Source organism: Nothobranchius furzeri, chromosome 7 (genome assembly GCF_043380555.1).
Source record: "Nothobranchius furzeri strain GRZ-AD chromosome 7, NfurGRZ-RIMD1, whole genome shotgun sequence".
NCBI lineage: Eukaryota > Metazoa > Chordata > Actinopteri > Cyprinodontiformes > Nothobranchiidae > Nothobranchius > Nothobranchius furzeri.
Genome location: NC_091747.1, coordinates 35,925,397 through 36,069,575, shown reverse-complemented (window position 1 = coordinate 36,069,575; position 144,179 = coordinate 35,925,397). Strand labels below are relative to the sequence as shown.

At 43.4% G+C, this 144,179-nt stretch overlaps 4 protein-coding genes across 10 annotated transcripts in view; 1 reads left to right on the top strand and 3 right to left on the bottom strand.

The window, feature by feature from the left end:
* Positions 1-42,792, top strand: part of arhgef4 (Rho guanine nucleotide exchange factor (GEF) 4) — a 61,320-nt gene extending 18,528 nt beyond the window's left edge. The window contains exons 2-11 of one of the 4 annotated variants that reach the window (XM_015954821.3): positions 6,192-6,340; positions 23,976-24,155; positions 24,490-24,672; positions 27,408-27,587; positions 27,681-27,913; positions 30,040-30,169; positions 30,266-30,397; positions 34,278-34,515; positions 37,284-37,361; positions 42,484-42,792. In XM_015954821.3, coding sequence (XP_015810307.3) covers positions 6,192-6,340; positions 23,976-24,155; positions 24,490-24,672; positions 27,408-27,587; positions 27,681-27,913; positions 30,040-30,169; positions 30,266-30,397; positions 34,278-34,515; positions 37,284-37,361; positions 42,484-42,638 — 1,658 coding nt within the window. In that variant the 3' untranslated portion in view covers positions 42,639-42,792. Of the gene's footprint in view, positions 1-6,191; positions 6,341-11,261; positions 11,420-23,975; positions 24,156-24,489; positions 24,673-27,407; positions 27,588-27,680; positions 27,914-30,039; positions 30,170-30,265; positions 30,398-34,277; positions 34,516-37,283; positions 37,362-42,483 lie in introns of those variants that run through there. The other 3 variants (XM_015954822.3, XM_054751370.2, XM_054751369.2) reach the window with 3 other exon arrangements.
* A 3,910-nt stretch (positions 42,793-46,702) lies between these two features.
* On the bottom strand, positions 46,703-53,038 carry LOC107382715 (CBY1-interacting BAR domain-containing protein 2). Its single transcript, XM_054751371.2, has 9 exons — positions 52,676-53,038; positions 51,192-51,429; positions 51,041-51,109; positions 49,889-49,990; positions 48,122-48,127; positions 47,934-48,038; positions 47,734-47,847; positions 47,044-47,238; positions 46,703-46,973 (listed from the first exon to the last, which is right to left on the bottom strand). The coding sequence occupies exons 1-9, from the start codon at positions 52,693-52,695 to the stop codon at positions 46,803-46,805; spliced, it is 1,020 nt and encodes a 339-aa protein (XP_054607346.1). The 5' UTR covers positions 52,696-53,038; the 3' UTR covers positions 46,703-46,802.
* A 2,490-nt stretch (positions 53,039-55,528) lies between these two features.
* Positions 55,529-137,012, bottom strand: palmdb (palmdelphin b). 4 transcript variants are annotated; one of them, XM_054751374.2, is made up of 9 exons: positions 136,874-136,963; positions 135,121-135,340; positions 113,356-113,406; positions 109,834-109,914; positions 108,305-108,435; positions 99,453-99,567; positions 64,053-66,330; positions 63,852-63,940; positions 55,529-57,944 (listed from the first exon to the last, which is right to left on the bottom strand). In XM_054751374.2, exons 3-9 carry the CDS (start codon positions 113,398-113,400, stop codon positions 57,864-57,866), a joined length of 2,820 nt encoding a protein of 939 aa, XP_054607349.2. In that variant the 5' UTR covers positions 113,401-113,406; positions 135,121-135,340; positions 136,874-136,963; the 3' UTR covers positions 55,529-57,863. The 4 variants fall into 4 exon arrangements, with proteins under 4 accessions (XP_054607349.2, XP_054607347.2, XP_054607350.2 ...); XM_054751372.2 differs by lacking the exon at positions 135,121-135,340 and having other exon boundaries at positions 136,874-137,012; XM_054751375.2 differs by lacking the exons at positions 99,453-99,567; positions 108,305-108,435; positions 109,834-109,914; ... (1 more) ...; positions 135,121-135,340; positions 136,874-136,963 and adding an exon at positions 79,689-83,006.
* On the bottom strand, positions 90,920-95,075 carry LOC107382616 (palmdelphin). The gene is made up of 2 exons (XM_070553044.1): positions 92,582-95,075; positions 90,920-92,400 (listed from the first exon to the last, which is right to left on the bottom strand). Exons 1-2 carry the CDS (start codon positions 92,772-92,774, stop codon positions 91,388-91,390), a joined length of 1,206 nt encoding a protein of 401 aa, XP_070409145.1. The 5' UTR covers positions 92,775-95,075; the 3' UTR covers positions 90,920-91,387.
* Positions 137,013-144,179: the final 7,167 nt, after the last annotated feature.

Sequence of the window (144,179 nt, the reverse complement as noted above, 5' to 3'; positions counted from 1 at the left end):
TAGAAAGGCAGTGGAGGAGGACTTGAAAGTATTTTTTGAAATCAATATAGGTAGTACTGCAGAAATAACCACAGTATGGGAGGCCTCAAAGGCATACATCAGAGGAAAATTTATAGCACATGCATCTAGAAAGAAAAAAGAGAGTATTAACAAGATTAAGGAATTAGAGGAGGAAATAAAAAGAAAAGAACTAGAACTGTCAAAAAGCATTTCTGATAGTAAACTTCAGGAATTATGTAAACTTAAATACTCCCTACACAGCATATATAACAAGAAAGCAGAATATGCTGTGTATCGGCTAAAAACAAGTTATTATGAAGGAGGGGAGAAAATGGGGAAATTGTTGGCCAGACAATTAAAAGAAAAAAATAATAGTAATGCCATCCCAGTTATAAAGCAGGGGGATGAAGAAATTTACACAGCTAAAGGCATAAATAATATCTTCCAGCAATATTACGAAAAATTGTACACATCTTCAATCTCGGTGGATAAGCCAAAAGAAAATATAGAACGGTTCCTTCTGAATGTAGGTCTGCCCAGGCTTAAAAGTCATGAAACAGAGGGACTAGATTTGCCTATAACTGAGGCCGAAATTAGGAAGGCGATTGCCTCCATGAAAAATGGAAAGTCACCAGGTTATGACGGACTTCCTGTAGAGTACTATAAGACCTTTGCAGATATTGTTGCACCAATACTCCGTGAGGTATACCAGGAAATGTTTGATAAGGGCTGCATAGCACCAACTTTTAACGAAGCGGTGATATTGTCGCGTGCACGTCCCATTTGTCGGTTCCGTTAAAACCCAGTTCCGTTAGAACTTATGAGACTGTGCATCTTTCAGGGTTCAGTGGGGATATCGGTGAGTTTTATCGTACTAGACCCTGGTCTGGACTTCCTAAGTTTAGAATCAGTCTTCTATTTTAAGATAGAATGATATGCAAGACTTGTCCCTTTGTAATAGCCCACTTCTTTTTAATCAATCCCGTTATCTATTGGTTTAGATACTAGGGACGAAGCCCGGCGGGAGGCCGGCCCGCTGGCAATTATTTGGGTTATTTGGATTAATTGCGCCCCTGTCAGCTTATGTGGGTGGTTGGTAACTATAAAATGATTCTTGTTAGTTGATCAGGCTAACATAGATTTATCAATTTATCTAATTAATCCAACCTCCCAGCGCTGATAGAGACTTTTTCCACACTTGCAATCAGAGCCAAAAATTAACCTCTAATGTTTTGGTTTTATCATCCTTAAGACATCTCGTTACTCGCGGGAGAGGAAGGAGACAAGCTCCTTTTATCTTAAGGTTTCTTCATATTAATCTGTCACAAACCGTAAAGTAAATCCTGATAATTCAGGAACCTATGATTAATGTGCTTACCTCTGCTCAATATGGTCAGGGCTCCCACTGGCCCCTTCAAAGAGGACCTTTTAAGAATCAGGAATGTAGATTCTTCTTCAAAAAGTTTATTACAAGATTAAAAAATACAAAAATGAGTAAATATAAAACTAACCACTTCCCCCAAGGAGAAATTAGTCCTAATGATTAATTAAGAAATATGGAGTTGATTTACACCAACTCTGTCTTTGAGCTACGGCTCCTTCTGTCTCTGTTGACTGCCCCAAAAACTTTGTCTCTCTGTCAGCCTCCGTCCTCTGGACGGAGGCCGACCTCTTCTCCCCCAGCTCTGCTCTGTCTCTTCCTGTCGTATGCCCCAACTGTTGTATCCCAGCTCTGGTCAGAGCTGCTCTTTTATACCCTCCTTGGGTCAGCTTAGACAAGGTAAAATCATTACCTCATGACAGTAAGGTCATGGGGTCATTTACCAGATACACACTTTTTAGCTTAACACAGATCATTAATCACCATGTTTGTAGCAAATCTGCAGTTTCCCTTCAGCATTCCTGAGAGGGCTTCTTGATCTGATGAGCTGTTTTTCACTCTGTTCCAGTCCTGTCTTTCCCGCCAGAGGTGGAGCCAGCCTGCTTCCTGACCTTTTGCCCAGTTCTGTCCTCTTGTCCCTGTGACCCTCAGCTTGGATGCTTGTTGTGCAGTTGGGCTCCTGTCTTCTGGCTGATTTTACTCGCATAAGCCAGTTCAGTGTGTTTCAGTGTGGGTCCAAACTTATCTCTGTGGCCCACCTGTTGACTCCGTTTCTTGCCACTGTCTTTGGCATGTGGGGACTGGCAACAATATCACTAATCCCCAAACCAGGTAAAGATCCAACTGACCCTTCAAGTTATAGACCCATTAGTTTGCTCAACCTTGACTGCAAAATTCTTACAAAGATACTGGCGACACGTTTACAACAGGTATTACCAAATATCATACATCCTAATCAAGTTGGGTTTATGAAAAATAGAACATCGACAGACAATGTTAGACTCCTACTACATCTGATGTGGATCAGTCAATCCCGAGATATTCCTATTGCTGCTCTATCTTTGGACGCTGAAAAGGCATTTGATAGGGTGGAGTGGCAATTTTTGCTCTCCACTCTAGGGCATTTTGGTTTCACTGCTGATTTTATAAAATGGATTACAATGTTATATAAGGAACCTAAGGCTGCGGTGATGACAAATGGGATAGTCTCCCCTTTCTTCAACCTGACTAGAGGGACTAGACAGGGATGCTCTCTGAGCCCCTTATTATTCATTATTTTCTTGGAGGTCCTAGCAGTGTCCATCAGAACGCACCAGGGAATAAAAGGAATAAGGGTAGGGGGCAATGAATATAAGTTACTGCTGTATGCGGACAACATTTTGGCAGTGGTATCGGAGCCCTTAAAGTCGCTACCACATTTAATGGATACTATACAATCTTTTTCTAAACTTTCTGGGTACTCCATTAATTGGAATAAATCAGAGGCAACGCCCCTTTCTAAGCTATGCATTTCATCCATGGTAGAAACATTTAAATTTAAATGGACGCGTGGGGGAATGAAATATCTCGGTATTAACCTCTCTGAGGATATAGATGAAATAATAGCATTGAATTTCAACCCCCTGCTTCAAAGGCTAAAAACAAATCTTGATAAATGGTCAAAACTAAAATTGAGTCTGATGGGAAAAATTAATACTAAAAAGATGATTGTTGCCCCACAAATTACCTATGTTATAATGATGTTGCCAATTAAGATTCCACCTGCCATCTTTAGACGACTAGATGATGTAATTAAAACATTTTTATGGAATGGAAAAAAACCAAGACTGAAATTAAGGGAAATTATGTGCACATAGGGAGAAAGGAGGGCTGGGTTTGCCAGACCTGAGATTGTATTATCTAGCATTTGAGATGACAAAAATAGCAAGGTATTGGCAAACAATAACAGATAAACCAGGGTGGAGGAAAAGATATGTTTACCTTTTCAACCTTCAGCGATACTAGCACAAAGGTCTAATATTACTAATCCAGTACTTTTACATTCAAAGGATGTATGGAACAAAGTTCATAGACTGTTAAACCTCAAACATACTCAGCAGAAATATTCCCCATTATGGTATAATCCCAAGGTCTGCATAGGGAAGAAACCTGTTTACTGGAAAGAGTGGCAAGTGAAAGGATTAAATACTATTGGAGATTTGTTTAAGGACGGGGCGTTTCTGTCATATGCTGAACTAGTGCAAGAGTTTAACTTAGAGGGAAGGGGTCACTCGCAGCCATATAATATTGAAGACAACACAGTAACTGAGTATATGAAACTTCCAACTAGTAAACAAAAAGCCTCGCAGTTCTATAGAATCATTAACTCTCTCCTCAGTGATGATTCCAACCAGTTAAAAATGATCTGGCAGAAAGACCTTGGCATAATGTTCGATGATGATATATGAAAACAATTGTTAACTGTGGTAAACACGTAAGAGAGGTGAGGAGTAAACTCACACAATATAATGTGCTAAACAGATACTATTATACACCATCTAGACTGTTTAGAATGAAGCTAGTGGATGATGATTTGTGTTGGAAATGCAAAATGAATATTGGGACGTTCACGCATTGTATTTGGGAATGTGCGCCTATCAGATGTTTTTGGACCCGTATTGTCAAGATCCTAAGTAATTGGTGTGGAACAGACATCCCTTTTAACCCAGAACTGTGCTTATTGGGAGATAAATCTCAGTTGCCTAATGTAAATAAGTGTAATTTTTCAATCATCTCAGTGGGGTTAATAACAGCCTGTCGAGTCATTTTAAGACACTGGAAAGCAGTAGAATCTCCAGAGGTTAAGGAATGGGTCTGTGCAATGGCCGAATCTGCATCATATGAATGTATGCTCAGTAAAATGAGTGAAGACAACAGAGAGGGAACTTCTCACTGGGATGGATTCTGGAACTTTTTAAAGACAGACAAAGGCCTTGGGTGAAATCAAGCATGTTATGTGACTGCTGTTGTTCCGACTTTACGTGTCTGTAAGAGTTATATGATTGGGACTTGTATTCAAAATCAACTGTTATAACTGTATGTTTAGTCCCTCCATGTTTAGTATCTATTGAGACTGTTATGTACCAGCCCCACAAAGAAAGTTCAATAAAAACTTGAATTAAAAAAAAAGGTTCCAAGTAGAGCTTCAAGATCTAACAGGAAAAACTCTGAGTGAGACAAAACATTTTGTGAGCATACATTTGTACAGCTGATCAAAATCCTTCAAACGGCCAAATCTGTGCAACAATGTGGATTTGTTGTTTTTTTCCTGTCAGGTTGTCACACTTTAATTAACTTCTGATGGCAAAGGCAAAAAAAAAATTATATATATATATATATATATATATATATATATATATATATATATATATATATATATATATATATATATATATATATGAAGGCTGTTACTGGTGCCGACTGCAGCCCTATAACCATCAAACAACATCTGATACTGAAGGGCTTCAAAACCAAAAAATGTCTTCAAAGGCTTTGTCCCCTTGAATGCTACGGAACTGACCATTTGGCCTTTGCAAGAGAGCACCAAACATCCATCCATCCATTTTCTGAACCCGCTTTGTCCACGTGGGGTCGCGGGGGGGCTGGTGCCTATCTCCAGCATCCAACGGGCAATCAGGCGGGGTACACCCTGGACAGAGAGCCAGTCCATCGCAGGGCAACACAGAGGCACACAGGACAAACAATCATGCACACACACACACACACACACACCTAAGGACAATTTAGACAGACCAATGAACCTAACAGTCATGTTTTTGGACTGTGGGAGGAAGCCGGAGGACCCGGAGAGAACCCACACATGCACAGGGAGAACATGCAAACTCCATGCAGAAAGATCCCAGGCCGGGAAGCGAACCAAGGACCTTCTTACTGCAAGGCAACAGCTCTAACCACTGCACCACTGCGCAGCCAGCACCAAACATGGAACATTGAAAGGTAGAAAACATTTTCAGTTTTCAGCTTTTGAGAAGAAATTTAACCATGATAGTCCTAGTTTCCAACGTTAGTGGCATAACAAACAGATCTCACCTAAGAGATTTTCTGTTTCACAGTGGAGGAGGTGCCATGATGATCTGAGTTGCTTTTTACTTTAATGGAAAAAATGAAGCGTTTGAAGATGCAGGTATGTCAAACAGCTGTGGTTATGTCCAGATGTTGCAGAGAGAATCCCTCATGGCTCAGGGCCCTTGTCTGTGTGCCAACCACTGGGGTTTTCACCAGGACAACAGACCATGAATCTTTTTGGATCATCCCACATTTCTCCTGGATCTAAATCTTCTTGAGAACTTTTGGGGATGGATGGCTTGGAATGTTTACAAAAATGGACAACAGTTCCAGACAGTAGATGCTCTTCCCGCAGTCTTCGTCAGTACAAGAGAAATGTGCCCACTCAAATCATGGAAACGTTTGCATCGAACACTCTTGAAGTGATCAGCAGTAACAGTGGGGCTAGTCTTTACTTAGCTGATGTTTGGAACTTTGATTTCTGTTTTTGGGGTTTATGATATGAAACTTTTGATCAGCTGTAAAACAGCCTGGTTCAGGTCAAGCCTTGTTTTCCATAAACTGCTGCTCACAAGATGTTTTGTCTCGTTCTCATTTCTTCTTGTTGCATGTTGAAGCTCTTCTTAGAACATGCTAAGATCCAACCATGCAAAATAAGATATTTGGACATTTTTTAAGTGGTCTTAAAGTTTTGACTGTATAAAACATGCATTTTAATCTTGTCTCTGTCCTCTCCTTGTTTCAGCGGTGGTGGTCCCTGATGGAGGATCAGAGAAGTCCGTGTTTTGTGATGAACTCTGTAGTAAAGAGGACATTCTGTATGAAGACTTTCACAGTTCTGGACATCGGTATGAACACCCAGGAGGAGGTGGAGAGCAGCTAGCCATCAATGAGGTGCTCACTTTCATACATTTAATGATTAAGGAGGTGTTCATTGATTAAATATAAACCAAGTGAAACTCAGAGCCAGGACTGAACCAGGAAGGATTGTGGTTACGTCCTATCAGGAGAAGTTTGGACCATTTGCTGCTCTAGTGGTTTCAGTCCCAGTGCATCCCTTACCTGACTCTAAGCTTGACCACAGTTAAGTCAGTGGTACTCAATAGGTGGCCCGTGGGCCCACCCCCCTGGACCGGACCTCACATTAGCACCAGCGGGGTATAGATGTGCTGATGTGTGTGGGTGCATGTAAGTCACTTTTTTGTGGCATCTGGTTTGCCAGCAGTTGGGTTCCAGCACGTTTCTGCATGTTTTAGATCAGAAACACAGCTTATTTGTTTCTACATATCTTTTAGTGTGCTAAAGCACGGTGGAGAAAATGCTAGAATACATAAAAGTTATTTATATAAGATAGAATTTAACAGGGACACAGGTGAAACTGGAAACGTGAGAACATGATGCAAAAGTCTGTTTATGTCAGTAATACTTCTTAGCCTGAGAGACCATCTAAAGCAGTGCCCTCCTCTTTCTACACCCCAGCCAACCCCTGTTTGGCCCTCAAACTCGTTAAAAAAATTGAATGTGACACTTTGAGTCTAGATTATTGAAAATTTTCACAATAATCTAATAATTGAGATTTAGAATGTGGAGTTTTCATAAACTATAAGCCTTAATCATCACAGTTATAGCAAATAATAATAATAATAATAATAATGCATTGAACTTATATAGCACTTTTCTAGACACCCAAATACGCTTTCACACACTCTCACATTCACACACTGCTAGTGATGGTAAGCTACTTGTAGCCACAGCTGCCCTGGGGAGGTCTGACAGAGGCGAGGCTGCCATTTGGCGCCGTCGGCCCCTCTGACCACCACTAACACAGGCAAGTTGGGTGAAGTGTCTTGCCCAAGGACACAACAGCAGGATACCCCTGGCAGGAGCTGGAATCGAACCCATGACCCTCCGATCATGAGGCAACCCGCTCTACCACCTGAGCTGCTGCTAAAGGCTAAAATATCTGGCTGTGCATTGAATCCATAAATTAGTTTCACCTGCTGGTGGTGGCCCTTGGGGGGACCGGTGTATGACAGACTCGCCTCTGTCAGTGTGCCCCAGGGATGCCCGCCCACCAACATGTGAATATGTGTGTGAATGGGTGAATGACTGATTGTGTTGTACAGCACCTTGGGGGGTTCTAGGCGCTGTATCAAATACAGACCATTTACCATAAATGGCTTTTTGCATCACACTCTAATTTTGCCAGTTTCACCTGTAAATGCAAGCCAAACACTTAAAGGAACAATTGTTTATAGAAACCCTGAAGTTTTTGAATTGAAGCCTTGATTGCTTATTCTGAGAATTTTGAAGGAAAAGTCAGAAGATTTGACTTTTTCTGAGATTAAAATCAGTGATATTTTTCCCTCTTCCCTAAAAGTCTGCTATAAGTTATTTGTTCACATGTTTGACACTTTTGAATAGTCAGGTTTTAAAATTGGTAAAGCTCCTCTAAGTCCGAGACCATGGTCTTGAATCAGAAAAGGGTAGAACGTCTTCTCTAGGTCAGGGACAAGGGCCTGGCTCAAGTGAAGGAGTTTGAAGTATCTCGGGGTCCATATCAAGAGGAGCCAGTTGAGGTGGCTTGGGCATCTGGTCAGGATGCCTCCTGGACACCTCCTTGAGGTTTTCCAGGCACGGCCAAATAGAAGGAGACCCAAGGGAAGACCCAGGACATGCTGGAGGGACTATGTTTCTCGGTTGGCCCGGGAACACCTTGGTATTCCCCCGGAGGAGCTGGCCCAAGTGGTTGTGGAGAGGGAAGCCTAATTTATACTTCTCCGTCTGCGGCGAGCGAAAGACATGCAATGTGAACCTGCTGAAGAGCCCTCGCAAGGACAGACGGAGTCGAGCTCTTATTTCCAAACATCCGTATGACAAGACAGAGAACGCAAGCTTGTGATTGGTCAGGATGCTGCTGTCATCAACAGCGCCGCCATTGTGCTCTTAAAATCATAAAGAGGGCCGAATCTAGCAGCAGATAAGGAGCAGCTTGAAGAATACCTCGTGGAAAAACATTTTATTCACCCGTGACTGGAGGAGTGAAAAGATGCGCAGCAAACGTTTCATTTGTGGATAAAAATGATGGGACACGTGAATTCAGAGTTGGCAGGCGTATGAAGAGGTGGAGGACAATGAGGGACAAATTTGTCCAAATTAAAAGTCTCTTAAATACAAAAAACACAATATGAACACAAGAGTAAATCTTGGAACGGACACATGAGAGGATACCACAGAACAGCGCTACGCTCTCTGTTGTCCTGGCGAGGAGTTGCTTCTCAAAACTCCCCAGAAGACTGAGAAGTCCGAGAGCAAAACGTCTCCGTCCGTGCGTGTCTCTCCCTCGTGGAGCTGATGGAGATGTATAAATTAGGGTTTAAGTTGCTGCCCCTGTGACCTGACTCCCGATAAGCGGCTGAAAATGAATGGATGAATGATAAATGGCCTGTATTTGTATAGCGCCTTCTTAGGGTTCTACAAACCCCCAAGGCACTTCACAACACAGTCAGCCATTCACACAGTCACATGCTGGTGATGATGAGCTACAATGTAGCCACAGCTGCCCTGGTGCGCTCTGACAGAGGCGAGGCCTGCCATAAACTGGTGCCACCGGTCCCTCCGACCACCACCAGCAGGTCAGGTGGGTTAGGTGTCTTGCCCAAGAACACAACAGCAGCATTCTCTGGTCGGAGCCGAGATTGAACCTGCAACCTTTTGATTACTGGACAACCCGCTCTCACTTCTGAGCTACTGCTGTACCTGAAAGGTGAAATTAGGAAAGAAAAGGAAACTTTTGCAGAAAGTCTTTAATGGTTTTCAATCATTTGTTGACATTTGTAGAAGATAGAGTTAAATATACATAAATAGATCTAAAAATATTACCTGTTCGTTTGGTGGCAATTAGCGACGGGACCTAAGGCTCTTTAAATGGAGTGGTTGATTCGAGATCCATTTACCTCAATGAGCCGTTTAAAAGACTGGCGATCTTGGAGGGTGGGGTCACTAGAGGACAAGATGAACGGTCCTCTACACGGACTCAGCTCTCATTGTTTACTTCAAAAAGTCGGTCAAAAGATTTATTTGTGAACGTCACATCACTATTGACAATGCCAACCAATGTTTCCACACCACGAATCTTTTATTTGCTCTTATTATAAAAACTGCGTTCAACCCCCTAAACCTCTGATCCTAGAGTCGACCCCTGCCCTTTACATATTGTCCTTGGAGAACACTTGTGATTAGACACTAACAACTGCTAAAAGCTCCAACCTGCAGAACTTCATGACTTTAGCTCTGTCAGGGCTGAGAAAGTAATGCTGAGTTGGAGCGATGATGTGTTAATGAATCCAGCACTGAACAGAGGGAGTGAATCTGTGGCTCTGAGAGCAGTCACCTGTCAACCAGATGGGTGCTGCTTCAATCCAAGCCCGCCAAAACATGTCCGCCCCACCACCCACTCACACGCACACATGCCTAGTTGGTGCCTTTCGCCGCTTCCTGGTTTGTCTACAGCTGTATTTAGCTAAAACATCCCAGTGACTTCAGGTCTCTCTCTCTTTCTCTCTTTCTCTCTCTTTCTCTCTCTTTCTCTCTCTTTCTCTCTCTTTCTCTCTCTTTCTCTCTCTTTCTCTCTCTCTCTCTCTCTCTCTCTCTCTCTCTCTCTCTCTCTCTCTCTCTCTCTCTCTCTCTCTCTCTCTCTCTCTCTCTCTCTCTCTCTCTCTCTCTCTCTCTCTCTCTCTCTCTCTCTCTCTCTCTCTCTCTCTCTCTCTCACACACACACATGCACACACGCACGCACGCACGCACACACGCACGCACGCACGCACACACACACACACACACACACACACACACACACATTGTGTGATCCCAGGCGCTCCGGCCCCCCTCTTCCCAGGGGTTGCTATGACCCAGCATAAACTACTGTGGTATCCAGGATGTGCTAAACACTGAGCTTTCTGATTGGCTGCCAGTGATGCAGGGGTGGGCTTACTAAAAAAGGAAGAGGGTGAAAAAAGGAAAAGAATGATTCTGGTGTTGAGATGGATGGCTGAGGTAGCTCAGATCCATTTTGCTGAGACGGAGGACAAACGGCGCAGTGGGTTAGTGTACTCAGTCTGGGAAGAACACACACACAGACGGACAGAAAGAAAGGAAACAAGGTGAAGGCATGATCAAGTACTGAAGAGAGTCTGCATCCCATCCCCCAGTCCTCACCCTGAGAAGCTGACTGAGAGGGAGAAGCAGACTACAGGATCCTCCAGAAGAAAAACGTGCTGCAGAAAGAAAGAAGAGAGCTCAGAGGAAGGCGGGAGAGCAGCCGGGAGGGAGGATCTACACTTTAACAGAAAGGCTCTGAGCCTCTGCTCCAGGCCAAGAGACCGCTGGCATCGGCAAGGTGGCAGGAGAAGCAGGAGAGGGATCGGTCGGAGCCGAGTCGAGGTGGAGAGCATCTCTAGAAGACAACATCAGGGAGAGTCAAACAGGGGGAGGGGGAGACGCGGTGTGGTGTGGAGGTTTGGCACTAAAAGAACGGAGACGGGGGAGGGGTGCTGGGGGGGAGGAGGAGGAGGAGGAGGAGACCTGGGGACTGATGGCTCGAGGGACTGGATCCGGGAGGTGGAGCAGGCAGAAGATGGGGTTCTTCAACACCCTTCTGCGCTGTAATCTGCCCCCAGACACCCAGAAGGTGGTGGTGTTCCTCATCATGATGCTCCTCATCATCATCAACGTGGTGCTCATGTTCCTGCTGGCCTTCCAGTAGAGGATCTTACACACACACACACACACACACACACACACACACACACACACACACACACACACACACACACACACACACACACACACACACACACACACACACACACACACACACACACACACACACACACACACAGCTGGAGGAGAGCAACCCGGTAGGGTGGACCTCTTAGACTGATGGGGGTCCGACATGCAGGCAGCAGAAAACAGGTATCAGAACCAGGATGCCTGGGTCATAATTAAATGGAAGAGTGCACGGTGTGTGTGTGTGTGTGTGTGTGTGTGTGTGTTATTGTTGCTTTTGTTGCCAGACTTGAAGTTTGCTTTACACACTGCTGCTACCACGTGTCTCTGAGTTTCGTTTGATGGTGAATAGCTCCAGAGACCTTCTGCAGGAGAATGCTGCCTCTGCCTGATGAGCACCAGAAGCATGCAGCGGTCGGGGCCAAGGTCTCGTAATGGTGCTGCTGAACACAAAGCTCCCTGTCAGCTCATCTTCACTCTGACAGCTATTATTTATGTGGAATGAAGGACAGAGGACAGAAATGAGCTCAATTTAAACAACAGCAACAACCTTTTGATAAACCGTGAACACTTTGAGACAGGCCTCTTTCACTGAGGGTGAGGTCTAATGAATGAATGAATCGAAGTCTTTATGACTTGCCGAGTGCATCAGCAATCTAGAAATTTAGACCAGTAGCAAAATAATTTGCTCTTTCTAGCCATTCTCTATTGTAGCCTTAGCAGGTCTACCATTGGCCCACACAGTATTGTGTCTGACCAATCACAGCGCTCCATATGCTTAATACCAGAGTTACAACAAAGAAAACTACAAAAACTCAGGAACGGTACTCATTTGAAACGGCTTTGGCATCGACTTTGGATGATGTGGACTTGGGCTTTTCTGTAAGACGTGAGCAGACAGAACTACTTCAGTTGTTTATTTTGCCTCTTCTTCAGGGGTGTTTGGCAAACTTCCCCGTTGACTCACGTCTGTAGCGATAAATATATCATGTTGTTCTTTGCTCTGATTGGTCCTATCTCTCTCCAGTTGCTTGTAGAGACAGACAGCAGATGATGAGTGAAGTAAGGGAATGGAAGCTAGATGTTTTAGCAGAACCTTGTGAGTATCTGAGAGAGTTTGTGGTGTCTGAGCTGTAAAATCAATTTGGCTGTATGGTTTGATACGCTAGAGATTTGTTCATAAAAACCATCCGATGCCAGTGTGCAGAATCTACAATACCCTTGTATGTGTTGCTCCTGGCGGTCCAGAGGAAAGACGGCTCGAGTGATGAGGTCACCGGACGTCGAGACCATGAGAACCCAGAGAGTCGTAGCCCCCTTTGAATTCAGCTTTCACCGGCCATGAGATGCAACCAGGGCCTGCAGGTTAAATGTCTGTCTGAGGTGTTGGGTGGCTCTTAACCCTCCCACTGTCCTCATGGGTAACCCCGCCAGGAAAGTTGACCATTGAGCAGGATTGATGGTTTATCCCTTGAGGTCCACGTGGCAGGGGTGAGGTGGAGCTCACTCCTGTCACCCATGAGGACAGTGGGAGGGTTAAAAGAGCCGTTGTGTCTGAAATCACTCACAAGTGTTGCAGAGAGGCGTTGACCTTGGGGTCAAAGGAATGGATGGTCTCAAAATGCTTGTTCACCCGATTGGCCTTATCAACTGAAAGGCGAAGACTAGCTAGACCAGGAAGTGTTTCCTGTATTTACCAAATGCTGTTTACAAATTTGACAATTCAGAATTTGACATGTTAAAAAAGCGTTATCAAAACACCTCAGAAATCACGCCTTCACTCGGATACTCAGAGGTATTCTCAGTGCGACGTGGAAATGTTTTTTACACATTTATGTGAAGTGAATGTTCAAACCTTGATATTAACTCATTCACTGCCAGCCGTTTCCTGATCACTAACGGCATTCGCTGCCAGCGTTTCTCACCGTTTTTACTGTTTTTTTTAAGAGTCACAGAATGTTGCGCACTAGCATGATGTCGATGCCAAAACAACCAAAACACAGAGGAGATTCACCTCTTACATTAGGAAGAATCTGCGCGTTTCGAGCGTTATCTGTTCTTTCATAATCCGTTGTCGAATTGTGATCGGCAGACGCTTTTCCGGTTCGCGCCTCACTTTTTTTACAGGAACGGCCCAAAACGATCTCCTAACACATGGATGTGTTGCTTCCTGATCATGTGATCTGTGACGTATGCGGATGAAGATCGGCTTTAGGGCTGAGATGTTTGTTCTCTCAGCGCGGGGGCTCGTTCTGATGCTCAAACAGTAAAAAAAATGCAAATGACAACTTTAGTCGTCATTGGCAGTGAATTAAATCTGAAATCTGATTAGTTAATCAGATGATGTATGAGTATACTGATAGATTAACTTGTTAAATCAACAATCACTGATCTGGTGTAGTTTAAGATCTAAAAAGAATAATTGCAGGAAAAATATTCATTCTAACACACCATTGATTAATGCGCAGATTATTCCAACACTTTGGAATTAAACAAGAGATGATTATATCACACTTATGCAATTATCACGTTTTAAAAAGTCATTTATGATTAAAGGAAGATGAACTTTATTTAGAGTGAAAGTGCAGACAGTCTCATCTTCCGCATGGCTTTTGTTCCAGCCAAGATCAGGTAGCTTGGTTTATTATATCTCCTTTGTCCGGTGACAAGGCATATGTCAATTAATGGGGCAGTCCGCCATACGCTGTTGAGGAAGACACAAACACACCCTTTTTCTAAAGAAAGGACATATGCAGGGCCAACCCTGGCCAAAGTGGGGCCTGAAGCAGAATTTTATTGAATGTATAATGTGACGCAAGCAAGACATTCAATAAATGATAATCAGGGCAGCTAGAAAGTGTATTACCCGCTTATCTACACAGAATAATCCTCCTTCATGTCATGATTTGGAGGTTTGCAGCAGTTTATTAGCCTGGCAAGCTGGCAACGCTCCATTGACGTCTCTCGGTTGTGGGGCGGGTTCTACCGTTGTCTTTCAAATGATCTCCGCATGCTACTGGACAATGAATGTGACATACTCACCGCAACAGCTATCAGTAAATGAGGCGGTCCGCAGTTGAAGAAGGAGAAAACCCATCATTTTTTCTAAAAACAAATACAAATAAATACATCTGTCTGCTCCTGATTCTAATGAAGCCCAAGTTCTAATAGTCCAAAATGGATGTAAAAGCCGTTTCAAACGAGCTGTCGCCATCTTGTTTCACTCTGTTGCATCATCCCACCCACCAGGCATATAGAGTGCCCTGATTGGCCCACAAAGCGGATAAAGCTCTGTGATTTGTTCACTAAGCAGATAGAGCACTATGACTGACCCACTATTACGGACCAATCACAGCTCTTTATGTGTTTGAAACCCCTCTAGAGAGCTGTGATTGGCCAGCCAGAATGCTGTTAGGGGCTGCAGAGGTTCTAGTGGAGCGTTCCTAGACCAAACTTTGCAAAGCAAGAATTTGGTCTAGTTCACTAGGCTAGCAGTTTATGACAAGATTTTCCCTGTAATTTCAGCAACACCAGACCCACCTTTAGCTGAAGCTTAAAAGTAAACATTCTCAATTTGTAAAAGTGCTACTTTTTACGAGTTGTTTTAAAATGTCTTCTAGTTTGTCTTGAGCTGCGTAAAGAGAAAGCAGTAAAGCAACTGTCACATGATATGTTAAGACCAATGCGGCGGGTACATTTAGTAAACAGAAATCCAGCAAGGTGCACTGTGGTGTCAGGTTACTCATCTCTTTTTCTCTCTCCTGCTGGCAGACAATGCTGTCTTTATGTGTGGCGTGCCTCATAGCAGCGATGGCTGTGTCCACTGGAGCTATATAGGGGCCTCTCTGGACGGTGGGGCCCTACACACAGTGTGTTATCTGCCTATAGGGAGGGGCAGTGTTGGACTCAAGCATCTCTATCAGCTCTAATCTGAAAGAAGAGCCCTAGCCTAAAAAGTCAAAAGTTGATGCCAAAGCGATTTCAAAGGCCAAAGTCATTTCCAGCTTAGTTTCACTCAGTCGCATCCTCCCGCCCACCAAACCAATAGAGTGCTGTGATTGGCCAGCCACCAGACAGGGCTGTCCAGGTTCCAATAGTGTGGCTAGACTGACATGCAGAGCAAAATCATCTTGCTTCCACTTCTGGTGGTCTAGAATCTAGACTACCTAACTACAGCTGATTGTCATTTTATAGTCTCACTGACCAGACTGAGTTCAACACACACACACACACACACACACACACACACACACACACACACACACACACACACACACACACACACACACACACACACACACACACACACACACACACACACACACACACACACACACATGCGTGCGCACACATGCATGCTCACACTCAGAAACACACATACATGCACACACAAACACACACACTCACACATGCACGCATGCATGCATGGGCATACACACAAACACACACATGCCCACATGCCCGCATGCTCACACTCACACACACACACACACACACACACACACACACACACACACACACACACACACGCATGCATGCGTGCATGGGCGTACACACATGCACACACACACACACACACACACACACATACATGCACGCATGCATGCTCACACATAGAAACACACACACACACACATGTTCATGCTACAGTAGGCTCCACCCCTCCATATAGTGAATACATTTAAATGGTGGATAGTCTGTGTGTGTGTGTGTGTGTGTGTGTGTGTGTGTGTGTGTGTGTGTGTGTGTGTGTGTGTGTGTGTGTGTGTGTGTGTGTGTGTGTGTGTGTGTGTGTGTGTGTGTGTGTGTGTGTGTGTGCGTGTGTGTGTTGGAATCAGCAACATCCTGCTGTATTTAGGTACTTCCTTTCAAAAAAACATGTATTCTGCTGTATTTCCTATAAAACATGGACTGGAGTCATGAAGATGGAGTGAATTGTGTAGGGTGGTACTATAATATGGTGTGAATGTGTTGCTTAGCAACAGCGACATGGTCTGTGTTTTTAGTGGAAACCAGATCACAGGAAAACCACTAAGGAGTTGCTGCGAGAGACGAACAGTTGTTCTGCAGACAGTCAGCTCAGTGCAAATGGTTTATCAGCAAGTTTGAATGATCTGTGTGAAAAGCATCGTTATGAGGTTTATGTGTAGTCTGGGAGTCCCCTTCTCAACCAAGGTCTGTCTGATCCTTCCTTGGGTGACCTGCAGACCTAGCAGCTATTTGGTTCAGACCTGATGCTGTTGATCTTATGGGCCATTCCCATCTGTACCGGGTCGGCCCGGGCCGGGTAGCGTAGGTTGTTTACATATCTGGGTGGCCTGGTATTTTTCCGGGCCAACCAAGGCTCATTCTCAGCCCTCTTCTCGAGGGGGTCTGCTTCAGGCCGACCAGGGCCAACACACCCACTGCTGACAGCAAATTCACACCTTCCATTAGAGCAAGCCTCTGATTGGTGGGTAGAATCAGCCCACATGGGCTTAAGACAAGGATGTGTGGAATCAACCGGGCCAGGCTGGGGCCGACTGGGGCTACCCGGCCCGGGCCGACCCGGTACAGATGGGAATGGCCCATTATAGGCTCAAAGTGTTCTCATGTGTCCCGTGTAGTCAGATCTTTGCTGGTTGCTCTGATGAACAAACCAGCAGGACAACCACTGTTTCCTGGTGAAGGTCCAGTTACCTGAATGACATCCCAGGTCTAACACCATGGCTCATCCTCTCCTCAGCCACATTTTCATCAACAGGTTCTGCTTCTTGCTGAAAGTGTTTGGTTTTTGTCTGCAGGGACAAGATGATCATTGAAAGTAGTCTTTTTCTTTCCTGGGTCATGAGACAGTTTGTCAGATCCTCCTATAGGTCAACCAAAAGTTATCTTTGACCTCTCAGACTCTGCAGCCCATTCTGTACAATCAGCTGTACCTTGTTCCTTTTTAAGTGGTAGTGGTTCTGTTTAACGTTTTTAGAAAAAAATTTCCCCCCTACATTTTACTGCTGTTTCTGCCCAAATTCTAGTCATTTTTTGTTTGTTTTCAGGTCCTTGTTCTGAGTTTCCTTTGTACACACTCACATTTGTTCTGGCTCTAGAATTCATTCCCTCTATGAACAGCAGACATGTTTAGCCACGCTAAAGCGATCCAGTTTTAAACACCTGCTCACTGATTCAGCTGACTGATCTCATGCTAGGCCCTTTTTTCTGTTGTAGTCAATCTGGTGTTGAAATCCTGCAGCCATACTGTGGTCCAGTTCACCAAACAGCTTCTTATAAAAGTGTAGACGTTTAAGTTCATTCCTGGATGAATCCATGATTATGAAATGCTACATTATTCCTGACTGTTATATCAACAACAACAACAACAACAACAACAACAACAATAATAATAATTATTATTATAACAATAATATAATATAATATAATTATTATTATTATCTAGCAACAAACATAAAGGCTTCAGCCCTCAAATGAATATAAATATGGGTAAAAAAGCTAAACTCATTAGTTCTGATATATTACCATTGTTGACTTTGATTTGATTTTTAACCAATCAGATGTGATTTTTGAGCTGTTTGCCTGCCCTTTATTCGAAGCTGTGTGAAATAGATTTACCAAATTAGATAAAGTATTAGTAGTGGACATTCCCTTTGTGTTTGGACAGTCCATGGTAGAAAGCATTAGCATTTTGCTTCAACCTAATCATTAAAATGATACCCTTGTAATTGTTTTTCCAAGTTACAAAAATGTACCTACATTGGTAATGAGCCAGAATCATAAGAGCAGGTCTACCATTAAAGGGTATGACTATATTATTTTAGTCACTGCCAAGTGTCTGGAACGTTGCGAAGGAAACAGTGTACAATATTCTGAGGTGTGTAGACAGAATCTAGGCGAGTTTCCTCATCACCAGCTTAAACAAATCCTGATCCTGATCCTGTATCATGCAATACTCAAGAGCTGTAAGGGTTCAGACCAGAGAGACGGAGAGTTGGTCTTCACTGATTTCTGGCTGGGGAGACCTCGAGCTGAGATTCGACATCTAGGAACACAAACCATGAATTAATAGGAAAAGTGACACTTTATATTTTTAAATGAACCTGTTTATATTTGTGTAATCTGTAGAGTGTATAGGTTTATGTCGGTCTTGTCTCTGATGAGTTTGTCATTCTACAAAATTTACTTTGGGAACTGGTTCTTCCACTGTGGACGCTGAACTTGTCCATCGTGTTAAAAATGAAATGAAAATGAAAAGCTTTATTTGTCCCAGGGAAGGGAAATTAATGGATTGGTCTACGGTCATGTGTTTTAGAAGAACATAGTCATTTGTATAGAATGGCCAAAAATGACTTTCCTCTATAGCAGGCAAGGGCGCAGATAGGATTTTCAAACTGGGGGGGACAAAGTTCCAACGTACCCTCCCCCAAACACACACACACACACACACACACACACACACACACACACACACACACACACACACACACACACACACACACACACACACACACACACACACACACATACACAAACTATTGCAAGAGCATTAATTAGAGCTTAGTGAGTTTGTGTAATTTCATCCAATGATTTACGTAAAAGCTAACACTTTTATATACGTGTCTGAAGCCATTATGCAATGGAACGCTGGCAACAAAGCTCTGCCTCATCAACGCTATTCTCTTCAGTCATTTGTTATTCTCCCAATCAATTACTAACCAAAACCTCATGCTTTATGCAAAACATGTTTTGTTTAAACATGAACTGATTTTCAGCACACCAATCTTTACAGAAAACATAAAAGGCCAAGTTTACAATATCAACTGTTAAAGATTGTTCAACAAAGTTGCCAATGTTGATTGTTGTTTCCTATGCTTGTCATTTCAAAATCATTAGTTTAATTTGAAGAATTAAATCATTTAACTTTCAAACTTGTCTCTTCATTGAACTGAAACACAGACCCACGGATATTATCGACAGTTTATCGATGAAAACAACCTTTGAGTCTTCTTAAAACTATAAAATTTGGTTATTAATTTATTACAAATTAATATCACAAATTAAAGTGTAGAATGGTTCATCTTTCAAAAAAGAGCCTAAACCATTACTCTACATAATTGGCAGAGCCTAATCAGGTTCACTACATTTGCCCCCCCCAACATCACATCAGCTTATCACCCCCAAACCAACTTCACTGAAAGAGTAAACCGCACATTGGGGCCCTTCATAATCACTGAGAACCAGCCAGAACTCTGGTTCCTTCCAAGCTCTTCTGTGCAAAAGTCAACACGGTTACTCATGCAGAGCTGACCCTTGGTTATCCATCAAAAGGTCATCTGGATGTAGAGGTTAACTTCCTGGAGCACATTAGCAAGACCATCTCTCAACTTATACTTACTTCAAATATCCTGGATACTGCTCACAATCTGCAGAAAAAACCCCCAACATCAAACAGTCTTTTGCAGCTAAAATGGCTCCAAAATGGCAAGAACGCATGTGAAGCAATAAGTTGTTTTTGTGAACTTCAAAGTAGTTTTAGAAAATTCTGGAAAATATTTGAAATCGGGGGCTGTGGACCATTTTAGTTTAACCATGTCCTCAGGACACCTCACCTGTATAGTTGTTGTCAGTTTGCATAAAAACAATCTAAACTAGCACAAAGCTTCAAACAGGAAGTACCTTATACAACACAACTGAGCAGTCAGCACTGAAGGTAAATTGCTGATGCCTGACCTCCTCTTTTCGTCCAAACGTCCTCTGTGCTGCTGGTGATGCCTGATTGGATTTATCTCTTCTGACGTCTCTATCAGCATCACTGGCTATCTATCACCCCCTTTGGATATCACTACTGCTGCTTCATTAATGGGGTTACGAGCTGCTTTGTGTAATCCTGGTTGTGTTGCTTTGAGTAAAACTCAAAGTAGAATTTTGTTTGTTAGGTTTTATTTTGTACCTTAAACTGGATTGGAACTAAACTGAACTGAACTTGAAAATGCAGGTGAAACAGAAAAAGACTTGAATACAGTGCAAAAGTTATTTTTTTTTAAGTAATTCAACTTAAAGGATGAAACTAATATATGAGGCACACTCATTACAAGCAAAGCCAGATATGTCAAGCCTTTATCTGGTATAACTGTGGTGATTTATTAGGATGAGGAACCAAAACTCCAAAAGGGCAGGAAGCCAAAAATCAAAGTCCTGAAACCCAGGAGAACGAAAGCTCACACAGAGCACAAAACCTAGAGACGAGGCACGAAACTACGCTGACACAAAACAATGGACCGACAAGATACTGAGATAGGGCTTTATACACTGGGGAGGATGAAAGGGAGATGACCTGCAGGTGTGTGGCGAGAGAGACCAGGTGAACCGAGTTACTAATTAGGGAGGAAACAAACATGACCTAAGAATAAAAACTAAAGACAAGAAGAGCAGGAACATAACTAATAATCTAAGGAGGGGGAAAAAACCTCAAACACCGATAAGAAAAAACACACTAGAGAGACTAATAACATGAACAGCTGTAGTTAAGGAAAATGACCTAAGAATAAAACCTAAAGACCTGAAGGGCAGCAAACATAACTAATATTCTAAGGGAAAGCTGAAACTAGAGGAAAACACTACAGAAAGAAAAACTACAGGGGCGTGACTAAAAGGGGGCCAAGGGAGCACAGGACCTGGGAGGGGGATGCCTGAAGAGGGAAACCTAGAGGGCTGAAGATCTGGGGGCAATTGGGGAACACCAGGAGACACATGAGGAAGACGCAGAACAAGGACACATAAGGGCGCTAGGAGACACAAAAGGAGAACCTAGAGAGGGATGGAGAACACAAAGAGACACACGAGGGGAGACGCAGACCATGACATCTATTCTACACAGAGGACCCATAAGGAAGCACTGGCATGGCTGGCCAGGCTAGTGACAGCCCACAGCTTATGAAAGCACCACCTTCAAAATATCACACAATTAGAATGGTATCAATAAAACAAGGATTATAAATAGAGAAATGTCAGACATTTGAATAATAAAAGAATCAGTACTTGGTTTGGGCTCTTTTGCTTTTACAGAAGTAACCAAACTTTTGCATGATATTCTTATTTTTCCAGTTTCACCTGAAGAGTAGACTTTTGATCCCACAGTGAAAACTAATACAGGTAAATGCACAAAGACAGTAGGCAGTTATTGCAACATTCAGCAGTTAAAATAATAAATAAAAATATAAAATTGAGTTTCCAAAAAGAAACAGTATAAAGGACAAGGACGTACAAATGTGAATCTGAGTAATGCACATGTCTGTAGCTCTGATGTTAGTGTGGAGTACTTGATCTCCTTGTAAACAGTATACTCCTGATGGCTCATTTGCATTTTGTGTTGGTTTTTGTGTGATTGCTTTGTGCTGGCTTCTTATTACTTCTGCTGTTAGAGAATGTTATGGTTCTGAATAGTTTAAACAAATATTTTTTCAAAAGATGAATGAAAACGATCAAGAGGAGGTGAGGGAGAAGACAGATACAGTGGGGCAAAAAAGTATTTAGTCAGCCACCGATTGTGCAAGTTCTCTCACTTAAAATGATGACAGAGGTCAGTAATTTTCATCATAGGTACACTTCACCTGTGAGAGACATAATGTGAAAAAAAAAATCCATGACTTCACATGGCAAGATTTTTAAAGAATTTATTTGTAAATCAGGGTGGAAAATAAGTATTTGGTCACTTCAAACAAGGAAAATCTCTGGCTCTCACAGATCTGTAACGTCTTCTTTAAGAAGCTTTTCTGTCCTCCACTCCTTACCTGTATTAATGGCACCTGTTTGAACTCATTATCTGTATAAAAGACACCTGTCCACAGCCTCAAACAGTCAGACTCCAAACTCCACTATGGCCAAGACCAAAGAGCTTTCGAAGGACACCAGGAAAAGAATTGTAGACCTGCACCAGACTGGGAAGAGTGAATCTACAATAGGCAAGCAGCTTGGTGTGAAAAAATCAACTGTGGGAGCAATTAGAAAATGGAAGACATACAAGACCACTGATAATCTCCCTCGATCTGGGGCTCCACGCAAGATCTCATCCCGTGGGGTCAAAATGATCATGAGAACGGTGAGCAAGAATCCCAGAACCACACGGGGGGACCTGGTGAATGAGCTGCAGAGAGCTGGGACCACAGTAACAAAGGTCACCATCAGTAACACACTACAACAGCAGGGAATCAAATCCTGCAGTGCCAGACGTGTTCCGCTGCTGAAGCCAGTGCATGTCCAGGCCCATCTGAAGTTTGCCAGAGAGCACATGGACGATACAGCAGAGGATTAAGGGAATGTCATGTGGTCAGATGAAACCAAAGTAGAACTTTTTGGTATAAACTCAACTCGTCGTGTTTGGAGGAAGAAGAATACTGAGTTGCATCCCAAGAACACCATACCTACTGTGAAGCATGGGGGTGGGAACATCATGCTTTGGGGCTGTTTTTCTGCTAGGGCGACAGGACGACTGATCCGTGTTAAGGACAGAATGAATGGGGCCATGTATCGTGAGATTCTGAGCCAAAACCTCCTTCCATCAGTGAGAGCTTTGAAGATGAAACGTGACTGGGTCTTCCAACACGACAATGATCCCAAACACACCGCCCGGGCAACAAAGGAGTGGCTCCGTAAGAAGCATGTGAAAGTCCTGGAGTGGCCTAGCCAGTCTCCAGACCTCAACCCCATAGAAAATCTGTGGAGGGAGTTGAAAGTCCGTGTTGCTCGGCGACAGCCCCAAAACATCACTGCTCTCGAGAAGATCTGCATGGAGGCCAAAATACCAGCTACTGTGTGCGCAAACCTGGTAAAGACCTATAGTAATCGTTTGACCTCTGTTATTGCCAACAAAGGTTATGTTACAAAGTATTGAGTTGAATTTTTGTTATTGACCAAATACTTATTTTCCACCCTGATTTACAAATAAATTCTTTAAAAATCCTGCCATGTGAATTCATGGATTTTTTTCACATTCTATCTCTCACAGTTGAAGTGTACCTATGATGAAAATTACTCACCTCTGTCATCATTTTAAGTGGGAGAACTTGCACAATCGGTGGCTGACTAAATACTTTTTTGCCCCACTGTACATACTACAACTGTTGGACTGACTTCTCTCGTGATCATATGGTTCTTTGATTCCAGAGGTCGAGGTTAAGTATGAAGATGTTTCCTCTTCTGATAAAAACCTTGGGCTGTGATGCTGCAGAACCCGATCTTCAGAGGTTAATCAGAGTGGATGCTGTAAAACGTTTTAGTTTGCAGTTCCACCATGTGAGAGCTCTAAAGATGATATGACCAAACACTTTTCCTCCAAGCTGTTGCAGCCTCTGAATACCTTGTTTTATTAGACTTTCTGTTAAAGAGCTAAAACTGAGCTGATTTGATGGTTTTGGTTCCCACTGACTCTTGTTTCTGTGTGATGTTCGTCCTGCTCAGAAAGCGCAGAACCTCCTTGTTGTCTGTTTTTGGTTTCCTTGAAGGTCAGGAGCCTGATTTAGATATTACTGGAGTGGTACACACAGTTTTTTTTATCCTAATTTGAATCTAAAGCCATCCCTTTGACTATGGAGCAGCAAGGCTCAGCCTCACACTGACACAGTGGTAAAATCAGACTGACTGCGAATTTTTGTTTTAGTTTTTTGAGAACTCTCAGCATCCCCATGGCAACGTGACATTACTGTGCTGTGTGATGTCTTCAGTAACAAAAAGACTGGTGGGCCTTCTCTTCCTGCAGCTGATCAGTGATGGCAGCGTGGTGTATGCTGAGGCCCTCTGGGACCACGTTACCATGGACGCACAGGAGCTGGGCTTCAAAGCTGGAGATGTCATCAAAGTGATCGATGCCACAAACAAGGAGTGGTGGTGGGGATGCATCATGGACAGCGAGGGCTGGTTTCCTGCCAGCTTTATACGGGTGAGTCCAACTCTGCCCACAAATCAGCCATCTTCAGTTACATTCAGTTCAATTTCACAACAAAGGTCGTCTCAAGGCTTTATACAAAAACAACTAGTCCCAGTCTTGCTGTTGCTGGTTTTACTGGGTCATCACTAAAAACACCAGAAATAGATTAGAGAAAAGACCTTCTCATGTAGGAGGAACTTTAAAGCTTTATCATAAACAACATGAATCAGCTTATTTCCACTGTAGTTTTTTGCTTGAGTGTAAAAGAACAGAGAAATGTTGTGACAGGTCCAGGTTTTCATTACAGAACTTCTGATGGTTTCACCCATGATCTGGTTCTCTTTAGCTGCGTGTGAATCAGGACGATCCAGTGGAGGAGTACATGTCCTATCTGGAGGAGGCTGAAGCTGGAGATGAGGAACAAGCAGGACCCGGTTTACCCTGTAAGGAGCAGATGAGAGCCAACGTCATCAATGAGATCATGAGCACAGAGCGAGACTACATCAAGCACCTGAAAGACATTTGTGAGGTCTGATCTGACTCCTTCTATTAGCCTCTGAAGCTTCCAATGAAAAGGATGCAGACTTTATTTACAGTAAATCCTCTAATACAGGCCTTTATTTACTCAAGTGCATCCTGGTTCAGGCCTTTATTGGAAGGAGGCCAGAATTAGAGGCAGGCCTCAATTTCAATTCGAGCAAAATAAACGACCAGTAGAATGAATAAAAAACAAGATTTTGTGTCTATTTGAACCTAGAAAACACCAGGTTGGTTTATTTAAAATATACAGTTATTGTGTGTATGTATGCATATAGAATGTGGTAAACACTAGGCGATAATTAGGTTATTGATTCACAGCAAAAGGCAACAGACACCTTACTGCTCCAAAGTTTAACCGGTCGTGTCTCGTTTGGTTTGAAGTAAAAAATAAAATCCTCCAACAGTTTAATCCTCATCCTCCCCAGTTCCACATTACAACACTGAGCTAACTGCTAAAAATTTTAGCACTCTACAAGCTATTTGCGGTGAGGACGTGTGAAAACAGGGGCAGCAGTAGCTCAGGTGGTAGAGCGGGTTGCCTCATGATCGGAGGGTCATGGGTTCGATTCCAGCTCCTGCCAGGGGTATCCTGCTGTTGTGTCCTTGGGCAAGACACTTCACCCAACTTGCCTGTGTTAGTGGTGGTCAGAGGGGCCGACGGCGCCAAATGGCGGCCTCGCCTCTGTCAGACCTCCCCAGGGCGGCTGTGGCTACAAGTAGCTTACCATCACTAGCAGTGTGTGAATGTGAGGTGTGTGAAAGCGTCTTTGGGGGGTCTAGAAAAGCGCTATATACGTTCAATGCATTATTATTATTATAAAACAGTATCAAACTGTTTACCTGCTGTTTTTATAGCTGCGTTTCTAAGCTGTTCAATAAAACGCCATAAAAAACTTGAGTAAACCCTTACCTGTGATGAAGTGATCACTGCAAACTAACATTTTCCGTTCCGTTTCTGCTCATCTTGCAGCTGGAGATTATGATCCACTATTCCATCTTTGTTCAGTAAGTTTCAGTAACTCCTTTGTGGCGCACTACTTTCAGGACACATAAAAAAAAAAGTTTGTTTTTGTACCGATCGCACCGCGCTGCATCGTGCCCACAATTTTGAGAAGTCAAGTGGTCACACAGGACGTGTCGCGCCGCTGAGCGTTGCTTGGAAAGTCGTGCAATACTCATAACAACATGCGTGTCTTCAGAACAGGAAGCAGGAAGTGACTAGCCTAGTGAACTAGACCAAATTCTTACTTTGCAAAGAATGGTCTAGGCATGCTCCATTGGAACCTCAGCAGCTCCTAACAGCATTCTGGCTGGCCAATCACAGCTCTCTAGAGGGGTTTCAAACACATAAAGAGCTGTGATTGATCCATAATGGTGGGCCAATCATAGTGCTCTATCTGCTTAGTGAACAAATCACAGAGCTTTATCTGCTTTGTGGGCCAATCAGGGCACTCTATATGCTTGGTGGGTGGGATGATGCAACAGAGTGAAACAAGAGTATGTCACATTCATTGTCCAGTAGCATGCGGAGATCATTTGAAAGACAACGGTAGAACCCGCCCCACAACCGAGAGCCGTCAATTGAGCATGGCCAGACTAAATAATACATTTATTTAGTCTGGCTTGCCAGGCTAGGAAGTGACTGTATTGTTTATACGTGATCAGACTTGCCGTTGTGTTTTGTGAGACTCTAACTCCTTAACAGTGGGTAAGTACACTATTTATTAAAATTTCTTAAGATCAATAGTACTTTAAAGTAGTCAAAACTGCGGCTGGGTTTATGCCACTGTTAGAGACTGGCCTTTATTTACCCCCGCTGACAGTGAGACCTGCCAATGTAGGAGGCCCGGCCGGTAATGGAATACAGGCCAATATTAGAGGATTTACAGTAGTTTGTTTAGTTTTTAATTTGTTTTGATAGTTTGAGGATTTTGGTCAGGAAATGAAAAGCCACTGCTGATGACTTCAATGGTATATTTTGAGATTTCACAAATCAAAGATTTCTGTGAAAAATGAACAAAAGAATATAAAAAGAATTAGGTAATGAACCATATTTAGATCAAACCCTGAAAACAGTGGGAGTAACACTTGAGGGTCTGTTAGCAGTAAGGCAAAAACAACATCTAAATGATACCAGAAGATTATAGCCTAACCCTAACCCTAACCAATGGGGTTCAATTCCTAACCCTAACCTAAACTAAAAGCCCTTTTGTCAAGAGACCCCGTGCCGACAAATTGGTGTAATATTACTACAACAGTGTGTCTTAAAAATGTGTCAAGCCGGCATGGCGTTGCACAAGATTTGTGGTATTTATTCCGCCTCACTTGCTACTACCATTGCTGTAACTGTCTTATAAATGGCGATTGGCCTTGGCGCAACAGAGGGTGGTGTCATCATGATGTGGGGAGTTACTGCTGAGCTTTGCTTGGCAAACATTGAAAATGACAGTAAAGATGTAAGTTTTGCTTTTTGAGCAAAATCAGCTGAGACAGCAAAACTGGAGCGCTGCAGCACACACCACCTCATTGACACTGGGAACACTTTTTCACACCAAAGACAAATGGACAGACTAGACTTATCTGATCTTTTATTTTGACCTTCACAGGGTTCCATAAAAGTGGAAAAAAAATACTGCTTGCAGAATAAATGAATAACTTGTACTGTCTGGTGATGAAGCAGTCAGCTAATTCCCCCCTCTGTTGTTACATTTTTCTACGCATCAGGGTTACATCAAACAGTGTCGTAAGAGGACGGATATGTTCACTGAAGAGCAGCTCCTGACAATCTTCGGCAATATCGAGGAGATCTACAGATTCCAGAGGAAGTTCCTGAAAGGCCTGGAAAAAAAGTTCAACAACGAGCAGCCTCATCTCAGCGAGATAGGCTGCTGTTTTCTTGAACATGTGAGCCACAGTCCAAAGAAACGTTCTGCTTTTTGAAATCTTTATCTGTAAGCTTAAATTGCCACTTTTCTTTCTCTGATTGTTTTCTTTCAGCAAACAGATTTCCAGATCTACTCAGAGTATTGTAACAATCACCCCAATGCCTGTATCCAGATCTCCAAGCTCATGAAGGTCAACAAGTACATGTTCTTTTTTGAAGCCTGCCGGCTGCTCCAAAAGATGATTGACATTTCTCTGGATGGCTTCCTGCTCACTCCGGTTCAGAAGATCTGCAAGTACCCACTACAGCTGGCTGAGCTCCTTAAGTACACCAATCCTCAGCACAGGTGACTTCAAACAAATGTTCACAAAAAATGATGACCCTGATTTTTGATCATATGAATTCATGGTGCATGCCTAACCTAAACCCTAACCCTAACCTTCATGGTGCATATGCCTTCATTTGAACTCTTTTGGATTCATGGTGCGTAGATTTATACTCATGGGTGGGAATTTGTTTTTTTACAAAAACCCAACTATGAGTGTAAAGCGATGCATCTTGACTGCGATTAAAAAAATTTTAGTCAAACGACTAAAACTTAAATAAAGTTTTTTTTGTCAGAAATAACACTGCTCTCTGGGCTGCCGCCTTATATGGGTGGAGGGGTTTGAGTGTCTGGGGGTTTATGCCTCAGGTAGGATCACCGTGGCAAACAGATCCTAGGTGAGGAGTCAGACAAAGTGCAGCCCAACAACCCCTTATGATGAACAATATAAATGGAAACAGATTACCCTTGCCTGGACGCGTGTCAATGGGGCCCCTATTTGGTGCCTTCCGGTGACTCCCTCGTTCTTCAATGGTCCTGTGGGCAACGTTGGAATGGCCCTGCTTATCTGATTACAAGCAGTGTTTTGTTATTGAGTTCAGTGCTTGTCATGGGTTGTCCATAATGAACACCATCTTCAGGCATGAGGGTGCGCGTATGCGCTCTGAGCACCAGGACACCTTAAGCCACAGCTCAATGATTGACTTTGTCATCATCTAATCCGATCTGCGGTTACATATCTGACCACTGCCTGGCGGTGAGTTGGCTTTGGGGTGGAGGAGGATGCTGGTCAGACCTGGCAGGCCCAAACATGTTGTGAGGGTCAGATGATAAAGTCTGATGAGTCTCCTGTCTAAGGGGGTTTCAATTCCCACCTCTGAGAGAACTTTAAACGCATCTTGTGGGAGGTGGGGGAGTTTGAGTCCAAGTGGACCATGTCCCGTGCCTCCATTGTTGAGGCTGCCGGACCGAAGCTGTGGCCGCAGAGTGGTCGGTGCCTGTCGCGATGGCAACCCTAGAACCTGCAGTTAGAGATACTTTCAAGCTGAAGAATGAGCCCTATCAGGTCTGTGGGATTCCACAGGGAATTGTTGGGTACCAGCAGTTCAAGCAGAATGTGGCTTCCATACAGTTTTAAGCGGCTTCTGGTCCACCATCCGACAGGGAAAACTAGCCCTACCAACAGTGTTTATAGTGGGGTCATTGTGCTTCTGACCTCAACTCATGATGTTGGGGATTGAAGGATGGAGCACTTCAAAGACCTCTTGAATCCCACTGGCATGTCTTCCAGTGGGGAAGTGGAGTCTGGGCTCTCCAATCTTTGTGGCTGAGGCCACTGAGGTAGTCATAAAGCTCCTCGGTGGCAGGATCCCAGAAGATGGATGAGATTTGTCAAGAGTTCTTTATGGCTCTGGATATTGTGAGGCTGTGTTGGTTGACATGACTGTGCACTGTTGTGTGGACATTGGGGGTAGTGAGATTTATACTCCACCAAAGCTGCCCTCTGTCACCAATTCTCTTCATAACTTTTATGAACAGGATTTCCAGGCACAGCCAAGGTGTTGAGGGGATCCATTTTAGTGGCCTAAGGATCACATCTCCGCTTTTAGCAGACGATTTGGTCCTGTTAGCTTCATCAGGCCGTAATCTCCAACTTTCTGTGGAGCGGTTTGCAGCTGAGTGTGAAACAGGTGGGATGATAATCAGTTTCTCTAAATTTGAGATGTTTCTCTAAATTTGAGACCCTCATCTTGTCCTCCTTCAAGTCAGTGACAAGATCCTGCCCCATGTAGAGGGTATTTTTCACGGAATAATGAATGATGGAGTGAGAAATTGATAGTTGGATTGGTGCTGTGTCTATAATGATGCAGGCGTTGTACCAGTCTGTTGTAGTGAAGCGAGAACTGAGCTGGAAGGCAAAGAGCTCACTTTATTAGATATCAGAGGAAAATGGATGGATGGAGCTGTTATGACAAAAAGGAGACTAATTGTCTAGAATAACAGAAGACAGTAGAGAAAAGATTAAACCAGAAATCAAACAATGAGAAATACCTTAGCAATTACCTGACCTCAGATGAAAGGAAGAAAACGGATGGATGGATGGATGGATGGATGGATGGATAGAAATTCTGCTCTCATGTCTTTAGGGACTACACAGATGTGGAGGCAGCTCTAAACGCCATGAAGAATGTGGCCCGGTTGATCAACGAGAGAAAACGACGTTTGGAGAACATCGACAAGATCGCTCGGTGGCAGAGTTCCATAGAGGACTGGGAGGTTTTACATCTTTTATGTTTCTTTCTCATAAAACTCTCCATCTGTAGGAAGTCTGACAAGACCATAATGGGTGTGTGTTTGATTTGATATTCACAGGGTGAAGATGTTCTTGTCAAAAGTTCTGAACTCATCTTTTCAGGCGAACTGAACAAGCTGTCCCAGCCTCAGACCAAGAGTCAACAGAGAATGTTTTTCCTGTTTGACCATCAGATGGTTTACTGCAAAAAGGTATTTCAGTGATTTATACCTAACAAAACAAACACCTAAATACTACAGCAGTCTGTGCTTTGCACCAGACCCTCACAGGCCCCACTAAGATGGTGTAGCGTTTACAATTTGATGATTTTAATCTGTTATGACCACTAAGATGTAATATTCTATATAAATATAAAATATTAACCTGCGAGGTCTTTATTGTAATTATTCAGAAGATTCTAGGATTTAATTCAGAAGATCTAGGTTCCAAGAGTGGGGAATTTCCATCCCGGGAGGGAGGGGGAGTGGGCGGAGACTGTACCGATGACGTGAAGTTGTACCAGCCCCAGTCAATCACAAGTTTAAAATGCAGAAGCCGCTGTTCTGCCGCAGGGGCAGCACTAAGACGTTTTCAGACCTAGATTCTAGATTTAATTAGTTTACACAAACATGTCAAAAATGCACAGAAACAGAAAAATTGCATTCGTAAATACCCAATTATACAGTTTAAGAGCCAAAAAAAGTTTGTTAGGGGTTTAGTAACTCTTTAACAAGCAAAACATTTTGAGTTATATGGATTTTACACAACATGTTGCACAACCAACCCATGACAGAGGACACACCCTGGGCTTGGTCATCACGTATGGTCTGTCCACCAGTGTGTCCTCTGTCGTGGATTCAGCGATCTCAGATCATTTCTGTGTGTTTTTTAACATCACCAGCATAATTCAGCAGGAGACCTCTGTGAGAACTGTAATGAAACGCCATCTAACCCCTGAAGTAGCTGCTGGTTTTCTGGAAACTTTTTAAAAGATCCCTCCTATTAATTTTTTATTTTTTTTAATCTTTTATTTCATTCACAAACAAATACAGGATACATTAACATATTGAAAAAAAACCATTTGAATGAAAAGGAGCAGATAGAAGAAAAAATCTTATGATTTCTGCCCCTTAATTTAAATGCCGCCTGTGATTTTATCTTCAGTGATTTTAACAGTAGACTTAAATCTACTCTGGATCTGCTCACTTCACCTCAAATTAAAGAGCTACAGCCAAAACCGGCTTCCCCTTGGAGCAATGAAAACTTAAAAATGTTGAAAAGATCTTGCAGGGCGGCAGAGAGAAAATGGAGGAAATATAAGAACACAATTAATAAACAAATATACACTGAATTATTAAAATCATACAACAAAGCTGTTAGAAATTCCAGAAATAATTACTTTTCTAAAATCATCTCTGAACACAAATAATCCCAAAATTCTGTTTTCCACAATAACAAATATTTTGGGTCGTGAATTTAGTTCTCTCCAGAAAACCCCCTCGGACGCTCTCTGTGAGGAGTTTGCAGCCCACTTCAGAAGGAAGGTAGACACCATCAGACATAACATTTTATCCTCCCAATGTCATGCTGCTCCCGATCAATCTGAGTGTGTGTGTCTACCTGAGGAAACACTGGACAGTTTTGTCTTGGTTGAAGTTGAGACTGTTGATAAAGTTTTCTCCTCAGTGAGGCCTACCACGTGTGTTCTGGACCCTATCCCCACAACGTTTTTTAAACAATTTTATGACTCATTTAGATATGAGATTTTAACTTTGATGAACTGTTCCCTTCAGACGGGGGTCTTTCCTGCTGCTTTTAAACGGGCGGTGGTCAGAACCCTGTTGAAGAAGAGCAATTTAGATTTGAATGACTTTAACAATTTTCGACCGGTATCCAACTTACCATTTTTAAGCAAAATTTTAGAGAAGCTTGTTTTAATACAACTTAATGATTTTATCAACCGCCAACATGTCCTAGAGAAATTTCAGTCTGGTTTTAGGGTGAACCATAGCACTGAGACGGCCCTTCTGAAGATTTTAAATGTTTTTAGAAGAAATTATGATGCTCGGAGGGCAACAGTGTTGGTTCTGCTGGATCTAAGCGCTGCCTTTGATACAGTAGACCACACTATTCTTTTAACCCGTTTAAAACAGATCGGGCTCTCTGGTGTTGTTCACAGTTGGTTCACTTCCTACCTCACAGACAGGACTTTTATGGTGAGTTTGGATACCTGTTCCTCTGGGGTCCACAGCATCACATGCGGTGTGCCTCAGGGTTCAATTCTAGGCCCAGTGCTTTTTAACCTCTATATGCTCCCTCTGAGCAGCATCATCAGGAGACATGGGTGAATTTCCACAGTTATGCTGACGATACACAGTTGTGCATCTCCGTGTCTCCTGATGACACACAGCCAATGGAAACACTTTTTAACTGCATTTTAGATATTAAATCATGGATGACTGAAAACTTTCTCCAGCTCAACCAGGGCAAAACTGAAGTTTTAGTCATCGGTCCCGAGACCCAGAGAGAGAAACTTTTAACTAAACTAAAATCAATGTCTTTTTATCCATCACTACAAGTGAAGAATCTGGGCGTTATTTTCGACTCTGAGCTGACTTTTATTCCCCACATTAAAAACATCACAAAAATAGGTTTTTACCATCTTAAGAATATCGCCAGAGTCCGCCCCATTCTGTCTTGGGCCAATACGGAGACGCTAGTGCATGCTTTTATAACCAGTAGAATTGATTACTGCAATGACCTGCTTTCTGGTCTTCCCAAAAAGAGCATCTCAGGTTTACAACTTTTACAAAACTCAGCAGCACGTGTCCTGATGAAGACCAGGAAGCGGGAGCACATCACTCCAGTTTTAAAATCACTGCACTGGCTCCCTGCATGTTTCAGGATCGATTTTAAGGTTCTTTTAATGGTTTTTAAGTGTCTTAATGGTCTCGGGCCTTCTTATCTTTCAGAACTGCTTTTACTATATAAACCCTCGCGGTCTCTGCGCTTCTCTGGCAGCCGTCTCCTAATTATTCCTAAAGTTAAGACACACACCCACGATGAGGCATCCTTCAAGTACTACGGCCCTCGCCTTTGGAACGGGCTGCCGGAGGACCTCAGGGCCGAAGGGAATGTCCAGGCTTTTAAGAATAGGCTCAAGACCCACCTTTTTAGCTTAGCTTTTAACTGATTACTATTTATCTAGTCTAACCGTATCACCTGTCATATTTGTTTATTTTATATTATTTATATATATATATATATATATATATATATATATATATATACCTATTTATCTCTTTTAATTAATTTTATTATTTTATTTACATCTTAGTGTTTTTACATTATCATGTTTTCTTTTACTATCTTTATAATCACTTTTTATCAGTTACTTTCTATCCATATTAGCTTTTGTCATTTTACATTTATATATTTTAATCCTCCAGTGTTTCCTCTGCTGAGCCCTCTGCCTTGGGGCCGGTGGTCGGCGGCGGCGGCCGGTGCGCTCCTCAGGTAGTGCTCGGGCAGTGGTGGGGGTTTCCGTCCTCCCCCCCTGGGCGTCATGGGCCGGTGTCTTGGCTGCTGCCGTGGATCTGTTACTGTCAGGGCAGATGGCTCCGCTGATGATGCGTCGTTCATGTACACGTACATGTCACGCGAAAACATGATGCAGAGAAAACACAAAGCACTATGGGGCCATTTTAATCTGTGAAGCACTTTGAGTTGCATTTTTTTTTGTATGAAAAATGCTATATAAATGAAGTTGATTTGATTTGAACAAGCCAAAACTACTCTGGTACCCCGCCTCTCCATCCCCTGATGAGTCGTTGGCCAATAGACAGCTACAGCTTATAAACTTGACTCTCCCATATTCCAGTTAGAATTGACAAAGCTCCTTGGATGAGAAGGAAAACATCTTCAAGAAACCAAAGAAGTCCAGTTGCCTTCATTTGAACCCTTTGGATCACCATGACCTGGATGACTGAGAACCTTCACCAGCATGTAGATTAATTCAAATCCAGTCAGCCATGTTGCTACCAATGAGTTCTTTCAATGATTTTGCAACAAAATGATGTCTTGTCGTTGTAGGATCTTCTTCGTCGAGACATTCTGTACTACAAGGGTCGTATGGACATGGATCAGGTGGAGGTGACTGATGTGGAGGATGGGAAAGAGAAGGATTTTAACATAAGTGTGAAGAATGCCTTGAAGCTTCAGTTTGGTGAGGAAGTCCACCTTCTCTGTGCCAAGAAGCTGGAACTGAAGCAGCGTTGGCTCAGAGCCTTTGCTGATGAGAGGAAGCAGGTTCATCATGACCGCGAGACAGGTCAGATCTAGCTCCTGTCCATGCTGGAGGCTTTGAACTTTTGAAATGGATCAGGTTCTTTCGTGTACAATCAGATTTTATCAGACGTTTGTCTGAAAAGTTACATGAGCACCTTCTAACCCCTTTTGAGTCCTTTGAAACATCTAACAGTATCTCCTGGTGAAAGGTAGCTACAGCAGGAGGTGCTGTTGGATTAACAACTGCAAGACAGACTGCAGGAATATTTTAGGTTGGGTAAATAAACAGCGCGTTGTATAGAGAGTTGCAACACGTTGGTCACATGGTTCATGACGCTCTTCCAGCTAGTTTGAAAGAATATGAGCAGTTTTGGATGCTTTTCTCCAACACACCTGATTCTAACCTGTAGGTGATTAACAGGCTCCTGCAGAACTGGATTAACTGCTGAACAGGTGATTCACCCATTGACAACTAAATTAAAGGCCCTGTCCCAATACTCGCTCCTCCGTCCTTGTGCCCTTCAATTGTGCATTCTGTCCAGGAGTGCAGAGAGTGCCCCGATTCTCAAGTGTGGAAGTTGACCGTGCCCCTTTTGCACCCTTGATCCACACTTTGCAGAAATGTTTATCGATGCAGACTTTGGAAAGGGCATTACCTTCAATCTGTTGCTGCGTGAGAGTCAACAATAACATGTTGAGATTAAAAATGAAAAAGAGAATGTTCCCACTTCCAGTCAGGAGTGTAGAGGGTAAATATTGTTGCTTTTAAGCTTAATATATTACCTTTACTTATGACCAATAAACTGTGATATTCTATGTAAATGTGGAATATCAACCTGCTTGGTCTTTGGATGTTTAATCAGAAGATTCTAGGATTATTTGCTTTTTCAGGGATCAAACACACTTCGTCTCAGTTCAGACAGTCAGGTTTATAAAAGTAAGAAATTTATTTTCTAAACAAATAAAAACATGACAAGTTAACCAAGACTACTGTGATGGATGAATCGAAGTGGATGGGATGTGATGTGTGGTGATTTAATGGTGTGTGTTTATCAGAACCTTGTATCTAGAAGAAACTGAGTTCTGGGTGTGAAAAGAAATTTGGTTTGCATTAAACTATGAAGTTGGTTCTTATCAAAACGGCATCAGACACAATCTGTGTCTACCTCACCCTTTCTTTGGAGACCCTGTTCGCGGATCCGGAGGTCAGGGAGGTCGGATGACCTCTGGGCACCGAGGTTCGGTAGATTAACCGCAGCACCGACTCTCCAGTCCAGAGATGTCGACAGGCACACGGGTTGGAACTAGTTTGCGTCTAGAGCAGCTGTTTCTGAGTAGCTGAAGGAACCGTTTTGCTGTGTCAGCTGTAGGCAGTTTTTAGTTTGTCGAAAGCTTGTTAAGAGATGCGGTGGCTAGTGAGTTTTCCTCCAATGACCAGTCAGAGTTAGCTCAACTAAGGGGGGGGGGGGGTGGGGTGGGGGGGGGGTGGGGGGGCAGGTCGCAGTCTCCCTAGGGTCCTTGCGCTCTGGGGCAGCTCCTGGATCTCTGAGACTTGGAGCTCCTTCCATCTCCTACGCATCTTTGAGAGATGCGTAGGAGATGGATCTGTGGCCCCTCACACTCTCTTTTGGACGCTCCTATAGAGAAACGTTACATATACAAGTGCGGGTATGCACCCAGGGGCTCACATGGTGCTCTCATAAGTATGGACTTGGGCACGTTCAACACATGCCATAAGACTGTGGTTGTCACTTAATGCACTGTGATTCATTATCGTGTGATTGTTCAGTAAAACAATGTTGATTATATATTTCCTCATCAGGTTGACGCAGTGATAGTTTGCTCCAGTTGTATTGTTGTGTGTCCCTTTTTTCTCCCCTTCTGCAGGTTTACAAGCAGACTCTTGTTCATCATTGATTGTTTATTTTTGTCGTCCCGTTTCCCCCCCCCCCCCCCCCCCATCTTTTCCTTTCTTTTTCACCTCTGTCTCCGTGTCTGGTCGGAATTACAAGCATTCAAAAAGCAATGACAATAAAGTTTTAAGTATCAGGCGTGACATTAAAGCAGAAGCTTTGATGCTCCACCTGAGAGTAAATCTGTAAAGCTTGTCACCTAGCCTAGTGAACTAGACCAAATTCTTGCTTTGCAAAGTTTGGTCTAGGAACGCTCCACTGGAACCTCTGCAGCTCCTACCAGGATTCTGGCTGGCCAATCACAGCTCTCTAGAAGGGTTTCAAACACATAAAGAGCTGTGATTGGTCCATAATGGTGGGCCAATCATAGTGCTCTATCTGCTTAGTGAACAAATCACAGAGCTTTATCCGCTTTGTGGGCCAATCAGGGCACTCTATATGCCTGGTGGGTGGGATGATGCAACAGAGTGAAACAAGAGTATGTCACATTCATTGTCCAGTAGCATGCGGAGATCATTTGAAAGACAACAGTAGAACCCGCCCCACAACCGAGAGCCGTCAATGGAGCGTTTAGACTCAGATTTAATGTGGACAGCAATATGTTATGATATGATATGATATGATATGATATTATATTATATTATATTATCTTGTATTGTATTATATTATATTATATTATATTATATTATATTGTATTGTATTGTATTGTATTGTATTGTATTGTATTCATTATATGCATTTGTATTCTATAGTGTTTGATTTAAGTGTATTACAAAACAACAGCACTCGACTGGAGTGATTCAAAATTCAAAAGCTACACTTATTAAAACAAAACACATCTTTATGTAAAACTGAGACAGGTTTCAGTAGTCTCACTGGAGTTTTTATCTCTCCTCAGGTTTTTCACTGACTGAAGTCCAAAAGAAACAGGCCATGCTGAACGCCGGCAAACAGCATGTGGTCAGTAAACCCAAAGGTATGCATTCAGGACTCCAAAAGAAAGGAAACACCAGTTTGCATGAAGGTTTTTTTGTTTGTTCATTTTTTACCTTTCCTTGTTCTAATAACTTAAGCTGATAAAATGGAGTAGATTTATCTTTCAATACATTAAGCTCATTTGACAGTTTTGCGTAGTTTCAGCTTCAGTTCAGCTATTCAGCAGCTTCAGCTTACATTTTCAGCTATCCAGCATTCAAACAGCATTTCTGCAAGAAATGCGGTTCATCTAGCTGTAGCTGATATCTAAAACGTTTTATCGATCCAACACAGCTACAGCTATTTATGGTTGGTCAGTTGCTTAGAAGTTGCAGCTTCGGTGGCTAGCGGGTACTAACTTCCTTGCATTTTTAAGTAAACCATTATGCACAATTAACAAAGTAAAAGGCTCATTATACATTTATATTGAAACTTATATCTATGAAATATAACTTTCATGTGTTTCACGTGACATTATTGCCACGGTCACCTGAGGTAAGTCTGTTCAATTTAACCGTTTTCTTTGACGAAGGTAGAACATCGTCCTCATAAGCAAGGCAAGGCAAGGTTCTTTGTTTCTCAGTTAGGGTTGTCACGGTATGAAAATTTAACCTCACGGTTATTGTGACCAAAATTATCTTGGTTTTCGGTATTATCGCGGTATTTTTTAAACGGTGTTGCATATGTTCAGAAAGCATTGATAGTCCTGTTCTACACAAACTGAAATAGTTTTGAAAAGGTTTAACAGTGTTTATTAAACCTAAAATAACACAAAGCCTTAGCAAAAGTGCAACTTTTCACAAGTAAAGGAACAAATAGCTTATTTTTCTGGAACATGTTACAGTTGTCAGTGCAGGTTTAAATTATACAAATCCAAACATTCAAAACATAAACAATATGTAAACAAATCAAAGAAACACCACTTGTTTTCTCATATACATGTTTTCTTCATTATCAAAATGAAAATCTAAAACTCCAGTTCACACTTGACTTGAGCACTGTACAAGTCAACCTTAAAAAAATATGTATTTAAAATAAATAGCCACTTTAAACAAATTACTAAAATAACTACTACACTATGTAATCAAATCCAAATGTTCAAGTATAAATGGCATTGAATAAGTAAACAAATCAATGACAAGGAACTAATTGTATATTTCTCTTCATCATCAACAAATAAGATGCTTCATCCAGCAACAGGGTGTCCGTGACACGGTTTAAATGCTGGCAGAGGACGCTGCGGCTGCAGTATATAGTGACTCGTTGCATTCTCCCTCAACCAAAAGTCCTCACGTCATTCATTTAAGCTAAAATGCTAATGTTAACTTACCTTGCACTGGCTGTAGAGACGTGGGTGATGGTCACGCAGATGTGCCATTAGATTCGAAGTGTTGCTGCCTTTTGCAGACACTTGTTTCCTGCACGTTCTGCAAACGGGATAGCAGTCTTCTATTAACTGTCCCTCAGCATTTTCAGAAATCCAAAATATGCCCATACTTCCGATTTAGTCTTCTTTGAGGGCTGATGGATGTCCTGGGCGCTGCCGTCTCCTCCTTCGGCCATTATTTCAGCTTCAAAGTTTTGGTGCCGTTGCAAACTAAAAAGTGCGTGTGCGCGCCGCGGGAACTTCAGCTGAAGCGACGGTAGCTGGTAAGGGTCATCGCGCCGAAACCGCGGCCACGGTAAACCCACCGAGATAATATAGTTTTTTTTAAAAACTGGACGGTTATTTTTATTGTCAACTTTTTTACCGGGGTTTACCGCTATACCGGTTACCGTGACAACCCTATTCTCAATGTCAAGGAACCTTGCCTTGATGTCTTGGCCCCACCCCGGTTGCCTAGGAGATACGTCATCAGGAGTCGCCAAGACGTGTTCCAATTGGTTCCAATGTTCATTTTCTACCGAGGCATGTGTTCTTCGTTTGTTAGCCGTTTAGCTTGCTGAGCAAGGACACATGGGAGGTGTCTTGTAGCCTAGCCTTGGTCAAAAATTACCCACAATACGCCACTGTATTTTGAAAAGGACAGCGGATCAGAAGCCAGCAGCTACTTCGGAGACAATTTTCAAGTTTAGAAGTAAGTCAGCTAATTTAAAATGTTTTTTTTTTTTTAGATCCAAAGAAGTTATCTATTGTTGGTGAGTTGCTTAGTAGTTGCAGCTTCGGTGGCTAGCGAGTAGTAACTTGCTTATATTTTTAATTTAATAAACATATACACAATTAAAAAAGTAAAAGGCTCATTATATATTCATATTGAAACTTATACATATAAAATATAACTCATTGACATTGAGAAACACCCCCTGTCTCTGGGCCAGGGACGAAATTTTGATTTCAGAAGTGGGGGGGACACAGCAGGCTTGTGCGGATTTGGGGTGGGGGGTGTTATGTAAAGACCCCTTGACACGTCACGTGCCCATCTCAATAATTTTTCCATCCTCAATATATATATATATATATATATATATATATATATATATATATATATATATCAAAGTTAAAAAATGTACAACTCTATTATTATTTTTATTTATTATCATTATTGAAGTGCAGTTTTGGCTGTTGACAATGGATAGGCCATTGTATTTATTGTTTTGGGTCTTTTTTTATTGTTTTTGGTGCAACATTTTCTAACAGGGAGTGAGATTCCTTTTTTATTTAATTTTTGTTTGTTATTTTTATTCATTTAGAAGTTCTGGTTCTGGACATTTCAATGTTAAATGAAGGTTTATTTGTTGCATTTTAAAGGGTGTACTTGCATTATTATGATATATTAACATTATATTAGTGGTTATTTTGGTCTAGATAATGTTGACAATGATATCGTTTATCATCAACAATTTGTTGGACAAAATATCGTCCAGCAAAATGTGTTACTTTCCCAGGCCTAGTCAAAAGTATAAAAATTATTTATACATAAACGGTCCCTCCTGAGATCTGGCCGTTTGTTCATTTGCTGTGTTAGAGGACATGCTGAACTAATGTTTTACACATGATCATCACCCTAACATTTGAGTGTATAAAAACATATTAAATATGTTTTTTTCCCTTAAAAGTGTTTAAACAGTTGTTGCATTTCAACACACAAAAAATAAATGGAAAAAATAAGATAAATCTAATGAAAAGTGTACATCTTTGACATTAAGCTTAAAAAAATCTGTTGACGATGATGATACTGTTCATTTTTCAGAGCTTTTTAATGTGAAAATATACATTGCAATAGATAAGTTTACAATAAAGTTAAATGATAAAAGTTTTGAAGTTACACTTCTACTACTACTAGTAATAATAATTATGAAGATAATAGTAATAATAAAAAAAATAATAATTATAATAATACGAATAAATTGTGTCTGAGGAGTCAGTTATGTGGAGGAGATGAGTTTGTAAAAGTTAGTTTTGAGTATGTTTGTGAAGGAGGAGGTGAGTCTGAGCTTAATGCAGGTCTGTCACATGTTCCAACTTACGTTTAGACTTTGAAAGAAGTCTCTTATATCCACTTTTCGTTTTCTTGACATGCTGCCTCCTGGCTGTGCCTAACTACCAAAGACTCACAAATGAACACTTATTCAAATGTTATGTAATGGAAGCTGAGCTGAGCTCTGATATTACACAGCGTCTAGTTGACGATGTGACTCAGTACCGGTGTTCCCTAGCGGCTCCAAACTATCAAAACAACGTGAGCACGTTCTGACTGTTTACAACTTGAGTGACAGCAGCAACAGCCAATAATACGTTAGCAAGTATCAGCAGAGCCAATAGATTAGCTTTTGGGCGGGTCTAATAGTAAAGCGGTTTCCGTTTCGGTCCTAGTGCTCAACCAAATCCATTTAATTTAGCGTAATATTGTTTTTGGACGGAAAAAAGTGCAGGGGACCAAAACTGCCTTTTGAAAAAGTGGGGGGGACATGTCCCACCCGTCCCCCCCCAAAATTACGTCCCAGCTCTGGGCGACGCCATATTGGATGCAATGCTTCTTTCTACGGGAGCCCGTGAGGACAAAATGCATTTACTGATTCATAAATGTTGTTTAACACAATTACCTCTTGAATCTTTGCCAGTGATGAAAGGGAGTCTGATGTGCTTGTCACTGTGCAGGAGGTGTCAAAAATCCTCATTAAGCCTGATTTATACTTCCCCGTCTGCTTTGGTGCAAGGGATCTCCGACGGCCTCACAGGGGGTGACAGAGATATGCCCTAAGTTTTAAACATCCTTCGAAGGTAACGGAGACCACAAGCTTGTGATTGGTCAGGACGCCGCTTCCTGTATATTTGTCACCGGCACCGCTGTAGCTTCGTTAAAAAGTAAACAGATATTTAGCGGCAGACCCAGAACAAATTGAAGAACACATTGTGGAAAAGTCAGACAGTATGGACGTTTATTCACCCGCAGTTGAAGGAATACAAAATACGGAGCAAACGTGGACGGAAACAATGGAAAATGTGGGTTTTGAGGTGGCGACCGCGTGAAGAGGTTGATAAGAACAAATTTGTCCATGTTATAAAGTCTCTAAAACATATAAACACGTTAGTAAATACACTATGGGGGATGGATACACGAGTGTTATGGTGGCAGGACACCACAGAACAGCGCTACGCCCTCTGTTGTACTGGAGGGGAATTGCTTTGCAACGCTCCGCTATCTGAACTCAAGTTCGAATGTGAAAACCTTTCCGAGACTCCTTGTGCGTCTCTCCATTGCGGAGCTCACAGAGAAGTATAAATCAGGCCTAATAGCCATCCGTTGGTAAAGTCTTACTCGAGCACAAAGATGCCACTTGCTTACAGTCGTTTAGGTTTGTACTGCCCCCTATCGCCAGGAAAACTACACAGTCACTTTAACAAGGCAGCAACCAACCTTATAGTCTTATTCTGTCTTATCTGCTGAAACTAAAGCACAGCAGAAAATAAAACCAGACAATTTTAGTCCAGTATATCCATTCATACAACTGTTCAAGTACAGTTTGCACTTCAGACCACAGAGTTTAAACGTTGTGATTTGGTTGTTGTAGGACCAAGGGTAAACACCAAAACAAAAACCCAAAAAGTGCTTAAACAAGACAAGCAAACAGGATAACTGCTGGGCAAAAGAGGATAACTCCAGATGTGTTGTTTCTGTCAGCAGTGACCAGGCCGTACTGCGACTTCCTGCTGCGTCAGAAACACCCCTCCCTCCCCGCCGCTTTGCCCCAGCAGCAGGTCTTCATGCTGGCTGAGCCCAAACGAAAAACCACCTTCTGGCACAACATCGGGAGGTTGACACCTTTCAAGAAGTGAACCCCAAACCAGAAGGGAGGCTGTGGAGCAATGGAGGGATGGCCTGAAAGAGAAAACCTGTCTAATTCTCATTCCTCTCATTTCTTTCCAACTCGTAACTTTTCCAGGGTGACTTACTGATCTGTTTAGAGGAAGATTATAAAGAGGAAGAGATAATTTTTGAAAGCACTTTATTGGCTGGTGTCGTGGTGACACGGGGACGAACGGAGTGCGGACTTAACTAGTCGACTAACTGCTACTAAATGTCTGCAGAGACCGTGGGAGTCCAGCTGATTCTTTCCACTGGTTCTTTCTTTTGATTTATGATTTTCCAACTTTTTATTGTGTCACAGGATTTATTTGGATATTTCTCTGTTTTCTGTACTTTAAAGGGGAAGGATGTTTTGTGCTTTTTTACGTGCAGAAACATCATTTCAGGATTATTTGAACCACATTGCATTGTTCTGTGCTCTCCATCTGTATAGATTTGGTTCATATTTACTCAGTTGTATACAGCGTTAATGATTCTGACTACACACCTTGAGATTTGCCAACACTTTCCTTCAGGTGGATCCTACGTTGATGAGAGTACATCATCTGCACCAGTTCTTTTATTTCATTTTTTGTGCCATTTAGCGTGCGACCTGACTTTTGAAGACGTGCATGGATGTGATGAACTAAAACTGTGAAGACTTCTGGTTAATATTTACCTCTGCAGGACCTTGCTGTGTTTACCTGACTGACTGGCTGAGCGTTATACTCTCACATCAGTGCTTATACCTTACTCTGTTGGTCTGGTCTCTGTAATCTCATGTTCAGTGAAGCCCAGTGATGCTCTGTAAGTGCATTCAGTGAATCAAACTTATTTCAACTTTATGTTCAAATGTTAACCAATATTAAACATTCCTAATCTACAAAGATCTGAGTCATTGTTCCTTCTACACAAACCAGGGGTGTTCAATTCTGGGTCTGGAGGGCCGGTGTCTGGCATGTTTTAGTTTAAACTCTGTTTTAACACACCTGATTTCAGAGCCGGATGAGCTGCTGCAAGGGTGATTCAACCACTGAATCAAGTGTGATTGAGCAGAGAAACCACTAAAATGTGCTCAGTCCTGCAGGACTGGAGTTTAATACCCCTGCTCTAGACCAACAGTCTCTAACTAAATAGAATTTGTTTAAAGATGTGGGAAGCTCACAATCAGAGGTGTGACAAAGTCACTGCTTTGCAAGTCATTAGTAAGTCACAAGTCTTTCCAGTCAAATCTCGAGGCAAGTCCAAGTTGAATCCAAAAGTCAATGATGTGGAAGTCCCAAGTCCTTAAATTTGAATTTTCGAGTCATAATCAAGTCATCTGTTCAACTTCAATTTATTGACAATGATAATAAATAAATTCCAGGAATAAAGCTTCTTAAAGCTTCATTTTTTTGCTCAAACAAGCAGAAACTGAAACTGATTATAAACAAAGTGCTGCTGCATTTAGCAGAACAAGATCAAACCCAGAACCAAGAATGATTAATGATTTTTGTCCACGTCGCGCCACTTTTGTGCTAAAATATCAAACACGCTCAAGTCATCTTCAAGTCAACAGATGCAAGTCAATTCAAGTCGCTTGTCACTGGCTTTCAAGTCGTAAGGTCAAGGTCACATTTATTTCTAAAGCACACTCATTATTGCTTCCCCAACCCAAAGTGCTGTTCAACACAGAAGATAAAATCGCAAGGAAGTATAACCAAAAACCATAAAACCATAAAAATTAGTCTTTATAGATTTTATCAAGTCAAGTCATTAAAATAATGACTCAAGCCTGACTTGAGTCCAAGTCATGTGACTCGAATCCACACCTCTGCTCATAATCAGTGATGGGTAGATAAGGCCTCGTGAAGCGTTTTCGGTGCATTACACAAACTATCGGCTATGAGTCAACACCGCCCCGTTTGTCTGCTGACACCTGCTGCATCATTAACATCATTGCAGGCAGACCTGAAAGTGAGACACCCTGACATCAAGTCCATCGACATATACACAAGTCCCGCTTGGCTGTAATGTGGGCTGGTCTGATACCCCCCCCCCCACCCCCACCCCCCCGCGCTCTGACGGTGGGACAGCCAAATTTCCACATGCATTTCCCGTGTATTGTCTCATATTGATGCCATTCTTTTATTAACCCACTCAGGCTCAAAATAAGTTTTGATTAAGGGACGAACAACTAAGTCCTTCAGGGGCACTTCTGAGTGAAATGCTCATGAAATACGAATGTGGAGTAACCAGGCAGGTAGGTTTTAGCGTTGCTAATCTGCAACGCCTGCCTCCAGAGGGTTAATGTATGAAAGTTTAGTTGAACAAATGCAACATTTAACCTGCAGAAAATATGAATGATTTCAAAATAATCAATTAGAAACAAAATTCTGATGGATCTTGTTCCTCCTGCAGCTGGTGGATCCTCAAGTGGACAAGCCAAAGTAACAGGTTTGGGCTGGACCCTGCCGGGCCCCATGGGCGTGAGCCTGGACCCCAGGGGTTTGCACACAGGCAATGCAAAGAGAGAACAGTTTTTCTTTTCAGTGTAGCAGACTCCAATCGTACTTTAACCCCTTACATTTCCAGGTTTAATGAATGCAACAGGGTTTTGTCCCACGGGCGGGAAGCTGGAATGCTGAGGGGTTAAAATATGATTGTTTCTGTCTCGGTGCACTTGAGCAAGTGAGATACAACGGGGTATCTTGTGATGAACTTAATTGATTTACCGGTGCTGCACAAGACTTGAACAAGTGAAAAGAGTTTTGGTTTTACTGGTGTTTATAGATACTTGCAGGGAGCAGATGTTTAGCCAGGAGAACAGAGGCGCTGCACCAGCATCCACATTGTTCTGCTAAAGGTTCTGTAACAAGTGTGGACTGACTGGTGGGTTTTGAGCACAGGAAGCTGTGACGCACTCTGAACCAGAACCAAACGAGAGAGTTTCAACAGTGGAGGCGATGGATGATGTAACATAAAGTATCACCTGAGTGTTCTCAGGCAGTAAAGTCAGCTGTGGCTACCTTGTAGCTCATCACCATTAGTGTGTGAATGGGTGAAAGACTCTGTGTCTGGAGGGGTTGAGCTATATTAATATGAGCCATTAATTACCATTGTTACCATTTAATTGTAACAAACTGGATATGAAGCTTTTCGTGCAGTCCAGCAAGTCTAGGAGTTGTAGAGCAGCCAGAGAGGTGTAAGGTGCAATAAGAGGAGGCTACGCTCGGACAGCAGAGGGCAGCAGCACAGGGACATGTCACTCAGAGAACTATGGGGAAGCTGCCGAGAGCCCAGTGGGTCTGCGGTGGGCCCATGGGAGTCAGAAGGATGTGGGACAGGAAGGGGAAGGTAGGAGCAGGGTGTCCGTGCTTTTTATTGACTTCTACTTCCCATCGCCACTTCCTGAAACAGCAGCGCCAGAGCCAAAGAGACTGACTCAAAGACATGAATTTAAACTCTTTAGATGTGACGAGTGGACTTGGCTTTACCGTGACCAGGGATACCTAGAGACAACACTTTTCAGTTTGATCCCTAAACGGTTTTTTCCAGCTTTCCTGAAACTGTTGATTAAAAACAAAACCATAGAACTGATGAGGTTTTAGAAGGAGGTAGTCCGTGGCTTCACCTTGCTGCAGAAGGGGCGGGTCAGAGTGTCAAATGTCTGTGTACCCCTGTAGAGGACAAATGTAGAGAGCACAAAGATGGGAGGGTCCAATTCAGACTGAAGTTGACATCATGATTGTGGTTTGGGGTTTGGAGAGGCGTGGTTATTTAGTTCTTAAAGAGGTCTGCATAGATGGCATCACTGTTGTCTCACAGCAAAAGTGTTGCGGTTCAAATCCCAGCGTGTCCTCTCCATGCATGCGTGGGTTTCCTCTGGGTTCTCGGGTTTGCTCCCACAGACCCAACACATTCATGTTCCTTGTTCCTCAGTGTGGCTGTCTGTGTGCCTCAGTAATGGACCAAAGACCTGTCCAGGGTGTCCCCCGCTACTCACCCATAGGCTGCTGGAGATAGACCACAGCTCCCTGTGACTTGAAGCATTAATCAGTCCAACATGAGTGAATGAATGCATAGTCCACACATAAACATATATTTATACTTCATTTTAAAGGTCCATTTACATCTACATGAAACGTTTCTGGACACGTCAGCAACACAGACTCTTATTGTTTAGACCTGCACATCTGGACGTACTGAACAGCATAAGACCGTCGGCCAGTGAGCTTCATGTCTTCATCAGAGTCCTCCTCCTCCTCTTCTTCTTCTTCAGCATCGTCATCCGTCTCGTCCCGCTGCCCCTTCTTGTCTGCCTGGTGCTGTAAATTGCTGTGTGGCTGCAGGTGAAGAAAGAGGAGGCACACTAGGTTATGACCTTCAGAACAACAGAGAAAAGCGTTTTCTCACCCTGGGAGCTGGTCCTTCATCACGTCCACGCTGCAGTGCATGGCTTTGAGCTGCTCCAGAGGTTTCTACTGAAACTGGATTTGGGGGATTGGAAGAGCTAGGAGGAAGGCTGGAGTAATGGATCGTGGGAGGAGAAGACTGGCTGTCCAGAGACCAAACTGGAGGGTCGAATATCTTTATCCGAGCAGAAAACAGCTACAACGGGACGAGACAGTTCTAGTCATGTCACAACATCTACCCTTTATATTTGGACACATTTCCATCTACGTAAACGTACAGCAAAAAGAAAGTTAGGCCATTGGTGTTTGGAAGATTGTTTCTTTGTTGAAAAGATAAATGTTGGTCGTAAATCTTCTGCTGCTGGACAGTCTGATCATGTCCTTTAAATGAAGGCAGGTTTGTAGGTCCGTTCGTTTGTGTTTGAGCAGCAGAGCGGTTTATGTGCATGTGCTATTGTCAGTGTGTCTTGTTTCTTCTGACTTTCAACCCATCCCATAAAAAGCACGCGTCAACAACAGAATCAGCTGTTTGACAGAGAAGATCTTCACGGATCAACCCACAAACTGACTTCCCTACAAAAGTGGAAACATTTGTTGGACATGATCAGGCTTTTTCAGAGGTTTTACACAACAAAAATAAGGAACTTCTCATTTTGGTCTTTTAAATGTGACATGAAAAGGCATAACTGACCTGGAGATCCTTCTGAGTGTCCATGGCCTCCAGGTTGAGGTACGTGTGAGTGTAGACCTCCAGAGCTTTTGCATAAAAGCTCATTTCCACAGTGATGAAGTTGATGAAAATAGTCTTTGGAACAAAGAAAGAAAACATGCTTCTGAATGTTTCATCAGCTGTAGGACGTGTTTGTTCATAAAGCACTGTGTGAGACTGACTTTTATGTCCAGCAGCTTCTGCCTCTGGAAGTCCATGATGGTATCTTCTAGCTGTGTGATGCTGCGCTGGGCGTTGGTGGAGGCCTGCTGAAGATTCAGCTCGGCCTGGTAAACACAATAAACCACTTCTTCTCTTCATCTGTGTAAGCTGGCAGAACAGCGTATGAAACAGTAAAGGTGTACATTACCTGGGACTGAAGACTGGGTTCAGGAAAGTGTGGTAAAGTTTGCAATTTGATTTATTAGACAATAGAGAACAGCTACCCGTGTAGTGTTATCAGCTAGATTTACTCCTATTGATCAGTAGTCAGTGTCATGCTGTGGAACACACTGGACCTGGATGTGGGGCGACGGTGGCACAGGAGTGAAGTCTTCACCCCGTGATCGGAAGGTTGCAGGTTCGAGCCCCGCTCAATCTGTTACTGCCGTTGTGTCATTGGGCAAGACACTTAACCCCCCGTGAGTACTAGTGGCGGGCCTCGCCTCTGTCAGCGCGCCCCAGGGCAGCATCACCACCAGACTTTATGATTGGCTTAGTTGATCTCTGTGAAGCACTTTGTGATTCTCTTTCTGTGATGCAACATAAATAAAATGTACTTCAAAGCTTTGGGTCATAGTTAAAAAATTCTAAAGTAACTCAAAAATGAGTAAATGTAACGATATGATCCTGTTCTGCCAGGGATTCAGTTCAGCTTCTACAGCAAAACGAATCCTTCGTAGGGATGGGAACCGAATTCTGTACTTTTTAAGGTACCGACCGAATTCCACAGTACCGACCGAGCACCGATTCACGTCGTTTCAAACGGTGCCTCGTTTCGGTACCCGTCCTTCATAACGAGAACTTGCCTAGACAGCTGCGCATGCGCAAGAGCGTTATGTTATGTTGTCGCTCGCTGTACTCGCTAGACCTTACTCGCTCGCTGCGAGCCAGTTGTAAACAGAGCAGCATGGTAGAAAGAACGAACACTAAAGCTTGGGTCCACTTCACTAAATGTGATGGGTAACTGGGTGATGATGAAACCAGCGAAAACGATCTAAGTGAGACATCCTCATGTTAATCTGCTCCGGTAGGTAAATAACATGTTTAAGATAACGTTAGCTTGATATGTTAGCTTCCGTTTCGCTAATGGTGCGTTCGCTTTCTCCTCGGAACTCCGAATTTCCGACTAGAAGAATATGAACGCGCTCTAAAGTTTGGCTTCACTTTACTAAATGCGACGGGTGATTGGGTGAAGATGAAACCAGTGACAACGATCTAAGTGTGAGGCCTCATCGTTTTAATCTGCTCCAGCAGCTAAATAAACTGTTTAAGATAGCGTTAGCTTGATATGTTAGCTTCCATTGCCACCGTCATCAGCTAATGGTGCGTTTGCTTTCTCCTCGAAAATTCCCAATAGGAAAAATCAAATGAAAAAAGGCGGCAAAAGGAATGAAGATACACAGTAAATTTAGTTCACAGTAAAGATGTTTGCTTCAGTTTAATTATCAGCTTATAAAACTACAAGGACGATGTTAAAATACAAACAGTTGAATGTTATTTATCGTGATATTTATCAAATATTGTTATATATTGAGAAAAATATATATTTAATTATAAAAGAGAATTAAAATAATAAACACTCAAAAGTATCTAAAATTGGTACCGTTAAATACCGCTATCAATTCCTAGGTACCGGGAATTAGTACCGAATCTATTCAAATGTCAAAGTTACCCATCCCTACACACAAGGGAGTTGACCCAAAAGACGTGAGTCTCCACAAGACGGAGATGCCACTCAATGAGAATGCGCCCCAGTTCCCAGCACACTTTAAGCTAACCGAGGAAGAGGAGGGAGGGCAATGAAAAGGGACTGATTTTTTGTATATTGGAGCCAAGTGACTATCGTAGTGTTGCTAGTGCCAGGTTCCTGCTGGTTTTAGAAGTTTGCCTAGCCGAACACTGCAGAACAGGATACAATCCCTTGTCGATCACCTGGGCTTTTCTGTCGCATTCTCTCCAGCTTCTGCAGCTCCTTTTGCTCCCTGTTCAGGTCAGAGCTGAGTTTCTTCAGGTCCATCTGGATGGAAAATAGATTACGAATGAAGAAATGCAAGTGGAGAGCTGAAACCCTCAGACCCACTTATCTAAAATCCCCCATCACTCATTTCTGCTGTTTCCTCAGAGAGTGTGTGTGTGTGTGTGTGTGTGTGTGTGTGTGTGTGTGTGTGTGTGTGTGTGTGTGTGTCCCATTCACTTATTGTGTAGTGATGGGATTTTCATGGGAGCCCTTTATTAGTCGGTCTTTTACCTCAAAAAGCCATTCATAAGACTGGCTCCTTTGAACGAAGCAAAGCCAAGAGAGCGGGGGTGGGGTATTAAGAGCAACGTGTTCCTTTGGTGTCCGTGAGGGCGCACGGTGGTTGGGTAGCGTTCCTCCGACGTCTGTCACGGCAGTGGGTGGGGGTTGAGCGGGTGCGCTTTACTGACTTTTGGGGAGGTTTGTTACCGGAAGACAAGATGAACGGCTCTCTACAGGGACTTTGCTCTCATCGTTCACTTTGAAAACCCGTTGAAAAGATTTGATTCGTTCGTGAACGTCACATCACTACTGGGTGCGCCCCCTCCCCCTACAACTGGTCTGTCTCGCGGAGGAGCTAATTTGTGTGCATCTGTGTGAAGCACGCACAGGAAATAAAGAACGACAGAAGCAACCCCCCCCCCCCCCCCCTTCCCCAGCCGCAACTCGGCTCCCATCGTTCATTTTTATGAGCCACTCAAAAGAATTGGTTCGTTGGCAAACGTCACAACTCTATTACTGTGTTTTATGCTAAGCTAAAGCTAAAGGAGTACAGCCGGGTCAGGAGAATGACTGGACTGGTTACAAAAAGGCTATTCCCACATATCTAACTGGGAAATATGTCAACCGTCAAAATTTCAATTTTGAATGGAAAATCCCTTTAAGAAGAATTATCCAAGTGACCCAAACAGGTCACCTGATGGAAGCGTGACTTGAACAACTGTCTAATAATGTCTGGAACTTCCAACCCGTGACCAGACAGACCTCTCTGCCTCATTCCTGATTGCTCACATGATGCATTTCATGCTGCTGCTGCTGCTGTAAACTCACCTTTTTGTTCTTGACTATATCTCCATAGGCTTTTAGAGGTGCAACAACTTTGGTCTCGAGTCGGTCAACCTGAAAAAACACCTTCAGATCACAACCACATGGAGTTTTCAACATGAAGGACCAGCAGGACGAACCGTGCCGTGTTTACGACCTGAGCCTGTCTGTAGTCCTGAACCATGGCCAAATCCTCAGCAAGGTTTTTCAGGCCCGTCTGAAACTCGAGGTCCTCTGTACTGGAGAAGTCAAAGAGCTGAGCAACCAGGAGGTCTGCCCTGTCCCTGAGCTTGGCCTTTTTTCTGGTATATGAGGCCAGGATGGAGCACATCTCACCAAGGTTCTTCTCAGCCAGCTTCAAAGTCTGCTCCATTACCTGAATCGTAACATCTCTTCTAAAACTCACAAAGCATTCCGTTAAAGAGCATTAAGGGACGATTAAACTCAACTCAAACTTTATTTATAGAACAAAGTTTAAAACAGGAGAAGTAAACTGACTTACTGAACAGATAAAAGTTAACATATACAACACAACCCTAACCCAACCGTAACCCTGAAGAGAGTCTTCAGAAGGTAGAAAGCTCTGACTCTCAGCTGAACTAACATGCCCTGGGAGGCTGACTCTCTTGGTCAGCTTGCTTCTCACAGCAAACCTTCTGTCAGGAATCTTGGCGTGACCTTTGACCCAGCTCTCACCCTGGATTCTCATGTCAGTTCTCTTGTTCGCTCTTCCTTCTTCCATCTCAGGAACATTGCTAAGCTGAGTTCCATTCTGTCTCGCTCTGAACGTGAGACAGTTCTCCACACCTTCATCTCCTCATGCTTAGACTACTGTAACTCTCTTTTCACGTGTCTGAGCAGAACCTCCCTGAACCGTCTACAGGTGGTTCAGAATGCCTGTGCTCGGCTTCTGACCAAGTCCTCCAAACACACCCACATCACCCCGCTTCTCCTCCAGCTTCACTGGCTGCCAGTCAACTTCAGGGTTCATTTCAAGATCCTGGTTCTGGTCTATAGGGCCCTACATGGACAAGCACCATCTTACATTGGTGATCTTCTTAGACCCTACACCCCCAGCAAGCCCCTGAGGTCCGGTGATCAAAGCCTACTGGTTGTGCAGCACCAGGCTAAAGACCAAAGGTGACAGATCATTTGCTGCTGTGGCCCCCAGACTCTGGACCTCTCTCCCCCTGAGCCTGAGATCAGTGGACTCAGTGAACTCCTTTAAAAAGCAGCTGAAGACTCACTTGTTCAAGCTGGCTTTTGTATGACCTTCTTCACCACTCTCTCTTTATTCTGCTCTCCCCACCTATTCCACCTTCCTCAGGATCCACTGATTTCCCTCTTTCCTATTCACTCTCTCTCTTTCTTAACATTTTTTAACCACAATTGTCTATTTTGTGCACACTTAAAAATAATTTTAACCATTTTCTAAAATCTTTTTTTATATTTTTACATTTTTTTGTTTTTGTGAAGCACCTCGTGAGTTTTATCTTAAGAGGCGCTATAGAAATGATATTTTCTTCTTCTTTCTTCTTCTTGCCCAGAGCCCCATTACTGTAACTCCTAATATGAATCAGTCGGATCAGCTGTCACCAAACATCTCCAGCTTCAAGGCGAAGAGAAGCACCGAAGACCTACCTGGGAACAAGGCCGGACATATTTCCTCTGTCTTCTCTCTACGTCTTCAACTCTGATGTTTACTTCAGGTTGGACTCAGCTGGGAGGCCTGTTGCCATGGGAACACTGAGCTCAAACAAGGCTGAGTTGAGGTGCAGCTGTGACTATTGACCACCAGATGGAAGCAAATCACAGATAATTCCATCCACTGAAGCTCGGCTCTCTGTGGCCTTGCCGCAAACTAACGGACCCCATCCAGCATGGACGTAATTTTCACTTTAGAAGTGGGGGGTGGGGTGGGGGATCTTTACAGTATGCTCTAAGTAGCTAATTTGTGTGCATCTGTGTGAAGCACGCACAGGAAATAAAGAACGACAGAAGCAACCCCCCCCCCCCCACCCCCCCCCCCCACCCCCAAATGACGTCCTTGCCATCCAGGATTAATGTTTTAAAACGGTTGATCTTTCCAGTTTTATTTTGTTGTTCCTGTGAGTCGTCCTGGTGTTTACTCTTCATATTTGTTGTTGTTTTTTTTCCTTTCTGTTGAACTCTTCCTGTTTTATCTGTTCACAAAAAACGACCCAACATTTCTTGCCCTGGCCCAATTTCTGAGGGTGTCAACGGAGCTCTTGTAGTTCTGTGCTGGTTTGACAACACCTCAGGTACCTGGTGTGTGTGTGTGTGTGTGTGTGTGTGTGTGTGTGTGTGTGTGTGTGTGTGTGTGTGTGTGTGTGTGTGTGTGTGTGTGTGTGTGTGTGTGTGTGTGTGTGTGTGTGTGTGTGTGTAAAACAGCACAGAAAACCAGACAACATTGTTTAGACACATTTTATTGTTGCACTAATATTTTCAAGACACATTAATAGCAGTAACAGACCCCCCACCCCCCACCCCCCCACCCCCAACCCCACCCCACCCTATTGAATCATTAGGGGCCAAACGGGCCCCAGGAGCCACAACAGGAACTAATCACGGTTTAAATATCAGCAAGCATTTATTATGATTTGGGAGCTCTAGTGAAACAACTAAGCGTACAAACATCATGAAACAGAAGTTTAAGGTCAACTGAATCTAAGTTCAAGCTTTTATAATCTAATTCCCAGGGTAGCTAAAACATCAAAGCTGTGATAGAATAATAAACGTTCTCATCTACAGGAGCTATAACCGTCCTCTCAAAGCTTTTCATGTCAAACACAAACAGAATGTAGAAAAATAGAATAAAGAGATTTCATTTGACTGAGCAGGACATTTTTGGTACTTATTACATTAACTCTAATATATGCTAAAAGCTGATTATCCAGAGAAATGTAAATGTCTTGCTGTCCCAACAGCATTAAAAGTAGAATTTAGGAATACATCTCACATTTTAGTGTGAAGATGTGGGTTTACTATCATCTGTTGGGTTCAGGATCTCCAACATCAGGACCAGTAAGGCTCCATGTGTCTATATTGCTGTCATTAGCTGCTGATTCCCTGACCCGATACTGTTTAGCCTGTCGAGTCACATCCGGATCCTGAGTCTAGTTTTGGTGCAGGTCCTGTCTCATCCAGCTCTGAATCAGGGATCAGTCAGGATCGCATGATGGCTCTGAGCTAGGCATTCTCTGAATCCTTTGTTCTGTCATGGTTTAATTTTAATTAGCCTGGTTCTGTAAAACCCTGAGAAAAGCTCTTAAACCTTACTATTTATAAACAAACAAAATGTCATTTTCATCTTTAATGTTGGTTTGTAGGAGAACGTAAGTAAAGTTATTTTGTTTCATGTGCTGGTGCATAGAAGTACTGGCAGCACTGGGATATACGCTGACCCTCTGAAAACAGAAAAACCCACAATGAACCCTGAAAGTCAGCTCAGACGTTCCTGAGCTGTGCTTCAGAGGAATCGTCTCATCCAACATGAGTTAAACCTTTAACAGAATATCCACCACAGGTGCTCTGGTCCACTCCTCATGAGCAGACACCTCCAGATGCTTCAGCTCCTTCTGCAGATGTTCAACAGGTTCTAGATCAGGTTCTAGAAGAAGGAGAACCACTTGAGACCACAGTTGGTTCTGATTCATTCCTGGTGTTTTTTGGGGACTGGACTCATTACCCTGCTGGAGGACATGAGACACCACATCTGGCTTCAGAGGGTCTTGAGGTTTCTTTGGACCCTGAACAGATTCAGGTCTCCCTGGTTGAAAGCAGGTCCAGAACAGAACCGAGCCGGTTTACCAAGCTCCGGCTTTGTCTCATCAGAAGCTTTGTGGCGTGCAAAACAACTCTTAATGATTTCACTGATCATTGTGGGGGTTTTCCACCTTTGAGGGTCAAACGTCTCCACTCCTGTGAGATGTTTGAGTCTATACGTTTGTTCGTAGTGTTTGTTACATCTATCCAGCTGATCCTGCAGGTGCAGCGAAACAAGCAGAGAACTAATATGTGACCCACCAACTCCAAGCAACAAACTGGATTATTTACTTAAGCAAGACACGCAAATAACAGCCAAATATGCTTCGATTTACACTTAGGATGTCAAGTAAAAGCTTAGCGGAGAACAAATCTACATTGCACTTGTCAGGAACGTTCAGTTGTTGTAGGAAAACTCAACGAACTCAGGTAAAGAGGCGAGGCTGTGAATGCCGAAGAGCTCAACGTTTGGTCCAAGAGCAGCGTGATGCTACATCGGTGTTTATCTTTACATTTACATCCGCTTTTAGAGCAAACCACTAATTAATCATCTGCAGCTTCCCAGAGCTTTATGGAATAATTTAGCCTCTTTGATCGGCTTTTCCCATTCTTCCAGTTGAAGAACTGACATCGACATGAGCAGCAGCCAGGCTCAGAGACTCCTGCTCAAACTGATGGGACCAGGGTGGATCTGGGACACTACTGCTCTTGGGTAATGGACCGATGACATCCATGGCTATTCTCTTGTAAGGTACATCCATTATTGGTAAACTTTGTAATTGGGCGCTGTCTGACACTTTGGTGGGAACAACTAGTTGACAGTCATGACAGGTTTTGCAATAATCAACAACATCTTTGTACATTCCTGGCCAATAGAACCGCTGAGCAACACGACTGTATGTTTTTGCCTGTCCTAGATGTCCTGACCAGGGTACAGTATGACCCAAATGTAGGATTACGGCACGGTACTCTTCAGGCACCACCAGTCTGGGTTCATAATATCAGCAAGATACAACAGTTTATCCTTCATGATAAAAGGTTCTCCATCTAAACTTTTGACCCCCCCCCCCCCCCCCCACTCCAACATTTTCTTCACCAACTTCATGTGCTTTGAGTAAAAGAGGTTTTAAAGATGGATCATTTTCTTGGCTCTCTTTAAAGTTAGGGTTAGGGGATTTGCCACCGCCGATCAATAGGTGGGGTTATAGGCAAAGCAGGTTCAGCAAGTTTTGACATACCCTTGTACTTGTGAGAATCAGGTGAACCTAAACATGAGTCCAAATGGAGGATAATCCAAGATCATCTGAGATTATTTCACCTTTTAAATACTATTTAAAAATTTCTAAGAAAATAGAAGCTGTTCTTTGTTCCATTTAATTTGAATATTAAAAATAAAACTGAAGAGTTGCTTTGCTTCATCCAGTTTAGTTTTCTATGTTCGGAATATTCTCTTCCAGGTGAAACTAATTAAAACTTGTGGTTTCTAACTTTTTTAGTACAAAACCAGCAGCCTAAACTGTCAGTCTGAGTGTTCCCCTGCAGCCTACGGCAGTTGCTGGAGCTCATGCTGACGAAGCTCCATGCCTTCGCTGAGTTTTTCAGCCTGACTGCAGTGAAAGCAGTTTACATGGGGAAACATGCACCTCCCACCCCCCACCCCCTCCCCCCCCCCCGCCCCCGCTGCTGTTTGTTGCATCCTGAAACTCCAGAAGTGGTCTTCCAGCTGTCTGAGACGACAGACCTTTTCCTGACTCTAAACCAGAAGCTGATGACACGCTGAGTTGCTAACAATAAAAAATCTGACGCTTTGTTATGGAGGTTCTTTGTAAATGTTTTAAATCCAAACATCCACGTCTTCATTAGCTCTCAGATTAAACGCCTACGAGGGTTAGGGTTTTTTAAAGCCTCCCAGCCTTGAATATTTTAAAATTAAAACATAAAAGATAGTTTTTATGAAAAGATAAATAAACATTTTATTTTATAATCATGACTTTATACACCGAGGGGAAATACTTGATTTTACAATAAAACTTTAGATTTATGATTTGATGATGTACAGATAAATTTGAGGCACCTTAATAAATAATTTCTTTTGTTTGTTAAAACGAATGAATATTACAAAATTATTTGGATATTAGTCTATTTAACATCCTAAAACATTGTTAATCCACCAAGTGGGTAAAAGTTTGGTTGGTGTTTCCTAATCTGATGAGTGATTGTAATAAATAATCCTGTTTATGATTTCCATAATCAAGCAGCCTCACTTTTATTACACAGTTAGGCTGGATATTCCTGCAGGAAGGCCCCGGAAGCTCCATCCAGCACTTCCCATCTTTACCATCAGCTCTGGCTGCGTCCAGACAAAAACTGTCCACCCTCCAGCTGGGTGTTGTCTCTGAAAAAGGACTAATATCTGTCACATGGACCAGTGTCTTGTGGGTAATGTAGTGTATCCGAATGAACGACTGGTCCGGATAGAGCGCTCGTCTGTTCTGTGTTGATCCGACACACGAGCATAAACAAAGAGCAGCAGATGAGTCCACGTGTCGGGCAACCCTGAAGAGTTTTATGGGTGTCTGAGCAGAAAGGGGTTCCCTCTGCAGACTCTCGTCGTGATGATCAAACAGGACTTTTGTGCTTGAGGTTAGAACTTTTTAAACAGGTTGTGAGGCGATAACTGAGGTACGCTGCAGAGATCCATTATTCAGTTAGGATCCTTTCGTTACTAGTCACGGCCCAACAACCAGATCTTCACATGTTGGATTCACAGCCCGTCTGAAGTCGGAGTTTTAGATTTTTACTAACAATAATGTGTTAATTTGGGCGAGAACTTCATGATTTAGCCATTCACAAGCTTCAACGTACCAAACGTGTTTTGGTTAAAAATGGGTGAATGCGGCAGAAACACTCTCAATGTTTCTCCAAAGCGTCACAAAAGCAAACTGTAGGTTAATGCCACGACGTTGAACAGTTGACGATAACAGCACGTCTAACCTGGATGAAAGCAACACGGACAACAGGTAAACTGTTGGCTTGTTCCTCTTTAGTCCTTTGTAAACTCGCCGGCCTCCCAGCGCAGAGCCATGGCACTTTTTCTTCTTCCTCCAGCGAAGGCATCAGGAAACTGAAAGAGAGTGAAACGTTTATTTTCCCCACCGGTTAATCAGACCAAAGCCCCTCTCACATGTCTGTACTTGGGGTCACACGCGCGTTAGGAAACATGCTGTGGAAGAAGATGCCATCAAATGTTTTTCCGGATTTAAAGCTTCATACCTCTCTGTTGTTGTCAGACGCAATCACTGGTTTGATGGGAAGCTTCTAAACACGTGACTTTCACTGGAGCTTTTATTACAGAAGCAGGGAACATGGACAAGACCAAAAAGACTGTGACTGACTTCAGGAGAAGTCATTCACTGCATCCCCTACTGGCTATTGACAGTGCAGCCTTGAAGAAAGTGAGGAGCCCGCCTTTTCACTGGATGAATAAGCGGCGCATAACAAGTGAGAAGAAAGACGACAGCGTGTATCCAGAAGAGTCTGTGGTTTATCCCTCTTAAGCCCAATTTATACTTCTCTGTCAGCTGTCTCACAGAGTGAGAGCTGACAGACATTTTGCTTTCAGACTTCTCCGTCAGCTGGGCATTGTTGCAAAACAATTCCCCGCCAGGACAACAGAGGGCGTAGCGCTATTCTGAGGTATCCTGCCACCATTACAGTCATGTGTCCGGTCCACTATAGGGAGCCTAAGTCACTTCCGGACCACGGGTCGCCGGAAGAATGAAAAAAATAAATGCAAGTCAACGGGGCTAAAAACGCAATTTTCTAATTCTGCTTGTTATGCCCCGTGGATTTCATATATGCTGTCTGTGAATTTTAAGTATGCATTTTGATTGCAAGAATGTGCTTATTTTCGAACGGGGGGAAACGTTATTTTAGGTTTTGTGTGAAAATAAGTCCAGGACTATAAATACGCTTCACGAAAGGGACGTCATCGAACCAGACACGGAGAAAAACAGAGAGAAAATGGCTGCAAATCAAATCAAATCAACTTTATTTATAAAGTGCTTTCACGTGCCCAAAATGGACAAACAAAGCGCTGTACACCAATAAAAGTCACAACAATAAAAAAGACATATAACCATTTAAAATACAATAAGAAATCCCGAGTTCAAGTTCGCAATCCATATCAGTCCTTTTTCCAAAATTCAATTCAATTTTATTTATATAGCGCCAAAGCACGACAAGAGTCGTCTCAAGGCACTTCACATAATAAAAATTCCAATTCAGGTCAGTTCATTAAGCCAATCAGAAATAATGTTTCCTATATAAGGAACCCATTAAATTGCATCAAGTCACTGACTGGTGTCAGTGACTATACAGCAATCCTCAGATCCAGACACATTCAAAGTGATTCTGCCCATGCAATCCCAACTTCAATGTCCAAACGCCAACGAGAACAGATGTGTTTTTAGTCGGCTTTTAAAGGTCTCAAGTGGTTTGGCCTGCTTTACGTCAGCTGGCAGCTCATTCCAAAGACTTGGTCTGAGCACTGAAAAGGCAAGACTCCCACGAGACTTCAGGCTGTACCTGGGCACGGTTAATAGTCTCTGGTCAGCTGACCTAAGGGAACGCACCGGGACATGTCGGTGTATGATGTCAGAAAGGTATATAGGTGCCCCTGAGTTTAACGCCTTAAACACAAACAGGATAACCTTAAATCTGATGCGATAGAAGACAGGGAGCCAATGCAAGGCACATGGGACTGGTGTAATATGTTCAGACCTCCTGGTAGATGTTAACAACCGAGCAGCCAAGTTCTGAACCACCTGGAGGCGTGCTATTGGAGCTTACCTAAACCCCGCATATAGCGAGTTGCAATAATCCAGCCTGCAGGTAACAAAGGCATGGATCACAGTTTCCAAATGACTACATGACAGAAATAGCTTAATTTTCGCTATATGGCGTAGATGAAACAAGCGAGATCTCACGATTCCGTTCACTTGAGCCTCAAATCTGAGCTCTGCGTCCAACTTTGCCCCTAGGTTAGTGACCACCGCCTTCTGATGCGGTGCCAGTGTGGAAAAATCAAGCCCTTGGGCACCTTTTAGGGTCTTTGGTGGAGTAAACAGAATTACTTCAGTCTTGTGTTCGTTGAAACACAAGAAGTTCTGAGCCAACCATAGCTTGATGCCCTCCAGGCAGTCCAACAAAGGTTGAATGGTGCATAAACCACCACGCCTAATTGGAAAAATGACCTGGCAATCCTCAGCATATAGATAGAATGACACGTCATGCTTGCAGAATAGGTCACCCAGGGGTAGGAGATATAGGGAGAACAATAGTGGGGCCAAAATCGATCACTGGGGCACTCCCCAAGGCAGCTCAACCAGTTCGGAGGAACAGTCCCCCAACCTCACACCAAAACTCCTCCCTGTCAAGTATGATCTTATCCACTTAAGTGCCTGGCCCGTAATGCCCACAGACCGCTCCAGCCAACTATCTCTCACCTAATGTATCCTCTGTAATCTCCAACCTTGGAGTAAAAATGGACCAGGCTCTGAAGATGGATGCCCAGGTCAATAACACAGTTAAATCACGTTTTTACCAACTAAGACGCATCTCAAAACTAAAGCACATCCTGAGTGTACGTCTTCTGAAATCGGTGGTCCACACTTTTATCACCTCAAGGCTGGATTACTCTAACTCCTGCTTATATGGCATCAGTAAAGCAGCTCTCTCTAGACTTCAGCTGGTCCAGAATTCAGCAGCTAGGTTGCTGACTGGAGCTGACAGAAGACAACACATTTCTCCAATTCTGAAATCTCTCCACTGGTTGCCCGTGCAGTTCAGGATAAACTTCAAAATTATGCTTCTCACTTACAAATCCTTGAACCATCAAGCTCCTCCATATCTGTGTGAACTTGTCCATTACTACAACCCGCCGCGTGCTCTCAGGTCTGAAGATAAGCTCCTCCTAGCTGTTCCCAATGCACGTTTAAAAAGCCGTGGAGAAAGGGCTTTCTCTGTCTGTGCACTGAAGCTGTGGAACGCATTACCACTGCTAGTGAGGCTAGCACCAACAGCTAGCATTTTTAAATCACGCCTGAAAACTCACTACTTCAACCTAGCTTATACAACATAATTATGAACCTCACTGACATCTGCACTGTTTATAAACTGACTCCACAATTATCGACTTCCGTATTATTGAGGTTCTTTGTAAAATGTTTTTTTTTTCCTATTTTTACTTCACCCTGTGTCTTAATGATTTTTAGCTGTTATTTTTGGGAATTTTGTTGTATTTCCTTTTTATCTTTTATCTGTGTTCGACATGTTTGTATAATGCCTGTTTAATTAACCAACATTTTTAGTGTACAGCGCCTTGTTTGGTTGTAATGCCTTGTGAATGCGCTTTATAAATAAAATTGGATTGGATTGGATTGGAGCCTGTTTATTAGGATGCTATGATCAATGGTATCAAAGGCTGATGTCAAGTCCAAGAGCACCAGAACCACAGCATCACCGGAATCATTAGCCAATAAAATGTCGTCGAGGACCTTCAGCACTGCAGATTCAGTGCTATGAAAGGGTTTAAACCCAGATTGAAATACTTCTCCAATTCCCCATTCCTGTAGAAAAGACATCAGTTGGATAAACAATCTTCTCTATGATATTTGAGATGAAAGGGAGTGTAGATACAGGTCTGAAATTAGAAAAGATTGTTGGGTCCAACCCTGATTTCTTAAGAAGGGGTCGTACCACCGCCTGCTTCAGGGAAACAGGGACTTCCCCAGACAGCAAGCTGCTAGTTACAATTTGCAGTTCATGGTCACCCACTACAGGAAAAACTTCTGTCAGTAGCCTTGCCATGAGAACATCCAAACATTACTGGCCTGTGATCTGAAAAATAGGCCTCTTGGACCTGCAAGTTTAGCGAACTAAAAATCCTTCCTTCAGGAGGAAAGATCCACCATAAATCTGGTCATTTGGTAAGTAGCAGCTACGCTAGGGGAGAGGACATCCTGTGGTGATGTCACATATGCGACGTGCTGATGTTGTCATGCTGATTACAAACTTTTACAAGCTGATAAATTGCAAAGTACGTGACTGGCGTGGTCGATACGCTCATCATTAATTTCCATTTAAATTGCAGTACAGCATATGTGAGATCCAGGGTCTAAGGCAAAGCGGGTTAGAAAATAGCGTTTGTAGCCCCGCTGACTTGCATTCATTTTTTCATTCTACCGGGGACTCATGAGCCGACCGGAAGGGGAGGGGACTTAGGCTCCCTCTAGTGTATTTAATGTTGTGTTTACATGTTTTAATGTATTTCAGAGACTTTTTAACACAGACATTTTGTCCCTCATTCCTCTCCACCTCTTCGTGCGATTGGCATCTCTAAACCCAGGTTTCTCGTCTTTTCTGTCCACGAATAAAATGCTTGCTGCATATTTGTACTCCTTTAGTCACACGTGAAAACATGTTCATATTTTCATACGTTTCCTGCAATGCTTTCTTCAATCTCTTCATTTTTTGATGAGGCAAAGATGGTGCTGTTGGCGAATTTACAGGAAGACATTTCCTGACCAATCACAAGCTTGCGGTCTCCGTCAACAGGGCACGTCTCCTTCACCCTCTGCGAGCCAGATTGAGGGCTCTTGCAGCGACGCATAACGGCGTTGCGCATCTCCGTTCCGGCGCAGATGGAGAAGCATAAATTAGGCTTTACTGCTGACCATCTGCTGACAATTCCCAGTGTTGCATTCTTTGTTGGTAAAGTTAGTAAAATGGACACTATCGGGTGTTAAAGAAAGACAGTCTGTCTAGTGCAGGGGGTCGGCAACCCAAAATGTTGAAAGAGCCACATTGGACCAAAAAACAAAAATGTCTGGAGCCGCAAAAAAATAAAAGCCTTATATAAGCCTTAGGTTACACATGCTGTATGTATCTATATTAGCCTACTATCAAAATGACTAAGTTGGCTACAAATACATAATGAGCTTTCATGATTAAATGTCTGTAGCGCATCCTGTAGAGAATGACGCACCACGTGACTACTCTGTTGTACGATGCCGCCTCAAGTTTAACTACATTACAATATTAATGAATCTTGTTTCATTGCTTTGATGAAATTAAAGAAATGCAATAAAGAAATCCGATTTTTGATGTCATTTTTATTTTTAGGATTCGAAAAAACAACAAAATGGAACGTGAATAACGTGCCCCTCATCGGGGCAACAAACAGTGCAATAAAACGCAGCCTGCATTTATAAAAACGACTCCTTCATGTAGTCACCATCTGTGAACGGTTTTCCACGCTTTATTATCTCCCCGGTTGCAACAAAACTTGCTGCAGAAGTGGAGTTTGGAGATGCAATTCACTTCTTAAATCTATTTTTGCGCTCCTGTAATTTCTCCAGAAGTAATGCAATCGCACGTTTTCTCTCACTCCCACCTGGATACTCGGCTGCAAATGTAGCATGCCTTCCCTGGAAATGTCTTTCCACATTACTCTTTTTGTTGTTTGACAACTTCTCGTTACAGAGCAAACATTCAGGCAATCCTTCCGCATTGACAATGAATGCAAATGATTCGGTCCAAGAAACGTCGAATCATCTGTTCTCCTCAGTTATTTTTCTCTTTTTCCTTTTGGGATCCATGGCCCATCACACAGCCGCCGATCTGTTTACAACAGCCACCTGCCTGGCATCCCGCCCGGCTGATAGAAACATGTGTCGTAGGCTATGACGCAAATCTTCGTTGACAGAAATGTTGAAATTTAATATTTTTCTACACATTTTTACAGCACTGAAAAACGTTAAGAATATTTGTGTCATGTTTGTCCTCCTACAGAAACTATATTAAAACAAAAAAAAATCATTTCCTTCCCCCATCTTTTTCCATTTTCAAACATTTTTGAAAAAGCTCCAGGGAGCCACTAGAGAGCGCTAAAGAGCCGCATGCGGCTCTAGAGCCGCGGGTTGCCGACCCCCTGTCTAGTGTCCCTTCAAGAGTTACGGCAGAAACTCACTCTGTGGTCACAGGATAAGGCAGAGCGGTCCATCCTGTGGGCTGACTTCATCGGTGATGAGGGGGAGGACTTGCACTTCACTGGGACAACTGTTGCCAAAGACAAGACCATACAATTCAACAACATACACAAGAATATCATGATGGATTAAATGGATTCGATTAAATAATCTTGTGTTTGATGATTACTTTCTGAACATACCGGAGTTGTCAAAAGCCAACGTGTCCATGGGATTTGACGAGCTCTTGTCAGCACCCAGCCTCTCTTTGCCATATAGTTTTGCTCTCTCCTTCCTGAGTTCCTCCTCCCTTTGTTTCATCACCTTGATTTCCTCATCCACGAGTGATATTGAGCTTCTCGAACGCAGCTTGAAAAAGGGATTATTCAGGAATATTTTTTCCTGAGGCTGCTCACAGGCTTTGTTGAGTGAGAACTCCGAGGCACTGCGGATGATCAGATTAGATGTCTCGAGAATGATGAGGCTGGAGCCACTTTCCTCGGGACACCACTCCCCAGACCGGCCCGTTATGTTGTCTTTAGAGGTGAACTCATTCCTTGGGTCTAAAATAATAACATTATTTGCTGATACTTCGTGCTTGAGTGGTTCCTTAGTGGGGGAGGAGGTTATGATGAACGACGGTGTGAGGGGTGTGCTTATGGATCTGGGGATACTTCGTGACGGAGCACAATCCGTTGATTTTCCCATCCTGGAGAGCCCCCTTTCTCTTTTAAAGTTTTCCTCCCTCTCCACTGACAAACGGATCTCCCTTTCAACTGATGTTTCTGGGTCATCGTAGGGAGACCTGTAGCTGGAATCATCTAGACCGGAATCCTCGGAGCAAGGGCTGAACTGAGTGTGAGAATAGTCACCGACCAAATTTAAGTTCTCCAAGTCACGTGTTTTCATGTGTGTCCTCTCAATGTTGCGGACTGGTGTGTACATGAAACTGTGGCTGCTTTGTAAACTTGACTTCTTAGTTGAAGGTAGGATAATCTTGTTTTTCATTTGCTCTTCCATTTCCCGCCACTGTTTGCGAGCTAGCTGGAAATCCACATGCTCCATACTCACATTTTCACTTTTGGTCTCTTGGATTACACAGAAGTCTTTGGGTAGCCTCTTGACTGTGTCTGCATTGAAGCTCTCTTGATATTTGGTGTGGTTATGATTGGCATCTCTGCCATTTTCACTCTCGTCTTCAGATATTTTGGACAGGCCTTGAAGACCCAAAGGACAATATTTGACTTCTTGTGGAGGGACTGGAGAGGAAGCAATGTCCTCAGGTTGTTCCAGAACTTCAGTTATTTTGGGGACCTCGAAACAAACCTCTTCAAAGTTGTTACCATCTTCTTCGTTAACATCACTTGTCTCGGTTTTCTGCACAAATAGTTCCTGGGCACTAAGTTGAAGACTGTCTAGATAAGAGTCATCATCTTCTTTATTTATGGAGGAGGAGAATATTGCTCTCCATTTGTCATCTGTATCACTATCTGAGAGAGATGCTGCAATCTCAATTTTTAGGCATTCGTCAATATCTTCAGGGTTATGATAGGACTCATTAGACACATCTGACAAAGCCTCCTCTCTAATGCACTGCTCTAATATTGACTCGTCTTGAAACGGTTGCTCAGACAGGGTTTCATAAACCTCTGAACTATTTTCTGGGTAAAACTCTTGATTCTGGTAGACCTCAACCTCGGGATCCACTTCAGGGTCTTGCTTAGTGTATAACTCAAACTCAGTGTTATGTTCTGGTTCTGGGTCCTGCTCGAGATCAGGGTAGAACCCCATCTCATAGTCTTCCTTAGGTTCGATTTCGGGTTCCAGCTCTGGTTCAGGGTAGAACCCCATCTCATAATCTTCTTTTAGCTCAAATTCAGGTTCTTGCTCTAGCTCTGGCTCTGGTAACTGATCCACGTTGCTGTCTTCGAGTAGCTGTTGGTACAGTTTTGGTGATGGACTGATTTCAGGGTCTTCACACTGATCTGACTCTTGCTCAAGAGCTTGTTCTGGTGGGATCTGCCGCTGACATTGTGGCTGGACCTCGTAAACACTGTCAGCACTAGAAATGGTGTCAGATGAGTTGACTGACTCTTTTCTAATAAGTTCATCATGATCTTGTTCTGATATGACTTTTTCTTTTGAATCCTGACAAGGAACACGAGTGCAGACATTTGATTCCGTGCGGTCATGTTTGTCAGTATCAGTTGTGCATGGGAGGTCAGAGGTCAACGATGATGAGCTGACCACTTCCCTCTGGTCATCTGGTGAGTCTGTCTTTAAACAAAACAACTCTTCTTCAGCAACAAGATCCCCCTCCAGCTCAAGTGAATCGGCCACAGCTCCTGTTGTACAGTCCATCACCAGCTTTGATAGTTCTGTTGTTTCCATGGTGACCGGGATGAAGTTGTGAATATCAGTTTTGCTGCAACCTTCGTTCAGCTCTTTTTCTTCAGCCTCTGTCTTCACCAAAACGGCTTTCTGCCAAAACAAGACAAAACAAAAGAAAAGGTTTCAGCACATACATTTGTTTACGGTTTGAATCGCACGCATTCATTATTTATCTACAATGTTCTCCAAACAGTTGATTTACATTTTGCTTTGCTATGTTGCTGTTCTTAGATTAGAAAAACTGTCCCTTCAGTCAGACAATATTATTTGTCATCATTTGCATAAAAAATGCTTGGATTTCTTTTGCTGCTGTAATCAATGTTTTGAACCACCATCATCAACGCCCCAGGCTAGAAGAGTGAATCACTGCAATCACACCTCATGGTGTAAAAGTGAAAATGTTAATATTAGTGTGACTTAGCCAACTCTGGGAATGTAACAAGCCTCACCATGGACAGGTCCCAAATAATCCCATTCAGATATCTATGTGTGAAGTGAAATAACGGGAAGGGGGGGGGGGGGGGGGGGGGGGGGGCTGTTGCTATGCTGAATGTTACTCTAAGTGTGCAGCAGGAGAGAGAGAGCACATCAGAGGCAGCTGAATTAGAAGATATTATGTTGGCTCTTATGTAAGGCTGCTGTACTGGGTCAGCCTCCCACACACTGCAGGAAGACTGGCTGAGCCCCCAGTCCCTGTTCACTCCTTTAAAGCACGTTATCAGAACACACATGGGCATCAATACAACTGGTGGCTAATATGACAAATATATTTTTGGAAGTAATTTAACACGAGCGTTGAGTTTAAAGGAGACATATTGTGCAAATCTTACCTTTTGCATCCTTTTCTGCTGCCATCTGGGTCTCTACAACCTCTACGGACACCCCACATGTGGATAAAAACCACCCTTCCGCTTTGTCATTGTCAGTGTTTGGTGTCAGGAATCACTTACTTCTATGAGCCGTTTCAAAATGTCTCTTATTGTGATGTCACAATAAGGGAACTTAGCATAGAATTAGTATACCCCCCACAAACACACACACACCTGCTAATGCTGGAGGAGCAACGGTTTTACTCTGATCACCTCCCAAAGATTATAGCTCCTCACCTCATAGCAGCCAGCCAGCAGATGGGTGGGTATGACCAACAATAGCTTGTTTTCCTAAAGTGACAGAGCCCTGAAATGACTCATTCTGGAAGGTTCTGAAAATGTCAAGAATAAAACTGCTGAAATCCCTTCATGTGAGACTAGAGAGCTTTTATAACTTTTTTTAAATGGTGTAATATGTATGGAAGCATATTGCAACCAGCCCAAAGAACAAAACAGCTCAGTTTTTCCTAATTAATAAGATAACTTGATGAAATAAAAATAAAAAGCATATGAAATAATTAATAAAACAATCCTTCTACATGTTCTGTGGAGGAACTCAAGCATGTTCTGTTTGTTTACACTAATTCACTTTTAATTTGTTTTGGGACGGAGACTGGAAAATAGTTACTTCATGTTTTAAATTTCAAAGTCCTCAACAAGTCGAGCAAGAAGTACAAGATCCCTGTTCAGTCTTCCTGAAGAGGAGTTTAATCTGCAGAAATGGTTGGATTTCAGGAGCCCTCAGAAAAGTGGCCGGTGACAGCAGCAATAACAAGCACAGGCACCATCCTGTTACTGACCTGGAAGCAGAAGTTTAGGGACGCACAAGCTCCGTGTTTCACATTTTCACATTGTTCACTCAATCTCCATCAATGCTCCCCGACATCCACGTAACAGCGGTGTCCCCAGCTCAGGCCAGCCTTCCTCCAACAGCTGGCGGCTAAGCAGCGGCCCACCTTGTTTACTCAATTTTCTACACTGCTCCCCAAGACCCATTAACAGTGAGCTCCCCGGCTCTTGCTAGCCCTCCTCCATGTGTGAATCGCCAATAGCTACGAATTTCAAGCATCCTGAAAGTACTTGCTCGCTTCCTTCTGAACTTTATTGCTCAGTCGCAGAAGTTAAATGCTTTGTTTGGGTTACGCTAGAGAAAATGGCAATTGAATTACTATGAAGCTCATGCTATTTACAGGAAATGGAGCTGATTGCTGGAGTGAATGCTGAAGATTGCCTTTTGGGTTACCGTAGTTGCAATACATACTCTAAACTGTGTGGCGCTAAAGAGTCAAATGGACCTTTATCACTGGCCACAATCGGCATTAAAATTTAATATTAAAAAATCTGCATCGGTTTTTACTCTATTAATTACCCAGGTTTTACATACCCACCCCCGGACTTTCGCATGGGCTCACCTGGGCTACAGCCCTGGGCCCCTGCGTGCTGGAGGGCCCCGCCCTCGGTCCAAAACGCATTTTTATTTTTGTATGTAATTCGCTAACAAGATGTTACCATTTAGCTAAGAAGCACTGGGATTTGTTTTGGCAAACATCTATCATGAGTCATGACTGCTTATAATTGGTCCAAGTTTTTTCACTCTTTACGTCACGGTGGGCGTTTGCAGCCTGACACACCCCAGTGTGCGGCGGCGTGAACAGTGAGTGCTTCGTAATGGCGGACAAACCCAGAAAATACAACAGTGGAGCGCTGAAAAGAAAGAAGAAGAAGGAAAAGGGGGAACGCGACAAAGAGGTGCTTCAGAAAATACCAAAGCTAACAGGTTTTTTTAAACCACTGAGCGAAGATGGAGCTGCAGGATCTTCCTTGCGTTCTGTAAACATTAGCTTTGCTAGCAGCATTGCAGTTCGGCCAGCTGATGTTCTAGCAGTTGCAGAGGAAACAAAGACGCCAGACTTGGGGGAACCTGCTGAGACCATGTCCACCATGGATTATCTTTTCCCGCTGGAGAATGATTGTGGAAGATTGGCGGCAGAATCCGAGGCTGCAGAGAAGGCTAAAACGACGAACCCGGGGGGACCTACTGAGGCCACGTCCACCATGGATTATCTTTTCCCGCCGGAGAGAGAATATGGAAGTTTGGCGGTTGAATCTGCGGCGGCAGAGGAAAAAAAGACGCCGGACCCGACGTCACCTGCTGAGACCACCAACAACACGAATGATCTTTTCCTGTCAGTGAGTGATTGTGGAAAGTTGGCGGCTGAATCCGCGGCTGATGTTCCGGCAGCAGAGACGCTCGACCTGGAGGCATCGGAGACCACCACGTCCTCCATGGATTATCTTTTCCCATCGGAGAGTGATTGTGGAAAATTGACGACCGCAAGTGCGTCTGGGCCACGGATTGAAAATTTAGATGAACCTTACAGTACGGATCCAGCTTGCTGGGGAAAATGTGATGCATCTGTGCGTGCCTACTGGGCTGAGCGAGGACCGCAGAGCTGCCAACACATGGACGTAAATTTTAAAGCGTCCGAACGTGTGTACAAACAGCAGAAGCGGTTCTTCTCCAGACTGCACTTTAAACGCAGACTCGCCAATGGTGAGTATGTCCAAAGACAGTGGCTGCTTTACTCTCCATCTACCGGAGCTGTGTTTTGTTTTGCATGCTGCATTTTCAGTGATGCTAAAAGCAAATCGTGCTTTGAAACTGGTTTCAGTGACTGGAAACATGCCACAAACAGGATGAAAGAGCATGAAAACAGTGAACATCACAGAAAATCTATGCTGACTTATATCACACTTGGGTCAGCTGCTGGGAGGATAGATTCAGAGCTGGAAAAACAATTTGAATCTGAGAGTGCATATTGGACTGAAGTTTTGAGAAGAATTGTGTCTGTTGTGAAGTTTTTGGCAGAGAGAGGACTTGCTCTTAGAGGATCTAGTCATGTTTTTGGCAGGACTGATAATGGTAATTACCTGGGCCTTCTGGAGTTAATCAGCGAGTTTGATCCCTTTTTGAAGTCTCACATAGAGAAATATGGAAATGCAGGTGCAGGGACACCTTCATATCTGTCTTCTAAAATATGTGAAGAGTTTATTCAACTGATGGGTGATCGTGTTCTGTCTGAAATAGTCGGTGAAGTAAACATGGCCAAATGCTATTCGATCTCTGTTGACTCCACACCAGATGTTTTCCACCTTGATCAGTTAACATTTATTCTGAGATATGTGTCACCTGAAGGGCACTCCCAGGAACGCTTTCTTAAATTTCTTCCCATAGAGAGCCATACTGGGGAAGCTTTATGTGAGCTTGTACTCAAGGTTTTGGGAGAAATGAACATTGACATTGCAAACTGCAGGGGACAGTGTTATGATAATGCTGCCAACATGTCAGGAGTGTATAAAGGACTACAGGCACGTATAAAAGAAGTAAATGCCCTTGTTGAATGGGTTCCATGTGCAGCACACACCCTGAATTTGGTTGGGGTCAACAGTGTTAACTGTTGTTTTGAGACAGCTGATTTTTTCCAGTTTGTGCAAAACCTTTTTAACTTCTGCTCCAAGTCAACAGCAAGGTGGAACATAGTGACAGCTGGACTCAAGCCCAATGCTAATAAGCGCATTGAAACATTGAAGTCACTTTCTAACACAAGATGGGCTGCACATGCAGATGCCACACAGGCCATATGCATAAACTATGCAAACATTCAGAAATCTTTAAGGACTATTGTACATGACACTAACCACAATGCAGCAACTAGAAATGAAGCCAGGTCACTTGATAAAAAAATGGACAAACTTGAAACTGCCTTCATGTGTACTGTGCGGCATTTCATCCTCCAGCGCTTTGAAAAGGCAAGTGTAGCGTTGCAGGCTGTGGAGCTAGACTTGTGCAAAGCTTTGGATTTGGTACGATCCTTGAGGGACTACATTGGAGGTTTGAGAGACCAGTTTGACAGGTTTGAGTCGCAAGCAAAGGAGTTGTCTCCAACAGTTTCACATGTTTACAAAGGAAGCACTCAGAGACAAAAGAAAGCAAATACAAAAGGAGAAAGTGCCACCACTTCAGAGGTGGAGCAGTCAGCGAGACACAAATTCTCCACAAGTGTATTTTTGGTGGTGGTTGATAGACTACTTGCTCAAATCGATCGCAGGTATGCTGCATATGATAACCTCAACAACACTTTTGGCTTCCTGAACAACCTTTCTAATGTCACTGCCCAAGAACTACGAAACAAAGCCTCTAATCTCCAAAGAAAATATTCAGCCGATCTGGAGATGGACTTTGTAGAGGAGATTGTCCAGTTCAAAGATTTTATTCAGAGTAGAAGCTTCACTTCTGCTCCATTACTTTTACAGTTAATCAGAGAAAAAAACCTACAGAGCATCTTTCCGAATGTGGATATTGCATTTAGGCTTTACCTGACATTCCCTGTCACAAATGCAAGTGGTGAGAGATCATTCTCTAAGCTTAAAATAGTGAAGAACAGACTCAGATCAACAATGGGACAAGAAAGACTGAACAGTTTGACTCTCATGTCCATTGAGAGTGATGTAGTGAGAAGGCTGGACTTCAGTGATCTTGTCAAGGACTTTCCTGCCAAAAAATCCAGAAAAGTAAGCATGTTCTCAAAATGCTGATGGGTTTTAAAAACTTTGACAAATGAGTAAAAGAGCTTGGTTGCCTGATCCATCTTTTGCTTTGAGCACAGTCTTCTGTCTTAGTGGCAGATGAGTGCGCTTTTGCCTTTTGTTTATTTTTGTTTAAGTAATTTGACAGCAAAAGCAGAATTTGAATTGTATTAAAATGCTCAATGTGTAAATGACAACCTAATGTTAGGTTGTTGATTCACAGAGCTTTTAGAAGCCAAAGTTTAAATAACATTTTCTTTCTATAAAATGCAAATCTATTCATTCAAGGATTATTGTATTGTGTGTGAATTGGTTTATTAAAGATGTGTGATCTAAACAAAAGTTTCAATTTGTAGTCCTTAAAATAATATAGTAAAATTATGTGTGTGTGTGTGTGTGTGCGCGCGCGCGCGTGTGCGTCTATGCAACAATTTTGAAACAGGGGGCCACCTAAATTGACTGAAGCCCATGGGCCCACAACCTCCTAAATCCGGCCCTGTACATACCATACACATACAGTGGGTCCGGCATGTATTCAGACCCCTGTCAATTTTTCACTCTTTGTTAGATTTGCTAAAATCAGTTAAATTATTATTTTTTCCTCATTAATGTAAACACAGCACCCTGCACGGACAGGAAAACAGAATTTTGGAATTTTGTGCATAGGTTTAAAAAACAATAAACAATATTAGTGTGTGTCCAATAGTGTAGGCACTAATTACATATATGTGCTGCAAAAGACTCCACCGTCCTCTGGACCATAACATGGTTTTGTGTAACTCCAGCATTGATTAAGAATCTAACAACAGCCAGAAAATGTACACCCTCTATAGACCCCCCCCCCCCCCACACACACACTCTCCTACAGGGACACGTGCATGCAACAGACTGAGCCCCATGGAAACCATCAGCATGCCTGACACTTACTGCAGCGCTCAGCTGTCACCTCCTCCACCACCTCCCCCTCACCACCTCATCAGCAGACTGCTAAATGTGATCAGGAGCAGCTCACATTTTAAAAAACACAAAGGAACTAAACCAGCAGCGAAGTGAAGAAAAACAACAGGTGTGCATTATTAAATCATAAATTCTTAATATATATATATATATACAGTGTATATATATATATATATATATATATATATATATATATATATATATATTTACATGCATCAGGTTTGTATTTGCTGTTCATATATTAAATATAACTTCTGAGTAAATGTTCACAAATAAAACCGGTTATTGTATTCATATTCCAGTATGATGTAATCATTTCTAAGGGCCTCTGTCTCTACCTGCATGCTCCGACATCAGTCTCTGCTGGATTATGCGTAAAAACCTGATATCTGTCCAAACTGGCTGTAGAGATGATTACGTACTTGTTCCAGGATGAGTGAAACAGATAAACAGACACTCAGCTTAGATTTCTCTCCATCATGTGAGCATGTTTCATTGCAGCGGTGAGTCATTCCTTTATTGAAATGTCCTGTTCTTGGAGAGGATGCAGCTCGAGTCAACGCCAACATGTGATGAAGACGACCAGGTCCTTCTTGTCCGTGTATGTTTCTGTTTCCATTGTTTAAGGTACAGTGCCTTCTAGAATCCTGGAACCCCCCCAAGGCACTTTACAACACTATCAGTAACTTACGCATTCACACCCTGGTGACGATGAGCTACAATGTAGCCAGTGTCTTGCCCAAGGACACAGCAGCAGCAACAGACTGAGCAGGGCTCGAACCTGCAACCTTACGATTACAGGGCGAGCACTTGACTCCATTGCCCCTATCTTTTGCTTTTCTAATGTGTCTTTAGCTTTTGTAAAACTGATTAACTGGACCCAAGCAGACGGTAACCTTTGTTAAAATTCTGTTAGAGCTGCTGAACTCGCGTTGAATCCACAAACTGATTCTTCTGTCATCAGCAGAATGAAGCGTCTGTGAGGTCTGAGAGGTTTTGTGAAACAGATCGAGGTATTGATCGTGTTTAACCACATGTTCTGGGTCAGTCATTATTTTCTCTGACTGGCTGACTGGCTGATACTTTCATGAGCAACTTTACAGATAAAATAATGTACAGCAATCTGATGGTATGGTTTTAATATATTACATGACTGTTTCTTTCATTTCTGACATTCAATACATTATATATTTATTAAAATATGTCTTTATTGTGGCATAAATATGCTGTGCATTTTTTTCTCTATTGAATACTGTCACTCTTGACTCTCCATAGAAACCTGCCATTTACTGCATTTTATAAAAATGTGAATAATTTGGAATAAGAGGTACTAGTTAGACAAGATTAGTTAAAACTTGTTTGGATAGTAATCAATAACAGAATTAACCAGTGGTTCCATATTAGTTATTTGTAGTCTAGTTAAACATACAAGGGTGCATCTGCTAAATAAGCTAGCTTAAAACGTTTAATCAAGCCCGCTAACAACATTCTAACATAATACAGCTAACAATCACCAGACTATTGTCTAAAACCCTCAGCCAATAACATGGCTCAGTCTGGAACCAACAGCTGGACCATCTGGTGGTCTGTTTCACTGAACCACCGCACCTCACTTACCTGGGTCCTCCACTCATCACACACCCACGTATTTGCTAACAGAACACCACTGGTGTGAGAGGTTCAATATTATCAGCAGCTGCTACCACTTCAACTGTTAGAGTCCTGTTTTGAACTTCTGAGTTCAACTTGACAACACAAAGCAAAACAACCATATGCTGCTCCACGTAGTTTAGAACCAAGACACCTACCGTTAACCTGCAGAAGATCATCCACAGAGAAATCATGTCCCAGAGAACAGCACCCACCTACAAGCTGCTCCAAGAGTGGGACGAGCCCCCGATGGGGAGCTTACAGAGGAAAGCACACACACACACACACACACACACACACACACACACACACACACACACACACACACACACACACACACACACACACACACACACACACACACACACACACACACACACACACACACACGTGGTCGTCATTAGGAAACCGCTCCAGGGGGCTTCATTTTCACTCGGTTGTACATGATGACAGTTCTACCAATAGTGTGTGTGTGTGTGTGTGTGTGTGTGTGTGTGTGTGTGTGTGTGTGTGTCTGCTAACTCCATCCAGAAATGCTGCAGCTGTGAATTGGGAGTCAAACCTGCAACCTTCTTGTTGGGGTGTAACAGCCACCAGCACACAGACCCTGAAGCCAAATAGATGGAAACCCATCAAGATCTCCAAAGCTCAACCTGATTTTCTGCCATTGGTGAATCTATAATTATCGAACATCCATGAAAAATTCAACTTTTGTCACAACAAACATTTTGAATATGGCTGATGGCTGAGGATGTTGCCATGACGACCTGACCTGGATAAGCTGCAGAAGTTTGAATCACTATAGATGAGCTTGTTTCCATCATAACCTTTGGTACAAAACAACACAGTTTTACTGAGGCCGTTCTGAGTGGATCAAATCAAATCACATAAAGAACGTGTCCGCAAAGCCAGGGGCGTGTCTAGAGAATTTATTTTGGGGTGGCCAAGTAGGGGCACAAATTTGGACAAGGGTGACACATGTAAATGGCCCATAGCCAATTAAAAATGTTCTTTCTTTTACAAAACTACAGTGTTAATCGAAATTTAATTGGCTACTATAAACAAAAATACTGTCAAAATTGTCACCACAATGGTGCAATTTTTGTAATAGTTATCTATGACATTTTGCTATATATAAATGCATACATTTGTTATATTAAACTGGGATATCCTCTGACATTGTAAAGTCAGGGTTTTTTGAAAAAAAAAAAAAAAAGAAGCTCAAGTTCAGGGCTGTCAGAAGTACAAAAATGGGAAAAAGTGCACTTTGGACGAAGCAGGTGTCAGTTCTAGGCTAGCATATGGTGCATTTTAACTTTTGGTTAAATAATAATTATTAAAATATTTTTCAGCTAACAACTAAAATAAATTACGTTTTAAACCATCAACACTGGACAATTCGTGTCCGTAGGCTTGAATTGTAAGTTTTTGTGCCCAAATATGAGGTTCCCACCGCCGCCATTTTGACCGTGTCACAGGTCCCGTCACACTCAGACAATCCAAAAATGGGAAAAGAGGTGGAGCGAAGGGTGGAGCTGCTACATTGGGAACAGGGTTGGAACAAATGAACCAGTGTAGCTACTAGCTAACGTAGCTAACCCAAGAAGCTAAGAAGGGCTCCTTGAACTGGGGTATCCCACTCGCAAGGCAGACTGGCTCCCGTGTGAGGCTGTAGTCATGCTGAACGCCTGTGGTGATCTAATATGGACTGGGACTGTTAAATTACAAGCGGAGCCTCAGACCGCTGCGATCGCAACTGGGTGCCGTGACCCTTTACATCAGCTCATGCTCTCCAGTCGGAGATAAGCGAGACACTAACTAGATGCTAACCCAAAGCTAACAGAGTTTTCCGGCCGTTTTCAGCAATAAAAATGTGGTAGAGTGATTCCAAAATAAAGGCACCTCTGGCCTGCTTAGTAACGAAATCATAAATAGGTAAGCTGACCGAGGATATCGGACTTCGCTGGTCCACTGTGGTGAAAGATCCGCGTGTCCGCCGTTGTTGACGTTCCCTTCTCTGGAAGCCAGAGATCAGCGGGACATTAGCTACATGCTAACCCCAAAGCTAACAGAGTTTTCCTGGTCGTTTTCAGCCAGAAAAATGTGGTTGAGCGACTCAAAAGTGAAGCGGCATCAACAAAATGAGCTGCGGCGTTTCTGTGGTCTCCCTCAGCATCACTACAGCCTCGCTTTGGAGGAGTCAATGAGGATTTGCTCTCTTGTGCTGCCAGCCCCTAGCGGATGAAGGTGGAACTGCAGTTTTTGCCACTCCCTTGTTGGCTTCATATTTGCTGCAGAATTATGGGGGCTTTTGTTTAAACCTAAAAATTATCAACACAATAACGTCAACATCAATAATAACAAGAAATGAAAAATCTGGTTTGCTATTTTGTTTAAACACAGTGGACTCATTTTCTGAATTTCAGAAATGTGTTGGAGCATGAACCGAGCTCAGTTTAATGCAGAAAATACTAAAACACAAAAAAACAATGAACTTCCAATAAAATGTTGGATGTTTAATTTCTGCCACTGCTATTAAAAATAAACAAATAAATAAATTAATTAATCAATTAATAATAATAATAATAATAATAATAATAATAATAATAATAATAATAATAATAATAATACCAGCAGGTGTCTGTGGGCTGGATTAGGATTTTGTTACAGCATATGGATCACTATAACCAGCTAACTGCATTAAAACCATTCCATTAACCTGTCCTGTGGGTCACTTTGACTTCCATTATCTCGTCATGTATCTGTGGGGGAGCAGATATAGAGAAACCATCTAGCCTACTGTAACTTAAAGTAAATCAAAGTTTCCTCTAAATATTTATCTAAGTTGACTTTAACATCAATGTAATGTCCCCTTGGTCCATGAACAAGATAATACAGCTTAGTCAGAACGTCTACAGGCTGATACTGCAGTACCATGTTGTTACAAGTTTTCATTTCTCTGTTCCAGGGGCGGCGTTAGGCCCGGCTACTTGGGCTGAAGCCCCGGATGTTTCATGAAAAGCCCCGGATCTAAATTGCGGAAGTTACATGCAGTACCAAAGTCCAACAGAGAGGGAGCAGCTGGCAGTAGTTTATATACAGCCTGCCTGAGCCTCCACCACTGAAGAAGAAGCCCTTCAGCAGCCGGCTTCTTCTACACTCTCTGCCTGAAACGCATGAGTGAAGATGGACATAAGGACGTTTTTTAGACCAAAAGTACGGCGACAGAACCACAGCTTTGATGAGACTGGTGTTGACTCAGGTTTGTGAGTCTTATTTGAAAATATTTGTTGTGCTGCTGGTTTGCCTAAAGTTAGCTTATCAGGTAAAGTTGTTGGAGAAAGAAAGGGAATATTTACTATCATCTCTCACTAAACACTAACAGGAACAATACTCTGCCCTGAAAATGCTTAATATGTAGCTTCAGATTAAAAATTATGTGGTACAAGACAAATATATATGATGTTGTTGACTAATGCGTGTCACGTGTGTGTGTGCGCGCGCGTGTGTTAAGCCCCAGATCTTCTTCAGTCCTAAGTCCGCCCTTGCTCTGTTCTCTCATCCACATCTCTCACCGTCTCCCTGTCAACTCCTCTGTGTCCCTGAAGAGCAGCAGAGCCTGATCAGAGATCAGATCACTGACAGCTGTTACTCAGACACAGCTGCTGACCCGCTTAGCTGAGTTCTCAACAAGTCCAGAAATTAAACCCCAACCCGATATCCCCCAAAACCATCTCTCCAGACACCACATACAAAACTTGTTTCCTGTTTCTTTTTTGTGCGTTCACGGTGTGTGAGGCTTGGCCATTGGGCCAGACACACACAGCTCCATCTCTCTCTCTCTTTTTCTGGGCTGTCTGAGTCCGATGCGGACCGGTAAATTCACTTAATTAACTATACATTTATCAGAAAAAAAGGAAGTGTGCTGATTTATTTTTTTGCCTTTTCCCAGGATAAGGAATTCATAAAATGTATATATATATGTATATGTATGTGTACACACACACACACACACACACACACACACACACACACACACACACACACACACACACACACACACACACACACACACACACACACACACACATGTATACATATATATATGAATTCCTTATCCTGGGAAAAGGCAAAAAAATAAATCAGCACACTTCCTATATATATATATATATATATATATATATATATATATATACTATATACTTCCAATATATATATATATATACTATATACTTCCAATATATATATATATATATATATATATATATACACACACACACATATACACAGGGCGGTGATTTAAGCTCGTAGCAGTGGGACACATGAAAGTGTTCAAATCGGTGAAAGATCATTTTCTCTTCTTAGGTGTTCATAGACCAGTGTGTGTGTGTGTGTGTGTGTGTGTGTGGTGTCCTGCTCATGGTTCTAGACGAAGTAAAATGGTAGAAGGCTCCTTCTGAGTGGCAATTCAGTAGCTGCCTGAAGATAGGATTACCTTGAGTCTGAGTGATGGAGGAGAGATCTACCAACAGCTCAGAGCTCCATCTGACTTCACGTGAGAGCTGTCAACACGTAGTTTAGATTCAAAGGAGCATCACGTGAAAAAATCTGAATCATTTGTTGTTTTATGGACCTCACACAGCCTCCCACACTACCTACTCACAAGCACACACGACAGGTCACTCAGGAACCACTCTGGTGAGACCTCACTTCACTCTTTTACTGTAACTTCTCTCCAGGGTCAAACGATTCAGCCGGTAAAGATGGAAACCATTACAGAGAATCCTTCTCTTGAGGTGGAGGCAACATGTAGCATATAAATCCATGAACCATGTCTACAAATAAAAATGGCACTTTCTGTGAGAGCAGAATAAATTAAAACTAATTAAGTAGATTAAATGAAGATGACTCCAAACTGTGAACTGAGAAAACACCAGCTTACGAGCCAGCACATCCTCTAAATCAATAATCACCGTTTTAAGCCTCACACCAAAACACCATTGTTTTCTTAGAGGAAAACACAATTGAATCTGCTGGCTGCTGGAATGATTCCCTAACCATGTCCAGAACAGCATCAAAGCTGCAGCCACAAACAGGGCCTTTCTGAAGAACTTCTTTGGTCTGCTTTTGCTTGAACGAATCAAAAGCATGTTTCCATAAACACGATCGGCTGAATTCCAGACGAGGACACCGAGACTCAGAGCTGCGGAGTCGACACAAAACCCAGTAACTCCTCTCAGCTCCGCAGCATCCTTCCCTCCTCATCAGTATCTCCTACATGATGCAATTTCCATTTTAGCAGCTGAATCTGACAACGGAGTGAGGATCTGCTGAGCCTTAATCCTCCCTAACTTACATCATGAGCGTTTGTTCTGCAGGACCTACCTGAGACACAGGAGGCTGGAGAGGAGACTGTTCTGTTTCTGAGTGCAGCTCAGCAGCTACAGAGTGCTCTGCTTGCCTGCTGCAGACTTTGATTGGACGGCTGCTGAAGGAGGGGGCGATGCGCAGGAGTTGACCAATCCTCAAGCTTTCTCTCATTAACACACACTCAGTCTGCAGCTAGAATCTCACACAGGCTCCGCCGTCAGCCACCTGCTCAGATTGTTATGTTCTCAGTCCAACTGAGAAAAGTTGGGACAGCCTGTGAGATGGAATAGATGTAAATAAACCGCCCAGCCAAAAGAAAAGTCGCCACCTGGATTTAACTAAGCAAATTTAGCTCATTTAACTAAGCAAATATGTACAAGACCAGTTCAGTGATTGGGGTTCAAATCCTGGTTGGGCTGTTCCAAAAACCTTAAAAATGGGACCCAATGCCTCCCTGTTTGATGCTCAGCGGTAAAGGGGTTGGATTGGGGAGATTAAACCACCAAAGAGCTCCCGAGCATGGCCGTGTCTGCAGGTCGCCCCTTCCCACCTGGATGGGTCCAATGCAGAGGACACATTTCACCACACATCTGTGACTTTAATCTTCTTTAATCTCCTATTGGATAATTACTGCATGAGCGATTATCTTTCAGCTGCAATAAGTTATTTAACCCTTACTGGTGCAATGAGTTGCACTGGCATGCATCAAGCATCCAAGGAGATGCAGAAACGACTAAAACTGGGTTGAGAACTGTCCAACACATTATTAAAACCTGGTCTGATGACTCCAGATGGACGCTGTTCCAGAGAGATGGAGCATCAGGGTAAGATGAGAGGCAGATGAAGTGATGCAACCATCATGCCTAGTGCCTACTGTACAAGCCTGTGGGGGCAGTGCTATGATCTGGGCTTGCTGCAGTTGGTCAGGTCTAGGTTCAGCAACAGGATGAGGTCAGCTGACTCTCTGAAGAACCTGAATGACCAGGTTATTCCATCTTCCCTGATGGCACAGGCTTATTCCAAGATGACAATGCCAGGATTCATCAGGCTCGAATAGTGAAAGAGTGGTTCAGGGAGCACGAGACATCATTTTCACACACGGATAGGCAACTATAGAGTCCTGACCTTAATCCCATCGAGAATATTTGGGATGTGCTGGAGAAGGCTTTGTGCAGCGGTCAGACGATCATCATCTATGTAAGATCTTGGTGAGACATTAATGCAACACTGGATGGAAATAAATCTGGTGACATAGCAGAAGCTTTTCAAAACAACGCCACAGTGACTGTAATCAAAGATAAAGGTAGTCCAATGAAATATTAAAGAGTGTGATCTTTTTATTTTGGCCTGGGAGTGTAACACATCTTTATGTTTGAATGCAAATGAGGTGTCTGTGTGTGTGCGTGCGTGTTTTAAATATGCTCATGGTGGGGAACACCAATCTGGGTTCCTCTGGTCTGAATCGGTGACTGGACCTGTAACTTTTTACCAGATTGTTTGTTTCATACCCTGAAATGTGGAAGTGAACCAGAAAGCATCACAACAAACCAGGTGACAACATTCAGGCAGCTGATTGTTCAGATCACATCGGTACAAACGTCACTAATGCTACAATTCCCACAATGCACTGGAACACGCAGCCCTGCACCCTCTATGGATCCCTGCAGGAGCATGGTGTGGATCGACTCCTGTGATCAGGTCATGATACTCATTTATGCATCTGGAACTCATGTTTTGATGTTTTTGTGATGATAAATGTCCCGCACATATAGAGCCTTTCAGACTCGGAGGACTCCAAAGCACTTTACACCACAGTGTATCAGCCGTCCATTCACACACCCTGCCTGGCCACCTGGTCCTGATGGTGTAAGGTTATGAAGTTCATTATTTTCAGCTCCACACAGCTGCCCCTGTGCACAGTAACACCCGTGTTGAAAACGCCAAGGTCGGGTGTTCCTCAGACTGTTTACATTCCAGGAGAAGAGTCCGAAGGAGAAGAAGAACGCTTTTACTTAATCAAAGTACTTTATTTGTGATTAAAAAAATTAAGCAAAACATATGTTGATCAATAACAATCAAGTGAATGATCTGTGGAATAAAGATGTCATGATTTATGTGTTTAATGAAAACAGGACTATTGCACAGACAGACTGATCCTCATCTCCATTGAAACGCATGACACATTGTTTCAACCAATCAGAGCTTTCGGCTCCCGCAGGAGAATCTGGCTTGTTGACTTAAAGTGTCCAATCCGCTTTACTAAAACTTATCAACAATTCAGAGATATAAAACAAGGCAACGCCATTTTAAGCTCAGTTCCATTTTGACTTCAGTTCTAGTCACCATCATCCCAAAGAGAAGCACAGGCTGGCCAGATGTGTTTTCTTCTTTAAACTAAGAACTGTGAAGTTGGAGATTTTCGTTGTTTAACAACCAGACGACATCCTTTCAAAATAAGAGCACCTGCTGACGCTGCCGATTGGTACCGGGGTCGACCCTTCAGACGGGCTTTGACGTGCTGCGACCGCTGCTTCGACAGCTCCAGTACACATCCGAGGTTCGTGGACCTGGCATTTCCTGATCTACCTGGGAGGCCCCCACTGGGTACGTACACGGCAAAATAGCGGCTCATGTCATCACTTTATAAGCCTCCTGATATCTAGTCATAACAAAGACGACCAGATTCAATGACGTCAGCCTAAGGAGTCTGAACCAACCACACACACACACACACACGCACCAACACAACATCCAAATCCATTTTCATCCATCACAGAGTTAGTCCTGGTAGATTGTTAAGAATTTATAATTAAGAAATTAAAGATTCTCAAACGATCCCAACTCTCTCTTTTCTTGTCTCAAATTCAATACAGAGTGTTTAATTAAACTCCCTGATGATAAAAACAGCCTATTCTTCTGATTATAAAAAGTGATCTACTTACAGTGTATTAAAATACAACTCTAGATAGTTACATCACTCTATTCCGTTACATTTGGCGAGCCTAGCATGATATCTGCACAGTTTATTACACTTTGTGCCGATTTTGAGACATATTTTGGGATTTTGTCCAGTGTGTGAGTTCAGAATAAAAAGGCGAGCATTTCCCTCATTCAGCTTCTCAGAAAGGGGGGTGCACATTCATCACCCTCCAACAGGAGGCGCTGTTTCATCAAAACACCTTAAGTGCTGACGTGTGCTGACGGCCATTTTGAGGCCTACATTTGAGGGTAAACATTTCTCCTGTTTTAATACGTTGGAACCGTCGGTTTATTGTTTGTCGCGGTGTTTGTGACACTGTGTGCATCCATTTTTGTAATCGGAGACGGAAGACTCCGTCGGAAATTTATTTCCGTTCAATAAGCGCCTGATCCACGCTGTTCCTTGCCGGAATACTCGTTAGCACCTACCGTAGCTTAACTTGCTAGGTAAACGCTGTAAGTCGGGTTATTACCGTAGAGCGATACTGCATCCGGATTGCGTACGCTGTTGAAACCCTTTTAACCACGGAGCGAGATGCCCGTTGGTTGATCGGGCAATTTTAAGACCCTGGTCGCTCCAGGGCGTTCGCTAGCATTAGCCGAAGAGCTAACTAGCCACTCTCGGTGAGAAGCTCGGGAACGCGTCCCACGAAGCTTTCAAGCCGTTCCGACGCAGCGATTCTGCGTCCTTAAATCCGCTACACCTTCCGGTACGGAGTACTTTTGGGTAACGTTAGCGGCGGTTCTCATAAACGCTCCGGTGTTTAGAATCGTGAAATTGCTACGGGGATCAAAGCCGGGTGCCGGACTGCACATGCGCAACCATCCGCCATCTTAGGTGCCCGACACGTAGCTCGACCGACCATCTTGGATAGGTCAAAAGACAATGATATTTTTGGCATTATTGAACAATTTTGCCTGGAATATTCATTCACCAGCCAAGCTTCCCTGTAACTAATTCTTTAATAAGTCTACAGGTAAGGTTGTTTCAAAATAAACATCTTAATACAAACGAAATCAAAGAGAAAGTTAGTAAATTAAGAAAACTAATTACTATCTTGGAAAATGGACTCAGAGGAAACGATGCAATTATCATCTCAGCTTCAGGCGATGCAAAACACTTTCCTTCCAATGATGACTAACATGATGAACATGATCTTCAATCTTCAGAAAGACGTCGAGGGCGTCAAACAATTTGTGCGTGATTCTCAGGCGACCCGGGCAGCGGCTCCGTGTTTGCCTGAGAAGCCGCAAAATGAGACTGAAATGCTGCAGGCTGATGTTTTCACAGGTTCTGACTCACAGGAAAACAACAACACCTCAAAGGAAAGCGACAACACCTCACCGGTCGTTCCATCCGTGGCGATGTTAGGCGATGAACCCACAGATGACGACCCCAGTACCACTACTGCTACCGCCGTGACTGAAAAAATTTTGCTTGCACCTCTGGTCGTGAGAAAGGGATCTAATAGGCCCGCAGTGGAGGTCACTGTAAATCAGAGACATCGCTGTGTCGCATTATTAGACACAGGAGCGGACATCTCGCTCATCAGCGGAGCTCTTTACAGCAGCATGTGCGAACAAAGGGGGGAGGACATCTCACCCCCCACACTAATTTCGGGCCCAAAGGATTTTGACGATTTCTATGGCGCTCCTTCGTCCGCGGCTGCGACGACTGAGGTCAACATCTCGATAGGAGGCATGTCCTTTAAACACCTCGTGTACATCTGCGAGGAGATGAGGATGCCCATGCTCATAGGGTTGGACTGTCTCCAACGCCTTGACGCTAGAATCAGCTGCGCGTCCGGACAACTGTTTGCACGTGTGAGGAAGCCAAAGCCGTACAAACCGTGGCCTGACACAGGCGGACGCCTTTCTGTGGCAAGTCTTTCGCGGGGGGACGCGATTTCGACCTCACCACCACTCTCGAAGCCAACGGGTAGACCCCCGGAACTTCTGTTACAGATTGAGAAGGTAGTAGACCAAGCAGATGCTCTCACCAACGAGGTTGAGCGAGACAAGCTACGACAACTTTTGCTAAAGTACCAGGATTTTCTTTCACTTGACTCCTTGGACTGTGGTCTGACCACTATCCATGAAGTCCGGATTCCTACCAGGCCAGATGCACCGCCGTCCTTTGTGCGGCAATACAAGATTCCCCTGGCATCCATAGAACCGGTCCAGGAAATCATTGACAGCCTCTTGGCTAACGGGGTCATTCGACCCTGCAACAGCACCTACTCGGCTCCGTTGTGGCCGGTACTGAAGCCTAATGGTAAGTGGCGACTAACCGTTGACTACCGGCAACTCAACAAACAGGTCCCCTTGTCTAGGTGGCCTATGGCACGCCTGGAGCAGGAGCTTCCAAAAGTGAAAAATGCTAAGTACTTTTCCACCCTTGACATTGCGTCTGGATTTTGGACGATTCCCGTCCACGAATCGGACCAACACAAACTTGCTTTCTCCTTTGCCAACCGGCAGTACACCTTCACCCGGTGTCCTTTTGGTTATTCCAACTCGCCAGCTGAGTTCAACATCTTCTTGAACAAGGCCTGCCCCGATGCTCGAGAGCGTGGGACCCTCATCTATGTCGACGACATTCTTATTCGTCGGCGTACATTGGATGACCACTTGGCCGAGCTGGACCATGTCATGGGTCAACTCGCGGCGGCAGGTGCAAAGATCTCTCTCGCCAAAGGACAGTGGTGCAGGTCGCAAGTTCAGTACGTTGGCCTCCTTGTGGGACCACAGGGAGTGCAGCCTCAGCTTGGCAGGATTCAGGGTGTTGCCACCATCACACCTCTGACGAGCGTCTCCGAACTTCGCAGCTTTTTGGGGGTCTGCAACTACTCGCGTCAGTTCGTGGAACATTACGCTGAGTTGGCACGACCTATGACTAATCTGTTGAAGAAGGATGTGGCGTTCGAGTGGGCGGAGCAGCACCAGCACGCCATGGATGACCTGAAGGCCGCGATGTGCTCGGCTCCGTGCTTGGCGCTCCCCGACTGTGACAAGGAGTTCCACCTTGAGGTTGGTTTCTCAGCTCACTGTTTGAGTGCTGGTCTCTACCAGATTCATGACTGCGACAGGCGTGTCATAGCCTATGCTAGTAAGCTCTTGACTGGACCTGAGTTGAAATACTCGGACTGTGAAAAGGCTTTGCTTTCCACCATGTGGGCAGTTAAGTACTTTGCGAACTACATTGGCGGACAGAAAATCATCATTGAGACACAGCACCAGCCGGTGACCTTCCTTAACAGTCAGCGCATCAGAGATGGTGTGGTGACCAATTCACGAATTGCTTCGTGGCTGCTGGCTCTTCAAAGCTTCGACATCGAGGTGCGCTACGCCCAGAACCGACGTAGCCCTCTTGGCATGGATTTGGCTGCATGCCAACACTGCTAGGACGACGCCATTGCGTCAGTCCCGCCAGCCAGGCCCCCTCAGGCTCTTCTAAACCACAACCACCACTACTACGACCAGTCATACTGTGCGGGTTTACCGACCGTATACGTGGATGGCAGTGCTTTTCGGCACGGTTCTGCGCCTAGTGCGGGCGTGGGTGTCATCTGGGTAGACGGTGACCACAGGGAGTCCCGATGTTACTCTCTGGGTGAGAAGACCTCACAGTATGCTGAAGTAGCGGGGATCGTGATAGCGCTATGTAGCGCTAGGGACCGTGGCTTCCCTGAACTGGTGATTTGCACTGACTCGGACTACGCGCGTCTCAGTTTCTTATGTCATCTACCAACGTGGAAGAGTAACGGGTTCCAGACCGCTAGCCGGAAGCCCGTCAAAAATCAGGCCCTCTTCAGGGCATGTGACGTTCTGGTCACTGCACTTGACATGCACATTTACTGGCGTAAAGTCAAAGGTCACTCTCGCGCACCCGGTCCTGAAAAAGAGTTGAACGATCTCGCAGACTCTTTGGCCAAACAGGGCGCGACCGATGTCCCCCTGTGGGTTTTCGACCCCGGGTGGCTTGAGGGACTTGTGTGGTCTTTCCCTGATGAGAACCAGGTGTGTGTTGTTACTCGAGCTCGGGCTGCTAAAGCGTCCGCCTCGGAACCACCCAAAGGTGCGGTGGCCGTTCAACCTGCCTATTCGGATACCGATCTTGTCAGTCTTCAATCCCAGGACCCTGCTATCAGCAGGATGATCAAGTACATTTCTGATCCTACAACCCAGCTACCAACTTCCGTCGAGCTTGATTCCGTTCCAGAGCTTCGCTCTCTCTTTCGTGTGTGGTCCACGCTGAGGGTCGTCGAAGGGCTGCTGATGCACGCCGCCAAGCCTCCTTCGCCGCCTGTCCTTGTTACTCCAAAACCGATGACGAGGGGCATGATCTCACAGGCTCATGACTCTCCATCCGCCGGTCACAAAGGCGTCAAGGCCACGTTCGGTGCCCTGTGCCAGGTTGCTTATTGGCCGGGGATGCGTCGTGACATCTCGGACCACGTCGAGCGTTGCTTGGTCTGTTGTCAGTTTCAGCCGTCCAACCCTACGCACAGAGCTCCCCTACAAGAAAAAGGGCCGACCACTCCATGGTCGGACTTGCAATTCGATTGGGTGGGGCCTCTGACCAAATCCACCAGAGGAAGTAAGTACATACTGACTGTCACAAGCGCATTCACCAAATGGGTTGAATGTTTGCCAGCACCTGATGACACGGCTAAGACTACAGCGATCCTCTTGCTGAATCACGTTTTTGCCCGCTTCGGTTTGCCCACAAGGGTCGACTCGGACAGGGGTACCCATTTCACCTCTGAGGTGATGAAACATCTTTGGGAACTGTTGGGTGTCAAGGCTAAGTTCCACATTAGCCACCGGCCCCAGTCCTCTGGACAGGTCGAAAGGGTGAACCGCACGGTTATCAGCATGTTAAAAAAGTACGTGAAAGCTAACCACCGAGATTGGGATGTGAAACTTCCGTTGGTCCTCATGGCCATACGGGCTACCCCCCATGAGTCTACAGGTGTCTCCCCGTTTGAAATGATGACGGGCAGACAAATGACTCTACCGCTTCACCTGCTGTATCAACGACCGGTTCGGTCCGACACAGCCCCGGCTTGTACGAGCGGCCAATACTTGCAGGACCTGAGGACTCACCTGCTTGCAGCATTTTCGTTCGCACAGGCATCTCTGGAAAAGTCAGCTGAAGGCAGAAAAACTTATTACGATAAGAAAGCCTCACATTCCGAACTCGATGTAGGTGATCAGGCCTGATACTACATTTTCGCTCCCAAAACGGGTAACAAGAATGCGACCTCGGGGAAGCTGACTAAGAAACTTTTGCCCAAATGGTCGGGTCCATACCTGATTACTGATAAGATCTCTCCGGTCGTGTATCAGATCAAGATCGCCGACAAGAACAAGTCGCCCGTCTACAAATGGGTACACAGGGACCATATCAAACTGCACAAGGGTCCCACAGATTTGGCCGATACCAACAACAACAATCCACCGACTTCAAAAGGGGGGTGATAAATACGTCCCGTTGGTTCCACAGATTTCTATCTCTGATAACACAAATTTGTTTGTTTGTGAGTGTGCATGGTTGTCTTCCTGTTATACGTCACGTGCAGACTTAAGGTGTGTTGAGACAGACGTGCTGTGGGCTCCTGGAGTCAGGTAAACGGCCAGGTAACAGTGAGTGGGTTAGGCCACATAGTACTGTTGTCCAAAATTTTGTTTTTTTTTTAATCTTTACTAATCACAATTCCTTAGGGGTACATTAACATGAACATGATTACTAACCACTGATTGACATTTTAGTACTGATTTACATTTCTGTTTTTTTTATAGTACCTTTGACCAGTTGATTTTAACAGTGAATATTATGTTTGTGATTATCAATTCTTTGATTTATCCCACGGGGTTATAACCAATTTTGCCCCTGTCCTGACAGCGTGTATTTACAGTGAGGATTCACTGATACCAGTTAGGGTTTCTTTCATTTTTCTGCTTCTCGCATCATCCCTTTTTGCATCTAACACAGACAGGGCTGCATCCATTTCTTCACTTCATGGGTAATTACACATAAAACTAACACATAGTACAAAAGGCACTCATAGAGTTAGGTTTTTATTATTTTTTATTTCTTTGATGACATTAAATGCACTTTTGTCGTGTCTACATTGAAGTGCCTACACTGTGCTCTCTCTCCTCTGCTGAGCTTGTGAGGATCCTGCTTCCTGGGGGTGGATCCGTGACTCGTCATCTGCATCGACTACTCCTGAGGGTGCTTCGGCTCGTTGGCCTTGGACGACTGTGGTTCCGGCATGGCTGCTGGGACACCTCATTCGTTGGGATTACAGTCAACTGCTCTTCCCTTTTTGTGGATTACGTTAAGTACTCTTTCAAAGTTAAATTTTTATTTGGAATATTACCCTGCCTGCAGATACAACAATCAATTTTAAATTGGAATACTACCCTGTTCGTGGATACGTACAAGATTTGCTCCTGCTTTGCTTTATTGCCCGTGAGGATATAAAGTTGCTGTTGCTTCGTTTGTGGCTTCCATGGGGAATGATTAATAACCTGCTGACTTGTGTTCTTCCTGAGGAGTATGCGAGACTGTTCTCCGGCGTGGGGTTCGTACCTCACCACAGATGGCTGTTCCCTTGGGATCGCATCCGGTTCTGTTGTCAAGATTCTTCATAACTTGGGTTTGTTCAACGACCAAGTGGTCTCTTGAAGGACCACATTGACCTTGAAAAGGGGGGATATGTAAGGTTATGAAGTTCATTATTTTCAGCTCCACACAGCTGCCCCTGTGCACAGTAACACCCGTGTTGAAAACGCCAAGGTCGGGTGTTCCTCAGACTGTTTACATTCCAGGAGAAGAGTCCGAAGGAGAAGAAGAACGCTTTTACTTAATCAAAGTACTTTATTTGTGATTAAAAAAATTAAGCAAAACATATGCTGATCAATAATAATCAAGTGAATGATCTGTGGAATAAAGATGTCATGATTTATGTGTTTAATGAAAACAGGACTATTGCACAGACAGACTGATCCTCATCTCCATAGAAACGCATGACACATTGTTCCAACCAATCAGAGCTTTCGGCTGCCGCAGGAGAATCTGGCTTGTTGACTTAAAGTGTCCAATCCGCTTTACTAAAACTTATCAACAATTAAGAGATATAAAACAAGGCAACGCCATTTTAAGCTCAGTTCCATTTTGACTTCAGTTCTATTCACCGTCATCCTAAAGAAAAGCACAGCCTGGCCAGATGTGTTTTCTTCTTTAAACTAAGAACTGTGAAGTTGGAGATTTTCGTCGTTTAACAACCAGACGACATCCTTTCAAAATAAGAGCACCTGCTGACGCTGCCGATTGGTACCGGGGTCGACCCTTCAGACGGGCTTTGACGTGCTGCGACCGCTGCTTCGACAGCTCCAGTACACATCCGAGGTTCGTGGACCTGGCATTTCCTGATCTACCTGGGAGGCCCCCACTGGGTACGTACACGGCAAAATAGCGGCTCATGTCATCACTTTATAAGCCTCGTGATATCTAGTCATAACAAAGACGACCAGATTCAATGACGTCAGCCTAAGGAGTCTGAACCAACCACACACACACGCACCAACACAACATCCAAATCCATTTTCATCCATCACAGAGTTAGTCCTGGTAGATTGTTAAGAATTTATAATTAAGAAATTAAAGATTCTCAAACAATCCCAACTCTCTCTCTTTTCTTGTCTCAAAGTCAATACAGAGTGTTTAATTAAACTCCCTGATGATAAAAACAGCCTATTCTTCTGATTATAAAAAGTGATCTACTTACAGTGTATTAAAATACAACTCTAGATAGTTACATCACTCTATTCCGTTACAACGGGTAGGTGAGGCTATGAAACCAGCTGAGACAATTAGGTTTGTGTGTTTACTGCTGATGAGGATAAACACGATGGAAGTCTGAAACGTGACTCGGCTGCGAGTTTTCAGCTCTGCGTTCATCAACAGAAACGTGAGCTCAGTTTCCAGGAGAACCCAGAACCTGATGATGATCCCACCAGAACAAGGAGACAGATTTTCCCGTTCAGTCACGGAAACACAACATGGCTGCAGCTTCCTTCAGCTCAGATCCACTTCGTCTGGAAAAAATCTGTTACATAAGTGTTTTCACTCTGAGCCTTTGTGTCGTCTCAGAGAGGAGAGAGGGCCCAAGGACAAGTGACACACACACATGCACCTTCACGTTTCTGACTGGTTCTGATCCATCAAAAGAGAACGTAAACGCTGCTGCGTCAGCTGATGAGAGATGATCCTTTATTTAGAAGAAACATCACAGATTTTCATTTCCAGCCCAGAACTCAAGGCAGCTGCATTCATAACGGAAGTTTAATCAAACGGATGTGAAAATGTTTTCAGTAAAAACACTTGCAGGTAAATAATCCAACAGCTGTTTTCACTGTGTGTAGATGTCTGTATGAAGATTAAAAAGTGTAATAATGATAATACCAATGCATCGTAATTAAAACAGCCTGGTTATTGTTGACCTGAGAAATATTTATAAATCAGCTAAAATAACGTTGACAGCAGTTATGAGCTAGGCCCGCAGAGGGCAGTACAGCGTTTATGAAACAGGTCCTAGAGGGAGGTAGGAGGAAGGCAGAATAAAGACCTGTGGTGTTTTCTTCTCTCTGGCTTGGTCTCATCTGACTGTGGAACAGACGCTGGTACCGATGGTACCGGTGCTGCTGGTTCCAGCCTCCTGGACCTACTGATTCTGCAGAGACCAGCTGCGTTTTCCGGACCTGTGACAGAATGTCGGCTTGCGGAGCTCCAAACCCTCCTCGGTGAGGTCTCCGTCACGTGAAACTTTGACCACGCCCATCTTGGGTTGGAAGATTTTGCTCTTGCATCCCTCTGGGTGATATGATAAATATTCCTTCCTCTCTCTTTGGTTTCCCACACAGCTGTCTGCACCGTCTTCATCACTGCTGTCGGTGATCAGAACTATCTCAGCTTGGACACCTTCCTCTTCATCTGCAGCGTCCTCGTAGCCCATGAAGACCATGGTGATGGATTCGGTGTTGGCTCGGTTCTCCGGGTGGATGGGTATGTGTCTGGGAGAATTGGCTGATCTCTCTATTAGAGCAGCAGACTCATGGTTGACTAAAGACGGGCTGAGTCCACTGGGAGACCCATAGGTAGGTGCAGGTGTTCCCCCAGACCTGACTGTAACCTGGACAGGAGCCACAGAGTTTGGACTGTTGGCATCGGTGTTCTTGAAGGTGGATCCCGGTGGAGATGTCTGACTGAACTTTGACCAAAGATTCAGATTCCTTTGATTCTGTCCTGAAGTGCTACAGCAGAGTGTCTTGGCGCCTGAAGGGAGGTCTGGTTGTGGTATTTGCGGGGGGGTCTGTTCTTTCAGGTCTTGGCTGCACTGAGTTTTGCCTTTGAGGTGTGATTTGGTTGGTGTCCGAGGTGTTGGCGGTCTGCTCGTACCCATGTAAGGTGCTGAGAAGACAGGCTGATGATACTGCACCCCCTCCTCAATGGCCTGATGCAGAAGCTCCTCCACCTGGGTGGGGGTCATTACCTCCACAGCTCCTCCGGGACTTTGGTCTCTCTCAGACTGCAGAGCGTACACAGACTTCCGCCCATCATCATACACCTTTAGCCCCTCCCCCTGCATTGACTCGTGGCTTACAGCTGCTGTAGAGAGCACCTGGTTTCTGCCTGTTTTAAAATCATGCTCTATGCTGATTTTAATAGCAAAGGTGGCTGCAAAAAAAAACACAAAAAAAGTCTTAGGATAAAGAATGGAGTCACTAACTATAAAGATAATTCTTTTTTTTAGAATTTTTAGATGAAATCTGATTTGTATCTGACATTCTTGCTCAGCACCTGCTAGCTTTAGCTTCATGGACTATTACTAAAATGTTCTGAACAAATGTTGCCATACCTCGCTTGGCTTCGTCACCATCTTGACATACCGGGTGCCTTTTTTCTGGGGCTTGTGAGACGTCTTTGATGGACGTGGGGACATAGTGTGTCTCAGCTAAGAACAAGACATTACCAGTAAAATGAAAACATGAAAGAGCCACAGCATGGTAGACATAAACAACACCCAGACATTCTTCCACACAGCTGCTCATTTAGTTTGAAGCCCATCATTCCAGCTCACTAAGACAACGAGTGAGACGCGAGGAGGCCAGTTTTTAACAATCACAAACCTAAATTGCCATAAGTCTCATTTGACAGAACTGGACACAGAGACCTTGGTTTCATTCCTGAGCTCACATGTTGATGCTGCGTGAGTAACTCAGCAGATCAGAAGATCTAAAGGGCGGAAACAAAAGCAGGGGAATGTGAAATGCTAAGCTAAAGCTAACATAGCACCAGCTCTCCCTCCTCAGCATTTTCCTCTCAGATGTGCAGTTGTTGACAAGCACAACAGGCGAGTCAGCAAGGGACTTTTGCACTAGCGTCGGGATATCCACAGAATCATGGAATGGAATGTTCCAGAGTTCTGCTGGGGTTGCAGCATCAGAGCCAGTGGTTGTTAAAACCTGAAGGAGTTGATAAAGAAGGCGGGTTTGTTCCGGGGATGGTTCTTGAACCTCTAGAGAGCATTGCATGCTGATCCACCAGCTAACCCACACCAAAACACAGGGTAACCATCCATGCTGGTTTTTCAGCAGGGCGGATCGTCCTCTTCAGTAGACAATAACTTCACATCAGTGTCTTCAGTCCAAGACTTGCTCAGACCTGATGGCAGATACAAGATCCTTTATGTTCATAGCTAGTTGGGACCAGACAGAACCTGCTTAGAGAACCCAATAGAACCAGTTAGAACCTGATAGAACTTACTCAAAACCAGACACAGACTCTGCAGAAACTTGAAGAGAAGCTTCACTGAAAAACCATTTTCACTGATTATGTAGATCGGTCACAGCTGCAGGCTGAACGTGAAAATGATCATCTACCACATTTATTTTTTATGTTCAACTTTATTTATTCAAATTGAAAAAAGAATACAGAAAACACGCAGATATACCCATCCAAGAATTTCCTGCATTAGCTTCTGATAGAAAATAGACGGAAAAATGATTGGATCAGAAAATTCTGACATATCTACGTCCCACTGTCACTTAACACTCATGGACTCACCCAGGCTGCAGTTGGTTTAGCGTCCAGGAAACAGCAGAGAACGTCTTGGCTAGTAGAAGCTAAATGTTAGCATTAGCAGCTCCACCACACAGCAGAACTCTTTCAGGCTTGTGTTATTTGTGGAGATTAAACATCAACGTTATCGAACAGCCAGTGGTAGAGTTGCGTTGCTGACGTCAAATTAGAGGTGAGATGTCCAAATATCATGAAATAAGAGTCCAAATAGTCATCTCAAGCTCCTCCAGCTGACGTCCTCTATCCTCAAACAAGAGCATCTGAGCTTTTATTCCCCACAATACAATTTACACGGCATTCATTCCCACTAGAAACAACTGCAAATGTGTTAAAATATGAGTGAATTTGATCTTTAAACAATAGAGAACTGCAAGAGGGGACCACAACATCACAAATGGAAGTGATGGGAGATGGTGTCTAAGTCTAACAGATGAAACCCTGATAATTTACATTTAATCTAAAGTTGTCAAACAAAATACAAAGAGCTTAAAATCCTCAAGAGATTAAACTTGTGTGTACAGTCTAAGTAGAAGTCTTTAAGAAAAGAAACAAACAAACAAAAACCCCAACAAATCAGCTACTGAATATCAGTGGAAACTTTATTTCAACTGGATTTAAATGATAGTTTCAAAAATAATGGGCCCCAAAAAAGATGAGCAACCAGTCAGAAAATGTAAAAATAAACATTTTACTGAGATCAGCTGTTAGTGTAACACTGTGTGTCAAACGAGCTAAAATCTTATAAAGGTAGAATATGGAACACTGACACTGGCAAACTCTGGTGTTCAGAGGTGGTATTGCCACAACAGAACTAATTTTCTGGCCGTTGGGATGTTGGTTCACTGCTGACACGTTCCAGCACCATGTTCAGGGACAACCCCTACAGGATAAGGACTAACTTCTGCTAATACGTTTATTTTACAACAGTATTTACTGTTAGAACATCTTCTGGGCTCAGAATCAGCTGCTTGACTTTTCAAGTCTGCCATTTTACACAGTCCCAGCCTCGCCTTGCTGAGCTGACTTTTTAGCTCAACGGTGCCCTCTAGTGGCTGGTAGATGTAAACATAAACACGGTGTTGTGCCCGACAGAATAAAAATTTGATTATTTATCTTTTAAAATATAGTTTTAAAAGGAGAAACTGTACATTCATTCTGCACACCTCTGAACGCCCGGCTGAGGTTTATTTTTTTTAAATACAGCTTTTTATTAAAATGTTCCATGTTCTAACTTTAACGTGTGAGTGCTGCCTAATCATAGAGCATGTTTAAAACATATTAACTTAGACATAACAGAAAGGAAAGGTGTTTTTACCTGCCTGGAACTCTGCGATTAGCTCCTACACATGAAGACAGAAGAGTTTTGGACCAAAGATGTTACAGTTGAAATGATCAACACAACCAAAGGCCAGCAGAAGGACAAACAGACTGAAGTCACCAGGTCTGGTTAATCCTGCACCCACACCCTCCATGTGAGTCCGTCACGGTCCAGAGGAGGTGTTAGAAACAAGCCGGGTTAGAGGAACAACCACAAGCAGCAAACAGCAAGAAAATGACGCAAAACGAACTAGAAAGTTCCCCAAGAACCTCTGATGTTCCTGCCCCTTGGTGCATCGTTCCCAACGTCTGTTTTCATGTATGGTTTAGATCTTTCCCAAATGTGTCATAATAACCCTTTGACAAGTAAAATATCAGTGATTGTATGAAGAGAACAGATGGATAAAAACCGTGATCGATGTGATCCTCCCTTCCGGTCTGTTATCGTTCACACTTTAAACTCCTGGTCTTTGTTTTCAATTTCTTCCAGGGTGGTGCTCCCTCCTATCAGCCACGCTCCTGAGCAGACATTCGCCATCACGCGCTCTGCGCTCCTCTGACCAAGGCCTGCTCGCTGTCCCTCATTCTAGGTGTCATACTCGTAGGGACCGGGCTTTCTCAGCCCTAGCCCCGTCACCCTGGAACCAGTTGCCACCCTCAGTCAGGCTGTCCCCATCTCTGCCAGTCTTTTAAGAGTCGCCTAAAAACCCACCTCCTCTGCTTGGCGTTCCCTGAACGTGTTTGAGTTTGGCCCTCTTTTATGTTGATTTTATGTCCCTGCTTTCATTGGTCTCTTTACCCCTTGTTTTACCCATTTGCTTCTACTTTAATGTTTTACCCTTTTTGCACTATTTGAATTGCTTTTATTATCAATTTATTCATCGTGTTTCACATTTCTCATGTACCATGTTCAGTGCCTTGGGATCCTGACTGGGTCGCGGAAGGCGCTTTATAAATAAAGCTTTGATTGATTGATTGATTGATTGATTGATCCTTTCTTTTAACAGGATTCCAAAGTGGAAATCTCTGGAGGGATCTCAGGTTGTTACTGGGATCTGCTGGATTATTCTGCTCCAGTGGGGGGTTTTCTAGTTCCAACTAGAGACAGATTAAAAACTGATCCCCAGACAGTTCAGTCTAACTCACACCTTCCTGCATCAGTCTAAAAACACCCACAAGTGGATCGGTCCAACATAACCGCGCCTACCAACATCAATGACTTCTCAGGAGGAGTAATGCAGACATGTAGTCTGCATATTCCAGCAATAAATTACAAAGCTACACAGGTGAGAAGCACATAATTTCCATGGAAATAAAGAAATCCAGTTGCCTACTGAAGCTAAAGGATTACTATGAGCTGGATGACTGACGGCCATCACTATCATAGGTTTAGGTCCATCCATCCATTCATCCATCCATTCATCCATCCATTTTTCTTCCTCTTATCTGGAGCCGGGCCATGAGGGCAGCAGCCTAAGTCAAGAGGTCCAGACTTTCCTCTCCCCAGCCACTTGGGCCAGCTCCTCCGAGGGAATCCCAAGGCGTTCCCAGGCCAGGTGTCCTGGGTCTCCCTTTAGGCCTCCTCCCGGCTGGACGTGCCTGAAGACCTCACCAGGGAGGCGTCCAGAAAGCATCTTAACCAGATGCCTGAGCCACCTCAACTGGTTCCTCTCGATGTGGAGGAGCAGCAGATCTACTCTGAGCCCCTCCCGGATGACAGAGCTTCTCACCCTATCTCTAAGGGAGAGCCCAGCCACTCTGCAGAGGAAACTCATTTCGGCCACTTGTATCCGCGATGTTATTCGTTCGGTCACTACCCAAAGCTCATGACCACAGGTGAGGGTAGGAACGTAGATCGACCGGTAAATCGAGACCTTCGCCCAAATCTCTCTTCACCAGGACAGACTGGTACAATGCCTGCATCACTGCAGATGCAGCACCAACACGCCTGTTGATCTCCCGCTCCAGCTTTCCATCACTCGGGAACAAGACCCCGAGATACTTAAACTCCTCCACTTAGGGCAGGACCTCATCCCAGACCCGGAGAAGGCATTCTGCCCTTTTCCGAATCCAGACCATGGTCTCAGATTTAGAGGAGCTGATTCTCATCCCAGCTGCTTCACACTCGGCTGCAAACCGCTCCAGCGAAAGCTGAAGATCACGTTCTGATGAAGTCCACAGGACCACATCATCTGCAAAAGGCAGAGACCTGATCCTCAGGCCACCAAAACGGATGCCCTCAACACCTTGGCTGTGCCTACAAACCCCTGCCCATAAAAGTTAAGAACAGAACCGGTGACAAAGGCCAGCCTTGGCAGAGTCCAACTGTCACCGAGAGCTAGCTTACACATTTAGGTTTCGTTCTGAGTTTAGGGAGTTATACCCCTTAGCATTCCAGTGTCCCGCCCATGGGACAAAACCCCACTGCATTCATTAAATCTGGAAATTTAAGGAGTTAAAGTCCATACAAAATATTGAAATTTGATTCTAAATGTTTAGATTTAAATTGATGTTTTTAACGAAAAATAAAATGCTGTTCACATTTAAAATATAATAATCAGTCTACCTCATACCCAGTGTTGGGAGTAACGCGGTACAAAAGTAATTAATTACTGTACTGCATTGCTTTTAGCTGTAATGTGGTAATGTAAGGCATTACAGGGAAAGAAAATGGTAATATTTACTCGGTACAATTGTCAGTAACGCGGTAATTACAATGCATTTTTAAACCCAGAATCAAGACGTGGGTTTCTTAAAAATTAAAATTGCGGAAAGCCCAAAGTAAAGATCCGGTATCTACATATATTACGTCATTTATGGACTCCGCTTTGCAGGCATTCTATGAGCAGAGAGGACGCAGCGGTAATGGCTCAAATACTCCAACTGCATCCAGCGCGCGGCCGCTGTTATATTCACAAAATCGCTCCACCAAAAAGAAATAATTCACTTGCGATCGTTCATATCAGCCCATATTCTCTGGTACTTCATGTACTTTTCTGACGTGCTTTGCCTCAGCTGAGTTCATAATCTATGCCCTCGCCTGGTGATTTCAACTCATTACTGCTGGAGCGCAGCGCATATGAAGCTTTTTTTTTTTGCGTTTGGTGGATGCCTTTGGTTGATTGGTTAGAAAGTAGGAAGTCTAGGAAACAGTTTTTCTGGAAGACGGAGAAAACATGCAGCATGCAGGAAGGTTAGAGAGAGAAAGGGCAGGAAATTATTCAAATAAAATCAAGAAAACAAAACAAAGTGCTTGAAAAGAAAAAAAAAGTAGGTAGATTTATCCCCAATACACATTTTTACCAATGAAAAGCAATAATATGTAAGCATTTAATATTTATACATGTGATAGAATCAGATCACCCCAGAAGCCAGTCCCACATCCAGGGCCGTATCAAGGCATTTGGAGACCAAGGCAAATATAGGCTTGGAGCCCCCACCACCTCACTCCCTACTCAGTTAATATAAGATGGCAGCGTGCTGAGAGTACAGATTGTTGTTGCATTTATTTAATAAAGAACTGTTATTATATCTGACTGTTTTTAACAGCCATCCTAGCTTAGACACCACATCGCCTTCGTCTGGATGTGTCATGAGTTCACTGAGCATCACATGACCTAATTCCTATTGAAATTGTTTCGGTGAAAGTAACTGAAAGTAATGCAAAAGTAGTGTAATGCCTTACATTTTAAAATCAGTGATATTGTAATGTAATCAATTACTTTAAAATGAGGGTAACAAGTAATAAATTATGCATTACAGTTTTGAAGTAACTTGCCCAACACTGCTCATACCCACTCTTCAGAGAGGGAATCACCAATGAAATCTGCATGTTTTGGCATTCATGATGATTTATTTTATTAATATTTTTCCATAAAGTGGCTCCTAAAAACGATCCCACTGTGGTTTTAAAACCAACCAGCCGATCTGACCCAGAACCTGCACATCCAGGTTATGACTGATGTTTATGTCTTCATGAGGAACATTAATCCACATGCTTCAGGCCTCCAGAGATTTGCTGTTAGTTATTAAGAATTTCATAAATATTGCAGGAATATTCAGAAACAGAACATGTATGAAGTCATCTAACATGTCTGACTTAGGTGAGACACTGAGTGTTCCTCTGCCCTGCTCTCTCGTTAACATTCTTGTGTGATGCTGCAACAGTAATGGACAGACTCATCCAGCCACCATCATGGTCAGGTTCTAGAGTTCCTTTTGGTTTTTATCTTTCAGTGGTGAGCAGATGGCAGCATTTAGGAGCGCTGCAGTAGAGTTATCAAGACTCAGCATCAGTGTTAGTGAGACGTGCAGCTCTAGTTGGACCCTACCTTGATGATGTCCTCTGGCGTCCTCTCCACCTCCTTCAAGCGCCTCAGAACCACCTCCTCATTGGCAGAAATGTTCAGCTCTTGTGTCTCCAAGTCTTTGATCTCTTTTTCTATTCTGTGAAAAAGAAAACAAAAAGTTATGGAACAGAAAAAAAAACATTGTAAAATATTTATGGACACAAAAACAACAAAGCAGAAGAAAAAGGTTCTGAACAAATTACCCAGAATGCCCTTTGTGTTTTGCGACTCCCTTTAACAAATCTAAATGGATCAGAACCTTAAAAACTGACTGCAGTTATTAGAGGGACTGCCTATCATCACATAGAGCTAGACTCATTTATTAGAGGCTTTTTTTATCTGTAAATAAATAAATAAATCTAGGAAAATGTGTTCACTGTAAAAAAAAGATTTTCCGACTTAACTTGACTCAGTCTAGATTCCCTGTTGCTTTGAGTCCGCTAAAGGGAAACGGCAGTGTGAGCTTGCTTTTAGCACCCCCTTGTGTCCGTTTGTGGAACCGAAAGCAAAACGTATCTCCTCGCTGTGCGTTCTTCGTTTCAACACCTTAATCTTCAGGTGTCAAAAGGTGCTTTTCTGCTCCAACACACCTGGTTTCAATCAGCAGGTGATTAACAGGCTTCTGGAGAGCCTGATGAGCTGCTGCAGGTGAATCAACCATGTTGGAACAGGGAAGCAACAAAAAGATGCAGGATACCGGCCCTCACGGACTGGAGTTCGACACTTCTGCCTTAATCTAACAGCTGAAACATCTCCCAGCCTTCCGCAGTGTCTACAAGAGTGATTCATCACTAAATTAACTCTAACCCCGGTTTCACACTGCAAGCATCAGTGGAACGGAACAGCAGCGGAGCGGCTCACTTGTGAACTTCAAAGCGGTCCTTTTCACACCGGGAGAGTCTTGACCGCGGCACGGCTTCCTCGCTGCACCTCGCTGTACCCGCGAGATTCTAAAATCCCTCGAGACTTCAGACACCTTCCTCATTGAGAGATCCCAACCCCCATGAGGAATCACACCGTTGCACTTCTCGAAAGAAACTGGCGGTAAACAAAGCCGTTCGGTCACACGTGCTGACGTAAGTTATATATACCATCGCAACGTTGCATTTTATTTTGAAAATAATCAGGGATTTTGCACTGAAACCATGTGGCTTCCTGTCTCGCACTATGTGAACTGCGGAAATTGACGTGTCCCAGAAGCGGCTCGCGGAAAAAATAGAACTCAATCCTATCTTTAGCGGCGCGGTGCGGCATGCCGCTTCCGGGACGCGCCTGAAAATTGCTGCGTCGCAGCTGGTTTGAAACACTCCATAGACTAAAATTGGATTCTATTTGAAGCAGTGCTGCCTTGCTGCCGTTCCGTTCCGCTGATGCTTGCAGTGTGAAACTGGGGTAAGGCATAATTAGGGACATTTTTGTCCATTAGGGCAGTTTTCCCCTTTTCTTTCAACACCATTTTTGCATTGTTTGTGCATATGGTATACATTTTTGTCGCAAAACCGCTCTCTCTTTTGAGATTTGAGAGTTTTGAAAACAGACCAAGGGAACACTATGAAAAAAAACACTGCCCTTTTGTGAACTTTGAGGACAAAATGGGCCGCTCGTAAAAGTGGCTGTAGAAAAATCACACATTCATATTTTTTAGCTACTTATTCATAGATCTGTTAAACCAGAGGCCCCCAATCCCCGGGCCACGGACCGGTACCGGTCCTTGGGTCAGATACCGGGCCGCACAGTGTTTTCACATGGAAAAAAAAATTACACAGTGAATTTTATTTTGAAAAATGACCAGATTCACTTCATTACACCCACGTTCCTCTCACTCTTGACGCATGCGTAGAAGCTTGCCCGGGTCACGTTGTACGGTACCGCTCAAAACACATATGTGGCAAACATCTCTCTAATGAGGCAATGAAGCCTTCAAAACTGCTTCGCCACTTGGAGACCAAACACCCAGCATTAAAAGGCAAGCCTTTGTAGTATTTTGAAAGAAAAAAACATGAGCAAGAAGGGCAGGAGAAATTACTGAGAGCCACCACATCAACAAACGTAAGTGCATTAAAAGCATCATACTTGGTGGCTAACCGAATTGCTAAGGCTAAAAAGCCTTTCACTATTGGTGAAGATTTGATCCTCCCTGCCACTAAAGACATTTGTCGTGAACTTCTTGGAGAAGCTGCTGTAAAAAAAATAGCACAGGTGCCTCTTTCAGCCAGCACCATCACTCGACGCATTGAGGAAATAGCAGATGACATTAATTCACAACTGTTGGAGAGGATTAATGCATCACCGTGGTATGCACTCCAGGTAGAAGAATCTACAGATATTGAAAACAAAGCAATTCTACTTGTTTATGTTCGATATCTGTATCAGGAGGACCTGCATGAGGACATGTTATGTGCACTATCGTTGCCGACAAAAACCACAGGCGAAGAACTATTCAAGTCACTGGATGATTATGTATCAGGAAAACTGAAATGGTCCTATTGTGTCGGCATATGCACAGACGGTGCTGCCGCCATGACCGGATGGCTGTCTGGTTTAACTGCTCGGATTAAAGAAGTTGCCCCTGAATGCGAGTTTACGCATTGTATAATTCACAGGGAAATGTTGGCTAGCCGAAAAATGCCACCAGAACTTAGCTGTGTATTGAAAGATGTTGTCAAAGTTATTAACCACATCAAAGCACATGCCCTTAACTCGCGCCTGTTCGAGCAGCTTTGTGAGGAGATGGACGCAGAGCACAGACGCCTTCTTTTATACACAGAAATAAGATGGTTATCCCGAGGGAGATCGCTGACCAGAGTGTTTGAATTACGAGAGCCGCTGCAGAGATTTCTCTCAGAAAAAAAGTCACTGCTGGCAGCGCATTTCAGTGATGAGCAATGGGTTGCAAAACTTGCTTACTTATGCGACATATTCAGCGCTCTCAATGAACTAAATCTGTCACTTCAAGGGAAAATGACAAACGTCTTCAAGTTGGCAGATAAAGTAGCTGCATTTAAAGCAAAACTGGATCTGTGGGGATGGCGTGTGAACAGGGGGATATTTGACATGTTTCCAACATTATCAGGACAGTTGAAAGAGCCTGAGCCGTCATGCTCCCAGCTGATGCAGGATCACCTGTCTGCGCTTTTAAAAGAGTTTGATCGCTACTTTCCAACCACAAAAGACCCACGCATGACCAAGGAATGGGTTCGTGACCCATTTGTACACAAACCAGATGAATCAAGCCTCTCTGTGCAAGAAGAAGATCAACTGCTGGAGATCACAAATGATGGCGGACTGAAAAGAATGTTTGAGACGACGGCTCTGCCAGTTTTTTGGATTAAAGTCATGGCGGAATACCCCGAAATCGCCACAACAACATTGAAAACCCTGTTATATTTCCAACATCCTACCTGTGTGAAACAGGGTTTTCTGCAATGACAGCAACTAAAACCAAATTACGGAATAAACTGGACATAAGCAACACACTTCGGGTTTCATTATCTCCCATTACTCCTAGATGGGACCGTCTCGTCACACAGAAACAAGCTCAAGGCTCCCATTGATGCAGCCTTGGTGAGTTGTATTTTTCATTCACTTTATAATTGTTTTTGGTGAATCTTACCTTGAAAGCATGTTTTTAAATTGCCATGTAAACCAAGGCCATTAGGGAGAGTGGAAATGCAATGTTGGTTAAGACTTAACTTAACGGGTTAAAACTTAACCAACATAACCGTTAAGTAGATGGTAGAAGAAGAAGAAGAAAATATCATTTCTATAGCGCCTCTCAAGATAAAAATCACCAGGCGCTTCACAAAAACAAAAAATATAAAAATTGTAAAAATAGAAAAAAAGCATTTTGAAAATGTTTCAAAATATATTTAAAATTAGCAAGAATAAGCAATTGCAATTTAAAATAAAAAATGTTAAGAAAGAGAGAAAGAGAATAGGAAAGAGGGAAATCAGTGGATCCTGAGGAAGGCGGAACAGGTGGAGAGAGCCGAATAAAGAGAGAGTGGTGAAGAAGGTCATACAAAACCCAGCTTGAACAAGTGAGTCTTCAGCTGCTTTTTAAAGGAGACCACTGAGTCCACTGATCTCAGGCTCAGGGGGAGAGAGTTCCAGAGTCTGGGGGCCACAGCAGCAAATGATCTGTCACCTTTGGTCTTTAGCCTGGTGCGCTGACCTCAGGGACCTGCTGGGGGTGTAGGGACTAAGAAGATCACCAATGTAAGATGGTGCTTGTCCATGTAAGGCCCTATAGACCAGAACTAGGATCTTGAAATGAACCCTGAAGTTGACTGGCAGCCAGTGAAGCTGGAGGAGAAGCGGGGTGATGTGGGTGTGTTTGGAGGACTTGGTCAGAAGCCGAGCACAGGCGTTCTGAACCACCTGTAGACGGTTCAGGGAGGTTCTGCTCAGACACGTGAAAAGAGAGTTACAGTAGTCTAAGCGTGAGGAGATGAAGGTGTGGAGAACTGTCTCAATTTCAGAGCGAGACAGAATGGGACTCAGTTTAGCAATGTTCCTGAGATGGAAGAAGGAAGAGCGAACAAGAGAACTAGTAGTGTGTGTTCATGCTGATGAGGTTACAAGTGCACATTGGATTCACGTTTATTGTTGCATTTAAAAAATACCTGTAGTGAACCTGGGTAGGCTCTGTCAATTATGTAGAGTAATGGTTTAGGCTCTTTTATGAAAGATGAACCATTCTACATATTAATTGGAGATATTAATTTTAATAAATTAATAACCAAATTTTATAGTTTTAAGAAGACTCAAAAGTTGTTTTCATCGATAAACTGTCGATAATATCCGTGGGTCTGTGTTTCAGTTCAATGAAGAGACAAGTTTGAAAGTTAAAAGATTTAATTCTCCAAATTAAACTAATGATTTTGAAATGACAAACATAGGAAATAACAATCAACGTTGACAACTTTGTTGAACAATCTTTAACAGTTGATATTTTAAACTTGCTCAAATAGACCTTGTGTTGAATGTGTGAGAATTGAAAATGAGGTGAGATGAATGCATGTGTGCATCTGATTTTGCTCCAGGAAGAAACAGGTGTCTGAGTGAAAAGTGATGGTTTGAATAAACATAGGTTTTGTTGGAAAAGATGCATCAAACGCTATCTATTGTGTTCTGCCTCACCGTACGAGGACCCTCGTTCAGATCCGGAACGTCAAAGGACGATATTTCATCCAGGACACACCTCGGCTGGCAGAGGAGACAAAGGTGTGCGGCGATCCGGTCCAGAGATGCCCCCCCGGTACACGTGATGATGAAGCGTTTGCAGATGCGCTTTCTTAAGTTTAATTTACTCAGAAAATCAAAAGACTCTGGACGGGTCTGCGTTAGCGGTTGCAATTCAGCTATTCCTGTCTGGCTTGCCAGGAATTGCGTGAGGGGGGGAGAAAGGAGCCGCAGCTCCGTTCCCCGTTGGCGTTGTTCACAAGTCCTCCCTCTTTCGTTGACCAACACCGAACTGAATCATCAACTGAAAACTTACCAAAAGCCTTTCTCTTCTCAAAGCAAAACTTGTGCATCAGACCAAATGTGTTTTGGAGTTTACTGTGAGAGAGTGTGTGTGTGTGAAGGTCATTATAACATCTTCAAACATTATTTAATTAAGCATTGATTCATTAGTTATTATGATTACCCAAAGCATAATAATCATTCATTTGATTAAAACACATTTATAATGAGCAAAGTGATAATACTGATCATTTAACAACTTAAAATAAAGGAAAGGAAGTTTAAGACTTTGTTATGTTATGACTAGCTTTTCCATGAGAACCCATCTTCTGGCACTGCAGGTGTTCAGATGTTATGGTTTCTCCCAGACTCGCTGGCGTTCAGGTCTTAATCTGTGGGTGAAAGTTCTCAGCGACCCAGCTCTTGACCCAGCCGGGCAAAGTATAACCTTTGGCACAGAAAACCCATATTTCCTCATGTTACATACCACAGTGTTTAAGCTGGTCATGTGATATTAATTTGTATTTATCTGCTACATGTTAAAGACCGGTCCGTGAAAATATTGCCTGATGCGAAACCGGTCCCTGGTGCAAAAAAGGTTGGGGACCACTGTGTTAAACAACTTCAGCTCTACTAAAATCTATAAAAAACTTTAACACTTAAAATTCCAGTTTGATTACTCAATGTCATTGTTCCAATTTGTAAAAAATGCAAAACTGAGTTATTATAAATGTGTTTATTAAAAAATAAGGATAAATGGATAAAAGTTCTTCTAACCAATTTTATACATTTTCGTAGATTATTACATTAAATTGAATTAACATGAAATTTAAAGTTTTTATAACAGGACTGACAAAGTCACATTGACTCAATTTAACTTCAGTTGTTTGGCTCAAGATAAAATTCTCCCTTTTAACTTATTTTTCCAAGTCGTCCATCCATCCATTTTCAGCCACTTACCCGGAGTCGGGTCACGGGGCAGCAGCCTAAACTGAGAGGCCAAGCCTTCCCTCTACCCAGCTACTTGGGCCAGCTCCTTCAGGGGTTACCCAAGTAATGATGGAGACACCAAAGCTTTCCAAACCATTAGACAAATATGAAGCAAATGGTTTGGAATGGTTCAGTGTTGTGAAACATTGAACCCAGTAAAAATGAGTGATATCTGCTAGCCAGACTTCAACATAGCATCGGCACGTCTCACCAAAGGCAATGAATTTCTGTCCAAATCAGTCAGTTTCTGTCTTTGACATTTTTGATGTAGCTGTGTTACTGAGTGTCTGCCCCAGCTAAATTACTATATAGCAGCAAACATCAGGAGTTATGAATAGGGATGGTCAGAGAAGATGAAGAAGACTTCTATGATCCAATGCTTCTTTCTAATCATGGAGATAACTATTGTAGACGCTTTTTCTCCCAGTACAGCTCACTGCAGAAACACATGCACAATTCATTTTTTCGCTGATGCTGATTAATAAACTTCTCTGTCTGTAGCACGGAGCTGCCAATCTGTGTGTGTGTGTGTGTGTGTGTGTGTGTGTGTGTGTGTGTGTGTGTGTGTGTGTGTGTGTGTGTGTGTGTGTGTGTGTGTGTGTGTGTGTGTGCCTGTCCTCTGCATCGGAGCTCTTGCCCCGGCGAGCAGACAGCTGACCGGGGAAAAAACCTGTGCATGGCACAAGATTATGAGGACACACTCAGCACATTAATAAAATAATGTGGTTTAGAGTCTCCAAGAGCAACACAGCTCCTGCCCGTCTTTGTTTATCTTATTATGGAGGACACAGCGGACTTTCTCGCACATATTAAACGTCGCCAAGTGGCTCGAGAGTTTTTGTATTGCTGAGAAGTCCCTCGAGTTTACATGTGAACACCGCACCGCCCGTTTGAGAGCAACTCACTCTATCCAGCCCCACCCAACCCTGATCATGCTGATGCTAATGTGTAAGCGCCATTAGTCCTTCCAGCATGTCCTGGGCCTTCCCTTGGGCCTCCTCCCAGTTGGACATGCCTGGAAAACCTCACCAGGGAGGCGTCCAGTCTGCATCCTGATGAGATGCCGGAGTCACCTCAACTGGCTTCTCTCGATGTGGAGGAGCAGCAGGTCTACTCCAAGCCCCTCCCGAATGACCGAGCTTCTCACCCTATCTCTAAGGGAGAGCCCAACCACTCTTTAGAGAAAACTCATTTTGGCCGCTTGTATCCGCAATCTTGTTCTTTTGGTCACTACCCAAGACTCATGAACATAGGTAACAATTGGAACGTAGATTGACCATTAATTCAAGAGCTTTGCCATCTGGCTCAGCTCTCTCTTCACCATGACAGACCGGTACAACGCCCGCATCACTGCAGACACAGCACCAATCCACCTGTCGATCTCACGCTCCTTTCTTTTCACTCGTAAAAAATAAATTTAAACTCCTCTACTTGAGGCCTGGAGAAGGCATTCTACCCAGTTTTGATTCAAGACCATGGTCTCGGATTTAGAGGAGCTGATACTCATCCCATACCCACCCCATTGTAGTGCCATTTAAAACATTCCTTTCACACAAATAACAAAGAAAAAAGTTCTGTTTAAGTTTTGTTTTTCAGATAAATTTACCAAAATAAAAGCTTATAAGAAAGAAACACTGGCTGGAATTTAGCATTTTTACACAAATGAAAGTTCATTCACATCTTTAGAGAAAATGTCAAGACAACAAAGAATGATTCTGATACAGTAACAAGGTTCAGAAAATTTAAATATCCATGTATTATGAGGGATTTTTAAATGTGCATCAGCTTGGGAACATCACTTATGGCACCTGAGATGTGTCTCTTTATCAGATTTGCTCTGCATCACGGGTACACGAATGAGACAGCTTAACCCCTCTACTGGCTCACTGACCACATCACCTGGACCAGATTTCTAAACCTTTCAAAAACTATATATATATCAGAACAATGTGAAGAAGAAAAAGAAAGAACTAAAAAAGTTTCCAGCAGTTAGATAAATAAACAAATAAATAAATAAATAACCAACACAGAGGATTTCTATTTAAAAGGTGAAGCAACCAGGAGGAGGAACAGTCTCAGTCAGCTTCTTCTTCTGTTTAGTCCTGCTTTTGTTCCAGACTACCTACTGGTGCCAGAGCAAATGTTGGCTCTAAACAAAAAGGTGAATACTGGAAACCAGAGCCAGAACTCAGAAGTGTTGAAACTGGTGGTTTCCTAAGTGGACCACTGGGACTTCATTCAGATGTGGCTGAACCTCAGAATGAGGAGCACCCAGACCTCAGAGCTGAATAGACGTAATTCTGATGTTTCTGTTAGAGTGTTAGTGTCCTTTTCTGACTGACTGGATCTGATGTGTGTCAGATAAGCTGCACTCGTACCTGAGGATCTCTCTCTGCAACTGATCACTCTGCTGCTGCTCATCCTGAGCCTGGATCCTCATGGCCTCCTGTTCTTCCTCCGACTGCTGACTCAGACCGTCCATCAGCCACTGCTCCCTCAGGGCTTTCTTCTGTTAACACACGCACACACACACACACACACACACACACACACACACACACACACGCGCGCACACACACACACACACACACACACACACACACACACACACACACACACACACACACACAAAATGATGAAAACAGACATTATACACACATATATAAATTCAAATACTTTCTGTACCCACTATCCACACATCCATCTATTTTAATCTGCTTATCCGGAGTCGGGTCACGGGGGCAGCAGCCTAAGTCAAGAGGCCCAGACTTCCCTCTCCCCAGCCACTTGGGCCAGCTCTTCCGGGAAATTCCAAGGCGTTCCCTGGCCTGCTGAGAGACATAGTCCCTCCAGCATGTCCTAGGTCTTCCTTTAGGTCTCTTCCCGGTTGGACGTGCCCAGGAAACCTCACCAGTGATATGTCCAAGATTCATCCGGACCAGATGCCCGAACCAAATCAACTGGCTCCTCTTGATGTGGAGGAGCAGCGAATCTACTCCGAGCCCCTCCCGGATGACCGAGCTTCTCACCGTATCTCTAAGGGAGAGCCCAGCCACTCTGTGGAGAAAACTCATTTTGGTCGCTTGTGTCTGCGATCTCGTTCTTCCGGTCACTACCCAAAGCTCGTGACCATAGGTGACGGTAGGAACATAGATCGACCGGTAAATCGAGAGCTTTGCCATCTGGCTCAGCTCTCTCTTCACCACAACAGACCGGTTTAACGCCCGCATCACTGCAGATGCAACACCAATCCACCTATCGATCTTGTGCTCCAGTTTTCTCTCACTTGTGAACAAGACCTTGAGATACTTAACTCCTCCACTTGATATATATGCATATGTCTATATATATGTGTGTGTGTGTGTGTTTGTGTGCGTGTGCATTTTGTTCACTTTTGTTATATTGTAGCCATTTGCTGAACTCTGTTAATTTAATTTTTCCTCATAAATGTACACCCAGCACCACATATTGTTTGTGGGATGTTTTAGTTATTCTTTTTAATAAATCTGCAGACATTTCTAAAGTTCTGTGTGTCTCTGACAATGTGGGGTGCTGGGTGGACATTAATGATGAAAAAATGAATTTAATAGAATTCAGCAAATGGCTGCAAAATAAAGAATGAAACACTGATGAGGATCTGAATACTTCCCGTACCTACCATCTACTACCGAATGGTTCATCTTTGTTAATCTGACATTTCCATGTTGAAGTGGGGATTTTGTACAAAACTGATGAGAATGTGTAATTTTAGAAACATCACCATCTGTTTATGACATAAATGAGAATCTAACTGCAGAAGAAGAGCACAAACAACTATGATGGAATATAAAAAATATTAATAAAAAAGAATAAAATTAGATTCATATAAGTTTGTAGCTGTGGCCCAGCCTTATTAAAGATAAATTACCTTTATGTACTGAAGTTTTAATTTCTCCTCCTCAATCAGCCTCCTTTTCTTGGTGATGTCTTCCTGGATCCTCCTTTTGTCCTGCGAAGAGACATCAGATGTCTTCACCTAGAAATTATCCCATCTGTTGTCTTCTCATGACCCCCTTCAGCTAGGATCTCAGTGGCCAGGAATGTCTAACCACATATCCCTCCCTGTTCTGTTCCCCATAATCTCTGCAACATCTGCAGAAACATCTTAATCTGAGACAAATTACCATCACTGGATGTTGGACACGCTAACTATAGATTATCAGAAATACCACCTGTACATTGTTCTCTCAGACAGATCATGTGGTCGGACTTCCTGATGTCACACTGAGATGATCTCTGGACTAAAGTTAGCTCTCTGATCCAGCTCCAGCACGGCTCTTCATCCTGATGAAAGGAGATCCTCTGGTGACGTCTGCTGGTATTTATAGTCGTGCCTCAGTCTGAGATGGCTACGTCAGCTCAGTCAAACGTCTGAACCATGATGATAATTTCATGAACTGGGAGAGGCACATTCTGTGACTTCATGCAAACCATAAAGAAAAGGACGCTGCAGTTTTGTTTTCATGCCTGCCCAGCAAAATGTGTTCCATGATTCAAATTAAACAGGAAATCCCAAGCAGGGCTGGAGAGTGACATCATTGCCAGTTTCACTCTTTTTTAGTCTCCAGTCTGACCGTACTCACTAATCCAGCACTTTGGGAGCGTTGTGTATGTTTGACGCAGAGGGGCATAGGTCAGAACCCTGGTATGTGACATTAATCAGGAAAATCTGACATGGCAAAGTCTGTCTCAGAGCTTCTGCAGGAGGCTGCAGCTACCCTGGAACACCAAAACCAGCCCAACAACACTTCCACCACATCAACTACCATACCTACTGCTCCAGGCACCATTTTGACGTTCTTCCTTTATTGTAAATGACATTCCTACAGCACATGATGCATTTTGCACGTTTGTTGCATTGGGGCCTCCACAGTCTTTATCTCTCAAAATGGCAGGAGTATCATCAAAATGTGCCGGTTGATTGTGAAAATGAGAGATTGTTTCTGCTATCCATCCATCCATCCATCCATTTTCAGCCGGGGTCGGGTGGCGGGGGCAGCAGCCTAAGCAGAGAGGCCCAGACTTCCCACTCCCCAGCCACTTGGACCAGCTTCTCCAGAGGAATCCTAAGGCTCTCCCTGGCTTATCAAGAGACATATTCCCTCCAGCGTGTCTTGGGTCTTCCTGTAGGTCTCCTTCCAGCTGGACATACCCAGCAAACCTCACCAAAGATGTATCTAGGAGGAATCCTGACCAGAGGCCAGAGCCACATCAACTGGCTCCTCTCGTTGTGGAGGAGCAGAAGGTCTACTCTGAGCCCCTACCAGATCACCGAGCTTCTCACCCGATCTCTAAGGGAGAGCCCAGCCACCTTCATTTTGGCCGCTTATCCGCAATCTCGTTCTTTTGGTCACTACCCAAAGCTCATAACCAAAGGCACCGGTAGGAACGTAGAGCTCAGCTCTCTCTTCACCAGGACAGATCGGTACAGCGCCCACATCACTGCAGACACAGCACCAATCCGCCTGTGGATCTCAAGTTCGATCGTTCCCTCACTTGTGAACAAGACCCCGAGATACTTGAACTCCTCCACTTATGGCCAGACCTTGTCCCTGACCTGGAGAAGGCATTCAAACCTTTTCCGACTCAAGACCATGATCTCGGATTTAGAGAAGCGGATTCTCATCCCAGCTGCGAACCACTCCAGCGATAGTAGGATATCACGTTCTGATGAAGGCAACAGGACCACACCATCTTCAAAGAGCAGAGACTAGATCCTTAGGCCACCACAATGGATCCCCTCAACACCTTGGCTGCACCTAGAAATCCTGCCCATAAAAGTTATGAACAGAATCGGTGACAAAGGGCAGCCTAGTTGGAGTCCAACTCTCACCAGAAACGAGCTCGACTTTCTGTCGGCATTGTGGACCAAACTCTGACAGTGGTCATACAGGGACCTAACAGCCCGTAACAAACAAGGCCCAATGAGGGATACTGTCAACCACCTTCTCCACATCCCCATAACACATGTAGATTCTTAGGGTGAACTTCCATGTATCCCCCAGGACTCCACAATTTTTTTTCTGCTAATGCATTTTATTTTGGAATTATATAACTTCTTCCACACAAACACAACCGGAGATAGGCACAGACCTGCTGCTACCTTGAACAGGAACAAGCAGGTCCAGAAGATGGATGAATGTTCTTTTACAAGATGTAAAGTTGTTTGTTGTATATGATTTATAATAAATATTAATTAGATGCTAAATAAATAAAATAATCATGATAAAATCTAAATAAAAAAGGAGATAAACTGTTCAGTCAAAATCAGACTTCATCAACCTGAAACCAGACTCGTGTCTAGGGATGGGTACCTTTGACATTTGAATCGATCCGGTACTAATTCCCGGTACCTACGAATCGATACGGTACTTAACAGTACCAATTTTCGATACTTTTGAGTGTTTATTATTTTAATTCTCTTTTATAATTAAATATATATTTTTCTCAATATATAACAATATTTGATAAATATCACGATAAATAACATACAACTGTTTGTATTTTAACATTGTCCTTGTAGTTTTATAAGCTGATAATTAAACTGAAGCAAACATCTTTACTGTGAACTAAATTTACTGTGTATCTTCATTCCTTTTGCTGTCTTTTTCATTTGATTTTTCCTACTGGGAAGTTAGAATTTCCGAGGAGAAAGCGAACGCACCATTAGCTGATAACAATGGGAGCAATGGAAGCTAAGATATCAAGCTAACGTTATCTTAAACAGTTTATTTAGCTGCTGGAGCAGATTAAAACGATGATGCCTCACACTTAGATCGTTGTCACTGGTTTCGTCTTCACCCGTCACATTTAGTAAAGTGAAGCCAAACTTTAGAGCGCGTTCATGTTCTTCTAGTCGGGAATTCGGAGTTCCGAGGAGAAAGCGAATGCACCATTAGCGAAACGGAAGCTGACATATCAAGCTAATTATATTTACCTACCGGAGCAGATTAAGATGAGGATGTCTCACTTAGATCGTTTTCGCTGGTTTCATCATCACCCAGTTACCCATCACATTTAGTGAAGTGGACCCAAGCTTTAGCGTACATTCTTTCTACCATGCTGCTCTGTTTACAACTGGCTCGCAGCAAGCGACGACAAAACGCTCTAGCGCATGCGCAGCTGTCTAGGCAAGTTCTCGCCATGAAGGACAGGTACCGAAACGAGGCACCGTTTGAAATGACGTGAATTGGTGCTCGGTCGGTACTATGGAATTCGGTCGGTACCTTAAAAAGTACCGAATTCGGTGCCACACGAGTCGTGGCAGACCCACTCTCATCACTACAACATTAAAGTTCACCACCTAAACCAGGTGAATACCTCATTCATCAGCTGATCTAAAAACTTTACATCAATGAAAAGTTTCTGAAAACAAAGACGCGGTCCTTACTGTGATGGCCTGGAGCCTCTCCTTTAGCAGGTCAGCCTCCTCCATGATCTCCTAGAACGAAACAGAGAATAAACAACAAACAAAATCATGTGGCTCAAACAAAACAATGGCTCATGTGTTTATGTAGAAGATAATCAGGGGGTCTTTTGTTCCCTCTTCGGGGGGAAACTCCCACAGGGATTAAATCTGGGACTCTCCACCATTTGACCTTAGAACTGAAAAAGCCTCTCGGATGAGAGGTGAAATGTCTTCAAGCAACTCAAAGAAGTCCAGATGCTTTTCTTTCAAAGCTCATTAGACTACAATGACCTGGATGACTGAGAACCTTCACAGACAACAAACAAAATCACAAACATCATATCAGGACAGGGTGTCCTGGACTGGTCTTCACATTCTAGATAGTTCTAATCTAACTCCAAATCTACAAAAACACCCAACAGATTACCCGCGTTCCAGGGGAGCACCACCCTGGAAGAAATTAAAAACAAAGACGAGGATTTTGAATTGTGAACGATAGCAAACCGGAAGCCAGTGCAGGGAGGCCAGAACCAGACTGATGTGGTCCCGTTTCCTGGTCCCAGTCAGGAACCTGGCTGCGCTGTTCTGCACAACCTGTAGGTGACGCAGTGATGACTGACACAATCCTGCATATAGAGAGTTGCAGTAATCAAGCCTAGAAATTACAAATGCATGCAGTACCCGCTCCAGGTGGGCTCTTGACAGCATGGGCTTGATTTTTGCAAGGCGTCTCAGGTGAAAGAAACTGGACCGGATCACAGAGTTGATGTGAGCATCGAATTTAAGTCCAGCATCAATTTTCACCCCCAAACTGGTCACAACTGGTTTTGAGTATAGAGAAAGAGGCCCAAGATCAACATAACGATCCACATTCCTGCTGTTGGGGTGAAAAACAATGAGCTCTGTCTTTCCCTCATTCAGATGCAGAACGTTGGCCATTAGCCAAGACTTCACCTCGTTAACACAGGACACAAAGGACTGGATAGAGTGACCTTTCTCCTGACACAATGGAGAGTAAATTTGGCAATCGTCAGCATAGAGATGGAATGATAGGCCATGTTTACGAAAGATTGACCCCAGAGGTAGCAGATACAGTGGGGCAAAAAAGTATTTAGTCAGCCACCGATTGTGCAAGTTCTCCCACTTAAAATGATGACAGAGGTCAGTAATTTACATCATAGGTACACTTCAACTGTGAGAGACAGAATGTGAAAAAAAATCCATGAATTCACATGGCAGGATTTTTAAAGAATTTATTTGTAAATCAGGGTGGAAAATAAGTATTTGGTCACTTCAAACAAGGAAAATCTCTGGCTCTCACAGACCTGTAATGTCTTCTTTAAGAAGCTTTTCTGTCCTCCACTTGTTACCTGTATTAATGGCACCTGTTTGAACTCATTATCTGTATAAAAGACACCTGTCCACAGCCTCAAACAGTCAGACTCCAAACTCCACTATGGCCAAGACCAAAGAGCTTTCGAAGGACACCAGGAAAAGAATTGTAGACCTGCACCAGACTGGGAAGAGTGAATCTACAATGGGCAAGCAGCTTGGTGTGAAAAAATCAACTGTGGGAGCAATTATCAGAAAATGGAAGACATACAAGACCACTGATAATCTCCCTCGATCTGGGGCTCCACGCAAGATCTCATCTTGTGGGGTCAAAATGATCATGAGAACGGTGAGCAAGAATCCCAGAACCACACGGTGGGACCTGGTGAATGACCTGCAGAGAGCTGGGACCACAGAAATAAAGGTCACCATTAGTAACACACTACAACGGCAGGGAATCAAATCCTGCAGTGCCAGACGTGTTCCGCTGCTGAAGCCAGTGCATGTCCAGGCCCATCTGAAGTTTGCCAGAGAGCACATGGATGATACAGCAGAGGATTGGGAGAATGTCATGTGGTCAGATGAAACCAAAGTAGAACTTTTTGGTATAAACTCAACTCGTCGTATTTGGAGGAAGAAGAATACTGAGTTTCATCCCAAGAACATCATACCTACTGTGAAGCATGGGGGTGGGAACATTATGCTTTGGGGCTGTTTTTATGCTAAGGGGACAGGACGACTGATCCGTGTTAAGGACAGAATGAATGGGGCCATGTATCGTGAGATTCTGAGCCAAAACCTCCTTCCATCAGTGAGAGCTTTGAAGATGAAACGTGGCTGGGTCTTCCAACAAGACAATGATCCCAAACACACCGCCCGGGCAACAAAGGAGTGGCTCCGTAAGAAGCATTTGAACGTCCTGGAGTGGCCTAGCCAGTCTCCAGACCTCAACCTCATAGAAAATATGTGGAGGGAGTTAAAAGTCTGCGCTGCTCGGCGACAGCCCCAAAACAACAATGCTCTCGAGAAGATCTGCATGGAGGAATGTGCCAAAATACCAGCTACTGAGTGTGCAAACCTGGTAAAGACCTATAGTAATTGTTTGACCTTTGTTATTGCCAACAAAGGTTATGTTACAAAGTATTGAGTTGAACTTTTGTTATTGACCAAATACTTATTTGCCAACCTGATTTACAAATAAATTCTTTAAAAATCCTGCCATGTGAATTCATGGATTTTTTTTTACATTCTGTCTCTCACAGTTGAAGTGTACCTATGATGAAAATTACTGACCTCTCTCATCATTTTAAGGGGGAGAACTTGCACAATCGATGGCTGACTAAATACTTTCTTGCCCCACTGTAAATGGCAAACAAAAGAGGACCAAGGATCGATCCCTGCGGGACCCCCCAGTGGAGCCCCTCCCAAGAAGAAAAAACATCACCCAGTTTAACACAGAATGTCCTGTTGTGGAGATACAATCTAAACCAATCCAGAGCTGACCCTTTGATCCCAACCCATCGTTCCAAGCGATCCAGTAGAATCGCATGGTCAACTGTGTCGAAGGTTGCATTGAAGAGGCTAACACGTGAGGAGCAGATTGAAATTGTGTTGATATCTGGTGAACGCATGCAGTAACCGGGTCATTGCAGCAGATTTCAATGCAAGACACCCTAGGAGACCACCCATTTCCCATGCTACAGTTAGCAAACTGCTTGCTAAATTTCATGAAACTGATTCAGTGTTGGATTTGCCAAAATGTGGACGTATGAAAACTGTCACTAATGAAGAAACATCAGTGGCTGTCCTAGCTTCATTCAGCAAGATCCCACAGCATAGAACTCGCCACATGTCGCTGGAGAGAGGCATTAGTTGAACATCCCTTCGGTGGATATTAGCTACTCACAAATGCCACCCTTACAAACTCCAGCTACTCCAGCATCTCAGCGAGCATGACCCAGATCGGCACACAGAATATGCAGAATGGGCAAAACAAAAATTGGAACAAGATCCTCAGTTCAAGCAGAAGATTTTGTTCAGTGATGAGGCAAACCTTTATGTGAATGGTGAAGTTAACAAACAAAACCACCGCTATCGGTCTGACACTAACCCATATTGGATAGATCCCTCCAAGACTGCTGGAACAAAACAAGTGATGATATGGTGTGGTACATACAGTACATGGGGTACAAGGATAGTAGGGCAGTTCTTCATCAATGGAAACCTCAAGGCCACTGAATATTTGAAATTGCTACTTGATGATGCATTTCCCTTTTTATGTTTTTTTTTTCAGCAAGATGGTGCATCACCACATTATGAGTGTAAGGTCCGAACAATTCCTAGATGAAAAGTTTCCTAGAAAGTGGATTGGTCGTCGTGGGCCAGTTGAATGGCCCCCAAGATCTCCCGATCTGACCCCCTTAGACTTTTATCTTTGGGGTCATCTGAAGCCAGTTGTCTATGGTGTGAAAATATGGGATGTGCAGCACCTGAAACTCTGAATACTGGAAACTTGTGCTTGCATTTCTCCTGCGGTGTTGCTATCAGTGTGTGAAGAGTGGGAGAAGGGGTTGCATTGACAATCCGTTCAAACCAAGCACACCTCTGTTTTTCTTGTGAAATTCCCAATAAGTTTGATGTGTCACATGACCCTGTTCCTATAGAAAAAACAAAAGTTGGATCCAAGATGGCCGACTTCAAAATGGCCACCATGGTCACCACCGATCTTGAAAAGTTTACCCCTCACATGTACTAATGTGCCACAAACAGGACGTTAATATCACCAATAACTCCCATTTTATTAAGGTGTAGCTATCCTAGGGTGACCATGCGTCCTCTTTCCCCCTGACGTGTCCACTTTTCACTCTCTGTTCGGGGCGTCCGGGTGGGTTTCTTGTATTGATGAAAATGTCTGGTTTTTCACCAAGGAGTAGGGATCAAATTATGAGGAGGCTGGATATCCTACACATACAGGGAGAGCCAGAAAAAAGGTTTGTACCTATATTACATCATTTATATGGACTCAGCGTACCGGGGTTCTTTTGAGCGGAGAGCACAGAGAGCAGCAGAGGGCTGATGGTGCACTTTGTGCAGCTGCGTCCAGCGCACGGTCCATTCTCAAAGTGGCGCAATTAAAAAACTATCATTAACCCACAATCGTTCATGTCTGCTTATATTCTCTACTTTCTGTCTTATTTGTGCCTGAAGCGCTCTGCTACTGCGGAGCTCACTACTGGGGCAGCAGTAGCTCAGGAGGTTGAGCGGGTTGTCCAGTAATCGGAAGGTTGCAGGTTCAATCCCGGCTCCGCACAGAGAATTCTACTGTTGTGTCCTTGTGCCAGACACTTAACCCACCTTTCCAGCTAGTGGTGGTCAGAGGGACCAGTGGCGCCTGTGCTCGGTAGCCTCGCCTCTGTCAATGCGCCCCTGGGCAGCTGTGGCTACATAGTAGCTCATCACCAACGTGTGAATGTGTGTGTGAATGGATGAATGATACACTGTAGTGAAAAGCGCTTTGGAGTCCTTACTCTGAGAGGCGCTATACAAGTGCGGGTCATTTATCATTTATCACCCATGCTGCGGTGACTCCACCTCACTGACGCAGCATCGAAACGCGCTCTCCGCTTTGCGGTCAGGAGATCCCTTTGATCTGCTTAGTTCAAAAGTAACCGTGACGTGAAAAAGTAAGAATCCAGGCAGCATTTTTTCTGGAGACTTTAGAGGAGATGCAGGAAGATGAGAGACAGACAGGACAGGAAAATAGTTAAATAAAAAAAGAAAACAAAACAAAGTGTTGAAAAGTAAAATGTGGCTAGATTTATCTCCACTACACGTTTTTACCTGTATAAAACAATAAGTTATACACATGTTAAATTTATACATCTGATACAATTCAGATCACCTTCAAAACTCAGTCACACACCCATGGCCGTTTCAAGGCATTCTGGGGGCCAAGGCAAAACAGAATACCCCCCACCTCTATAACTGGGCTCCCCAGAAGCCTCTGTGTAATCCAAACCCTGTCCAGGAGCATTAGTTATATGGTGTTTGTTAAAATCCCTCAGACATCACTAACATGTTCTAATATTATCAGATGAAAAACAAACTTATCAGACATGCTGTCTCATCTGCTTCTTTTCTAAACTTGCAAAAAGTAACAAAACCATTTGAAAGCCAATATTTGTGGATTCTCTGAAAGTTTCCATGGAGTCTGTGACCTTTTTTCATTGATCCTATCGTCTAATGTCACAGCTGAAACAAGCATCCTTAATAATCTGTGCACAGGAAGCTTACCAATGCTGTACAAAAGGCATAATAAGTTTTTGTCAATAAAACATTATTGCAGCACTAAAACAGCAGAAAAATTAGATTTAGCAATAAATATGTAAATTATTTACATATGAATTGTTTTAGAGCCCTTTTATTGGCAGATTCTGATATTAATTTTAGCTCTTACCAAAAAATGGGTCCCATCGTGGTTTGTGTGGCATTGCCATAGTGAGACGTTATAGGCACAGATCCCCTGTCCTCTTTTTTGGAAATGGAAATATGGTCATCCTAAGCTATCCATATAAATGGCCCACCCGCTAGTGCTTCTACACATGTTGACCCCCCAAATTCTGCTTCTAACTGGCCCCCACAACTAACCCTTTGGGTTCGATGTCAGTTCTGCACCAGATATGGATGTCTGTGTAAACCAATTGAAAGACTCACTTCATAGACCATTGGTTTATCATTTAAGTCAGTATTGAGGTTATATGTTTTATTACCGGTCTCTTTCTTTTTATGTTACTCATATCTGAAAGTTAATTTATTTATTTAGTTTCAAAAAAGCAAAGAAAGGGAAAATGTCATAAATGGAGACCGGTTTGTGTGTTTGCTTTTAATCACATGAGAATGTTGTTTTGCAACTTTTACGACAGCCATTTGGACATTGGGGCGAGCGCGTGCTGCAGAGTGTAGCTAGAACGTGTGCCTGTGCTGAAATTGTTAAACACCAAGCAGAAAATGGAAAATATTGAAGATTGACAAAAAGAATGAATCAGCAAATGGATCAGGCGGGACTAGACAGGAATAACCAATCAAGAGTCCAGAGCCAGTGAACAATTTTTGTCTAAGGCAGGAAAATACTTGCTTTTAAACCTCGTGCTGACGTGGGCAGTAGTCTGCGTCTTGCTGACATACTTACTGCTGCACAGCACGTTGTACAAGGGGGTTTCACTAGGGGGCACTGTTGAGAACTCAGGCCAGATAAAGGTGTTCTCAATGTCAAAGGCACCTGGCCTCGCACGACAATGTCTTGCTTACGTGGACACCGTCCTTCCTTGGTCAAAGAAAATGGTTGAATGGAACAGACTTGCATCACGTTACCGCCTTGTCACATGACACGGGAGGTTGTTGGGTATTTTTATAAATGTACCTTTTTGAGGCCTAAAAGATGCCCACTACACATCATGAATCTCTGTGTTGGCTGTTCATGAAAAGGTTGAGCAAGGATGTCGATTGAGAAACCTCTGTACCTCTGTAACTTGAGAAGGCCCGCCTTCTCCCCATCCATTTGTGAATAAAGCCCCTGACAAACTGGGAGCACACGGGAGTGACGTGGGAAGAAGCCTTGGAGAAGGCCATTCCTGCGTCAACTCTCCATGTTTTGGAGACTCAGGGCAAAATGTCTTCCTTGTTGTCATGTGTGTTTATTTCAGGTTCCAGGGTTATGGAGATTAAATATTACTTAACATTTAATTACCTAACATTCTGGTCTCCTGATGGAGACCGCGGGTATGCAGAGTTGGTGAGGTGAAGGCTTTGAGGCTGGAGCAGAGTGGGGGCTGGATGTCTGGGCCCAGCTCACGCAAGGTGATCACGAACATTAACAAATAATCAATTTACTCTCTCTCTCTCCGGGTGTATCGTCCTTTAAGGTAATATGGGATAAAATCAAATTACCTAGAGGTAACAATATATTTTATACGTATGAGTTTTAATATAAATACATAAGTTTTTTAACATTTGAAAATGTCTTTATTTGTTAAATTAAATATGTAAGCAAGTTACTACCAGCCAGCCACTGAAGCTGCAACTACTAAGCAACTAACCAACCATCGATAAGTGCTTTAGACATATTCAACATTTCAGATATCAGCCCGATAGCTACAATTAGCTGACAAATTTAAACTTTGGAACTTTTGAAATTTGCCCCCGAAGCAGCTGCCGGCTCCTGATCCGCCATGTCTCCTTGGTGTTGTCAACTTCCTCTGCTGGTGAAACTGCAGCTTGCATTATTAGAGTAACACCACTTATGTTTTGATGGTGTGATCTTTTCCCGTCATGTTTATAAATGTACAATACATTGTCTAAGTATGTCTATGACAGCAGTAACTCAGGAGTTTGAGTGGGTTGTCCACCCGAGAATGCTGCTGTTGTGTCCTTGGGCAAGACACTTAACCCCCCTTGCCTGCTGGTGGTGGTCGGAGGGACCGGTGGCGCCTGTGTTCGGCAGCCTCGCCTCTGTCAGTGTGCCTCAGGGCAGTTGTGGCTATGTTGTAGCTCAACCCCACCAGTGTGTGAATGTGTGTCTGAATGGGTGAATGACTGATTGGGTCGTGAAGCACCTTGGTGTCATGGTCTGTGTCGGCGTCTCATCTCATGTGTCTCCTTTTGTCCTCCATTTGTCTCTAGGTGCTCATTTTGTGTCTTCTAGCGCCCTCATGTTTCGTGTCTGCATCTTCTTCATGTGCCTCCTGGTGCTCTCCATCCCTCTTTAGTTCCCTTCGGTGTCTCATAGTGCCCTCATGTGTCCTTTGTCTGCATCTCTATATTGTGTCTTCTGTTTGTAGGCCCTCATATTATCCCCTCAGGTCCGGTGTTTTATTAAGTCATCCTCAGCCTCCTCCAGTCTGTAGCGCCAGCCTTGTCCCCAACTCAGTGTATGTGTGTGCATGTGTGTGTGTGTGTGTTCTGCCCAGTTAGTGTTTGTGTATGTGTGTGTGTATGTGTGTGCTCCCCAACTCAGTGTATGTGTGTGCATGTGTGTGTGTGTGTGTGTTCTGCCCAGTTAGTGTTTGTGTATGTGTGTGCTCCCCAACTCAGAGTGTGTGTGTGTGTGTGCGTGTGCGGGTGTGTGTATTATGTCCTCCTCCAGATAGTTTGTGTGAGTCCTTCCCTCAGTCTCCAGGTTTAAATTTTGTATTTTAGGTTTATCTGCCCTTCTCTGTTCTGTTTCCCCATTAAGATTATTATTGTCACCTGCCTTCCCTCCAGCAGCTCACTCCGCACACCTGCTGCCTGTTTTCCTGATTGCCCCTCCCAGTCTATTTAAGCCCTGTCTTGTCTTTGTCTTGTGTCGGTCCATTAATGTTTGTTGATTCTGTCAGTTTAGTCCCGCTGTGTTTAACCAGAGTTTCTTGATCCCCAGATAATAATCTGTCTTTGACCTTTTGGATTTTGACTCCCAGTTTGGATTACCTTGGTTTTTTGCTCACCTACAAAATAAAGACCTTTTACCTAAAATCTTCATCCCTGCCTCTGTGTCATCCTGGGTACTGCATTTTGGGTCCACACCACTGTTTCATGACACTTGGGGGCGTTGTAGAACCCTAAGAAGGTGCTAAAAAAATACAGGCCATTTTACCATGTCCAAGTGTATGTCATAATTTTTCTTCAAATTAGTGTCTAAGTGTTCTATTCTATTGTATGTGATTCTATTTTAAATATTACTGCATATTATACAGATGTTTTTTATTATTCTAATATTGAGATGCACAATTTCCAATGATGTGTTAATGTTAGTATTTTCCATTAATTATTGTTATTAAAATAATTATAATTCTAGAGTTGAAAATAATTGCAATAGAAGAAATTTATATATATTTTAGTCGACTGAAATTAAAACAAATCGGGCGAATAAAACATGACTAAAATTAAAATGAATGTTAGTCAAAAGACCAAAACCAATGCTACATAACATTTCTTGTCAAAACTGACGCTGCTTACATCTGAACTGGAATGACACAAGCTGGTTTTAATGGTTGTGATGGTAAATGTCCTGACCATTCTGGCGTTTTGTTTCTGAGCAGAGAACACCTCTCTGTCTGCTCGGTCAGCAGTGGGACCAGGTCCAGGTTTCTATGGTTACTGGTACTCTAGTTGTGTCAGAGAACCATAATGTAGCAGAAGAGCCAAACTAACAAGACTTACACCCAGATTGTGCTTCATTATCATGTTGACTGTATGGAGGTACATTTGGTGCAATAACATTTGCGTTTTGTTACTAGGAACTTGAAGTCACAGAGAAACTTTCAGAAAAATCCTTCTGTGACGTCAAGTTCCTAGTGACAAAAACACAAATGTTATTGCACCAAATGTACCCCCATACACCTGCACCAGTTACACAAGTAACACCAGTTAACCTGAAGCATCCTTCACAAGCTTCAAGAGCTTGAAGCATAAACACTGACTGCTGCTGGACAAAGAAATCCAAGAATGTGCAAAGACAACATGGAAACTCCCTCTCCCTTGCCAGGAGGTGAACCCAGGACCATCCTATTGCAAGGCAGGATTGTCACTTGTGTTCTGATGGAGCTTAACACAGCTGTTTGTGATGTTACATGCACGGACTGGAGATGTGGGGTGTGGTTAGCGGAAGAAGCAAAAGATGTTCACTAATGGTAACCGGCGTTTTGGTTGGAGCGATGGAGATGATGCCTCTTCTCACATGGATTCAATTCTAGTCCAGATTGTATTTATTTTCAGGTGTGATAGGTAGAAGGCCACAGAGAGAAACAGCATGTCTGTGTCATGTGTCGAAAATTGTGGGATTTGATTTGTGCCAATAGGATCAAGAAAAACACGTTGGAGATCAAACAAATATTAAGTTAGGGTGTGAACTGTCACTGTCCTATGGGAGAGGACTTCTCAGAAGTCCCACCCACCCAAAAGGGTTGTGTCAGATTTGGAAACAAAAACTCAGGGATTGCAAAGGAGAAAGCCAGGAAGTGTAACTGCAAATCTGGTAGTGAGAGCAAAGCTCTGAGCAGCGAGAATGAAACAAAGGAAATTGATAATAAAAACGCATAAATGCAAACAGAAAAAGGAAACATACTTTATTACTCATTTTAAGAAGTTGACTCAGATCGTAAGTTTTACTTTTGAAAACATTTTTTTCCTCTAGTCAATATTTTTGCTCTGTCAATTTCTTAAATTTTGTTTGAATGTCAAAGTGTTTTTCTTGATCATTTTAAGAATCTGATTCAGATCGTAAGTTTTACTTTTGAAACATTTTTTTTCTCAATGTTTTAATATTTGTTTGATCTCCAAAGTGTTTTTTCTTGATCCTTTTGGCACAAATCTAATCCCATTGGTAGTGACTGATCACGGCCTGAGGAATGGAGCTACCACAGCTGTGCTGGACGTCAGGAGCATCATGGAGAACAGGAAGTCAGATCCGTGTTCAGGAGCACCGGTGTTGAATAAAACATGTAAAAGAAAAACATCCCAGTATAACGTTGTGATTTTTAAGGCTTTAGGTCAAGTAAATATCTACACATGCCCACATACACACACACACACAACATAAAATTGTAAGTCGCTTTGGATAAAAGCGTCTGCTAAATGAACACACACACACACACACACATCTAAAGTATCATTTTGCAGCAACCAACTCTCAGAAGACAGGGAAGAAACAGGTTTTTCTGCTTTGGCTAAGTTCATCCTGTCCCGTCGTTTAAAACATCTCTGTAACCTCGTAGGTTTATCTGCCACAGCCGTGAACTAGTCTGATGTTATGTCCACTCATCAGGATCTGATGATTAACTCACACCTCACATCTGTCCTACGAAACAGCAGGAACCAGAACGTGTGCTGTAGACCTCGCCTGTTCGCCCTAACATACTAACAGAACACGCATCTCAGCCACACAGCTCCCACACCACACAGCTCAGGTCTACAAGTGAAGGGAAGAACCATTTCTTCTCATGTCTTTGCTGTTCCTTCTGCATACGTAGGTGTGATATTTGCTCCCCTTCACACTCTGCTGCCCACACACACACACACCTCCTGACTAATAGCAGCCTTTCACACACACACACACACACACACACACACACACACACACACACACACACACACACACACACACACACACACACACACACACACACACACACACACACACACACACACACACACGCACGCACACACGCACACACACACGACTAAAATTGCAGTCATCTCTCACAGGGCACATGTTTAATTCACAAACCAACAATCAGTTCAGGTTTTTAGCTTTAAATGTAAATCACCAAATCAAAGCTCGATCACGTCCGTAAAAGCAGCAACGGCGCTGCTGGAGATCAGAGTTCCTCATCTTTACACCCTGATTGTCACATTGTTGGTCTTCCTACACAAAGATCTGGCTTTAGATGGCTTGTTGGACATTAATAGTGATTAATCCTGTTCAGAGCCGTGTCATCAGTCAGCTCGTGGTTATACAACTGAACACACAAACAAGCAGGTTTGGTGATAAAAGGCATTGAGGCTGCCGGTGTTCTTCTACAGGTCTGTGGAACTGGCTGATAAAGGAGTGAATGGGAGGAGCCAACAGAAGGTCAGTCTTGTGCCCACCTGTTGACACCACTGTGGTCTGATCCTGCACTGCTGAAAATAGTCTGCCTGGCTTACAGCTGGACCTGCCTGACACCAGCAGGACACCATCTGCAGGGATATCAGTAGCAGGTGACATCTGCCACCTAAAGAAAGTTCTGTGCAGGAAGAAAACACTCAACACCTTACAAATGATGGATGCATAATGTGAAGAGTCATCTAGGAATAACTGCTGATTTCTAACTGAGTGGTCTGTTTCAGGGAAATAAGGCTGTAAAGTTTTAGCCTGACAAGCCATCCTATATAAAGTGGGTGGAGAAAGTTTTCAGATTCCCGTCAATTTTTCACTCTCTGTTATGTTGCAGCCATTTGCTGAAATCAAATAAATTCTTTATTTTCCTCATTAATGCACACACAGCACCCCATAGTGACAAAAACAGAACTTGAGACATTTCTGCAGATTTAATTAAAAAGACAACTGAAATATCACATGGCCCTGGGGATTCAGACCCTTTGCTGTGAGGTGCTTTTCATTTCTTCTGATCATCCTTGAGATGGTCCTACACCTTCATTGGAGTCCAGCTGTGTTTGATTATACTGACTGGCCTTTATTTGGAAAGACACACACCTGGCTATATAAGACCTTACAGCTCACGATGCATGTCAGAGCAAAGGAGAATCATGAGGTCAAAGGTACTGCATGAAGAGCTCAGAGACAGAATTGTTGCAAGGCACAGATCTGGTCAAGGTTACCAAAACATCTCTGCTGCTCTTAAGGTTCCTAAGAGTACAGTGGCCTCCATAATCAATAAATAGAAGATGTTTGGGATGACCAAACCTTTCCTAGAGCAGGTTGTGTGGACAAACTGAGCTAACGAGTACCCCAGCTAAACTAACCAACACACTGACTGAAACTTGCTCTTGGTGTGTGTCGTGCCAACAGAAGCAGACTGGCAAACAGTGACTCGGCTGAGAAAAAATGTGCCTGTAGATGCGTCCATGAATAATGACACAGGTGATAAAACGCCAACTTCTATGATCTCCGAGCTTTCGTAGATCGTCATCACTTTACAATCCTTAACGGTCTTATATTGTCAGATCGCATGGCCTGACTTCCAACCCCCCCCCCCCCCCCCCAACCTTAACCATCTTGCTAGTGCTAACCTCCCCCCTGTGGCGTCCGGGATTTGAATTTGCATTAGAATTATTGGAGAGCCCTTTTCGTACAGTTGTGGTGAAAAATGGCACTTTCGGCATTGTTGGCTGACGCAAAAGTGACTGAACAAGCGTTTGTTTTCGACATGAGTGAGGAGTGAGAATGTGTTGAATAAAGAGTGAAAAATTGACGGGGGTCTGAACACTTTCCGTAACCATTTTATGTAAATATATAGTTTGTCCTTGTGGGGTCAGAGTTGGCTTTCAAACTGTCTCTGCAAGCAACTGGACAATGCTAGGACCAACCAGAGCAACCAACACCGCTACAGAATCAGTCAATGAGGCAGGTCGCCATACACAGTCAAGAAAGAAAATACATCTTTTAAAAATAAACAACTTGAGGGTTGTCTGTAATTCAAAGTGCTTTACAGAAGCAAGAACAGCAAACACAATAAATCAAACAAAGAAATGTAGATATTTATCTCAGATTCAACAAACAGATAAAAGGCATAGTCAAAAGGTTAGCAGTTACAGTGCAGGAACTGCAGCATAGCTAACATTTATTAAAAGGCTGATGAACACATGAAGGATTTTAATTTAGGTTTAGATTTTTAATTTAGGTACATTTAGATTTAAAATTTCTAGAGTTGGGGCACATTTCAGGTCATGAGGAAGCTGATTCCATCTGTGTGGAGCACGGTAGCTAAAAGCAGTATCACCCTGTTTGGTTCTGACCCGGTTCCACCAGCTGACTACTTCCTAAGGATCTCAGAGGCCTGCTGGGCGTATATACAGGAAGAAGATCCGACATGTATTCTGGCCCCACGCCATTGACAGATTTATAGATTGGCAGAAGCACTTTGAAGTAGAATAGGTAAGAATTATAGTGAAATATTCACAAAACATTCCAATGTCTCAAACATGTTGGAAGGAAGGTTACATTGAAACAGATTTCCCTCTCAGCCGCCAGTTTTTCTCCTTAACAAATGGCCAAAGAGGGATGCAGTCTTTTACAATCTATGAGCCCACAGGGTTGCCAAGGCTACGCTGGCAAGCACTGCAGCAAACATTTGTAATTCGTCACTGGCCGACAAAAAGCAGCAGCACTTTGGAAAGGCCAGTGAAAAGGAGCGACCCAGAAGTTATTTCTTGTACCCCTAAGAAGCCACAGCATATTTTTGTTTTGTTGTAATATCACGTTAGCAAACATTGAGCTAACAATGCTAACACTGAATGAGAACCACATATTCAACTCTAAACAATCTAAAGTTACTATGCAATAATCAACAACTCAATATTAATTAATGCATCTACTTATCCGCTTAATGTGTATGGCTCCTCTTTGCTTGTCATCTAGAATCTTCTGGTGCTGATCCGTAACTGGCAACAGCCATGAAACTCAGGAAGAGGGAAGTCATTTGTTTTGAAACATGGCCTGCAGTACCCCAATTTCACCACAGGATGTCATTATTATTTCATGCATAAGTAGCTCTATCTGCTCATGTCTCAAAGGAAAGCACAAATCTCAATTGACCAAAGTTTAGACAAAGTAAATTGTGCACTGTTCCTGAGCTGAAGCCATCTTTGTAGTTTTTTTGTGTTGCGGCTCTGGTGCTAAGCCCAATCAGCATCTTCACAAACAAAGAGTGCTGTGACTGGCTTGACCTGAAACAGTTCGGGCCTACCTGCTGAGGCTATAATCGAGCATGGCTTGTCTCACCTGAAGAGTACTTTGCTATTGCACAGTTTTCTAGATTTCTAAGCTAATAAAAATCATGGATGCCAAAATTAGAAACACAAACAAGATCAGATCTGATTTAATGTTTTTTTCCCTTTAATAACTTAGGATAATAAACTGGACGTTGAAATGAAATAAACTTGGTTCAAGTGTGTTTCAAGACCAAAATCATGTCAGTGAGAAACAAATAAGAACCTCAAGCAACCTGTGTACGAGGAGATTTTCATTATTAAAGTAATTTATGCACAAGGTTATTTTTAGTGGCCAGTCAGGGATGTTGGGAATAAAGGAAGAATGGTGCCACTGAAAAAGGACAAAACCAAAAACATCACATGACAAAGAGAAAAAAACCTGGCCCTAAATCCAAACCTGGTGTCTTTGTCCAACTTCAACTTTGTCTAAATTTAACGCCGTTGTGATGCTGCGGTCTGAACCAGTCTGTCTGAGGCAGAATGAAACTGGTCTGATACCGATCTATGATCTGATTGGTCTGAAACATATGGTGAGGTAGGGGTGGGGCCTCATGATTGAGTTTCACCTTTTGGATCCCAACATCCTTAATCTACCACTGGCCCTGACCTTAGGTCATAAATTCATCTGCCGAGAAGTCAGATCTGGTTCTTCAGACCTGACCCCATTACCTTCCTAACTGTCTGCTAAGGTCCTCCTACGCCTGCTTCGCCCTCCTTAATCTGATCTCTACAGGATTAGCAGTCAACACACTAACAGCATATGTCTTCACTAGTCTTATGTGTTGTCTGTTACCAAGGCAGACAACCTCGAATTAGCACACATGGCTGGGAGTTACAGGCATCATGACTCCCAAATAGTTCCTCACAAGCAGTCCTAGGAGCTTACAGAGCCGAGCTAAACCAAATGATCCAGATCCCGTAAAAGAGCAGGAATTCCCATCAGCCCAAGCTGGTTCTTCATGTATGTCTAAGCAAAAGCAGTAGTGAGGAAAAGGCTTTGCTCCTCACGCCACTTCTTGTTTATTTGCATGTTTGTCACTCTTCAGTGCAGTGTCAGTTTCACTGGCGAATAACTTTTTTTGTAGAAAATAAAATTTTTGCAAATGAAAATGAAGACTAAATTATGACGACTATTGATAAGCATTTTAATGACGAATGAAGAACAGAAACAGAAAGCAAAATCCAATCAGAAAATGGAAAGATGTGAGAACAGAAAAAAAGAACCAATCAGCAAAAGGAGCAGGCGGGGCTAGATGAGAAAAGAACCAATCAGAGTCCAGAGCCAGCCAGCTGTGTGAACAAGCTACCAGTTACCACAGACATCAAATGTTGAACAGTTTATGTCTAAAAGGAGAAAATGTCCACAGCTGGGAGGAAAATCGTTAAAGGTGATGATCTGAAAAGTGTTTCCTTGGTTGTAAAAGTTCCGGTGTCAGCAGCGAGCGTTGGTAAGGGTGCTGCTACTCGTATTTTATCAGCGTTCGTGTTTTTGTCAGGACAAAAACCATTCAGAAAGCTCACCTTGGTAAATTAGTGCCGGTAAAACTCACCTGAAAACAATTCTTACCTTTTTGTTTACCTCCTTAACTTATTAGAGTAACACCTTTACATGTATTGATTATGAAATTTCCTGTCATGTTTACACGTTATACAGATTTGTCCTCTTTTATGAACACTGAGAAGCACAATTTCAAACTGTCAGCGTTCATTTTATTATTTTTTATTTAAACAATTGGAGATATAGTTTCATTGATCCAAAGTGTGAAATGGGAAGTTTTCATATTCCTTTAGGTGTAGTTAACATTTCCTTTACATACATTGGAAATGATCGCATTAGGAGAGAAATAAATTAGTTTTAGTCGACTAGAATAAGACTAAAATGTAAACTAATTGGATGACTAAAATGTGACTGAAATTATAAAGAAGTTTTGTAAAAAACCTAAAATTAAATTACATGTTTTGTCAAAACTAAAGGGCAAGTAACGCCTAAATTAACTTTTTTTTGCTGATAACCTGTATAACTGAGTGTCTAATGGTGATGTACACATGTGTAATCATTAGTGTGGCAGTTAAGTGCAACTTACTTTAAATTTAGTATTTCAGCCCAAAACCATGATTCTATCTCCATCTTCAGGTTAAAAACTCTGCTCCACATTCATGTAGAACCAGCTGTGGCTGATGGCTGAGCTGAAAAACGTGACGTTGTCAGCAAATTACCAAGTGGCTGCACCGCACTGGTCTCCAGGTGAGGCAGCCGCACCTCCACCTGACTCAGCCACTCACACATTAGCGCTCTGAGCCACTCGCCTCCTTGAAAAAAGACCCTCCTCCCCTTTTCATCTAATTATCGCATTTAACAGGAAATCCTCCAGAATGCTGCAGGACCTGTGTCTGCTCTTCTCCTGAGGGGGTAAGTCTTGTGTGAGTGCGTGCACGAGCTCGTTAACAACTCGTTTTTAGATTGAGAAACTGCGACAGCAGGCGGGGGTGTTGAGGGGGGTGCGATCTACCACTGCCTTAGTGCCACTCTTTCGGTCTGCCAGGAGACGCCTCTTTCAGAAGCGTTTTCCTAACAGGAAGTGTGGATAAAATACGTCTCCACCCAGGCCTTGACCCTCACTTTAACACTGCTTCAGTGTAGACGACACAAGTGCACACGAAATGCGGTTTTGAAGTGAAGGTTTACAGTTAGCCACTCTAAACCGCATTTTTAAGCTTCATGCTCAGCATCTGCATAGAACTCGGGTCAGGACTTGGACTAGACCTCTCGTCTTCATTAGTTTTACTTCAGCCAATCAGAGGTGGACGTGCTTGGGATGTTTTTATTATTGTTGTTCTGCTGCAGAACACAGGTTTGTTTCAGCTTGATGGTCAGACATTGTCCTTCAGGACTTGACAGAAGAATTCATGGTTTACTCATCACAACAGGCCCAGACCATCACACCGCCAAATTTCACTGCCAAAATGCTCTTTTTCTGAAATGCAGTTTGACATTTACACTTACACCAGGTGTAATGAGAAACACACCCGGACAGTTTAATAAACTGGCAGCGATCTTATGAATCTAACTTATGAAACTTATGATCTTATGAAACCTAACCATCAACAGCAGGACAAGATATCGCTAAATAAAAACTGGAGATCATCACAACAACCACACGAGGAGGCCAAGCACCAGGGAGGGTGACTGGTCCATAGGTGAGGGACGGACGTGGTGCTCTTCTTGGGTTCTAGACAATAAAGCTGTTCCTGCACAGCCAGATGGTTCTGGCCCTGAACTCCAGCTGGACTCTTTCAGAGGTTCTCCCTGTGGATGCTTCCGTGCAAAAGCAAAAAGCGTCTTGGTTTAACCCTTGTATTGTGTTAGAAAGCTGTTTACATCTGTGGTGTTAGCGGGTCCATTTGGACCCATGATTTAAAAATGCTTGAAAATGCTTAAAATCACCAGTTTTCTTCAAATGTTGTTTTTCAGCCAATTGCTAGCTTAGTATGTATTCATATAAATGGAACCAGTGTGTGAAGTGTTTTTTAGTTGGCTCGACAGACAGTATTTTTAAATATACCACTCATTTTTGATTGCAAAAACTGTTTAAATTCACTAAATATATATATTTTTCTTATAGAATGAGTAATAATAAACTATACATGTGTTATAAACTAATATTAAACTGCACCCACCAAAAAATAAAAAAAAAATTTTTTACCATTTAAAATTATTAACAGTAAACATCTTTGGTGTTTCGGGTCAAAACAAACCTGCATGGATAAACGGCAGAATAAAGACAACAAGTCTACTTTATTTCCATAAAACCAAATTTATCTAACCAGACCAAGTAACCAAACAATTTAACCATAAAATGAACAATGATAAACAACACTGTGTGTGTGGTTTTGTGCGCGCACATGCACCTGCACTGACCATAAACTGACCATTGAAAATAATGGTGTTAGCGCAGGCATGTTGTTCTGAATTAACCATGATCTAAACAATGGAAACAAACCATAATTTGAACTGTGTGTGTGTGTGTGTGTGTGTGTGTGTGTGTGTGTGTGTGTGTGTGTGTGTATGTGTGTGTTGGTGATGTGGGCCATAACTGCACATTGGGCCGTAATAGATCCTCGGAGCAACCCATAGCTTTTAAGTGATGCATACAGCAGCCAGTTTTCTCCACGTGGTCATTTTGGACCCAGAACACCACAGATGTAACTTTTTTTTTGAGACCTTTAGAATTTACCAAAATTGTGAAAATTGATTTAGCTGCATTTAAATAGGTGTGTCTGAGGATTAGAAGAAGAAGAAGAAATTATCATTTCTATAGCGCCTCTCAAGATAAAAATCATGAGGCACTTCACAAAAACAAAAAATGTAAAAATATTAAAAAGAATTTAGAAAATGGTTAAACATATATTTAAAATGAGCAAAAAAATAGACAATTGTGAAAAAAATGTGTTAAAAAATGTTAAGAAAGAGAGAGAGTGAATAGGAAAGAGGGAAATCAGCGGATCCTGAGGAAGGTGGAATAGGTGGGGAGAGCAGAATAAAGAGAGAGTGGTGAAGAAGGTCATACAAAAGCCAGCTTGAACAAGTGAGTCTTCAGCTGCTTTTTAAGGAGACCACTGAGTCCACTGATCTCAGGCTCAGGGGGAGAGAGTTCCAGAGTCTGGGGACCACAGCAGCAAATGATCTGTCACCTTTGGTCTTTAGCCTGGTGCTGCACAACCAGTAGGCTTTGGTCACTGGACCTCAGGGACCTGCTGGGGGTGTAGGGTCTAAGAAGATCACCAATGTAAGATGGTGTTTGTCCATGTAAGGCCCTATAGACCAGAACCAGGATCTCGAAATGAACCCTGAAGTTGACTGGCGGCCTCAGAGAGATAAGAGGAGAACCACTCCAGAGCAGATCCTGATAGGCCTACCCAGTCTCTGAGCCTATCCAGTAGCAGGTGATGGTCAACAGTGTCAAAGGCTGCAGTCAGGTCCAGCAGGACCAGAACAGAACCGTCTCCTGCATCACTGTGAGTCAGAAGGTCATTAGAGACCCTAAGAAGAGCTGTTTCAGTAGAATGAGCTCTACAAAAACCTGACTGGAAGCTATCATAGATGTTATGTTCATCAAGAGCAGCTGTGAGTTGTTTAGCCACAACCTTTTCCAAGATCTTGGAGATGAACGGAAGTTTAGAGATGAGTCTGAAGCTGCTATGGAGAGAGGGGTCGAGACTCGGTTTTTTAAGAAGAAGGTGGATTACAGCATTCTTACAGTAAGCAGGGACCTGACCAGAAACCAGAGAAGCATTAATTATAGAGAGCACGCTGGGACCGATGGACTGAAAAGCACTTTTAAACAAAGATGAGGGTAAGATGTCGAGGGAGCATGCAGAGGTCTTCATAGAGTTAACTAGTTTGGTTAACTCAGACAAAGAAACCGGAGCAAAGCTATCTAGGATGATGGGCCTGGTTGGAGTCGGGAGAGGCAGCGATAAGGCTGAAGGAGAGATGCTAGATCTAACCTTATTGACTTTGTCCACAAAGAAAGACAGAAAGTTCTCACAGTCTGCAACAGAGTGGATGGAGGCTGTAGGAGAGGCAGGAGAGACGATGCTGCTGATGGTGTTAAACAGCGCCTTGGGGTTCCCTTTGCTCTGGGACACCAGGTTGGAGAAATAGGAAAACCTAGCGTCTCTGACTGCAGAGTTAAAGGATGTTAGAAGATCCTTTAGGTGCAGCAGATGGACATGGAGATGGGTTTTCTTCCACAAACGCTCAATTTTTCTGCACTGGTGCTTCAGGCTGCGAAGGCTGTCATTAAACCAGGGAGTAGGGTTCACTGCAGGAACTGATCTGGTTCTGACAGGACAGATGTTGTCCAGAATGGAGAGGCAGTGCTTGTTAAACTGAGAAGTTAAGGAATCTGGGTCGTTATCAGAAGAACAGGGTGGATCAAACGCAGCAGAAAAATTGCTAGCTGTGCTCTCATTAAGAAAACGAGAACTAACCATACGGCGAGCAGGAGGTGGGGAAGCAGAAACGGACAAGTTAAAGAAAATGCAATGGTGATCTGAAATATAAACGTCCTCAGGACAAACACTGTCAGCATTTAGACTCAGGGTAAAAACAAGGTCTAGAGTGTGCCCCCTGGTGTGTGTTGGGCCAGAAACATGCTGGGTAAAGCAGAAGGAGTTCATAAGGCTGGAGAAATTCATGGCAAAGAGATCGGAGGAATCATCAACGTGGATGTTAAAGTCACCTACAATCACCAGTCTGGACAGCTTCACAGTGGAGGATAGAAAGTCACTAAACTCCTGAAGGAAAGAACTGTTTGGACCAGGTAGACGATAGACCACAGCACAGTAGAACGGGTCCTTACACCCGACTTTAATCAGCTGCAGTTCAAAGGAAGCAAAGTGACCAGAGGTTGTAGAGCTACATGGATGATGGTCTCTAAAAACAACAGCTAGGCCTCCACCACGACCAGAACCCCTGGGCTGGCTATGAAAAGAATAACCACTCGGGCAGAGTTCAATCAGAGCAGAATAATCAGATGTTTGCTGCCAAACTTCAGTCAGAAACAGAAAATCCAGGTTTTTAGACAGAATTAGATCACTGAGCAGGAAGAACTTATTGTTAACAGAGCGGGTTTTTAATAGAGCCATGCTGAGTGAGGTGGAGGAATAGGAAACTACAGAAACAGCTGGAGTTAGTGGACGTAAATTAGCAGGGTTAGATCCACGGTGTTTATAAAAACCACTCATGGAGGGAACAGGAGGAGAAACCACTGAGGAATGAAGATAAACCGACCTTAAAAAACTTGGACAGATGAACCGCGTCCCAACGCGGCCTGGCGGGAATGCGGAAGTGGCGCTCAGGTCACCAAACAAATGACAAGAAGCTAGAAGATCGCGCTGATGTTTACTAGATAAACCACGCTTTAAGAGAAGTCTTATTCTCACCTGGATTCCTGCTCATTTACTCCTTTTCCTCTGACGTTTTCCCGGGACTGGATAAACATCGCTGGAGGCGTCCTGGTTGGAATCGTCGTTTGGCTCCGGGCCAGTGCGCCACTCAGGTAAACAAACAGGGAGGTACGTCCTCGGTGCATCTTGGGCGATCGTGAACGAACGGAAGGACAAAAGAGTCTGGCGATCTTAGGAGATGGTAGCAGGGACACTACTGAAGAGGATCGCAGACAGGAGCAAGGTGGAAAAGAGGAGGTTAGTGGAGAAAAGTTTGAAAAAGTGGACGATGACTGCGGCTAAGCCAAGCACAGGCGCCATCTTGTTACCCACCGGAGGAGCCTCATTCCAGGACAAAAGAGGAAAGTCTACTTTTTACATAGTTAAACTTTAAAACGGGTCAATTTTGACCCTAACACAACAGAAGGGTTAAATAGTAGTTTAGAACTGGCATAGGTTTGGGTAATGACCTGTCCAAGTGTAGCCCCGCCTCTCACCCAGTGACAGCTGGGTAACCAGTTCCAGGTCTAGGGCCTAATCCCAGTACTCGCACTTGCACCCTTCAATTGCACGTTCCCGGTTAGGGGTGCGAGTGCGTAGGGTGTCCCGATTCTCAAGTGCGGAAGTTGACCACGCCCCCATTGCACCCTTAATCTGCACTTCACCCAAGTCAGCAGCGATGCGGACCTTGGGCAAGGGTGTTACCCACAAATCATTGCTGCAGGAGAAAAGGCTCAAGTTCTTTTTCTTAAAATGTTTTTTCTAATGAAATCACTTAATTTTAGGACGACTAGTAGATGCTCTGAATGTTTTAGACAAAGCAGCAATGAAGTAAAATTTATTTCAGATAGTTGCTTTGTTGTTTGTTTTAAAGTTGTTAATAAAGGTTTATGAAAAAAGTCTCACAGCGACTAGCATCCCGGCATGCGTTGCGATCGATGACACAATGCTCCCTGTCTCACACTTGTGTACTACGCACTCGAACCCTACTGCGCACTTTCTCCAAGTGCGCTTTGCTGAAGACCGCAGGGCGAGGATCACCAGGCAGGACCAGGACATGGATAAAATTTTGCAGCTTAAAAACCAGTTAACTTTTTTAAATGTAACACTTATTGTTACAACATTATCAGTTCGTTTTTAATCCAAACACATTTGACCTTCATAAAGAGCTGTTTCTAACCTGGAGACAAATCCTGGACCATCTTAAAGACAAAAAGTTGCAGATACAGATAAAACAGGTAACTTTAACTGAGACCTAACGGACGTTTTTATAAAGGAGGAAGATGTGAAGAAGAGCTGTGCTCTCCAGCTCTGCTACATGATGTGGTTGAGAGGCAGCAGCAGCAGCAGCAGCAGGATGTGTGGGAGGGCAGGAATTCATCCAAATCACATTCAAACTCTTTCCTGTTCTATCCTTCTCAGAAAATTAAGTTTTTCCTCACACATGAAGATCCCAGACAAGTAACCAGTGGTGTCATGTAGCTGTTAGTAAAAATACCAGTTAGTGTACCGGGAATCTGCTAGGATGCTACAAACAGCTGGCTGCCTAATGGAAATAAAAAACTGAAGAAACAAAGACCCTTGGTCCTTGCTTTATCTCCAGATGAACAGACTAGAACGTCTGGAGATCCAGCTGACCGGCCCGAACACTGTCTCTGCTCACATACCTGCTTTATACAAGAGCTCTAACCGGAGATTGCTTGGATCTACAAGCAGCTCTGCATCGACATGCAAGCAAAGGTGTACTCACCTTTTTCACGTTGAGGATCTTCAAGCTGCAGACGGTGTGGAAAGGTAGAGCTCACTCTCAGAGCTCACATCACCGAGCCTGTGAAAGCTGTGTGGGCTGAGATAGATTCAGATTGGCTGCCCCCCCCCCCCCTTCCTCCCTCTCTCTCTCTCTCTCTCTCTCTCTCTCTCTCTCTCTCTCTCTCTCCCTTTGCCTCTCCTCATCCTCCCTCTCTCTTTTCTCTCTCACTGCCTTTATCTGCTCTCCATGCGCCTGTCAGAGTGCAGCCATGTGCTTAAAATATCACTGTCAAACAATAGTTCCATGAATGTAACTCCCTACACACACACACACACACACACACACACACACACACACACACACACACACACACACACACACACACACACACACACACACACACACACACACACACACACAGATGCTCCATGACATAGGGCTCCTACTGGTAGGTGCAGCTTGTTTTCTCATTTCCTTCATTGAAGTCAAGAATCTGCTGAAGTTCCTCATTATTAATTAAATTAATAATTAAGTCACCAACATTCCTTTTTCCATCAGGCTTCAATCATCCAGTAATAACGGTAGAATCGGCCGTTTGAGAGAGACCATTGCATGGCTTAACCCACAGACTGAACTCTGCTGCTCAACATACGAACTAGCTTACCTGCAAACGTGGACATATTAGTAAACTTAATCAGGTATTTAATGGTAGAAGATCTAGCACAACCAAACACCTTGGTCCTGATTCCAGTACCAAGTTCAGTTCTGTACAGGAAGTAGTTTTTCCATCTCCATTTCAATCTCGCTAAACGTTACCTGCTAAGGGCATAGGAACCGGGGGGATCTTACCCCCACCCTCCCACCCTTTTAAATTTGCTCCTACGCCCTTGTTACCTGGCATGCTGATTTAAAAAAAATGTTTAAATGTTTAAAATAAATGTTATCATCGTTTAGTTGATGTGTCAGTGATGATATACACAGTGACACTGTGGAGACGGGTGTGAATGAGCATGCATGCATACACATTTATTCACGTGTCTGAGCAGAACCTCCCTGAACCGTCTACAGGTGGTTCAGAATGCCTGTGCTCGGCTTCTGACCAAGTCCTCCAAACACACCCACATCACCTCGCTTCTCCTCCAGCTTCACTGGCTGCCAGTCAACTTCAGGGTTCATTTCAAGATCCTGGTTCTGGTCTATAGGGCCTTACATGGACAAGCACCATCTTACGTTGGTGATCTTCTTAGTCCCTACACCTCCAGCAGGTCCCTGAGGCCCAGTGATCAAAGCCTACTGGTTGTGCAGCACCAGGCTAAAGACCAAAGGTGACAGATCATTTGCTGCTGTGGTTCCCAGATTCTGGAACGCTCTCCTCCTGAGCCTGAGATCAGCGGACTCAGTGGTCTCCTCTAAAAAGCAGCTGAAGACTCACTTGTTCAGGTTTTGTGGTGACCTCCATCACCCTCCCCTTGTTCTATTCTTATTCCACCTTCCCAGGATCCACTGATTTCCCGCTTTCCTTTTTATTTTCTCTCCCTTTCTTTACATTTTTTATTCACATTTTTTTCCTCACTTTAACCATATTTTTAAATAATAAAAAAAATCCTTTTACAGCTGCTTTATAAAAGATCTTTCTTTCTTTCTTTCTTTCTTTCTTTCTTTCTTTCTCTTTAGTCATTTAAATCTTTACTCTTGACTCTCTCAGAATGTTGGGCTCATATAAAAGTCACATCCTTATCAGATCGGTCCTTCTGTACATCTTTAAAACGTGTTTGCACTAATTCCTCACAGAAAAGCTCCTACTGTAAAGACTGTTGTTGCCATAGCAACTTTACTCAGTCCAAATTTGGTTGGTTTAGACAGAAGGGAGAGCCTACTAGAAATAATTTTAGGCAGCTCTCTTTGATCTGCTCTCTGTTTAATGAACTACTTTGCTGGTGTTCAAGCGGCTTTCTGTCGATCAGTGTTTAATCATGATTAATCCCAGAAGTGTCTGTAGATCAGATCATAAACAACCTTCGAAGCCTCCCTGTGCTAGCTGTTTGGGGCGGGGGTTTACAGCCACCAATAGTGTGTTTGTGGGTGATTTTCTAGACTCTGAAGAAGTTCAACATCTTAACTCTGACATCTGGATGACTATTATTGTTTCAATGTTTGTGAAAAGGATTTGTAGCATTTCTATGTTTGTAAACCCAGTCGTATCCTTAGTCCACATAATCTCATTGGTTAAAACGAGGGATGGTGCTTTTAGTATTGTTTTGTGCGGCCATGTGAGTTAACAATCCAAACATAAAAAACAACAACATCCATTTGTTTTCTGTCAGTGTTTGGTTCAGGAATTATATACGTAAAATGAGCGGTTTCAAAAAGCCCCTGTTTGTGACATCACAAATGGGGAAATTCACATAGAGCCTCTCTCACCTGCTGGATCCCTACCGACCAAAATTGTTTAGGATCTGACATTTTTGTTACAGAGAAGGGGTGCAAGGACATGCTGGAGAGGCTGGCTTGGGATCGCCTTAACCCTAACCTGCTGCAGGGGCGTGTCCAGGGAGTGGCCTGGGGTAGCACATGCCACCCTTAGAATCTGATGGGCCACCCCAGGTGCCACCACACTAAGTTCCAGTTTAAACTGACTTTACATTGTCGACAAAAGGCTTGGGTTGTTAACTCCAAAATAGTGTGTGGTTGCATGCACCTTTCACCTTGTTTTTAGCCCAGGCATGTATTATTAATATTAATACATTTTCATATTCACATACATAGTATTTAGAGTCCCACTCAACTCCAGTTGGTGGCAGTAATGCAACAAGAAGTGACTTGCTAACCACCACAAAACTAGAAGATGAAGAGGGGAAAAAATGGTGATTGTGCAATGTGAAACTCAAAAATTCACTAGAAAGTAAATAAATAAACGATTTGTGTAAATAAATAAATAAATAAATAAATAAATAAATAAATAAATAAATAAATAAATAAATAAGCATAACCATTGGTGCAACCCATGAATAAACAAGTGTCCCACATGGGCCACCCCATCTTAAAAGTCCTGGACACACTCTGACCTGCTGCTCCCACCACCTGACCCAGTGGACTTACCCCGGCTTTCCACGGGAGCCGTCAGCAGCACGTTACTGCAGCAGCACGTCATAGCTGCTGATAGGAACTGCTGTGGTCAACAGAACCTTTTCCACTAGAGCCGTCAGCAGCGCGAGTCGGCCGCGTCTCAGGAGCAGCATGTCGCGCCGGTTCTATTTTCTACGCGTGACGCCTCTGAAACGGGTCAAGTTCGACATTTTTGGGGAAGGAAAGACAGGAAATCGGACGCGGAAACGGAGAGAATCTCCCGAGATTTACAGAATAAAGAACGTACTGCCTTCCGGTTGCTTTACTTTAAAAAAGGTTACTAACTGTGCGGCCCCGTGAGAAGTCATCGCCTAGCTAGCGGTCTCCTTTGTTTTTCAGGTCCGTATTGGCGATTATAAAACGGACAGAACATAAAACACAAACCTTTTGGAGCCATGTTGTAGTTTTATCCTGCTTGTTGTTGTGTTTACTGACAAAGTCACTCGTGTGACTTCGTGCTCGGTCGGTGACAGCTGCTCTCCTGCTGCTTCGCGTCTCGTGGGAAGGGCCAAGCAGCAGCTTACGCGAGCAAGACGTGCTGCTGCAGTAACGTGCTGCTGACGGCTCCTGTGGAAACCCGGGGTAAGAAGAAGATGGATGATTGGTGGATGAATTAAAATGTGATGCAACGTGGAGCAGAGCAGACAGGAGCTCCCATCTACAGGCGGAAACACTTGTTGGTGTATGCGAAACTCTTTGAGGCAGACTGCTTTGCCTAGTTTCCACTGAGTGGTCCAGTCATTGTGGCGTGGTTCATGTCGAGACACTGTTGAGTTCCACGAACATGAACTAGCATGGCTCAGCAGTTAGTTTATGACCAGTGTGGTGCTGAGGTTTACATGCTTTTAAATGTGAAGGTGCATAGAATACTTACAGATTAAAATCATTTAACTGTAACACTGTTGATAGTACTTTCCCATTTCCACGTATGATAAACGCCCAGCAAATCAGGGGTGGGCGTAGCCAGCTAGTGTTTTCACACCAGCCTAAATGAAATAGACTATCTATCAACATGAAGTGTTTAGTAAGAAAACTGGTGTTCGTATTACACCAACTTTTACTGAATAAACCAAACTGAATTGGCTTGTTGATGTCTGGATAAAACGTTCCTGATGTCAACATTTCTCAGAAACTCATGTTTAGTGTTTGCTGTTAGAACAAACTGTTGGCTTTTAAACATCAACTTCTTCAGATAGACTTCATGGCTGGTTGGATTGTGTCTAGCTGAGTCAACGAGAGTTAACCGGCTTGAGTCTGAGATCAGTGAAGTCAGTGGTTAAAGTCTTCTGCTTCTGGCGCTGCCTATTGGAGCTGATGTAGTGGCCGGCTGCCATCTCCACTGCATTCAGTGAAAGGAAAAGACTAAGGGGAAGGGGGGGGGGGGGGGGGGGGGGTCCAACAAAAATAAACAGTCAGTGATGAACAAGAGTCTGCTTCAAGGCCTGCAGAGTCTGCTTCAAGGCCTGCAGAAAGAGAAGAACAAACAAAAAAGGGACACACAGCAATACAACAAGAGCAAGCTGTCACTCAGTCAACCTGATGAGGAAATATAAAGTCCACATTGTTTTACTGAACAATCACGATAATAAATCACAGTGTATTAAATGCCAGCCACAGCCAACATGTGTTGAACGTGCCCAAGTCCATACTTATGAGAGCGCCATGTGAGCACCTGTGTACGTACCTGCGCTTTTATATGTAAGGTTTCTCTATAGGAGCGTCCAAAAGAGAGTGTGAGGGGCCACAGATCTGCCCCCCAAAGATGCGTAGGAGATGGAAGGAGCTCCAAGTGTCAGAGATCCAGGAGCTGCCCCAGAGCGCAGGGACGCCAGGGAGACTGTAACCAGAAAGGCCCCTGCCCCCTCTGGAGAGGCACAGAGGATCGCCCCAGGGGACCACAACCAGTAGCCGGCAGAGTCCTGGGAGATATCAGCGGCAAGCCCACAGGCCCGTCCGGAGCCTTCCACCCCCAAGCCGGCCGAGCCCGGAACCCAGCGACCCGGGACCCAGGGGCGACCAGCCGCGCCGGGGTCCCACAGAGCCCAGAGACTCAGACCCCACCAGGCAGCCACCGGGATTGATCAGGCAGACGCCAATCTTAAACCCCTTGACCTGGGAGCCGCAAACACTCAAGCAGACCAAGGCACCACACTCCACACCAAGTGTGGCAGGGGGAGGGGAGGCGAAGATGTATAGCAGCACAAGAAGTCCGAGGAGAGGGGAGGAGTCAAAGGCCCCAACTGGCATATACAGTCATACACTCCCTCCCTCATGCTCCCACATACACATACAACCAACAACTTACAAAAATGCCCACCGGACACCCACTCATGCTCCCCATACACACGCTATTCACTCTGGTCCCGGTACTGCTGCTGCACATGTGGTACAACCATCACCGGTTCCCAGAGTTTGACCCTTTCAGTGCATCCACCTCTACTGAGGATACACATTTTATTAAGCTTTTCACAAAATCAAACACATGGTAAAATATAATAATTAAAATAAGAATATAATTAAACAAAATAAATGTAAATATAATCCCACGTGATCTGTTTTCAATTGTACGTCAGTTGTTGCAACCATAGGCTGCACAAAAACGGGCAGAGTTGCCCACTCTGCATTGACTTTAGAGAGTGAGGAGACCAATCCATTATGGCAGCAGTGCTGTTACGCTCTCCAGCGCCCAGTGGGGTGTCTATGTATTCATGTTTAGACATCGAGGAGGCTGTAGTGAAGTGAAAATGTAGTTTGATCCTGTCAGAAATGTCCAGATTTGGTAGATCAGATCCACATATTTTACCTTACATCATGTTTTAAAGTAAATTCTACTTTTATTGTCCAACTTTATGATCCTTCAATATCCAAACTTTCCACACCGTGTGTCCATGGGCAAAGCACTGAAGCAAACCGGTTAGCAGACTGGTGTGTGAGTGGTCAATGAGACTAAGAAAGTTGTGAAAATTTGGTGTATCTTTCTTTCATTCATGTCCTCTTTTCATCATTTAATCATCCCACCTCACTCTTATCATCAACACACCAGCATTGTTGCTGTTGGTCGGGCAATCCTGTTTCTATGGCAACTGCTGAAGTGATGTGTGTGTGTGTGTGTGTGTGTGAGTGTGTGTGTGTGTGGGGGGGGGTTAGCTGCTACAGTCTAAAGATAGAACCCATCCAAAAACAACAGTTGCGCACCACGGCGTTCACAATTGTCTTTAAAAAAAGAGCGAAAGCAGCCACAGAGGAGCAGAGGACAGAAGACTCATAAGGAGAGGACAAAAAGACATGGTCAGTGCTGGTTGGTCTCAGTCTGAGGCAGCACAAACTGTTGTATATATTGGACTATACCTTTATTCTGGTGATGCTTCTCCTTCAGGATGTGCTTCAACAGCCTATCAGGATGTTTCTCATGCTTCCTCTTATCCATGTTCCAGTTCACAGAAACAAAATCCCTGTAAGGGACACCCAGACCATCCTGCCCCAGGACCTCTCCCCAGCATGAGTTGCAATGATTCACTTTCATTTACCTCATACCCGATGTTTAATATAACATTGTTTGCAGAATTATTGAAACCAGGAGCAGGAACTGAGCAAAAATAAAAACCTTTATGAAAAAATAGGCACTACTTAAAAAAAACACTAAAAAACTTTTGGAAAGCATATCTGACTAGAAATGAAAAAACAAAACTTCTGCATTTCCATCCTGATATGTTAGCTACAACACCCACCTCACTTCTAGTCTCTAACTCTGACCTTCAGCTTGAATCTTAACCAAGATCTCTTGTAATTGGGATTTGTTGAGAATAATGCTTTAAACTATAGAGGTTGGTTAGTGCCACCTATCCACCTTACGTTGAACCCCTAACCCCGAAGTGTAGTTCCAATCCTAACCAATCTTACTTTTTAGATGCTAACCCTGAGTTGTAGCGCTAATCTTAATCTAGACCCCTTGTGGCCAATTAGTATTTATTTAGGAAAAATGTTTACACACTATGGAGGTTAGGTTGTGCCATCTACCCCCTTTACTTTTCACCTATAAACTCTACATTCCAGCGTTGTCTGCCTGCTCATCTCTTTTCCTCTCCCATTCCTTCTCCTATACTTAGGAGGGGGAATTGGGGGAGACAGGTTAAGCCTAGACCGGCTCGGGTGTGGTTGAGCGTCACACGACGACGCCACA

Coding starts and splice junctions, on each gene's coding strand:
- LOC107382715 (XM_054751371.2), bottom strand. CDS start 52,695: ATGTCCGGCCTTGTTCCCAG. Junction 51,430..52,675: donor ATGTCCGGCCTTGTTCCCAG/GTAGGTCTTCGG, acceptor TGTGAGTTTTAG/AAGAGATGTTACGATTCAGG. Junction 47,848..47,933: donor AGAAGCTGCTGGACATAAAA/GTCAGTCTCACA, acceptor TTTGTTCCAAAG/ACTATTTTCATCAACTTCAT.
- LOC107382616 (XM_070553044.1), bottom strand. CDS start 92,774: ATGAGCAGCTGTGTGGAAGAATGTCTGGGTGTTGTTTATGTCTACCAT. Junction 92,401..92,581: donor TGGTGACGAAGCCAAGCGAG/GTATGGCAACAT, acceptor TTTTTTTTGCAG/CCACCTTTGCTATTAAAATC.
- palmdb (XM_054751372.2), bottom strand. CDS start 113,400: ATGGAGGAGGCTGACCTGCTAAAGGAGAGGCTCCAGGCCATCACA. Junction 108,436..109,833: donor TAAAACTTCAGTACATAAAG/GTAATTTATCTT, acceptor GTGTGTTAACAG/AAGAAAGCCCTGAGGGAGCA. Junction 57,945..63,851: donor CCTTATCCTGTGACCACAGA/GTGAGTTTCTGC, acceptor ACTCTCTTTCAG/TTTCCTGATGCCTTCGCTGG.